The sequence below is a fragment of the Oryctolagus cuniculus genome, chromosome 3, assembly GCF_051225735.1.
Source record: "Oryctolagus cuniculus isolate XC-2025 breed Fujian yellow rabbit chromosome 3, ASM5122573v1, whole genome shotgun sequence".
Classification (NCBI taxonomy): Eukaryota; Metazoa; Chordata; class Mammalia; order Lagomorpha; family Leporidae; genus Oryctolagus; species Oryctolagus cuniculus.
Window position 1 is genome coordinate 2104782 of NC_142869.1, and position 122456 is coordinate 2227237.

General features: G+C 59.2%; 2 protein-coding genes and 1 long non-coding RNA gene across 19 annotated transcripts; 1 reads left to right on the plus strand and 2 right to left on the minus strand.

Annotated features, from left to right (window-relative positions):
• Nucleotides 1-12853: 12853 nt before the first annotated feature.
• On the minus strand, nucleotides 12854-28558 carry ASB1 (ankyrin repeat and SOCS box containing 1). The gene is made up of 5 exons (XM_070069945.2): nucleotides 28282-28558; nucleotides 25341-25482; nucleotides 22183-22485; nucleotides 14438-14823; nucleotides 12854-13381 (listed from the first exon to the last, which is right to left on the minus strand). The coding sequence occupies exons 1-5, from the start codon at nucleotides 28328-28330 to the stop codon at nucleotides 13254-13256; spliced, it is 1008 nt and encodes a 335-aa protein (XP_069926046.1). The 5' UTR covers nucleotides 28331-28558; the 3' UTR covers nucleotides 12854-13253.
• Nucleotides 28559-39221: 10663 nt separating this feature from the next.
• On the minus strand, nucleotides 39222-101989 carry IFT54 (intraflagellar transport 54). 17 transcript variants are annotated; one of them, XM_070069954.2, is made up of 16 exons: nucleotides 101712-101988; nucleotides 96033-96101; nucleotides 93836-93997; nucleotides 87483-87626; nucleotides 86980-87393; nucleotides 82673-82744; nucleotides 81963-82038; nucleotides 77452-77547; nucleotides 68499-68519; nucleotides 65528-65606; nucleotides 64977-65060; nucleotides 63353-63476; nucleotides 63235-63271; nucleotides 60341-60483; nucleotides 42087-42310; nucleotides 39222-40588 (listed from the first exon to the last, which is right to left on the minus strand). In XM_070069954.2, the coding sequence occupies exons 1-16, from the start codon at nucleotides 101832-101834 to the stop codon at nucleotides 40414-40416; spliced, it is 2043 nt and encodes a 680-aa protein (XP_069926055.2). In that variant the 5' UTR covers nucleotides 101835-101988; the 3' UTR covers nucleotides 39222-40413. The 17 variants fall into 17 exon arrangements, with proteins under 17 accessions (XP_069926055.2, XP_069926054.2, XP_069926051.2 ...); XM_070069953.2 differs by having other exon boundaries at nucleotides 65528-65609; XM_070069950.2 differs by having other exon boundaries at nucleotides 68478-68519.
• A 148-nt stretch (nucleotides 101990-102137) lies between these two features.
• On the plus strand, nucleotides 102138-103176 carry LOC127488528 (uncharacterized). The gene is made up of 2 exons (XR_007916276.3): nucleotides 102138-102307; nucleotides 102605-103176. It is a non-coding gene; the product is annotated as an uncharacterized LOC127488528 (long non-coding RNA).
• Nucleotides 103177-122456: the final 19280 nt, after the last annotated feature.

Here is a 122456-nt window from a genome sequence, read left to right on the forward strand (position 1 = left end):
AGCCCTGGCAGGCAGTGAGGGTGGGCCCGGGGAGCAGGCGGCCGAGCCGACGTCCCAGGAAGGCTGACCTCCCCCAGGGCGCTGGCAGCTTCCAGAACATTCAGCAGAACGCCAAGACGCTCCCCAGGGGATTCCTCTGCCCCCGCACCCCACCCCCCCCCCCCGCTGCAGCCGTGCAGACGTGGCCTCCCGGAGCAGCAGGTCCCGAGAGCTGCTCGCCCTCCCCGTGAATGCTCCTTTAAAAGCACCTGGCTGGCGCGTCCCCTGCCGGCCCCCGCACACAGGGGAACGAGGTCGTGAAGGAGCGATCTGGTGTGCTCCGCCATTCCTCCTGTCGGTCTCTGTGCCTCGCAGAGGTCCAGCCGTGCCATGCTGGGACAGAGCACCCGGGGTTCACAACCTCCGTGGCCCGCGGAGCCTCTCTGGGGGGCCCAGGGAAGAATCTGCCGTTTTCAGTGGGAAACAAGTGGAGGTTACTAGCGATGACGACCTTGGACTTGGATCTGGACTCGCTGCCCTGTCTTCACAGTACAGCACCAGCTGCTCAAGAAATCAGGATGCTTCAGGCCGTCCGTTCACAGGCGACAGCGTTTCAAGAGGCGCAGACCCTGAAAAGTGCATGGAACTCCTGAACTGAGCGTGGCAGACGCGTGTGTGAGTACACGTGCGGCCTCTTCTCATACATGCGATGACCGAGCGTGTGCTGGCTTCATTACGGGATAATACTCCAGCATTAGTTTCTTTTTTTTTTTTTAAAGATTTTTTATTTATTTATTTGACAAGTAGAGTTACAGACAGTAAGAGGGAGAGACAGAAAGGTCTTCCTTCCGTTGGTTCACTCCCCAAATGGCTGCTATGGCCCAGTGCTGCACCAATCCGAAGGCGGGAGCCAGGTGCTTCTCCTGGTCTCCCATGGGGTGCAGGGCCCAAGCACTTGGGCCATCCTCCACTGCCCTCCCGGACCACAGCAGAGAGCTGGCCTGGAAGAGGGGCAACCGGGACAGAATCCGGCACCCCGACCGGGACTAGACCCCGGTGTGCCGGTGCCGCAAGGTGGAGGATTAGCCTACTGAGCTGCGGCACTGGCCCAGTATTAGTTTCTTAATCAAGATGTGTATGACCAGTTTGTTACGTGACCTATTTATTTAATTTTGCTCTTTTGGATTAAGACATTGTTGAAAATTTATGCTATAAAAGAAATGCCAAGTTATCTAGTGTCTATAACTTCTTAAAGGGAGAGAGATTGAAGAGCTTCATTTTTCCCCAGGCCTACAGCTTTAGGCTGAAACTGCTGGTCTGATAATGGTACTACTGACCCATAGCAGTCTTGTTGAGTATTTAAAACGGAAGCATGTACCGTAGGAAGAATCCAGACTTACTCTGGAGTTTGACGAGCAGCAAGGGGATAAAAGATAACAGTTGAATTATGTTTTAAAATCTTAAGGGCCTAGTTTGTAGGGCTTCGTTTTAGGCAGGGAAAGCAATTCGCAATTGAACATTTTAATAGTTTGGTTGCTTCTGGAATGTGAGTGGATGAATAACATAGATTATAAACTGCAGTCTCTCTGGCCTCCAGATTTTGGTGATAGGACGCTGTATGCTTCTATGTATTTCTGGATTCTTGACCAGTTGCCGTGTGGTTCCAAGTCATTTCATAGAAGAGAACCGGCGCCTACACCAGCCCTTACCGTAGGCGAGGCACCCTCTTAGCCCTCGTGTGAAACTGCTCGTGGCTGGAGCCGGAAACGCTGTGCTCGCAGCGTGGATGCCAGCGCCCGTCTTCAGGCTCCGCGACAGCCACCTGACGACCTTGAAACGACTTCGCCTGCCTGCACTCCCGTCACTCTGTTTTGATTAAGTCATCGTAAATCTAGTGTCACTGTTCGTTGGGAAAGTTTTCCTATGGGACAGTAAGATTCCCTGTCTTTGGAAAAAGTAGAAGAACAAGACTGTAGGATTGATAAAATGATCTTGTGATTTCAAATCTTTGCTCTGTAATTAAACTACAAAGTTAGCCAATAAACAAATAAATAAATAAAAGCGCCCTGCGCTCTCGAAGCTTGCTCCGTCTCCCCACCGCCCTCTACCCACAGCTGGTGACTCCGACCGACCACAGCGCCTCCACGGCCTACCAGACCTCAGAGGACAGTGCTGGGGAACGAGAAGCAGCCCCTGCGCACGGGGACCCCTCCTCGGGGCTCCCCAGGACGCGCTGGGGGTGTCACACCCACCTCTCTCCGTGGGGAGACCTCGGAACCCCAGCGTCCTGACACACAAGCCAGAGGCGTAGGCTTGCAAATCCTCCCCGCGTCCCCTAATTCTCAGGCCAGAGTGGGCTGGGCCAACCTCCCCGGCCTCCCACACACCTCCCCCTCGTGCGGGCCGAGCCCGATTCTGTTCTCAGCCCACCACACACCATCAGCAGGAGCTCCCAGGTTACGGTGGCTCCAACTGTCGCACCTTCACCTCGGTACCCAGCAGGAAGTCTGAGACGCGGACAAACCCACCCGGAGTCGCAGGAAGCCGGCGATGTTCTCGAAGGAGAATCTTCCCCGCAGAACGCGGGACAACTCCAGCGAAGGCCCTTTGAACCGAAACTCACTCACACCCACCCTACCCAGCCAGGGAGAGGGATGCGGCCCACACGCTGGGGTCGTCTGCCTCCCGACAGCTGGACGGTGGTGGCTTCCGCCCCAGGCACTGACCGTGGAGGCACAGGCCAGGGCCCTGCAAAGCACAGCACAGCCCCAGGAAGCTCCCCACACGGCCAGCACCTGGCAGGCGCATCCCCGGGGTGGCTATCGAACCCACGAAGTTCGGCTTCTGGCTGACGGCATCCATGCTGAAGCCACACCCAGCTCTCCCTGGTGTGCGCCCTGCTGTGCCAGACACAGAGTGCGAGTCCCTGCTCACCCCGGGCCCCGCCGCCGTGAGCTGCCCGGGGCCCCTTGCCGCAGGCTCTCGCCACGGCTGTGCTCACAGGACCGATTCTCGGGTGACTGGGAGGCCCCTCCCCCACTCTGCACCCCTGAGGGAGCTGACCGAGGGGGAACGCGTCTGGACCCACAATTTATTTAAGATTCACAGATCAAAGCTCAAAGGCATTCCTGCCACACAAGATTGGGGTCTATGCAGGTCTTCCACACATGCTAGACCCCCACCCTCGGCCCACTGAGCCTCCAGAGAGCACCGTGGGAACCCACCGTGTACGGCACCAGCACCGGGGACACCTTTAGAGGCAGAACCAGGATGACCGGGCTGCATGGTGCCCAAACCTGGCTGACAAGCTGGACGGGCGGTCACAGGCGGATATCCTCGGAGGAGTGGCATCTGCCGCAGCTGTGGTCCTGGCAGGCTCGTGGTGACGGTCCTCACCATCACGCATCGGCAGGTGTGACACCTCACCATCACGCATCGGCAGGTGCTGACGGTCCTCACCATCACGCATCGGCAGGTGCGACGCCTCCTTCGTGACCTCCCGCTGTCTCTCCGCCAGGGCAAGGCACAGGCGACCACACTTCCCCTGACCCCTGCACGGCTTCTGGGCCGTGTCCGTTCCAGCTGGTCAGAGCAGTCCCCCGGCCGGCCGAGTCCATCCAGGCCTTTATCTGGAGTGAACTCCCTGGCACTGACCGCACTCAGCAATGCGGCGAAGGCTCCCGTCCTCACGCACTGCTGGGGCCTGTTGTGGAGCCACGGCGATTCTCCAGTGAATCCCACATTAAGACCTGCTCCAGCGAGGATCCACTGGTGCTGAGCAACCGTATACAGAAGGTCTCCCCAGCTCGGCACCCCGCGGCCGGGGCCTGAGGCCAGCATTGGTCCCACCCTCGGCACACTGCGGGCCACACCAGGCCAGCCTCGCCCCCCCCACGGGCTTCCCAGTGCCCCTGGCCCCAGGAGCAGTCCTCCCCTGCGAACCACGCATTGCCAGACTGGGCCACAATCCCATGGCAACGGTGCTGGATGGCAGACCTGCCTTGGTGGCCTGGCCTCCGACAGTCTGCAGCGCACACTCTCGGGGCGTCCTCAGATCCCCACTGGCCGCCCTGGGAGGCCAGAGCGCCGAGCCCCAGCACGGCGTCCCAGCACAGCGCGGGCCTCATCGGGTGGACCATTCCTGGGAGGACACGCCACGCCCTCCAATTCCCAGGAGTCCGCCTACATTCTGGTAACTTCCTAAGAAACGGTGCATGGAACACACATTTTTAAACAGCCTCTAGTCTTTCAGCATGACTTCTTTTTTCTTAAATATTCATGTGTTTGAAAGTCAGAGCTGCAGAGACAGAGGGAGAGACAGAAAGAGAAGTCTCCCATCTGCTGGTTCACTCCCCAGATGGCCGCAACGGACAAGGCTGGGCCAGGCCGGAGCCAGGAGCTTTATCCAGTCTCCCTCACGGGTGCAGAGGCCCAGGTACTTGGGCCATCTTCCGCTGCTTTCCCAGCCATTAGCATGGAGCTGGATAGGAAGTGGAGCAGCCGGGGCTCGAACCAGGGCCCACATGGGATACTGGCACCACAGGCTGCAGCTCTGCCTTCCATGCCACAACATGGCCCCCAGCATGACACTGCGTCTACGAGAAATGGTTTTTCTTCAGGATTCTGGAACAAAGGCCCGTCCTCCTCATGGAGTCCCCGGGACACCAAGGCCCTCGTCCCGGCACTGCTTTCCGCAGCTTCAGTGACGCGCGACAACAGAGAACGCTCTTCCACTGTGCCAGCACCAGGTTAGCTCGTGGAATCCGCACACCCACTGCACCTTGTTCTTGAACTCCGAGATCGCCTGCTGGAACCCACCGCAGGACGCGCAGGTGACAGGGAGGGCTCCTGGTGCCGCTCCGCCCATCTGCAGGGTGGGCACCTCCTCCTGGGCTGGGGCGGCCCACGGCCCGACCGCGTGGACACGCCACGCCTGAGTCAGGCCTCCCGACCGCGTGGACACGCCACGCCTGAGTCAGGCCTCCCGACCGCGTGGACACGCCACGCCTGAGTCAGGCCTCCCGACCGCGTGGACACGCCACGCCTGAGTCAGGCCTCCCGACCGCGTGGACACTCCACGCCTGAGTCAGGCCTCCCGACCGCGTGGACGCACCACGCCTGAGTCAGGCCTCCCGACCGTGTGGACACGCCACGCCTGAGTCAGGCCTCCCGACCGCGTGGACGCGCCACGCCTGAGTCAGGCCTTCAGCCCGTCCTCCTGGTTTCGTCCCCTCCCACCCCCGCTCCCAAGGCCACCGGGAACCACGGATTACAAGCCAGGTTCCGGGAGTTCCCCTTCTTCTCGGTGTTTCTGTCACTCACCACCTCGCGGCTCCAAGCTGTGCTGCCGTCTCCAGTCCGTGTGCATTTATGCTCTTTGGAAAAGCCTCATCCGTGTAGTGGGATCTCACCAGGAAGCAGCGGCAAAAGGCCGCATCGCCATACGAGAGGCTACGAAGGAAGCCTCCGTTCCGGAAACCCGAGAGTCCGGCTGCGAACTGAGTGCCGTTCCCACAGCCAGAGCCTGAGGCGAGCAGAACCTTGCCCTGGCGCCCGCACACACCCAGCCAGCTCAGAGGCAGACTGTGACCGCGACCGTGACCGGAGCCGCTCAGCAAGAAAGAGGGAGAGGTGGTGATCCAGCTGTGAGGCGTGGGGACACCGAGACAGCGGACGTGGAGGGCACCACGAGGCAGTCACGGGGTGGGGGTGGGGTAGGACGGCACCACAAGGCAGTCACGGGCGGGGGGGGACTAGGACAGCACCACAAGGCAGTCACGGTGGGGGGCTAGGATGGCACCACGAGGCAGTCACGGGGCGGGGGGGGGGGTGGAGGCTAGAAACAGAAACAGCATTCGACAGTCACGGCGGGGGGGAGGTAAAAACCGAAACAGCAGGCCAGTGCCGCGGCTCACTAGGCTGGTCCTCCACCTGTGGCGCCGGTACTCTGGATTCTAGTCCCGGTCGGGGCGCCGGATTCTGTCCCGGTTGCTCCTCTTCCAGTCCAGCTCTCTGCTGTGGCCCGGGAGGGCAGTGGAGGATGGCCCAAGTGCTTGGGCCCTGCACCTGCATGGGAGACCAGGAGAAGCACCTGGCTCCTGGCTTCGGACCGGTGCAGCGCGCTGGCCATGGTGGCTATCTGGAGAGTGAACCAATGGAAGGAAGACTTTTCTCTCTGTCTCTCTCTCACTGTCTAACTCTGCCTGTCAAAAAAAAAAAAAAAAAAATAGAAAAGAAAAAAAGAAAAGAAACCAAGACAGCAGACACCACCACGAGGCAGTCACCGGGGGGTTAGAGTCTTTATTTAGTCAACTCAGTCCAGGATGTATCCCAGGTCCCTCCACCGCACCTCCCGCCGTCAAAACTCCCAGTGTGAAACAGCAGGGCCGGAAGCAACAGCCAGGCCACACCGAGGTCGGCACGGAGCACCGTAGCTGCCAGCTGCAGGACAGCAGGATCTCGCACTTTGAGCTGCTCGTACCCCCGGCTGCCGGGCAGCTCAAGCCTGGAGCCCCGGGCCCCTCGGGGCAGCTGGAAGACCCCTGTTTCAGAGCCCCCTCTGCCACCATGGCAAAGCTCCTCTCAAAATGTGCACACCAAGACTCCACGTGACCAACACGTGCACCCCCGAGGCAAGCCACCCACAAAATCAGGGCAGTTTTGGGGCATGAAGCGTTTAATCAGGTTACAACATCATCAAAAATGTGCACCACACTTCCGAAAGCTCTTAGCCAGGCACAAGGGCGAGACGCGGTCACGGCCCCCGCACTGCAGGCACAGGCGTTCACTACCGGAGCAGAGACAGGCGTTCACTACCGGAGCAGAGAAGGCGCGGGGTGCGGTGGGTGTTCCCTTAGCACGGCTCCAAGCACACAGGCCCCGGCGCACGTCCCAGGCGGGCGCCCACCCCAGGGAGGCGTTGGTGCGGGCGGAGCAGTGCACGGCTGCTCTGTCCACAGGAACCGCGTCCGCACGTCTGAGGTCCTGAAACCCGAGCAGCTGACAGGAGGCGTGGACTCAGCGCGCGTCACGGCAGCAGTCGCCGCCCCGCCCCGCTCACTCCTCCTGTGCCCGGAATCCGGGGCACACGTGCCGCACCGTACGTGCCCTCCACACGCGGCGGGCTCCCCCGTGGGACCCCGGAAGGGACACGTGAGTGCGTGTCTGTGATGTCTGTGGCACACTGCAGAAGCAGGTCTGGAGAGAGGCAGAGGTGAGGGTGAATGAGGGACAGAAAGGACGTCACCGGGCCCAAGAGGCGCGACCAGGAGCGCGGCCCTGGCTGGCATCAAAGCCTGACCCGTGCAGCTCAGGACTGGCTCAGCTCTGCGACGCCTGCGTGTCCCTGCCACTCTTGCCCCCTGACTTTGGGATCTCAGAGACAGACAAACTTAAAAAGAAATTCTAGGGCCTGACAAGGGGCAGTCAACATCTTGTTACACAACAAAGAGCCGTGTCTGCCACCTTCAGTGCACAACTCCTCAGCTTCGAGATCAGGAAGGACAACCCCAGAACGAAAGAATAAACCTGACTCCATTCCGTGACCTAGCAAGCTGCCCTCACCTTTCCTCACCTGCACGAGCACGCGGTGCCTACAGCTGCACCACGGGCCACGTGACCCTGGCCACCCCCTCGGAGCACAGGACCGAGCCAGCCCCTGCCCCAGGCTATCCCAGCATGGTCATGGTTCCTGCCACCACAGGGAGGAACGCGTGTCAGTGTGGGCAGACAGCATGCCTGTGCAAAGTGCATGTGTGTGTGCACCCCTGGAACCCTCACACACCTGTCCACACCTGTGTGTGCATCCCCCCAGGACCCCCCACACCTGTGTGTGTGCATCCCCACGTGACCCCACACCTGTGTGTGCATCCCCCTGTGACCCCACACCTGTGTGTGCATCCCCCTGTGACCCCCTCACACCTGTGTGTGCATCCCCCTGTGACCCCCTCACACCTGTGTGTGCATCCCCCTGTGACCCCACACCTGTGTGTGCATCCCCCTGTGACCCCACACCTGTGTGTGCATCCCCCTGTGACCCCCTCACACCTGTGTGTGCATCCCCCTGTGACCCCCTCACACCTGTGTGTGCATCCCCCTGTGACCCCACACCTGTGTGTGCATCCCCCTGTGACCCCCTCACACCTGTGTGTGCATCCCCCTGTGACCCCCTCACACCTGTGTGTGCATCCCCCTGTGACCCCACACCTGTGTGTGCATCCCCCTGTGACCCCACACCTGTGTGTGCATCCCCCTGTGACCCCCTCACACCTGTGTGTGCATCCCCCTGTGGCCCCCTCACACCTGTGTGTGCATCCCCCTGTGACCCCCTCACACCTGTGTGTGCATCCCCCTGTGACCCCCTCACACCTGTGTGTGCATCCCCCTGTGACCCCCTCACACCTGTGTGTGCATCCCCCTGTGACCCCACACCTGTGTGTGCATCCCCCTGTGACCTCCTCACACCTGTGTGTGTGCATCCCCCTGTGACCCCCTCACACCTGTGTGTGCATCCCCCTGTGACCCCCTCACACCTGTGTGTGCATCCCCCTGTGACCCCCTCACACCTGTGTGTGCATCCCCCTGTGACCCCACACCTGTGTGTGTGCATCCACCCATGACCTCCTCACACCTGTGTGTGCATCCCCCTGTGACCCCCTCACACCTGTGTGTGCATCCCCCTGTGACCCCCTCACACCTGTGTGTGCATCCCCCTGTGGCCCCCTCACACCTGTGTGTGCATCCCCCTGTGACCCCACACCTGTGTGTACATCCCCCTGTGACCCCCTCACACCTGTGTGTGCATCCCCCTGTGGCCCCCTCACACCTGTGTGTGCATCCCCCTGTGACCCCCTCACACCTGTGTGTGCATCCCCCTGTGACCCCCTCACACCTGTGTGTGCATCCCCCTGTGACCCCCTCACACCTGTGTGTGCATCCCCCTGTGGCCCCCTCACACCTGTGTGTGCATCCCCCTGTGACCCCCTCACACCTGTGTGTGCATCCCCCTGTGACCCCCTCACACCTGTGTGTGCATCCCCCTGTGACCCCCTCACACCTGTGTGTGCATCCCCCTGTGACCCCCTCACACCTGTGTGTGCATCCCCCTGTGACCCCCTCATACCTGTGTGTACATCCCCCTGTGACCCCACACCTGTGTGTGTGCATCCACCCATGACCTCCTCACACCTGTGTGTGCATCCCCCTGTGACCCCCTCACACCTGTGTGTGCATCCCCCTGTGACCCCCTCACACCTGTGTGTGCATCCCCCTGTGACCCCCTCACACCTGTGTGTGCATCCCCCTGTGACCCCCTCACACCTGTGTGTGCATCCCCCTGTGACCCCCTCATACCTGTGTGTACATCCCCCTGTGACCCCACACCTGTGTGTGTGCATCCACCCATGACCTCCTCACACCTGTGTGTGTGCATCCACCCATGACCTCCTCACACCTGTGTGTGTGCATCCCCCCGTGACCCCACACCTATGTGTGTACATCTGCCCGTGACCCCACACCTGTGTGTGCATCCCCCTGTGACCCCCTCACACCTGTGTGTGCATCCCCCCGTGACCCCCTCACACCTGTGTGTGTGCATCCCCCCGTGACCCCCTCACACCTGTGTGTGCATCCCCCTGTGACCCCACACCTGTGTAGGCATCCCCCCGTGACCCCATGCCTGTGGGCGAGGTGGCAGGAGCCTCCACACAGCCGGGGCTGCCCCAGGCCCACGGGCAGCGGCAGTGGCAGCGGCTCACAGGCTGCCATGTGTCCTCACCAGCTGGCCCCTCTGTCCAGTCGCAGGTTTGCAGCAGGTTCCTCTTCCTTTCACAAACATTTTATTTTAAGAATTACTCAAGGATGAAGGGAAAATACTCAGAAAATGACGGACTTAAGCCCAACAACAGAAAGAGCCACGAGGGGACTGTTAACTGTCCTTTCACTCGGAAAGTACCTGTGCATGGGGCCGGCGCTGTGGCTGAGCGAGCTAAGCTCCGCCTGAAACACTGGCACCCCATATGGGCGCCGGTTCTAGTCCCGGCTGCTCCTCTTCCCATCCAGCTCTCTGCTGTGGCCTGGGAGAGCAGTAGAAGATGGCCCAGTCCTTGGGCCCCTGCACGCATGGGGGAGACCTGGAAGAAGCTGCTGGCTTCTGAATGGCACAGCTCCAGCCAATATGGCCATTCAGGGAGTGAACCAGCAGGAGGAAGACCTTTCTCTCCTCTCCCTCTGTCTGTAACTCTACCTCTCAAATAAATAAATAAAATCTAAGAAGGAAGGAAGGAAGGAAGGAAGGAAGGAAGGAGAGAGAGAGAAAAGTACCTGTGCAACCAGTCCATTCTGAAAACCTACAAGCATCAAAAGAGAACACCAAAAACCCAGCATCGCTGCCGTAACCTCTGCTGGAATGAAGCAGAGGATAAACAAATAAATAACCACGTAAATACACGGATAAGTTATATGGAGAGCAACGTGAAAACTGGGGGCATCTGGGAGCAGGGGAAGCCCCTCCCCTAGAACTGGGAAGCTGGACTCACGGTCGCCACCCCACCCTGGCCCTCCGTGCGTCCAGGGCCAGCAGCTGCCCCTGAGGCAGCCACAATCAAGACTCTGGGCTGGGTGGGGGCAGCAGCGGGCCCCCACCAAGCCCTGACCTGGGTAGGGGGGGCAGCCAGGCGGCCGTTTCCTGGCTGCACGGGCCCGAGGCGCCCAGGGCTGCGTCGCGGTCTGTAAAGCGCTCAGGGAGGCCCAGGGCTGCATCGCGGTCTGTAAAGCGCTCAGGGGAGGCTGCCTCACCTGGGTCCCATCCCCGCCAACAAGAGCGAGGGAGCTGCGGCCAAGTGCGAGGCCCTCGGAGCAAGCGGCTACGGCCGTGGCCAGCGGCCTGCGCTGTCACAGAGCAACGTCCGGGCAGCTATGGCGTTTCAAACGACAGTCTCCACGTCCGCGTCGCTGGGCTTTTAACCAGCAAGGGCTGGCTGGAGCGGAGAGCGCGGAACCCGTGCTCTGCGAGTGAGGTCGTCTGCAGCCTGCACACACCTCAGCCCGGGCCATCAGGAAGGGCCCCGCTCGGGATCTGAACACCTAAACACACTGCCTCCCTGGCCAGGCCGGGACGAGGCCCCGCTGTGACACGCTCAGCTCATTCTCCCAGGGACCACGAGGACATGGCCGGATCCCTGAGAAGCAGACGCTGCACAGAGCACAGGGCCACGGCACGCCCCGCCTCCCGTGCCCAGGCTCGCTCTGTACAGCCCGCAGCATTCCCAGGCGCCGCGTCCCGGAGGTCGGAGGGCTGAGGCTGGGAGCACCCCGCGCAGACTCAACGTGTCCTGTGAGCCGACACCGCTCACCTGGAGAGGGCCTGGCTGCCCCCACCTGACCAGAAGGGCAGCTGGAAGACACAACCAGGAAACCAGTGAAGAGCCGAGTGAAGTGAACGACCCCTCGTGCTGAAAGCCCTCTGGGCCCCGACGCAGGACAAGCCCGACCCATCTCCCGCAGCAGAGGGCGCCTGCCCAGCGGCCAGTCGCTATCCACCCCAGCCCCCCTTGCGTGCAACAAAGAACACACCCAGTCTCTGCTGGGCCAGCGGCCCTGACGTCCTCGGCTCCCCACGCAGCAGTGAGGAGTCCTTCCCGACACAATGGGGGCCCCAACCGAGGCTCCCCACAGGAGCAGCAGGAGGCCAGCCCGCACGCAGACAACGATCAGAGCTCAACACCAAGCCACTGCAGCCACGTCAACGCCCCGGCGTCTGCATTCTCCCACTGCAGCCACGTCAACACCCCGGCGTCTGCATTCTCCCACTGCAGCCACGTCAACGCCCCGGCGTCTGCATTCTCCCACTGCACCAGCCAACACGTGTGCAGCCTCAGGACAGCACGTGTGCTCGTGGGTCCAGCACGCACCCATGTGCACAGAGCCCAGCCATCACGCACCCATTCCATCCCCAAGCCACACAATTTAACATCCAGACGCTCGCTGTCTGGGCAGCTAAAACACTCAGTGACGCTGATAATCAATGAAACAGTACCACCAGTTCAGCTTTTACAGACTGGAGTAGATCTGCAGCCCGCCCACTCCTAAATGCATCTCAAGTGCACAATCCTGACAAGGCTACACGGCAGGGCCTTCAGGCACCAAACGTGGCTTCACCTGAAATACAGGCAGCTGGGCACACCGAGGCTGCAGCACTGGCCCTGCTGACGCCCGCCTGGCTGCACAGCCCTGGGCAGGAGAGTGAGGCCCGCCTACAAAGCCAAAGACACCTGCCCTGACAGCCCAGGTGGTCCCTCTCACCAGGCCAGGGGAAGGCCCTGCCCTCACGGCTGCCTGCCCGTTAGATTCTGAGCAGTTGCTGAGACGCAGGCCTCAGAGAGTAAAGAGCCATCACCGCCCAGCGGACGGCTCGGAATCATCAGAGACACTGAGCTTCCTTCCCGGGCGTGCAGGCCCTCCCTTCCTCCGTCAGAGCAGGCAGTGACTGCTGTTGGAATGGTCGAAACGCGGGCAGCCGGCTCCCGGCCAGCTCAGGGTGGCCTCCGGAAAGCCACCGCTGCCTGGACGCTCCTGACGCGCACCTGCAGCAGGGGCAGGGCGGGCCCAGCGCGGGAACCGTGCTGTGGACTCTGCGCAGGCGCTGCGGCTCACAGCTGACGCAGAGGCTGGCTCCGAGAAGCCACCGAGCACGCTCAGCCAGGAAACCGTCCTGGAAGACAGAGACCCCAGGACAGAGCGGGGCTCTGCAGTGCAGGGGGACGTGGGGCAGGAAACGCACGGGGTCCTCCCCCCAGGAGCAGCTAAGCAAACCAGCAACTCAAGAACTGAGCCTTGGTTCTCCACTTCTTTTTTTTTTAACCAAAACTCCCTTTCATTTAGATACTAGGAGGCTTTAATCAAACAATAAAACGAGAAGTAAATAAATAAATAGAAGCACAGTTCTGGAAAGCGCTAGGAGTCCTCCCTAGCGGGAACATCAACGCAGCTCCACCTGCGGCCCACACTGCACACGTCTCACGGCCGTCACCAACACACAACTGCGAAACCCAAAGCGCACACTCGGGAAGGACAAAGTTAAGTTTTGTCTGAGCTTCTAGGCCAACAAAGACCCAAAGACTGCTCAATGGCCCGAGCACCTGCCATGGATTACAACCCGTGAGACCAGGGCCGGACGGGATACGTGGGCAGCACAGGGTACGGTCCCCAGGGTGAGTCAGCGTCGGCTTCCTCCGCGGACCGCCCTCCTCCTCCTGCAGCCAGCGCTGTGCTTGGCCTCACTCATAGAGCAGGAACTTCTTCATGGGGTCTGGCAGAGGCAGCACAGGAATCAGACGCAGCCGCCGCTTGCCGAGAGCTCTCCTCACGGCCACACGGCACAGGCTCAGCAAGGTCCTGGGAACACCTGCAGAGCCGGGGGGAGAACAGCAGACACACAGGCGGAAGGTCAGTTCCCGTCCCCAGACACGCAGGGGGAAGGTCAGTTCCCGTCCCCAGACACGCAGGGGGAAGGTCAGTTCCCGTCCCCAGACACGCAGGGGGAAGGTCAGTTCCCGTCCCCAGACATGCAGGGGGAAGGTCAGTTCCCGTCCCCACCCTGAAGACCAAGGCAGCTCCGAGCGGCGGTCAGCACAGCACTGACGCGCGCCCACCTCCCACGTGAAGTCTGAAGAGCGGGCCCTCGCGAGAACAGCCCTGTCACGGCTGCTGCCACCTGACCGCACAGGGCCTTGCCCATCATCAGCCGCTGCTCTGGGTCAACACCACAGGCCCCGAGGGACCCCGGCGTGCAGGCTGGGGGGGCTGGGGCGGAGCAGGCTGACGGCACGGCTCCAGGTCTCCAGGTCTCTGCTCTGGCTGTGAAAGGGCACTGAGGGCACCAGCTATGGACACTAGCGGCTGCGTGGGGCGGCTAAGCACAAGCACATTCTGATGACTGGGCAGGCGATCCACTGCAACGTGGACTCCTGACACGTTACTGGGTGCCCTCAAGACCTAGGCGGGTCTGAGGCGCGTGGACAGGTGGTCCCACAGGACACACGGGTCAACTTCTGAACCCCAGAGACAGGCCACAGGCCAATTCCACTCTCGCCTACGACATAGTAAATCCTCAAAATCTTCATAAATAAGCAAACTACGGACTTCACGGTGTCTGAGTGGGACTGAGGAAAGGGGGCTGAGAACAGGAGAGCCCGGGGCTCCGCGTGGGCCTGGCCTCCCTGAGGGGCAGCGGGCACACCGCTCTCTAGCGGCCTGCGCTCAGACCGCGTGTGCTGCACGGTTCACAGCTTCCTGCGGTGTCCAGAGGCTCAGAAGGAGAAGCCACTCTGAGGGCCCCCTGGAGACCGCCACTCCCAACGAGAAGCCGGCCATGCACTTGGCTGGAACTGGCTGTTCCAACGCCACACCACTCAAGCGACGCCAACAGTCTACACGGCAGAGGTGGACTCGGGCCACTCACTCCGGGCCTCTCTGAAGACCTGCAAGGCCTCGGGGTCCACCTTCCTCCTGCTTCTCGACTCCGGGCCCAAGGGCTCCCACTTCACCAGGTTCAGGTCGGCCCCGAACTCCACCAGCAGGCTGACGAAGGCGGCCTCACAGCCGTGGCGCAGGACGGCGTCCAGGACGCAGCCCGGCGAGCCCCTGCAGAACTCCTGGGTGTTGACCGGGCCGTTGCAGTTGAAGTCGGGGTTGGCCCCGGCCTGCAGGAGCAGCTTGAAGCACTGAAGGTTGTGGTAGGCTGCGCTGATGTACAGGGGGCACACCACCAAGGAGGTGAGGCGTCGCGAGAAAGACGGCCGCGCGTCAGCGGTCAGCTGGTGGTTGATGTCCACGTCGGCCCCGTACCTGCAGGACACGGAGGGACAAGCAGCAGACTGAGCCCAGCCCAAAGAGTCCCATGGCCACCCTAGAGGGAGGCCCACTGCAGGGACACCGTGGGGAGTGGTCGCTGGGCAGCAGGGGCTCCACCAATCACAGGCTGAGAATCACTGGATCCTGTCACCTCCCCAGATGGCACGGGCAGCCATGTGCCCAGCATCCACATTGTACTAGGTACCTCAGGCAACCCAGAGAAGAGTCAAAGCACACGTGAGGATGTACGTAAGGAACAGGACTTGAGCGTCCACCAATCCCGGTATCCTCCAGGGTCCTGGAACCAATCCCCCCGGGGTCCCGGGAGACAGCAGCTTCGTTACTCCCATCAAGAGGAGGCAGCGGGTAAGAACGTGGAGTCCACTCACGAAAAACCCCCAAGGGACGTCTTTCAATCCTTAAAATTTCCAATAATCCCAAGGTTATTCAAATTATTTCAGAACAAAGAAAAAGAAGGCAAATGCCTAAATCCATCTTACAAAACTAGCACAACAATAATACGAAAGCTGGGAAAGGCCAGATACACACAGCAACTACCCACTAACTTCTCTCGTGGGTATCAATGTTTAAACTGTCAATAAAACACGAATACAGAGAATACTTAGAGAGCAATGCTCCCTGACCTCACGGAGGGGGGGGGGGTAGCTCTTACTAAGAGGATCGTCTCACGGGTCATCCGAGAATGCGAAGGAAGCTCCAATATCAGACTCTCACTAACAGAATCCATCACAGTGATGGGACCCAGGAGGAACTCCTCTAATTATCGCCACAGATACATCCAAAGTGTTGACAAAACTCAACACTTGCGCATTTACAAAACTCAGTAACAGGAAGGAGGGCCATGTCCTTCACGTGATGCGGGAACGCCAGCGGAGCACGGCACACAGCTCCCTGGCCTCGCGCCCAGCGCGGGCTGAAGGGGCCCGGCCAGCGCGGGCAGGCAGAGGCAGCGGCTGGAGAACCGAGCGTGGAAGGGAAGACAGAGAGTGTTCCTGATTTTCAGAAGATACAGCCGTAGGGCTGAAATGACAAGTCCCAAATAAAAGGAAAATACAAGCCATGAGAGAACTGACTGAGGTAGCACATTGTACAATCAATAGACTTTATAAACACAAGCAGAAACAAGCTCAGAGAAAAAGTGTAAGAGAAGACCCCGTTTATGATAGCAAAATAAAGTTTTTGTTTTAAAATCTATTTATTTATTTGAAAGGAAGAGTTATGGGCAGGCAGGTGGGGGCGGATCTTCTAACCAGTGACACTCCCCAAATGGCCTGGCTAAAGCCAGGAGCTTCTTCTGGGTCTCCCACGTGGGTGCAGGGGTCCAGGCACTGGGGCCATCTTCTGCTGCTTTCCCAGGTGCATTAGCAGGGAGCTGGGTCAGAAAAGCAGCCAGGACTTGAACCAGTGCCCATATGGGATGTCAGTGTTGCAGGGTAGCAGCTTAACCCACTATACCACAACACAGGCCCCACAAAATAAAGTTTTAAAAGACATCACAAACTTAATAAATGTCCAAAATCTGCAGGAAGAAAATAATGCAATGCTACCGAATACTGCCGAATACTGTCGAATACTACCGAATACCACCGAAAGACAAAGTGGGCTGAGAGAAAAGGCGGACCGCCCACAGTCCCAGGGCGAAGGCTCACGTTATTAGACATCAATTTTCCGTTTGTTTACAGATGAAATGGCTTTCCTGGGACTAAGTAAACTGAATACAAATACAAATACAAATACAAATAAAACAGCATCCCCCGGCTACAGGGTCTCCTATAAAACGCATCTAGAAGAGTGCAGCATGAGAAGGCAGGGCAGCAGCAGAGACAGGGAAGCAGCACAGGCTCTGAGGTCCTGGCACACGGAGACGAAGCCACAGGGCAGGAGGCCCCGGAAAACCCGGAAGCAGACCTGCCAGCACCTGCGTACTGGGACAGGGAAGGTGGCCTCTCAAGTAAGCCGGCGGGGGGGGGGGGGGGGGGGGGGGGCTTCCAATCATGTGGCTTTGGATATCCACAAAGACAAGACAAAACGAAATCCATTCGTCACAGCGTGCACCGAGATGTGTGTCCACGGGGGTCAGGGCTTCCAATGTAAAACGTGAAACCACCAGAAACCACAAGTCTCCACGTAAACTTGGCTCAACTGCGACACGAACTTCAAAAACAACTTTTTTAACAAGAAAATGAAAGAAAGAAATATTTTTTGCCTGGCAAAAACAATAGCATAAGGCATGTCAAACAGCAAAACCAGGGGAAACGTCACAAGAGGTTAACAGCCTTAGCATGAGCTGAAAGGCAAGGATCCACGGCCCTACAGGAAGTGAGCCCCGTGCGGGTGGTTCCTAACCACACAGAAAGACGCAAGACAGAAACACAGACGGGAAGCGGCCCTGCGCGTCACTCCCCCAGCACACGGGGACCACCCACAGCCACAGGCAGCTCCACGGAGGCAGCAGCCTCCCCCAGCGCCGGGCCGGGGAAGCAACACCCATCAGCTCCTGCCGAGCGGAACCTGGCAGCTGCTACCAAGACGACACGCGGCGCTTTTACTTACCAATAATACCTTCTAGGATCCATTCCCAAGCACATTTACAAAGCTGGGAAGATGCACACACAAAGCCAGCACGAAAGCACTGCCCATCACGGCAGACAAAACTGCCACCTGTCCACCAAGCGAGGACTGGCTGGATGAGGCCTGACACACCCCAACCGAAAGGCAGGGCCAGCCAGGACAGGAACGTCGTCCAGGGCACAGCAAGAGAGGGGCAGGGTGGTGAAAGTGCACGGGGAGCCACTGTGTACCTGCACTGCGCGTGTGAGACACACACCGAGATACACACACGTTTGCTGATTTTTAACCATGGAGAGAGAGAGAGCAGGAAAAAGAAAAGGATAAGGCCGGCGCCGCGGCTCACTAGGCTAATCCTCCGCCTGCGGCGCCGGCACACCGGGTTCTAGTCCCGGTCGGGGCGCCGGATTCTGTCCCGGTTGCCCCTCTTCCAGGCCAGCCCTCTGCTGTGGCCAGGGAGTGCAGTGGAGGATGGCCCAGGTGCTTGGGCCCTGCACCCCATGGGAGACCAGGATAAGCACCTGGCTCCTGCCATCGGATCAGTGCGGTGCGCCGGCCGCAGCGCGCCGGCCGCGGCGGCCATTGGAGGGTGAACCAACGGCAAAGGAAGACCTTTCTCTCTGTCTCTCTCTCTCACTGTCCACTCTGCCTGTCAAAAAAAAAAAAAAAAAAAGACAAGGATAGAAGCTAGACTTCCGTTTTTTCAACATACTTTGTTTAACAGATTTTACATGGATATAGTCTACATTGTAAAACACCATCAGGTAAAAAGTAATTCCTAAAAACTCAAAGCCAAAAACAAACAGAACCTGAATGAACCCAAGCCGACCCAGCTGGCGCTGCGCACTCAGCCTGCCCACGGGGAAGCTGCTCCTTCCGGCACGCCACACACACATGAGCGGTGAGCCGAGATCCACCGGGAAGGGCCCAGGACAACAGACAGCCAGCAGCAGGGCGGCACCCCGCCCTTCCTGGCAGCCATGCCTATGGCAGTCAGTGAGAACATCCCCAGGGACAGCCAGAGGTGAGGAAACCAACCTCCCCCAGGGCTGCCCTCCCACCATAGCCACCCCACATGCAGAGTTAGCCAGCCCTTGTCACCGCACTCAGACAGCCAAGTCCACAATGGACAACGGCTTCTTAGGAGGCACTGAGAGTCCTCCCAGGCCAACTCAAACTACCAACCATTTTACTCGCAAGAGGGACCACTCAACCAGAGAGGAGTGTCACAGTCCTGGCAAAGTGCGAGTGCCGCGCGAGGGTGGCTCCTGGCCGTGGGTGTCGGCCCAAGTGGGCAAGGAGGGCCATGTGGCCCTGGGAACAAAAGACAATCTTCTAAGGCCAAGGGAACCAGCTGTCTCACTGCTGAAGAGAAAGTAATTCATCTGGACAGGGAGAAACTGGATGAGCCTTCTGGTGCTAGCCTGGATTCCAAGTATCAGCGTACACACAGAAACATAAACACGGAACACGCGTGTGAGCTCAGCCTGGCCCGGGGGAGGGGCTGCAGCAGGATCACCCCAAACGCAATAAACACTCCTGGAGTCCAAGTCCTGGCTTCTGCATACCACTCTCACCGAAAAGACACCAAGACTCCTTGAAGACATGACTCACTCCAGAGACAGGCAAACCACATGAGCCCAGAAAACAGGGCGTACACGACAAAGCGGGAAGTGCACACGGAGCGTGCAGACAGCTCAGCACAGGCTGGCCAGAAAGGCTGCCACAGCCCAGTCTGAGACGAATTGAACATCAAAGAACAATGACAACAGCGTAACTCACTGAGCTGACTCAGGATCAGACGGGAAACCGCGAGACCGCACTCACAAACACACTGCAGATCTGGGGTGAGGGCCAGCTCCGTGCGTGGTGGGTTAAGCCACCCTGCGATGCCGGCATCCCACATGAGCACCGGGGTGGATCCCAGCTGCTCATTTCCATTCCAGCTCCCTGCTAACACACCTGGGAAAGCCTCAGAGGATGGCCCACGTACATGGGCCCCTGCCACCCACATGGGAGACCCAGAAGCTCCTGGCTCCAGCCGTTGCAGCCATTTGGGGAGTGAACCAGTGGATGGAAGACCTCTCTCTCTACTTCTGTCTCTCTAACTCTGCCTGTGAAATAAATAAATAAATCTTAAAAAAAAAAAAAAAAGAAGAAGTGCGATGGAGAACAGGACACAGACATGACTGCAAAGTGCCTCTTACTAATTACGGAGGGGCAGAGATCGCTTTACGATGGGAACCTGGCAGACACCACCTTCCCCAAGAGTCAGAGGACCTGGGAGGTGATGAGGAGGCAGCCGCACCTGCGTGACCCCGCACAGCCAGCACCTGTCTCTCCAGCTGCCGCTAGCCCATCATCACCCGCTTCATCTGAAACAGGAAATGCCTCCTCATACAGAGGAAGTGAGGGTGACGGCCCAACGTGCAGGGTCCGGGGTGACAGCACCACCACTCCCCGTGCTGCCACAGAAGCAGTGGCCAACAGTCAGCCAGCAGCCACAGCGCCACTCCTCACGTCCAGAGGAACTCTCCCTGGGCCCGACCCTGCCACCTTCAGGCAGTGCCAGCGGAGGGCACAGACAACACGCCCACCTGGAAACCGCCCGTGAGTGACGCGTGAAACCAATCAGCAGCTGATAATTCACTCCACACTATCATTCAACAAGAAACGGAAAACTGGACCGCAGGCAGGTTTCCCCCTTATTCCTGGGGAGTGTGTAACGAGGCAGTAGGACAATCCAGCCCCGCAGAGCTGTGGGAGACAGCCCCTCTCCACTCACAAACACGGACGGACCCAGTCATCTCCTCCTGAATGTTCTCCAGGCTCCCCTATTGCTTCAACACTGCTGGCAAGAACCACTGGGACAACTCAAAACATCAACCTAGCTTCTGCACACACAGAAATACTGCTCCTTACTTGTCTCTAAACTTCAGCAAAATCTATCAGAGAAGTTTCCAACAGCAACGTGGATGTGACCGGGAGCGGCTCTGCCAGGCGGCAAGCACACAGAGCAGGCAGGAGCTGGGTTAGTCCGCGTGGACGATGCCAACCACCCAGCACCCTGACCAGGCCAGCAACCCTTTCCCAAAGTCAACAGAGCAGAGAACTTCCGAGAACCACTGATGCAGCGTGCAGGGCTCTCATGGCAGCGTCCGGGCGCACGCGGGAGGAGGAGGTCTCAGGAAGGCTTTCTCGGAGCACCTCCCACAAGCAGGCCTGCAGGAGACTCAGAACTGCTGCAACGCCCAAAGGGGTTCCCCAACCGAGACGGGATCTCTCAGTCCAGCTCAGAACACCCTGAATCCGCGACTCACGCTCTCCATGCTGCAGATACTTAGAATATCAGGCTGGCCTCCCTAAAAACAGAGAAAACCCTCCTGGTTTACCACCCGGAATGTAACAACTGTACCAGTCCCATTTGTCTTCCCAAAAGCCAGCGCTGACGCCATTTAGTACACAGCCTTCCAGAGGAACACATGTATCCCCAGTGCCTCGTTTAAAACGCACGTTCTGCTCTGGCCACGGAGGAGCCAGAGCCCTGCTCGTCAGAACCGCCGAGTGCAGCCTGCCCGGCCCCTCTCCGCACTGAGCCCCCTCCCTGCGAAGCAGCTGCGTACTGCTCCCTGCCCACCTCGGACAGCCCTGCCCTCCAGAGGAGGGGAGAAACGCATCTCAGGAAGAAGTCACCGGAAAACACACTCTGGCTCCAAGTAGCTACGGAAAGAAATGTAACCATTGGTCTGATTAAAAGAAGACTGGTAAACCTTCTAAAACAATGGACGGGGAGAGAAAATTAAACACAGATCACGGAACATGGTATCAAGTGTATCTACAGGAAATGATTAAGGAATAGAAACATAACGGAAGTTGGCCCTAGCATCCGCTATGGTAGTAACCATAACCGTATGAAAAAACCAAGAATCCCAGACAGTCCCACAGAGTACACACAGAACGACTTAAGCTATCTCAAACTAAGATTAGCTATCCCACGATGCCATGCAAGTGAGTCACTCACAGCACTCCTGCTTTGAGACAGGCGCAATCCAGACGCCACCGCTCCGATGACTGAATCAGCATCGAGCCTCTCAAAGCAAGAACACGGGGAACGACCAAATCCAGCAACGGTCAAGGACAGCAGACTTCTCAGCAAGGTGCAAGACAGAGGCTGAGAAACACCCAGGCTAACAGGCTGTGCTCTGCACACAGGCACCCACCATCACCACCACGACTTCGCGTCAAGAACCCACGGCAATGGAGTTTGACATCCTTCACCATCATCATCACTCTCACCAACTCGAGCCCCAGAATGAAAACCACACGGCCAACACCTTCTGGCTACAATACAGCAAAATCAGAAGTTCTCAAATGCCACTAAAACTTTCTCCTCTACAACTCTCCAACAACTAACTCAACTTCAGTTATTCCTACTTAATAAATAAGGACAAAGTTTAGAGTATATGATCAAAGGTAAACTAAGAATCTTAAAAGTTTACATCGCAAATCGAGGAAAAAAAATAAGGATTTGACCCAAAAAGTTTAAAACAAAAATGAGAGGAAAATAAAGATAACGGAAGATGCGATTACTCCACTAAGCAGGAAAGGCGCAAAGAAGAGCTGACGAAGCGACTCAAAAAAGACCAGGGAAACAGACCCTCCAACGAGCGCCGCTGAAAGACAAACCCCAAGTCCCGAACAGAACCGAGACGGTGGCCGTGGGCCCCGGAGGTGACGCGGCCAGGCTCCCGGCACAGTACTGACCTGATGAGAGCCTTCAGGATGTCGGCCCTCCCCACGCGGGAGGCGTGGTAGACAGGCGTGCTGCGGTGGTGCCGGCTTCCGTTGGGGTCCGCGCCTGCTTCAAGAAGGATCTGGGCACTTTCCAGGTGCCCGTTCACCACGGCCACGTACAGGGCGGTCTGTCCCTTCACATCCACCAGGTCCACCTCGGCCCCCTTCCGGATGAGGAAATCCACGCAGTTGCCATGGCCTGCGGTGGCGGCAATCCGCAGCGGCGTGCAGGGCAGCCAGCCGCAACACCACACAGACTTCTCGTTGATACGGCTGCAGGAACACGGGAGCGCGTGAGGGCGGCCGCGCTGCACCCAGAGGGGGCATCCACGGTGCCCCCGAATGCATCTGCTTTTCCGAAATGCTTTCCCATCTCCCCCTGCTGGACCTGGGCAGGGCAGGGCAGGCGCTGAGAGCCCGGTCTGCAGCGGGGGGACTAGAGACACTGGATGACCGGCACTGGACGGCCTGAGCCACCGTCCAGCACGCCTCCCTCTACACAGGCGGGAGCGATGGACAGCACGCTGGCCTGGGAATCTGGGTCAGCGCCTGGGGCCCCTTTCACCAGACACCCTGTGACGGCGCAAGGCTGGGCCTCTGGGCTCAGCATCCCCACTGAGGCTGGCACAAATAACAGCCTTCAGCATGACTAAGTGACCCAGGGCCACACTCCAGGGCAGCCACAGCAGAGGGAAGCTGTCCAGAGCCGGCTCTCTCTTGGGGAGCAGCCACACAGTGCAGCTGCCTGCGCTGTAGACCCACACGTCGACAACCGCAGGGCGCTCCCCTCGGGTGCCCGACACGAGTCAGGACAACCGCAGGGCGCTCCCCTCGGGTGCCCGACACGAGTCAGGACAACCGCAGGGCGCTCCCCTCGGGTGCCCGACACGAGTCAGGACAACGCTTGGGGACCAGGACACTGCACCAGGAACCCAGGAACACCCAGGACGTGGCCTCTCCTGAAACCAGCCCCATGCGTTGGCTTAGACTGAACAAGAAAATCAAGGAGCAGAACGCTCTGAGAACTCACTACTGACAAAATTAACAGCAACAAAAATATCAGAAACCAGAGATTCACTCAACCTGGGCATAAGAAGAGAGGCAAACAGCACCTGGGAAAGCGACATGGACATGCTTGCCCAGGCCTGGCCAGCTCCACCCACTCTACACTGCGTGCCAGGCTTAGTGCATTTCTCTGGGCTCGAGTCATTCGCAGTGAATACTGGGTGACCTCTCTGTGACAATCCTTTCTGGGCTGGGGTGGGCTGGATTCTTAATTTATCTGAGAGGCAGAGAGACGGGAGTGGTCTTATCTGCTGGCTCACTCCCCAAAAGCCCACGACAGCCCCTCTCGGACCAACGTCAGGAGCCAGGAGCTCATCAATCCAGGTCTCCCAACGACTTGAGCCATCACCACTGCCTCCCAGGGCACAGCCGCGGTCAGCTGGAGCCAGGAGCCAGAGCTGGGTGACGAAGCCAGGCTCCCCGACACGCGATGCGGGATCTTAACTAAGACACTAAGACTAAACACCCGCCCCTCTGGGTCTGTTCTGTTTCTAAGGCTGACACCTGCTCTGACAAAACGCCAAGACACTAGAAGGAGAAGAGGAAAGAAACCGATCCTAAACTGCTGACGTCCTCGTCTCGGGGCTGCCACAGAGCAGCAGGTTGGCTTCCAGCACGGACGTGGAGCCCTTCTTCCAGGAGCTCACGGCCAGCCCAGGCCTGAGGGGGCAGACACAGACACTGGGGGAGTCTCTGGTGCAGCTGAAGTAGAACCTAGTGGAGGCCTCAGACACAGGACAGACCCCTCCAGAGGGAAGGCGCCCAGCCCCTCCCAGCCTCACACACAGGACAGACCCCTCCAGAGGGAAGGCGCCCAGCCCCCTCCCAGCCTCACACACAGGACAGACCCCTCCAGAGGGAAGGCGCCCAGCCCCCTCCCAGCCTCACACACAGGACAGACCCCTCCAGAGGGAAGGCGCCCAGCCCCCTCCCAGCCTCACACACAGGACAGACCCCTCCAGAGGGAAGGCGCCCAGCCCCCTCCCAGCCTCACACACAGGACAGACCCCCCAGAGGGAAGGCACCCAGCCCCTCCCAGCCTCAGACACAGGACAGACCCCTCCAGAGGGAAGGCACCCAGCCCCTCCCAGCCTCACACACAGGACAGACCCCTCCAGAGGGAAGGCGCCCAGCCCCCTCCCAGCCTCAGACACAGGACAGACCCCCCAGAGGGAAGGCGCCCAGCCCCCTCCCAGCCTCACACACAGGACAGACCCCTCCAGAGGGAAGGCGCCCAGCCCCCTCCCAGCCTCACACACAGGACAGACCCCCCAGAGGGAAGGCGCCCAGCCCCCTCCCAGCCTCACACACAGGACAGACCCCTCCAGAGGGAAGGCGCCCAGCCCCCTCCCAGCCTCACACACAGGACAGACCCCTCCAGAGGGAAGGCGCCCAGCCCCCTCCCAGCCTCACACACAGGACAGACCCCCCAGAGGGAAGGCGCCCAGCCCCCTCCCAGCCTCAGACACAGGACAGACCCCTCCAGAGGGAAGGCGCCCAGCCCCTCCCAGCCTCACACACAGGACAGACCCCTCCAGAGGGAAGGCGCCCAGCACCCTCCCAGCCGGCCTGCAGGGGGCTCCGCTGCTGTGGAGGGCTGGCAGCCGCAGGGGACTGCCAATGAGGACCAGGAGAGCACCCACTGACCCCTGGGGCCGCGAGACAGCCGGTATGAGGCTGGGCTCTGGGTGCTGGGCACAGGGCCAGGGCCAGCAAGGAGAGGGCACCAGATGCAAATAATTACGGAGGGTAAAGGTGGGTGGACAGAGCAGCTGGGATGACACAGGAGACTCGAGGGGCAGGGGCCACTACAGGGGCTAATGTCAAGGACGGTGACGCCCAGGGACAGCCAGCTGTCAGATGGCAGATGCCCCGCCCACACTCCCACACCCCCTCTAACGTCAAGGACCGTGACACCCAGGGACAGCCAGCTGTCAGATGGCAGATGCCCCGCCCACACCCCGGGCTAACACCAAGGACCATGACAGCCAGAGACAGCCAGCCGTCAGATGACAGGTGCCCCGCCCACGCCCCCAGCCGGGCGTCCTCGCCTCCCCGCTCACCTGCGGTAGCTCTCCTCCTGCAGCAGGCTCCTGAGGGTCTGCAGGTCGCCCACGTAGGCCGCGTCGTGGAGCCGCGTGTCCTCACAGCGCTCCAGCGGGTGGTCGCAGAACTGCTCCCTGAGCCACTCCTTCAGATTCGGACCTGCGCTGGAGAGAGGGCTCCTGTCAGCCCGGGCCGCGCCGCGACCAGCCCCGCTCACCGCTCAGGAAAGGAGAAAGCCGCCCTCGGGACAAACGCTCCCGACACCAAGGAGGCCGAGAAAGGCGGAGGATGAGAAGCAGGATCCTAAGTTACAGAGTTGCAAACGGAAGTATAAGGCGCACCGGTATCAAACAAAGGAGGCGAGCAAGTTCCCGGATCCCGAAGACGGGAGGGGGGGGGTGTACCTCCTCTCCTGCGCACCAGAAAGACACGCGGCAACCAAGGGCCACCCAACGCGGCCACGCATGGGTCCCCACCACCCCCTCCAGGCACCGGCCACAGCCGCGTCCACGTAAGGAACAAGGCACCAGACAGGCCCACCGAGCGGGCGCACTTCAACAAAACCAAGGTAAACGTGGATGCACGCGAACGGACCCAGCCCTAGACAGTGCGAGCGCGAGAGCAGGAGACCAGGGCGAGCGGGAACGCTCTACACGAACCCGGGCGAGAAGGCCCAAATGGGAGAAGCCTCCCATGTTTCCAATCAGTGAAGTTTAACCAATCTCTTTGGATTTTTTATATTAAACGTGAAAGAAATAAAGCTTGGAAATATAAATACGGAGGAGTAGTTTTGTCTTTCAGTAAGAGTAACGAGGAAAGTCCAGCCTACTAGAAAATGAACTCCTATCAGAATAAAAAGATAAATAAATCAAACAGAACAAACTGCACAAAAAGACCATGGTGTAAACAACTTAATATCTGATAAGCGGGCATCAAAATCAACGCAGGTGGAATCAGCGGAGGGAAGCCCTCTGTCTCCCTCTCACTGTAACTCTACCTTCAAATAAATAATAAAAAATCAATGCAGGTGGAATCAGCGGCGGGAAGCCCTCTCTCTCTGTCTCCCTCTCACTGTAACTCTACCTTCAAATAAATAATAAAAAATCAGTGCGGGTGGAATCAGCGGCGGGAAGCCCTCTCTCTCTGTCTCCCTCTCACTGTAACTCTACCTTCAAATAAATAATAAAAAATCAACGCAGGTGGAATCAGCGGCGGGAAGCCCTCTCTGTCTCCCTCTCACTGTAACTCTACCTTCAAATAAATAATAAAAAATCAGTGCGGGTGCAAAGAGCATTCAACAGGCAATATCACACAACGAGGAACCCACTTGGAAATAACTGAGTCCTTCACCTCCCATCTCAGCCAGAAACGCACCACAGCCCAGAATAAGCCCCGGGAGACTCACAGCAAGACAGATGGGCGTGTCCCGTGACAACCAGGAACCCAAGGCTGCCTGGGTTCAAGCCCCCCCTGCCTCGGTGCGACCACGTGGCCAGGCCACCCTCGTGGGGCACTCGCTCCAGATGCCCAGTTACCTTCTATATTCAGACCAAACCTCCCCGTACACCTCCCGCCTACGAACAGCCGCAGGTGCGGCAGGAGTGAGAAGAGCAGCCTTGCCGGGCAGAAGAGGCCACAGGCCGTGGGCCTGGCAGCGGGCACGGCTCACGGCACACGGCGACCCACACTGCCCCACGGAGGCATCCAGCAGGCGACACCCACGAGGCGCCTGCGGGCCCCCTCAGCCGTCAGGCCCCACAGCTGCCCATCACTGCAGAGTGAGAAAGGTCGGCGCAGGAGCAGGAGCGCTTCGGCACAGGCCAGTGACTGGCACAGGACAGCGCACCGTCCCCGGGCCTTTCCCAGCGGGTGCCTCGTAACCCAGCCCGCAGCCGGCTCAAGTTCCCCGGCGCCAGACTCACGGCCAGCTGTCCAGCGACAACAGTCAGCCCGGCCAGCCCGCAGGAACTCAGGGACGGCCTGCTGGCCCCGCTGCAGACGGCACACAGCCCTGTGCACAGGGAAAGCCGGCCGCCTCCACACGGCCCCTCCTGGAGGCGGAAGGAGCTGCCAGACCACCTTCCTGCCGCCCGCAGGATGTGGCGACCCAGGCTCCGGGGTCCTCGCCGTCCCTGGGGTCGGTCAGTACCAAGCAAAGCCCAGGCCTTAGGGGAACTGTCTGGCTTACTCAGTCCAGGCGGGGGCGGGGAGGGGGAGGGGGAGAAAGAGGAGAAGGAAGGGGGGAGCAGGGGGAGGGGGAGATGTGAAGGGGAGGGGGAGGAGGAAGGGGGGGAGGAGGAAGAGGAAGGGGGGAAGAGGAGGGGGAGGAGGAAGAGGGGGCAGGAGGAAGAGGAAGGGGGGAAGAGGAGGGGGAGGAGGAGGAAGAGGGGGGAGGAGGGGGAAGACGGAGAGGAGGAGGAGGGGGAGGAGGGAAAAGAGGGAGAGGAAGAGGAGGGGGAGGAGAGAGAGGAGGGAGAGGAGGAGGAAGAGGGGGGGAGGAGGGGGAAGACAGAGAGGAGGAGGAGGGGGAGAGGAGGAGGGGGAGGGGAGGAGGGGGAAGACAGAGAGGAGGAGGGGGAGAGGAGGGGGAGGGGAGGAGGCGGCGAAGAGAGGACGGGGAGGAGGAGGAGGGAGGCGCGCTCGCCTCGCCCTCCGAGGCCACACCGCGGCCGTCCTCTGGGGCTGTGGCACACGCAGGGGCACTAAGCCCCGCTCAGCGCCCGAGGGCACGCGCCGACGCCGCCTGGCCCCGCACGTCTCCCTTTCGGGGGCTCCCGGCGCCCCTGCCCGCCTGGACGCGCTGTGGCACCAGCCAGCTCGCCACAGCTGCCCGCCCGGGGCGCTGCCCTCACGGCAGATCCGCGCTGGCGGACGGGCGAGTCCACGCAGACAGCGCAGCGAGCCGGCCCTGGCCGCTGTCCCCAACGCCCCGCAGCCCGGCGGCGGCGCACACGTTACCTGCAGGCCCTGGGCCTGCCCGCCCGTCAGGGCTGCCACCCTCAGCCATGGGTGCTGCGGCCCCGGGCCCCAGGCCGCTCAGCAGCCAGCTCCCCACGACCCTCGGGCCAGACGCGCGGCTGTCAGCGGCCACTTCCGGCGCCGCGGACAGGTGGGCGGGGCCGGGGGCACGGCTTCCGGCGGGCTCGCGCTCCCCTCACGGGCTTCCGGTACCGCTGCGCCGGAGTCTCCACTTCCGGCCTCGCCGCGGGACCCGGGAAGGATCCGCGCCTGCGCTGCTGGAGTTTCTTCACAGAGGAAGCAGGGGAGTCTGGGAAAATATGTTTTCCTGGGGCGGAGCCTAATTTGCATGGCCCTAGAACACTGGTTGGTCGGATCCGTCCCCGCCTCCGCGAAAGAGGCGTGGCCTACTGTGGGGGGCGGAGCCGCGGGAGGTTCTCCATGCTGGTTCGAATCCTGCTGCGTCGGGCCGCGGTCCCCCAACCCTAGGCCTCCCCCGGCGCTCCGCTGTGGGCTGCGAGAAGATGGGGGGCGGGGTACTGCGGGGCTCCAGAATTCCCCCAGCAGCGCTGTCTGCGTGTACCGAGAGGCTAGGGCCTGCGACGACTGTGCGGGATGAACGCATGCGCGGGTGGACGCCTCGGTTTAGCCCGCAGGCCCCGTGCCGGGGGAGGAAGCCGCGCTGTTAGTGGCTTGAGGGGTCCCGTGGGCGCGCAGGGAGAGGAGGATGGGACACGGAGGCCGCGCCCAGGCTGGCCGGGGGAGCCCCACCCCTGGCCAGCGGGTGCATGGTGGGAGTTCGTGCGGGCTCCCCCACAGCCGACAGCGCCCCTGCCCGCGAGCAGGCGGGGGCCGGGCAAAGCCCAGCCGCCCACACCCACGCAGCCACCGGGGGTCCCCAAGCACAGGCCCCAGGGCGTGAGCGTCTAGGGAAATCCGCACACCCGCCACGCTGCGGGAATGGCAGGGCGGGCGAGTGCCTGCGGGTCCCGCAAGCAGAACGGGAGGGCTGCCAGGGGCCGGGCGGACCGGTGTGCGAGGGGGCCGAAAAAACAGATTCCAGTGCGCTCGGCCTGGGGTGCGCTTCCAGAGCGCCCGGGTGGCTCTGGGGAGCGGCCAGAGTCCGGCCACCCCTGTCTACAGCCGGCACGAAGTGGCCTCGCCTGCCCCTGAGACCTGCCTCCCTGTCCAGCAGCCCGTGTCCCCGACGAGCGTCCACGCTGTCCACCTGGTCCGCGCAGTGCTTGTCCAGAAGTCCCTCTGTGAGGCATTCATTCGAAGGAAGTAATGGGCTGTGAGAGACCTGCAGGTCTGCGGTCCTGCGGCCTCTCGAGCCACGGCCATCTCCAGGCGGGGCGGGGACGGTGGCCCAGACAGGGACCAGGCCTCCCTGGCCACCGCCCTCGTCGCCTGCCCTCCGGGAGAAAGCAGGGCCTCCGTGGGTACCAGGGGAAGCCGGGAGACGCCACTCTGCCCAGGTGAGGGCGCTGGACCCAGCAGCCGCCTGTGGCTGAGGGCAGTGTGGGCCCTGGACCTGGAACCCCCTGAGTGGCCGTGGGCGTCTCCGCCCCCACCCCCCGGGGCGGGAGAAGTGCACGGGCTCAGGAGGCCACAGTGCTCACTGGGGTCAGGTCCCTCTCCCCCTGGACACCTGGGCGAGGCACCTGCTGTGTGGGGCCCCTGCCAGGTTTACCACCAGGGCAGGGGGGCCCCGCCCCGCGACCCCACCGCGCAGGAGGCTCTGAATCCCCCCTCAGTGCCCTCCCCCACCGCGTAATTTCTCCTGCCACAGAACGTGGTCTCGTCACTTGGAGAGCGCCCGAAGTCCTCCCTGGACGCGTCCGGAGAGCCCCTCTGTCCCCTTCCAAGCTGACCGTCCCTGCACCCACACACGGCCCCTCCCCTGCCCACACCCTGTCCCTGGGGACCTCAGCCTCCAGCTGGCCAGGGGTTCCCAGCCCCACCCAGCCAGGGGCCCTGCCTCCGGCAGTTATCTCTGCTTCCCAGGAGCCGGCCTATCTCCCCCAGCAGACACGGGTTCCTGGCACACAGCCTCTGCCTGGGACTTGTTATTAAACTATCGGGGTGCAGGGGCCGTGGGCAGGTGCCCCTGGAGCCGCCGGAGCCGCTGCAGGGTTTCCATGTGGCTGGAGTGTGTGCCCGGGACCTGTGCACTGGAAGCAGGGTCGGCAGTGTGGAGAGGCAGTGGCCCTGCAAGAGGTGGGGCTGGGCAGGTCTTCCGGAAGAATCCAGGGAGTCTCCCGCCCTCAGGGGAGGGCCCTGCGGGTCCTCAAGAGTAGTCGTTGTCAGAGAACCGGGGGGCACGGCCAGCCCCCACGTGGTCTCCCGGGCTCACACACAAGCCCCTGCCACAGGCGCTGTCGCTGGCTGTGCTGGCTTCCCAGTGAAGTGACGCACTGGGGGCCCTGGCCTGCACGGCTGTGACACCCCAGCCCCTCCCTGGCCTGCACGGCTGTGACATGCCAGCCCCTCCCCCACCTGCATGGCTGTGACAGGCCGCTCCAGCCCACCCCCCACCAGAGACCTGGGCCAACATTCCGCGGGGAGCCCGTGGGGGGCTCGGGAAAGAAGCAACAGCTGCCCGGGTCCTGGCCATGCTCGGCAATGCACACCCGGTTCTTCCTCCACCCAGATGGCAGTAGTTGTCCTCTGTGTGCTGGGCAGCTGGACCAGGTCTGGGGGTGCTCCAGGACACCGCCAGCCAGCTTGGGGTGTCGTCTGGCCGCAGCGGCCCGGGGCCTGGGAAGGAGTCTGTAAAGGGATCAGCAGCTCTAAATGAAGGGGGCTCCCCGGGGCGTGGCGGCCTCACCGGACCCCCAGAAGGCCCTGAGAGACCAAGGTCTCCTGGGGCAGGGGTTCCGCCTGAGATGAGACGTGGGGCACGCTGGGCTCAAGAAGCCACCGCTGCTGTTGTCTCTATTAAAGACCTGTTATCAGGAAGGCAGAGTTCTGGGGAGGGAGGAGAGGAATTCCATTGGCTGGTTCACTCTCAATGGCCAGGATTGGGCGAGGCGGAAGCCAGGAGCCAGGAGCTGCTTCCAGGTCTCCCACGTGGGTGCAGGGGCCCAAGGACTTGGGCATCTTCCACTGCCTCCCAGGCCATAGCAGGAAGCTATCAGAAGTGGAGCAGCTGGGACTTGAACCGAAGCCCACCTGGGATGCAGGCGGTGCAGGCGGTGGCTTTACCCACTGCACCACAGCACCGGCCCCCAGCAGCTCTCCTGTGGGCTTCTGGCCTCTCGGCCTTGGTCACAGACTCTCCAGCCGCCACAGCTGCACGAGCCAATGATTCAACCTCTCTCTCTCTCTCCCTCCCTCCCTCTCTCTCTCTCTCTCTCTCTTCTACTTCTCTGGAGAACCTTGGCTATGGTGACATGAGGGTTAGAAATTAGTTTTAGAAACTGATGTTCTTGGGGCCGGTGCTGTGGTGTTGTGTGCTAAGCCACTGCCTGCGGCACCAGCATCCCACACGGGCACCGGTTCTAGTCCCGGCTGCTCCTCTTCCAATCCAGCTCTCTGCTGTGGCCTGGGAAGGCAGTGGAGGATGGCCCAAGTGCTTGGGCCCTGCTCCCTCGTGGGAGACCTGGAAGCAGCTCCTGGCTCCTGGGTTCGGATCGGCCCAGCTCCGGCCGTTGTGGCCATCCGGGGAGTGAACCAACCTCTCTCTCTGTCTCCCTCTCTTTGTAACTCTGCCTTTCAAACAAAATAAATCATCTATTTAAGAAGTTAGTGTTTCTCATGATGGGGTTTATTCCCCCTCTCCTGGGCCACGAGGCAGAAGACACACCCAGACAGCCGTGCCGGGGTCCACACTGCGGCCTTGACCCACACCGCCAGGCTGACCTTGCCGCCCGCCCCACAGGGAAAACCGCAGAGAAGCGGGAGCCGCCGCGAGTGTCGCCTGCCGCTGAGGGCTGTGAAGAGGCCAGGCTGCGCGGCCTGCTGCCGGGCCCACGTGGTGGGGCACTTGGCACGTGCAGGCCGGCACACAAACGGCGTTAATCACATCCTGCGGATTTCTTTTTCCAGAGAAGTGTTTCTCGGGCAAATGTCCGTGAAAGGACTTTAGCAGAGCGGGGGTGAGTGTGTGTGTGTGGTGTGTGTGTGCTGTGGGGAGTGTATGTGTGTGTGTGGTGTGTGTGTGGTGTGTGCTGTGGGGTGTGTGTGTGTGCTGTGGGGGGGTGTGTGGGTGTGTGTGTGCATGTGTATGGTGTGGGGGGGCTGTGGGGGTGTGTATGTGTGTGTATGGTGTGTGTGCTGTGGGGGGGTGTGTATGTGTGTGTGGTGTGTGTGGTGTATGTGTGTGGTATGTGTGTGGTGGTGTGTGTGTGGTGTGTGTTCTGGGGGGTGTGGGGTGTGTGGTGTACGTGTGTGTGTGTGTATGTGTGTGTGTGGTGTATGTGTGTGGTGCCTATGTGTGTGTGTGTATGGTGTGTGTGTGTGGTGTGTGTGTATGTGGTGTGTGTTCTGGGGGGTGTGGTGTGTGTGTGTATGTGCGTGGTGTGTGTGTGGTGTATGTGTGTGGTGTATGTGTGTGTGTGGTGTATGTGTGTGGTGTGTGTTCGGGGGAGGTGTGGTGTGTGCTGTATGTGTGTGTACACGTGTGTGTGTGGTGTGTATGTGTGTGCTGTGTGTATGTGTGTGTGGTGTATGTGTGTGGTGTGTATGTGTGTGGTGTGTGTACACGTGTGTGTGTGCGTGTGCATGTTTCCTACGGGGATCTGTTGCGGTGAGGTCCCAGCCTGCTGCACGGCTCCGGCAAGGACGGCCCCCCCCGCCTCTCTGAGGGAATTCCGTGGACTGGCCACGGGCACCCGGCGCTCCGGCTCTGAGCGAGGGCGTGGCCTCCCGTGGGGGCTCCCTGCGTGGCTGCGTTCCTCAGCAGTGGGGACCGGAGCTGGGCTTACGGGATTCCACGGAGAGACACCGCACACCTGCCAGACACACACATACCCACATACACACACATACACACACACCACACACACACATACACACACACCACACACACACCACACACCCCCAGAACACACACCACACACACACATACACCATACACACATACACCACACACACACACACCACACACACCACACCCCCAGAACACACACCACACACACACACACACCACACACACACCACACCCCCCCAGAACACACACCACACACACATACACCACACACACACATACACACCACACACACACATACACACCACACACACCACACCCCCAGAACACACACCACACACACACACATACACCACACCCCCCCAGAACACATACCATACACACACATACACACCACTCCCCCAGAACACACATCACACACACACACACCACACACACACCACACACCCCCAGAACACACACCACACACACACACACATACACACCACACACACACCACACCCCCCCAGAACACACACACATACACACACACATACACACCACACACCCCAGAACACACACCACACACACACCACACACATACACACCACACACACACACCACACACCACACCCCCCCAGAACACACACCACACACACACACATACACACCACACACATACACACCACACCCTCCCAGAACACACACCACACACACACACCACACACCCCCAAACACACACCATACACACACACACACACCACACACCCCCAAACACACACCATACACACACCACACCCCCCCAGAACACACACCACACACACACACACACATACACCACACCCCCCAGCACACCACACACACACACACACCACACACACACACAGACACCACACACACACACACACACACACACCACTCTGCCAGCGGTTCTGTGGGCAACCGCAAGGTCTGGCCGAGTCGGCCCCAGCCCAGCCGCTGTGCTTCTTCCTGGGCTGCCCTTTGGGCGCCAGGCACGGAGCCCACCAGCCACGCGTGTCCCTCTCTCGACAGCAGCACCCCCACCTGGGCAGGCCCCGGGCTCCGAGTCTTCCGTGTGCATTTCCCGGGGCGCAGTGCAGACGCCCCGTGAGCTCAGTGCCTGGGAAAGCGACTTCTAGGAGAGCGAGCCGTCCATGGGTGCCCTTTGTCTCACGGGCCCCCCTTCCTGTGCACGCGGCCCCCCGCCCTTACAAGCACGTGAACGCCGTGTGAGGCTGGGGTCGTGGTCTGAGCACACTCCTGTCCTGCTGCCGCCTCGCGTTTACATCACGCCCTAGTGCGCCACAAAACTAAGCCGAAGCTCTCTTCCGCCTCAGACGAAAGCAAACACCTCCGACAGCGCGGGCAGAAAGCAAGGTGTGGTCCTGCCGTCAGTGCTGGGGAATGGCTACGGCTCTGCCGTACAGAGGACGAGGCCCCGCGTGGCACCCCCGACGGACGCTCCCAAACACAGAGGAAAAGGAAGAGACGTCTGGCTAAATGCAGCCCAAGGCCAAGACCCGGTCAGCCCCGTCCCAGGTGTCGGCAAAGGCCACAGCCGAGAGCCTGCACTGCCTGGGTGGCCGCGCGGCATGCAGAGGCCAGTCTGGGGCCTGCCTGGGGGGGAAATCCCTGCAGGGAGCTGGCACCCTCCATGGCCCACCCTCAGGGTAAAAAGTCATGCGAGGGGGAGCTGGCACCGTGGCACACTAGGTTAATCCTCCACCTGCAGCACTGGCATCCCATATGGGCACCGGTTCAATACCCGGCTGCTCTACTTCCAATCCAGCTCTCTGCTGTGGCCTGGGAAAGCAGTAGAAGATGGCCAAGTCCTTGGGCCCTGCACCCGCGTGGGAGACCCAGAAGAAGCTCCTGGCTCCTGGCTTCAGATTGGCCCAGCTCTGGCCGTTGTGGTCAACTGGGGAGTGAACCAGCGGACGGAAGACCTCTTCCTTCCCCCTCCCTCCCCTCGCCCTCCCTCTCTCCTTCTCTCTCTGTGTAACTCTGACTTTCAAATAAATAGTCATTAAAAAAAGAAGTTTAATTAACTCAAGATGCAATGACTCTGAACAGCCTTGTCTCAACTGCTAGGGAACAGGTTTTCTTGTTTCTGCGCAAACGTTGGCCTCTCCTAGTGCAGAGGGGTCTTCCGTATATAAAATTAATCAAAAATGGGTCTCAGTGGAGAACGGGAGCGGGTATGGGTGTGGGGATGCGGGGAGGTGGGACGAACGGCTATGCTCCTGAAGTTATCCTTACGAAATGCAGGAAGTCTGCATTCCTTAAATAAAAGGTTTCGGGGGGGGGGGGGGGCAAAAAATAAATAAATAAAAAGCAGACAGATCAACTTTTAAAGAGCCACAGTGCAGTGCCTGTCACACCCACTGGCACAACTCATTACCGGTGACGCGGCCGTGGGGGAGAACGCACTGCGCATCCTCCACGGAGTGGCCGCAAGGCCCAGCGACTCCGCACGCTCAGACCCGGACACCCACACCCAGGCTCAGCGCGGCGTTAATGACAACAGCAGCCCCGTGCCCACGGCCAGGTGAACGCGCCCACAGGTGGCTCACCGTAGAGCCTCGGAAAGGCAGGAGACCCGACCCGTGCCACCATGCGCGTGAGCCTGAGGACGCTCTGCTAAGGGCACCAGGCACCGGGCAGGCGCCGGGCAGGCTCCAGGCAGGCACTGGGCAGCCAGATCCACAGGCGCAGAGCCGGCGAGAGGCGGGCCAGGGCTCAGGAACTCGGGGTGGGGGAACAGGGAGCTCGCGGTTAATGGGAACCAAGTTCCACGTTCAGCGTGAGCAAGTCCTAGAGGGTTTCTTTTTTTTTTTTTTTAAGATTTATTTATTTATTTGAAAGGTAGAGTTAGAGAGAAGGAGAGATTGTGAGAGAGAGAGAGAGGTTTATCTTCCATCTGCTGGTTCACCCCTCAAATGGCTGCAACAACCAGGGCTGTGCCAGGAGCCAGGAACTTCCCCCTGCTCTCCCATGGGGTGCAGGGCCCAGGGACGCGGGCCATCCTCCACTGCCCCCCAGGCCACAGCAGAGAGCTGGATGGGAAGTGGAGCAGCCGGGACTCTACCTGGAGCTCCCGCTCGGACGCCGGTGTGGCAGGCGGCGGCCTCACCACTGTACTATGACACTGGGCCCGCGCTGTTTTTTTTTTTAATCAAGAAAGCAGAAGAAATGTCAACGAGAGTATTGGCCCCGTGAGAAGTCTCGGTCATCTCAACCTCGGCACAAGCCTGTGGCTGGAGCCACAGCCCAGGCAGAGGACCCCAGTGGAAGCAGGCCCCGCCCGCTGACAGAGGAGCAGTGGAGATGGGCGTGGCGAACCCAGTGCCCTGCCCACGACCTCCCGGGGGCGGCCGCTGGCTGGGGCTGGGCTGGGGCGTCCCCGTGGCCGGCCTCCCGCGCTCAGCACTGCCTGGGAAGCCCGCACACCCGCCTTGCTGCTGCTCACTGAAGCCAGCGGCTTCCTCCCCAGCGCTGGTCTGAGGGACCGATCGGCAGTCTGGGATGGCCAGGGGTGACCGGCTGCGCCGGGGGTGGGATGGGATGGACGGGGCAAGGCCAGGTGCAGAAGGGGGCGAACCCTGCACAATCCGCACCTAACACACAAGCTTCCTAGCCGAAAATGCCACGGAAGCGTCTGTCCTCTTGCCGAATTAAACAGAGAGAAATGAAAGTGCAGGTAATAAACAGAGAGCCCTGCCACGAGCCGCATGTGTGCGGTGACACGCGGCTGTCACGTTCACGCAGTAACACGCAGCACTCCTGGCCACGACCCCGTTAGCAACACAGACCCCTCTTCCCTGGACAAGCCAGCCACAGGACGGGGCTCAACCCAGAGGCCCCGAGGCCGGATGCTGGGAGCGGCGGCGCCTTCCCTGACCTCCCCACACCCTGCCCTGCTCTGCGGACTCTGCCGGGCCCTGCAGGGAGCCCGTGGTGGCCTCCCTGGAAGAGACATTGTGGGGGGGGGGCTGCTGTGCAGAGGGTAAAGCCGCCACCTGTGGTGCCGGAATCCCGTGCGGGCCCTGGTTTGAGTCCCGGCTGTTCCGGCTGCTCCACCTCTGATCCAGCTCGCTGCCACTGCGGCTGGGAAGGCAGTGGAAGACGGCCCAACCACTCGGCAGACCTGGGTGCAGTTCTGGGCTCCTGGCTTTGGCCTGCTCAACCCTGGCTGTTGTGGCCGTTTAGGGAGTGGTCAGCAGATGGAAGATTTCTCTCTTTCTCTCTCTGTGAACGCTGCCTTTCGAATAATAAATCTTAAGAAAAACGACGTTATGAACAAAATGGTGTACAGGAGATTCCAGAGTCAGGAGCAACGGCCAGGTCGGTGTGTGACTTCCTCTCCGACGCCCACACGATGCAGCCCACTGAAGACAAAATGCCCGCAGGAGCGGGGCGGGGTGGGCGGGGGCGGGGCGGGGGCGGGGCCGGGGTGGGGCGGGCGGGGCTGGGGGGCCGGGGCGGGGCGGGGTGGGGTTGGGGCTGGGCGGGGGCAGGGCTCGGCAGGGGCTGGGGAAGGGCCAGGGGGGGCGGGGCAGGGGGGGGCCAGGGCGGGGCAGGGTGGGGTTGGGGCCGGGCGGGGGCTGGGGAAGGGCCAGGGCTGGGCGGGGGCAATGTGGGGCAGGCGGGGCGGGGGGGAGGGGCCAGGGCGGGGCAGGGTGGGGTTGGGGCTGGGCGGGGGCAGGGCTGTGCGGGGGCTAGGGAAGGGCCAGGGTGGGGCGGGGCCGGGGCGGGCCGGGGCGGGGTGGGGTGGGTTGGGGCCGGGCAGGGGCAGGGCTGGGCGGGTGCGGGGCCAGAGCGGGGCGGGGCGGGGCGGGGTTGGGGCTGGGGAAGGGCCAGGGTGGGGCGGGGCCGGGGGGGGGGGCCAGGGCGGGGCGGGGTGGGGTTGGGGCTGGGGAAGGGCCAGGGTGGGGCGGGGCCGGGGGGGGGGCCAGGCGGGGGCAGGGCTGGGCGGGGCGGGGCCAAGCTGGCAGCGGGGGACTCAATGCAGGTCTCACACGTGGGTGACAGGGACCCAACCACCGGGCCACCACCTGCTGCTCCCGGGGCCTGCACGGGCAGGAGGCTGGAATCGGAGTGGAGCTGGGACGTGGCTGTCGGCCGTGTCTCACCCACGACACCAAACGCCCCCTGGTGGCCTCACTTTGAAGCAGATTCGGGTGGAAGTTGAGCAAACCAGGGCCGCACGCCTGCTGCTGCGCGCCGTGGGCTGTGGACTCCTGTGAGTCGCGCGCCCCGAGCCTACGCACAGCCGCTCGGCGCAGGGCGGCCAGGCACCGTCTCGGCCTCAGGTTCCCCGCCACCCGGAGACCTGCGCCGTCCTCACGTCAGGGAACGGCATCTTCTCTCCTCAGACCTCAGCCGCTAACCATTTTAAACGTTGACCACTGGGGCCAGCGTCACCGGGCCCTGGCGCTGGTCCCGGCGGCTGCATTTTTATGAAGCTGGTGGGAGCCCCGGCTGGAGCTCCTGGCTTTGGCCCGGCCCAGCCCGACCGATGTGGTCACTTGGGGAGTGAGTCCGGGAGAAAAATTTCTTTTTCTTTCTCTCCCACTCTCTGTCACTCTGCCTTTCAACAAAAAGGTTGATCACCAGAAAGAAAAAGAAGTAGGAATATCCAAGTAGAAAGCCTGAAATTTGGCCTTGACTCATTTTCCCAAAGGTTTACAGACTTCACGTTAATGCAAGTCTGTCAGCTCGGCACTGAAACTCGGTTCCTCAGGCTGACTCCAGCGCTCCTGGAGAACGGAGACCCAAGAGGGGGCACTCCCTGCACACGCCCCCGCGTGCGGCTCAGGGCCCGCACAGGCATCGGAAACCCCCGGCAGCGCTCACGCGTCCGGTGACCCCCAGTTCGTACGGAACAGGGCGTCACAGCACCCGAAACAGGCACCTCCCTGAGTGTTGTCAAGGGAAACCCACACGCGGGAAAATCAGAACCCAGATGCCCGTGTTCTTCCGCCAGTGAACGGAACTGCACAATCCGTACTTGTAGAAAAATATGATTGTTTAATGATTTCTGTATAAAAGGAAAATAAATCTTATGATACAATTTGATAGACTACATACAAAATTTACTCACAACGTGTGTGTGTTCTGCGCACACAAATCCTATCGCATGTACAGGTTCACGCGGGCAGCATCTTCCCGGAGCACGGGGCCCGCGTGGGGCTCAGAACAGAGGCGACGACAGACGGGGCGGGCAGGCGGCGAATCCTCCCCCGAATTCGCCGGTGCGCTCCAGGGAGCTCCCGCCGTCGCCGGCTCGGGGAGTAGCGCGCCACCCTCGCAAAGCGTTTGCCGTGCGGCCTGCCCTGAGGCCGACCGAGCTGTGCCACTCACGCTAATCCTTAAGCACACAAAACCGCCTCCGCGACACTGGCGTCGCCGCGTGCGTGATGAACAGTCTCTCGACGCGAAGTGCCGGCAGCAGACAGCTCCAGACAGTAACGCCGTCGGGGTTATTCACAGCGGTTCATGTAAATGAAAAACTAGAACACAACCGTGTTTAGAAAAGAAAAACAATAAACTTGCCTTTAAAAAACAATTCCAAAGAAACGCTAACACCAACACACCGTGCAAACAGCACCCACGCTTTCCTGAGCGGTGCTGCCTAGGCTGCCCGGAAGGAACCTGCCAGTGCATCTCGGGAAAGACCCGCGTGTGCGGAGGCCAGGGACCCTAGGGGCCACAGGAGCAGCCTCCGGGGAACCCTGGCCAGAGCGCTGACAACAGTGAGCAGGACGCCTCCGACACCCTCACGGCCCGTGTCCACAAAGGCCACGGCGACATCTCCTTTAAAATCTACAGACTTGGAGGGCAACGGGGGCTGCTCAGAACACCACATGCGAGGCCGACACGAAGCGGCGAGGTGAACGCACGCGCGCGCGGCCACCGACCGCAGCCTGAAGGGCACCGGCTGAAATGAAGCCTTCCAAAGACGCCGGACGAACTGAAAATGGAATTTATTCGGAGTCGGCCACCTTCTGTTTGCACCGTCTGCTCGGGTTTCCTGGCTGCGCCCATCACAGCCGTCACTCACCGCGGCAGCAGGCTCCAGCAGGAACTCAGGTTTGCGGGTCTGCAAACCTGGCCGCTCGGCGATCCGGCACCAACGGCTCTGGCGCCGGGCGGCGTGGGGCTGGCACGCGCCGGGACGCCCGCCTGCTGCTCGGAGCCGTCTAGGCGCTGGCCTTCTGTGAGCTCAGGGTGATGCTGCGGATCATCTTCCGGATCTTCTCCTCGTTCCTGAGGACGCTGGCCTTCACGGCACAGATCTTGTCCTGCTGCTCCCTAATCAGCTGCTCCAGCTCCGCCAGCTCGGCCTTCAGGGGCTCCACGGCCGCGTCGGTGATGCTGGCGGAAAACAACACCGGGCTCAGCAGCGCCGCGCCTCGCTCTCCACCAGCTGCCCGGTGACACCCACACGGCCGCTCGTTCCACCCAGAAAGGCAAAGCCTCGAAGGAGCAGGTCGCTCAGCCTGGCTAACTGCCACCTTTCGGACCACAAAGTGGGGACGGGTCGCACGGGAGACAAGCCGCCGCTTCTCCAGGATGGGCTGGCAGCCCTGGAACCAGGGACGCACAAGGGCCCCGGGCCCAGCCAGGAGGCCAGCAGCACGGCGACCATGGCCCGGCCCGGCCGCTCCTCGCCAGACCAGGAGGGACCTCACAGGCACCGCCGGCTCGCCACTCAAGACGCTGCCTAGGTGTCGGACTGAGGACTGGGGCAAGTCCAGAATACACTTGGGAAAGTCAAAATTAACTTTTGCCTTTAGCTTTGCAACTCTTGTAACACAAATACAAGCTAAGATCCAACAAGGGACACTCGCTCCCGACCGCGCTCTCTGCACAAAGCCGGCTTGGCGAGGAGGAGGTCGGGAGGCTTCCCAGCACCCTCACCAGAGGCAGGAATGCGGGCCGGTGCTGCTCCAGGGCCCTGTGCTCCCCAACCGCCCCGGTGCTGCACGTTCAGAACTTCGGGGAACCTTCAGGACCAGGCAGACCAGCAACAAAGAGCAGGACTTTCCAACCGCACGACTGACGGCAGAGACTTGGAGGCGGATCCAGCGCGTGTTCCGCAGACACCCCACAGCTGACAGGGCTCCGGGCACCCAGACTCACCATCAAACACCTCCCTGGAGCGCAGCTCACTTTCACTGCCTACATTCTTTTGCAGTCAGTTTTAAATGGGCTTATCTGCATTTTCAGAGTGAAAAATAAAAACAGGGCCGGTGAGGCAGCGCAGCCAAGTTACGCCACCGCCTGTGATGCCTGCATGTGTGACGAGCACGGGTCGGAGTCCCGGCTCCCCACTTCCAACCCGGCCCCCACTAACGCTCCTGGGAAAGCAGTGGAAGGCGCCCAAGAGCCTGGCCCCTGCACTCACCTGGGAGACCCGGATGGAGTCCCAGGCTCCCTACCCTGGCCTGGCCCAGCCCTGCCGCTGTGGCCACCTTGGGGGTGAACCGGTGGGTGGGAGATCCATCTCTCTGTCTCTGTAACTCTGCCTTAATAAATCTTACAATAAAATATTGTCAAATTTTGAACAGTTACCCTTTGGGGGTTCTGGCAAAGCATGGGGGAAAACGCCAAGTCCTTGGTATTTGCTAACGTCTGAATCCACTCTGCACAGCCACACGAACGCCAGATCTTCTCTGATTGCCACAGAGAAGGCTCACTGAGGGCCAGAGCGCGACACTGGCTCAGCCGCAGCCACAGGCAGCGACTTCAGGGCGAACTGCCCAGGCTCCTGGGGCAGCAGCAGGACCCCCAGACTGCCCCCCTGCTCTCCCCTAGTCCTACCATCCCACCCCATCCCTGCTCCCCCTACAGAGCCCCCTCCCCGCCTCACCTCTGCTCCTCCTGCAGGGCCTGCGCGTGCTGCCGGCTCTCCCCGCGCCACAGCTGCAGCTCACTCTGCATGGCGTCCACGTCCTCCTGCAGGTAGTCCATGATCTTGCCCAGGGGGAGGGCGCTCCTGCACAGGGTCTGGATGGACACGCGGAGCTTCTCCATCTCCTTGCAAACAATGTCCTTCTCCTTCCTCCACGCCGACTCGAAGACGAGCGACTTCTCCTAGGGCCAGGGCACAGGAAGGGCCCTCAGCCCCGGGCTCGACGCACCAGGGCGGCACCCCACAGCGCTGGGAGGGCCAGGGCACAGGAAGGGGCCTCAGCCCCAGGCTCGACGCGCCAGGGCGGCACCCCACAGCGCTGGGAGGGCCAGGGCACAGGAAGGGCCCTCAGCCCCGGGCTCGACGTGCCAGGGCGGCACCCCACAGCGCTGGGTGGGAGACCTTGGGTGGACGGGAGATGCAGGCCAGGCCTTCCTTCTCCAAGGACACAGGGCTCAGCCTGTGCCTGGAACTCGTCTGCAGGTTCAGACTCCAGTTCCCGGCTAGCGGACAGCAGAGCTTGGTGACAGGAGCAGCAGGAGGGAGGCCTGCCCCGCACTGCCTTCCATCCCCAGGGACGGAACCCACACTGCCAGCAGGGAGGAGGAAGAGGCACAAGACAGAGGGAACTGGCGCATGGACAGCAAGGGACGGAGTGGGCAGAGGGCAAGGCTACGGCCCCTCGAAGGACCAGCATCAGGCTGCACAGGGGGCGGCTGGTCTGGGAGGTCGCAGTGGGGGCGGGGCACGCCGCCAGCCCCAGGTGAAGGAGGAAGGGTGCAGAGAGGGCTGGGGAGTATCACTGGGCGTGGGCCAGGCGTCCTGGGCGTGGGCCAGGTGCCGCTGGGCGTGGGCCAGGCGTCCTGGGCTCCCAGAGAGCCCCTCTTGTCACATACATCTCCGAATTCCAAAGCTGACAGAAGCTGGCAAGAATCAGCAACAGGAGATGTTTTCTGGGAACACTGGCACTGTTTCCTCGGGGCGCCCTCCCTGGACACCCGGCCTGGACTGGCTGAGCTGCCCTTGCCCCGCCCACCTGCAGGACGAGCTGAGCACGCTCTCGCGCCTGACTTCTGACGCTGGTCGGGCCATGAGCTGTGTCCGGAGGCGCTGACAGTATTTGTCAGTACACAAACGACTGATTTATCAGGAACCTGGCTCCACCACTTACTAGCTTGGGCAAGTACAAGGAAAGCCTTGGCATAACGTCTGACACATAGGAAATATTAAATAAATGGGATTAGAAATGAAAGGTAAAACTTACAAACCTAGCAGGCAAGCTCAGTAAGACTGCAAGAGACAATAGAAACGTAAATGGGGCCGGCGCTGAGGTGCAGCGGATTAACGCCCTGGCCTGCAGAGCCGGGATCCCATATGGGCGCTGGTTCAAGACCCGGCTGCTCCTCTTCCCATCCAGCTCTCTGCTGTGGCCTGGGAAAGCAGTGGAAGATGCCCAAGTGCTTGGGCCCCTGCAGGAGACCTGGAAGAAGCTCCTGGCTCCTGATTGGCACAGCTCCAGCAGTTGCGGCCAACTGGGGAGTGAACCATTGGATGGAAGACCTCTCTCTCTCTCTCTCTCTCTCTCTCTCTCTCTCTCTGCCTCTCCTCTCTTTGTGTAACTCTGACTTTCAAATAAATAAATAAATCTTAAAAAAAAAACATAAATGTACAAAATCCTTGGGTTTCTCTCTACTGGCAATGAGCACACGGACAGTGACAGGTGGAAAAGGAAAACTCAACGTGAAAAACACACCAGCTCTTCCCAAATGGAAACACAGGCTAAACACGGATCCTATCAAAAGCCCAGCTACAGAAGGGACGGCCCCAAAGCTTATATGGGAAAGCAAAGGAACTAAAATAACTAAAACATTTTGAAAAAGAAGAACAAAGAAAGACATAGCCATTAGTCCTAAAACATGCATTCATTAGGAGGAAAAAAAAAAAAAACCTAAAGAGGAGGCAGGCACTGAGGGGCAGCAGGTAGGACAGCCACTGGAGGCCGCATCCCACCGCAGTGCGGGACGAGTCCCGGCCCTTCCACTTACAACCTAGCTTCTTTGTTTTTGTTTTTGTTTTGACAGGCAGAGTGGACAGTGAGAGAGAGAGACAGAGAGAAAGGTCTTCCTTTGCCGTTGGTTCACCCTCCAATGGCCGCCGCAGCCGGCGCACCGCGCTGATCCGATGGCAGGAGCCAGGTACTTATCCTGGTCTCCCATGGGGTGCAGGGCCCAAGCACTTGGGCCATCCTCCACTGCACTCCCAGGCCACAGCAGAGAGCTGGCCTGGAAGAGGGGCAACCGGGACAGAATCCGGCGCCCCAACCGGGACTAGAACCCGGTGTGCCGGCGCCGCAAGGCGGAGGATTAGCCTAGTGAGCCACGGCGCCGGCCACGACCTAGCTTCTTGCTGGTGCACCTGAGAGGCGATGGAGGAGGACCCGAGTGCTGGGCCCCTGCACCCACATGGGAGACCCAGATGGAGCGCCCGGCTCCTGGCTTCTGCCTGGCCCAGCCTGCTGCAGGCATGTGGGGAGTGAGCCAGCAGGTAGGGGAGCCCTCTCTCTCTCTCTGACACTCTTCCAAATAAATAAATAAACGTTCTATGCAAAGACAAATAACAGTTTCCAACTGAAGAAACTGAAAAAGGGAAACACAGCAGGTAGGACATGAACAGAAGCGGAGCTATCAACAGAAAGGAAACAACGGGTAACCAAGAGAGAGGCAGCAGCTTCAGGCTTTCAGAGAAAGGGGGGGAGAGCCCCACACTCAGTGCACTCTGAACTCTGCCAGTAAATCAAGACAAGGGCCACGCAAGGGAAAGGAAGCCACAGCCCACTTCACTCAAATGTCGATGGGGGCACTAATTCACAACCAGACTCCAACAGCAGACACAAAGCGCAAATCACAGCAATGCTGGGCTGACCCCATGAACGTAAGGAGAATTCAATATCAGAGAAACTGCACACGCCATTAGTTACGTAAAGAAGAAACATAACAGGATCATCTCAAACGCAACACACACTCACAACAAGGCCCTATACTAGCCGGAGAAACAGACCGTTCTCCTGCTGAGTCGCTTAATAACAGAAGGGAAATTCTAGAAGCACCCCATCCAAAGCCGGGAGGGAAGCAGGTTGTCCACCATCATCACTGCCATGCCCACGCATGCAGGCCAAGCCGCAGCGGCCGGACAGCGAGAGAGGAGGAGACAGAACCACCACGCCGCGCCGCGCCCCGCCTGCCGCCCACCCTCCCGAGGCCCAGCCGCCAATGGCGACTACAACCACACCCCCTCACCCCGCCATGCTGTCACCTCACTAAGCCCCCGGCAGCGCTGCTGACCGTGTGCTGGCTTACAGCACAGCAAACAAAAAGCAGCAACAGACGCATTCTTTAAACAAGGGAACGCGGTGAGCCCACAGCATTTCCACCCACCAGCAGCGACTACAAAGCAATTTACAACAGACTAAACTACAGATAAAAACATGCACAAGAGGTGAACAAACCACACACGCACACCCTAGGATCATTTACTGGGGGCCAGCCGGGGGAGTCAAGCCACTGCTGGAGACGCCAGCACCCACATCAGTCGAGTCCAGTCCCCGCCAGCACCCGCGTCAGAGTCGAGTCCAGTCCCCGCCAGCACCCGCGTGGAGCATCCAGTCCAGTCCCCGCCAGCACCTGCGTCAGAGTCGAGTCCAGTCCCCGCCAGCACCCGCGTGGAGTGTCCAGTCCAGTCCCCGCCAGCACCCACATCAGAGTCGAGTCCAGTCCCCGCCAGCACCCGCGTGGAGCATCCAGTCCAGTCCCCGCCAGCACCTGCGTCAGAGTCGAGTCCAGTCCCCGCCAGCACCCGCGTGGAGCATCCAGTCCAGTCCCCGCCAGCACCCGCGTCAGAGTCGAGTCCAGTCCCCGCCAGCACCCGCGTGGAGTGTCCAGTCCAGTCCCTGCCAGCACCCACATCAGAGTCGAGTCCAGTCGCCGCCAGCACCAGCGTGGAGCGTCCAGTCCAGTCCCCGCCAGCACCCGCGTGGAGTGTCCAGTCCAGTCCCCGCCAGCACCCGCGTCAGAGTTGAGTCCAGTCCCCACCAGCACCCGCGTGGAACGTCCAGTCCAGTCCCCGCCAGCACCCACATCAGAGTCGAGTCCAGTCCCCGCCAGCACCCGCGTGGAGTGTCCAGTCCGGTCCCCGCCAGCACCCGCGTGGAACGTCCAGTCCAGTCCCCGTGAGCACCCGCGTGGAGTGTCCAGTCCAGTCCCCGCCAGCACCCGCGTGGAGCGTCCAGTCCAGTCCCCGCCAGCACCCGCGTGGAGCGTCCAGTCCAGTCCCCGCCAGCACCCGCGTGGAGCGTCCAGTCCAGTCCCCGCCAGCACCCGCGTGGAGCGTCCAGTCCAGTCCCCACCAGCACCCGCGTGGAACGTCCAGTCCAGTCCCCGTGAGCACCCGTGTAGAGCGTCCAGTCCAGTCCCCGCCAGCACCTTCGTCAGAGTTGAGTCCAGTCCCCGCCAGCACCCGCGTGGAGTGTCCAGTCCGGTCCCCGCCAGCACCCGCGTGGAACGTCCAGTCCAGTCCCCGTGAGCACCCGCGTGGAGTGTCCAGTCCAGTCCCCGCCAGCACCCGCGTGGAGCGTCCAGTCCAGTCCCCGCCAGCACCTTCGTCAGAGTCGAGTCCAGTCCCTGCCAGCACCCGCGTGGAGTGTCCAGTCCCCGCCAGCACCCGCGTGGAGCGTCCAGTCCAGTCCCCGCCAGCACCCGCGTGGAGCGTCCAGTCCAGTCCCCGCCAGCACCCGCGTGGAGCGTCCAGTCCAGTCCCCGCCAGCACCCGCGTGGAGTGTCCAGTCCCCGCCAGCACCCGCGTGGAGCGTCCAGTCCAGTCCCCGCCAGCACCCGCGTGGAGCGTCCAGTCCAGTCCCCGCCAGCACCCGCGTGGAGCGTCCAGTCCAGTCCCCGCCAGCACCCGCGTGGAGCGTCCAGTCCCCGCCAGCTCCCGCGTGGAGCGTCCAGTCCAGTCCCCGCCAGCACCCGCGTGGAGCGTCCAGTCCAGTCCCCGCCAGCACCCGCGTGGAGCGTCCAGTCCAGTCCCCGCCAGCACCCGCGTGGAGCGTCCAGTCCAGTCCAGGCTAACGCATCCAGGCAGCCGCAGAGACGGCCCAGTTCTCGTGCTCCTGCCACGCGGGTGGGAGACCTGCACGGAGCTGCCGGCTCCTGGCTTCAGCCTGGCCCAGCCCTGGTTGTTGCAATCATCTGGGGAGTGAACCAGTGGATGGAAGCGCGTGCATGCTCGCTCGCTCTCGCTCTCGCTCTCTCTCTCTCTTGTCCCTCCCTCTCTGGTGCTCTTTCAAATAAATCTTAAAATACAAAGAGGGCTTAAATAAATGGAGACAGTCTCAGTCACTAACACACCGACTACACCCAGGAGGGTTTTGCTGGCATCCAGACTCCGTCTACAACATTTACATAGAAAGGACCAGCACGTGCTTCCAAGCAGTCGTGGAAATGCGTGTCACCTTTCAAGTGTGTCTTTCCCCGAACGTCCTGGAGCCCCCAGAGCTGAGACGGCAGACACAGGCCTCACAGAGCAGCTCCAGGCAGAGCACAGGCCGACCCTGGCACAGCCCGTGGGCTGGGAATGGCTATCACGTCTACAGATGGCCGGCGAGTGCTCAAACGGTAATATCCTGTGAACGCAAGTGCTGGACAGAACTCACATTTCAGTGCCCACAGTCACTAGGAGCGCTTGACCGGATCCAGCCCCACGCCCGAGCTACACACTGTCCATGGGTGCTTCTGCGCCAGGCACAGCTGAGCGGCCACAAACCCGAGCCCAGCTCCCGCAGCCGACAACGCCATCACCTGAGCCCTCCCAGAGAGCACACAGGAAGGGCCCGGGCGTGGGCACGAGGAGACGGGCACCCACGCGGGAGGGGCGACCACTCTGCTCTCCGCCCAGAGACGGAAAGCCGACTCCAGGGGACCGAGCGCGTAACCGTCAAAAGAAAGCTTGAACTTTTACAGGAAAAATACCTCTGTGACCTCGCCGAGGACATCCTAGCTAACACACAGGAAGTACCGGCCCTGGAAGGAAAAGCTGAGAAGACTGACCAGTTACGACTCAGGAGCTCGGCCATCAAAGCAGAGCACAGAGAAGGAAAAGGAAAACGCGCCTGCGCAAACCGGCACTCCCTTGGACCCCGGTCCTTACTGCTGTTATTTTAACATAAAGCCGACTGCTGGGGATCCAGTCAGGGCCTCTGCGTCCCTGGCACTGCCAGTGACTCTGTTCTAGACGCTTCCCCGGCGCCGGGGCTCGGAGCTCATCCATCCATCCACGCCGACGCCCCCAGAGAAGTGTGTGAGCCACCTACCTCGTGCCCGCCTTCCACTGCCTTCTTACTTTATGAAACTAGAAAGGGCGTGGCTAATTTCAATGACTTCTTTTAGCCAGGAGGCCCCTCCAGGTCTCCCACGTGGGAGCAGGGGCCCAAGGACTTGGGCCATCCTCCACTGCCCTCCCAGGTCGTGGCAGAGAGCTGGATCAGAAGTGGAGCAGCCGGGTCTCAAACCGGCACCCACATGGGATGCCGGTGCCACAGGCAGTGACTTAACTTGCTATGCCACATTGCCGGCCCCACCAATGACTTTGATTAAGTCAAATATATCTAAAATACTGTTGCAGTAAGCAACACAAAAATCACCACCAGGTATTTGTGCCGCTCCCCCGAGGCCCGTGGCCTGGGTGTATTTACAGGGACAGGGTGCTCCTGCGCGGACACGCAGCTGTCGGGACGAGCGGCTGCTCTGTGGGACGGCACAGGCCTACCTCACACCTCGCCTCTGGCATGGAAAGGGGCTTCGGTGTGGTGTCTACTTTATCTGTTTCTCCTGTTTTGTTTTTAAGATTTATTTATTTATTTGAAAGGTAGAGGAACAGAGAGAGAGGAAGAGATAGAGAGAGAAGGATCTTCCATCTGCTGGTTCACTCCCCATAATGGCAGCAAGGGCCGGGGCTGAGCCAGGACAAAGCCAGGAGCCTGAAACTCCATCAGGGTCCCCCACGTGGGTGCAGGGGCCCGAGCACTTTCTTCCATCGCCCGCTGCTTCCCCAGGCACTCTAGCAGGGAGCTGAATCAGAAGTGGAGCGGCCGGGACACAGACCGGTGCTCACGTGGGATGCCGGGTTGCAGGAGACAGCCGGCCTGCTGCACGATCCCGGCCCCTTATCTGCTTTTCCTAAGAAAAACCCAGAACACTATTTGTTGAGCCTGTGAACCGCATGGGTGGGCGCCCCTCCATTACTTTCACGCGTGAGATGACACACACAGCATGAATCCTGTCCAAACGCATCGGCAACCGCTCTCGCCGCTGGCACCGAGAGGGGCAGAGGTCTGCGGCAACCCTGACTCCGCCTCTCAACAACCACGTGCTTTTTCTTGCTCTACTTGCAGGATGACTTTTTGTCGTTATTGCATTGAGAGAGAGAGACAGAGAGCCCTTTGCTGTCCACAGCACCGCCAACGCCTGAGCCCCTTGGTACCGGGGACACGAAGCCCATTTCTGCGCAGACTCACGGCAGGCTAAGGGTCCTACTCGTCACCAAAGCACCAAGCGCCTCTAAGGGACGCGCCTGTTCCACGCGCAGCAACTTAGTCCGAAAGCGACCGAACGGCACCTCCATGGCGCGTGGCTTGGGAGTCTGCACGGAGGAGCCGCTCGCTGCTTGATGCCTCCCTCGGCGTGCCCGGGCCGAGCGCTGGGACTCCACTTCCAGGCCAGCTTCCCGCTGAGTGTCCTGGAAGACGGCACCTCCAGGCTGTGGCTCAGGCGCTCGGGTCCCTGCCACACACATCGAAGACTCAGACTGAGTTCCAGGCTCCTGGCTTCTGCCTGGCCCAGTCCTGGCTGTGCCGGCGTTTGGGGAGTGAACCAGTGGATGGAAGATCTCTGTCTCTCTGCCTTTCAAATAAAACAGAAACTGAAATGTTTTAAAGGCTGTGGGAAATGGAATTAAAAAATAAGTTTATTCATAAAAAAAAAGAAACCTGTGTCACTGTCCAAACCGCAGCAGAAAACCACACGGGCGGAGAGCTGTGCCCACTCCCCAGTGCCGCGTGGCCGCCAAGCCCGCCGGGGGCAGCACCTCCCGAGCCGGTCCTCCTCTCTGAACAGCGTGAACAACGTCGGTGACGGCCCTAAACGCACACGGCTTTACGCCTTTGCCTGTTCCTCCTGGCAGCTGCCCCCTTGTGCCCTACCGCCCGTTCCCTTCCAATGCCCCTTTCTCTCGTGACTTCTGTACCATTAGCGACGACATTCAGCTCTTCCACAGTGAACAACCACCTGCCTACGTCCAGGAGCAGGCTGGCCACGAGCGGGAAGTGAGAGATCCTGGCCTGCACCCCTGGCCCTGCCTCCCCTCCCCCTCCAGAACCATGAAGCAGGCAAGCAGGGGCCACCTGCACCACGTGGAGGGTGGGGGTCAGAGGGGGCGGGCGGATGAGGCAGGTCCATGCCGAAGGCAACATGGAGGGGCAGGGGTGAGACACGGGTGACCCTCTGAGGTGAGCAGCCCCTGGGTGAGGCCAACAGCGGCAGTGGGGGTCCTCAGGCCAGTACACCACGGCTCCCGTGAGCCAGGTCTCCCCTCACTGGAGAGGGGTTCCCAACAGACGGGGGGGAGGGGTGGGGAGGACGAAGCCCATGGTGCTGCCGTGAGACGCAGAAACACTGGCGTGCACGTGTCTGTGTGCACACGCAATCCCACACACACGGATGCTCACCGAGGGGGCCGGGAGACACAGCACCCCCACGCTCCACCAAAAGGACCAGGGGACACGTCTGGGCAGGGACGGCAGGAGACCAGTCAGCCGGTGAGGAGGGGCTCACAGAGCGATGGGCAGGTGCACAGGACACGGGAGGAGCCACTCTGGCAAACCTGGACTACGTGTGGGGAAGTAGCTGCCTGCACGCCTGCCCAGTGCCAGATACGGACATCCAGAAACACGTCTGCGTCCCGAAAGCCGACACGGCCAACTCTGACTCCAGCCACCCCCAGGGCAGACTCACAGGGCACATCTTACTTGTAAGGCAGTAACAGCGAGCCTACAGTAAACACTTCCACCTTACCATCTCTTACTGTCTTTAAGGGGCTTACAGAGAGTACCACCTGACCCAGTGCACGCCCCTCCCCCTGAGACAAGCACCCTCGGGAGGCTTGACCTTGACCAGCCACGACAGGTAGCTCAGAGTCTCTGGCCAGGGAACCCTGCTGACTGCAACATGGAAACGACACACACGCAGCCTTGCTGTAAACAGGGACTTGAGCCTTCACGGGCAGGGTTCCGTCCTCCGCAGTCACACAGCCGCGCCACGCTCCACCCAAGAGCACCCCGAGACTCTTCTACCCACACGGACTAAAAACTCAGGGGGCCGGCACTGCGGCACAGCCGGCACTGTGGCACGGCCGCTTCAACCACCGCCTAAAGCACCTGGCTGCTCCACTTCTGATCCAGCTCCCTGCTGTGGCCTGGGAAAGCCCTGGAGGATGGCCCAAGTGCTCGGGCCCCTGCACCCACGTGGGAGACCGGATGAAGCTCCTGGCTCCTGGCTTCGGCCTGGCCCAGCCCTGACTGACGCAGTCACTTGGGGGGTGAACCAGCAGATAGAAGATCAATCTCTCTCTCCATAACTCTGTCTTTCAAATAAACGCATCTTTAAAAAACGGAAAGAAATGAAAAGCCCAGGAAAACCGAGCTTGTTCAGCGCTGCCCTGCGCGTCCAGCAGCAGGTCTTCCCTGGAGGCTGAGCGGACAGGGAGGATAAAGAGATGGGGCTAGAAACACAGACGCGTTTCTCACTCAAACCCGCAGCACAAATGAGCGTGTTCTACGGCAGGGCGGAAGGAAGCACGAGTCCCAGAGTTCCACGAAATCAACCTTTCCTGAAAGTGAAGACAACGCAGCACGGAGGCCAGGACGATCCCAGCTCTGGACACAGGCGCTCGGCCACGGCCGCCCTCGTGCTGGCGAGGCAGCTCCGGCTCCGTGGCCAGCGTGGAGCCGGGGCCAGGAGCTCCCACCTGCCCATGGCTGCAGCCCTGTGTGGACACAGCCATTCAGCCACGGCCGCCCTCGTGCTGAGTGGCAGCTCCGGCTCCGTGGCCTGCATGGTGATGTGGCAGCTCCGGCTTCGTGGCCTGCGTGGAGCCGGGGGACAGCGCGCAGCCAGCTCTGGAGCGCAGGCCTCAGAAGGATCAGGCATCGACCTCCTCAGCCCCAGGCCAGGCTCAGCCCGGGGCTGTCACACCACGCTCTCTCCAGGAAAGCAGGTCCCCAGAGGAGCCAGGACAAACCACATGCACACCTGGCACAGGCCCGCTTTGTACCTACGACATTCTTTAAAGAAATAAACATTCATTTACTTGAAGAGCAGTTAGCGAGAGACAGAAAGAGGCATCTTTCACTCACTGGTTCACTCCCCAAATGGCTGCAACAGCCTAACTGGGCCAAGCGGAGGCCAGCAGCCAGGAGCTCCACCTGGGGGTCTCAATGGGTGGCAGGTGTCCTGGGCCATCAGCTGCTGCTCTCCTAGGCGCATTAGCAGGGAGTGGACCGGAAGTGGAGCAGCTGGGACTCAGGTGGAACCCATGGCAGCTGACCCTGCTGCGCCACAGCGCTGCCCTCCCTTTTTATTTAATTTGTTTGTTTGAAAGGCAGAGCAACAGAGAGAAAGGGAGAGACAGGAAGAGATCTTCCATCTACTGGCTCACTCCCCAAATATTTGCAACAGTCAGGCCTCGGCCAGGCTGAAGCCAGGAGCCAGGAGCCTCATCCAGGCCTCCTGCAAGGGTGGCAGGGGCCCAAGCAGTTGGGCCCCCACCTGCTGCCTTCCCAGTGCAGAACAGGAAGCTGGATCAGCAGCGGAACAGCCGGGACTCAAACGCATCCTGCCCCAGCCTAACCAACGCCCCACCACGCAGGCCCTCCGCTCCTCCCCCACCCTGGCTCTCAGTACCTGTTAACCTGACGACATCTCATAGGTCACTGTCCAAGCGCTTCACAGCCTGTTCCCATGAGGGTCCACGTGACACCAGACCCTCCTGCCCAGGCCCAGAGCCCAGCGGAGGCTGCCACCGTGCACAGGAAGCTCCTGGATTTCTCCACCCACTTCTGCCCAGAGAGCTCCGCCTGGGTTCCCAGCCTCATCAACCCTTCTTCATCCGCTGGGGAACACGCCCTCCCTCCAAGCAACCACAGCAAACAGAAGATACGGACGTTCCACTCGGAAATGGCTTCTGGAGCCCAGTGCACATGGTCAGAGTGTGACTCACTCTGCCAGGCAAGGCACCCTGATATTTTACCCCCACCGTGAACTTCGTCCACAGGAAGGCCATCTCAGAGTTATCCTCTTGAAGTTCATATCCACGTGATGTCGATGGCTTCAAAATCATTCTTGTGATCTATATTACTTCCAATGCACGTATCTGACTGGTTGTCTCCCCAGATGGCCACAATGGACGGGGCTGGGACAGGCTGAAGCCAGGAGCTTCTTCTGGGTCTGTCACAGGTGACAGGGGCCCAATGACTTGGGTCATTTTCTGCCGCTTTTCCCGGGCCATTGGCAGGGAGCTGGATCTGAAGTGTAGCAGCTGGGACATAAACCAGTGTCCGTGTGGGATGCTGGCATCACAGGTGCTGGCTTCGCCCGCCACACAATGCCAGCTCTCCATAATTATTTTTAAGTGACACTATTGGTGCCTGATTTTTATAAGATAATGTGGTAACAATTTAATTTTATATCCAAAACTTAAGTCCTCCAGCCTGCATAGAAGGCACTATATTCAGAGATCTGACTCGGGAACACACAAGTACCACCTTGCCTCCTTGAAAACAAAAGCAAAGTCCCTGCAAACACACCCCCCACAGCCCTCACGATTCAAACAAAAGCTTCAGGGGTGGGTGTTGTGCAGCAGCTGCTGAAATCCCGAGACACATCCCGTGCTGGCGGCCAGCTGGAGCCCCCCCTACTCCACTCCAGATCCCGCTTCCTGCTGCAGCACGACTCGGTGCCTGGGCCTCTGCCACCCACACGGGCACCGCAGAGAGCGCCCGGCTCCTGGCTCTGAGCATCTGGGAGTGAACCAGAGGATGGAAAAGCAAGCGATCTCTCTCCCTCTCTCTTTGCCTTTCAAGTAGATTAAAATAAACAAACGAGCATTTAAAAATAATAAATAAATGTCAGGGGTGCCCAGACTTAGCTACGGAGGTCACCCAGTACAGAATTCCTGCATCCTATGTCCCTTCTACTCCCTTCACAGCAGCTTCTATGGAAACAATATTCCTCGCAAGAGAACAGACCACAATGCAGGGGCCACAAACATCCAAACAGAGGCTATTTTTGTGGGTGCATACCCACAGTTCTGGTGGCGAGGCTGAGGGTGGAGTATTTGTGGTGAAACTGCGCCCCCTAGTGACCAAGGGAAGAAATACTGACAACCTACTCAGATCACCAAAATAAAATACAGACTGAAATCCCGGACCTTCACACACGGTTTTAGCGACTTATTCACGTTAAAACGTGATGAGCTGGTTGCATTTGTCATTTCACCCAGCAAGAGGCACTGGAAGACACCAGGTTCTGTGTCCCCAGATAAACACTGCTTTAAGTCTCACCCACAACCCCGGCCCACATCTGTCTGCCACATGGGCCCTAGTTATGGCTTCCTGTCAGCTAAGCAGACATGCAGGTCAAGTTCAGCCCTGCCAGGTCCTCGGGGCAGAGCGGTCTGTGCGAGCTTGGAGCCCCCGCACGGGCGCAGCCTGCAAGAGTGGGTCGGGTGCCTTTCTTGAACTCGGGGGAAAGAGGCCACACAGGAGCGAGGGCTCCGAGTCCCCCGGGGACACAGAGCTGACGCGCACAGAAGCAGCGTCAGGAGCCTGCGCTGGAGGAGAACGGGTCGAAAACGAAGAGAAGCGTCTAGCAGCTGACGCAGACGAAGGTGGGAAGAGGAGCATGGAAGCCACCTTCAAACCGCCGGCCGCTCCTCGCGTGGCGCCTTCCCTTACATAGTAAAAACACTGCAGTAAGACGGCTCCGTGAAAACTTCTTCAGAAACGGAGCTAAGAAAACAAATGCTGGCAAGAGCGAGGCTCTTCCCATTAACAAGGAACGTTCGCCTCTGCAGAGCGCCAGTGCCGGGATATGGGGAAGCACGCAGCGCGTCTCACACACATTTCTGTGACGTATCCTCGACTCCTTTAGTGCGAAAGAACGGCCCTCCTCCCAGCGCAGCTTCAAAGGCAGGCTGGACGCACGCCCAGAGCACAAATCTGCATTTCCTTAGCTCTGAAAAACACTCCCTTCTCAAAAACGGAACACGCCGAGACCACGGCCACGCCAAATGCACGTGGGAGCAGAGCGCGGCGCGGCCTGGACCTGAGACAGACAGCAGAAGCGGCCACCGCGCTGCGTGTGCACGGGCCAGTCCGACAGACACCGGCGAGCCACACGCCTCAGCCGCCTTCCCGCAGGTCCACCAGGGTGCACGGCGGCCGGCACCCAGGGCCACGCAGGAGCCGACCAGCTCCGCCCGCACCTGGCCCGCTGACGCGACCCAGCGGAGCTCGGCACCCCGAGCAGTGGCGTCGGGCGTCACTGTCAGTAAGACGTCTCAGAAACCTCAATGCCTGAAAACATAAAAAAGACCCCAGATGTTAGAGAAGTCACCAGGCAGCTCGTCCAGGTGAACACTCGGGGTCTGCAGGTTCCATATTAACAATAAGTATATTGATTTAATAGTCAAGGCATGCACAAGTCAAGGTTAAACCATGCTTGAAAGGGGATGTATAATCTCCAACCTGAAAGGACAAAGACCAGGGATAAAATGAGCTGAATGCTTTACACAAAAGGCCCAAAAAGTAAACACAAAGAGGAAAAACAGAAGAACAAAACGAAAGCAAAACATGATTATCTAAAAACTGGAAGTCGAAACTTTGAGAAAGTCTCTCTTTTAACCCCTTTTTCAAAGTCTCACCAAGGAATAAAAAAAAAAATTCTGGAAGAAAGGAGAAACGTAACTTCAGATAGAGTGTTCTCAAAATCCTAGAGACACGTTTCACACGTCTGCACGCACAGTGTAAACAGCAGACGGACAGACCTCCCGCGGCAGCACAGAGGACGGCGGTGGCCTGGGCACAGCCCCCGGCCGGCCAGGCTGCCTCCTCCGCCTACCCTTGGCCGCACCAACACTGAGAAAACGCGGCAGGCTCTCATGCGGGGAGCAGAACGCCTTATCCTTAGATAGAAGGAGGGCCTGAAACCGACTTCACCGTGGTCTCTGGCAGACACAATGCAAGTGAAGCGGTCGCAGTGTCTGACACACCCTGGAGGAAGGCCAGGCCTCTCCTCCCCTCCTCCTCCTTGCCGCTGGCTGGAACGCCGTCCTGAGAGCTGGAGCTGGCGCTGCCCTGCTGGCCCAGGAGGGGCCTACGGGCCGGAGGCCGAGGATGCGGAGGAATGAGGCAGAACGCCACCCGGCCGCCACCTCCAGACTCAGGGATAAAACACGCTCTAGCACAGCGAGCCCGCTACTGCTCCAGGGCTTGATTCTAACCCGCCCGCACGGCAAGCACCAAAACTGACTCAGCAGGAACAGAAAAATGGCACCAAACCGTCCAAAACGCTGAGCTGGTCGGACAGCCTGACAACAGGAAAGGACAGGAGAGGCCGGCGTGGGGAGGGTGTGGGAGCCTGCGTCCTGCAGGGGGAGAGGAGGCGGGAGCTGCTGCCGCTGCACCGTGTGAGCGCTGGGAACAGACTGTCTGCGCTTACAGTGGTCTGACCACCCCGGGAGGCCGGGGGCCCAGCCGAGACCTGGACCCTAGACGAAGGGATCGGGACATCGATGGAGGGCCATCCATGGAGGGTGAGTCGCAGGCACCGAGCAGGCCGGTCCTGCCCAGGGTGGGGAGGGGGATCTGGGGTGAAGGCAGACACGGCGGCAGAGCGAGAGCCGCTGCGAGCCGAGGGAAGCCTAACGCAACTCCATCACACTCCCGGAGCCACGCGCCCGACCGTCACACTCCTGGGCTTCCCACGGAGCCACACGGCCCGACCCCAGTCACACTCCCGGGCTTCCCACGGAGCCACACGGCCCAACCGTCACACTCCCGGGCTTCCCACGGAGCCACACGGCCCAACCGTCACACTCCCGGGCTTCCCACAGAGCCATGCGGCCCGATCCATCACACTCCCGGGCTTCCCACGGAGCCACGCGGCCCGACTCCATCACACTCCCGGGCTTCCCACGGAGCCACGCGACCCGACCCCAGTCACACTCCCGGGCCTCCCATGGAGCCACACAGCCCGACCGTCACACTCCCGGGCTTCCCACGGAGCCACACGGCCCGACCCTAGTCACACTCACAGGGCTTTCCATGGAGCCACGCGTCCCGACTCCATCACACTCACGGGTTTCTCACGGAGCCACATGGCCCAACCGTCACACTCCCGGGGCTTCCCACGGAGCCACGTGGCCCGACCCCAGTCACACTCACGGGTTTCTCATGGAGTCACATGGCCCAACCCCAGTCACAGAAAGCTATTCAGACTACCAACAAATTAAGATAGGGCAGACGTTTTGGATAAGAAAAAAATATGTACAGAATTTTGTATCAAAATACGAAAGTTTTACAATACAAAAACGTGAAGTCAGACAAGTGACAGACTGGGAGGACACTTACAACCTGTGCAACATGGGGACCAGATTCCATCAGACACGTAACTGCAATGCATGCGCTAGCCATAGCACGCACAGGACATGTTTTGTGACTAGACGCACAAATGAACAGTAAAAAGGCCAGCAGCACACAGGGTGCGGGGGCAGAGGTGTGAACACGCGCTCACGGCCAGCAGCACACGGGGCGGCGGGCAGAGGCGTGAACATGCGCTCACGGCCAGCAGCACACGGGGTGCGGGGGCAGAGGCGTGAACACACACTCACGGCCAGCAGCACACGGGGTGCGGGGGCAGAGGCGTGAGCACACACTCACGGCCAGCAGCACACGGGGTGCGGGGGCAGAGGCGTGAGCACACACTCACGGTCAGCAGCACACGGGGTGCGGGGGCAGGGGCGTGAGCACACACTCACGGTCAGCAGCACACGGGGTGCGGGGGCAGGGGCGTGAGCACACACTCACGGTCAGCAGCACACGGGGTGCGGGGGCAGAGGCGTGAACACACACTCACGGCCAGCAGCACACGGGGTGCGGGGGCAGAGGCGTGAACACACACTCACGGTCAGCAGCACACGGGGTGCGGGGGCAGAGGCGTGAACACACACTCACGGTCAGCAGCACACGGGGTGCGGGGGCAGAGGCGTGAACACACACTCACGGCCAGCAGCACACGGGGTGCACTCACGGCCAGCAGCACACGGGGCTCAGCTGCACAAACGAGAGGGCTTGGAAAATGCACATTTTTTTTTTATGAACTTGGCACCAAAATACACCAGAGGTCCAGGTTCACGTCCTGCCCAGCCGTGAGGGAGACTTTCAGCTCTCCTGAGTCGTGGCACCGGCGCCCTGATCTCCTCCCCGGGGTGGGGGTGGGGGTGGGGTGGGGGGGCGAGCACGGCCGCGGCACAGGAAGGCAGTCTCGGTCCTTCCCGGAGCAGCCACGCCCCTCACGCTCCTGGGGACGTCTCAGCGCGCCCCCAGGGCTCTTGCTGGCCGTTTCTCAGCCTGAGCCACCTGCTGCACAGGGCATGAGGTGGCGGCACGGCGATTACGGGCGTGCTGCTGCACGTGGCGTCCCCGGTCCCAGCGTACTGTGGTGGGTTCTGGGCGCATCTGGCCAATCGGACGGTGTGAGAGCACACGCGTGCTTTTGCTTCTGTGACAACCACAGGGACGCCGCCTGACGTTCCGGCCCAGCTGGCTCGGCCGCCCTCACCAGCCGCACCATCGCGGCCGTCAGCGCGCAGCAAACAGGGACATTTTCCCTTCATTCTCCGGTCAGCGGAGCAGCCGAGGACGCTCGAGCAGTCCCAGCATGTGCCACATAAAATCACAGCTTCAAAATGGAAGCCGCAGGAGGCGGAGACCAAGGCTGACGCCAGGAGGGGCACACCCAGGTTTCCACGGGGGTCCCACGAGCACCGCGGGGACAGCCCCACGCAGGAGGAAGGACCAGGATGAGTGACAGCTCCCCAGCAAGACAGCGGCAGCCTGCGGCACTGTCCGGGCCGCGGTGGAAGGGCGCCCTCTAGTGCCAGCCTCAGCTCGGCAGCCTCAGGCCGCCGGGCACCTTCAGCACTGACCCGGCGTTCCAAGCGGAATCACCCAAGAGACGCAGGTGCTGATTCACCTGGCAGAGGTGTGTGCGTGCGTGTGTGCGTGCAGGCGTCTGCAACTTCTGTGTAAACAAATGCATAGAACCTCATATATCTGTGTAAACAAATGCATAGAACCTCATATATAAAACTGGAATTTGTGGCTGACAAAGCAAACTAGCCAAGAAACTTCCTGCTCTTCATCCAAAGTGACTGAAGACAAGCCTTCCCTGGCACCCGAGGCACACACACACACACACACACCCCCCCCCCCGCGGGCACTGCCGCACGTCTGTAAGGAGGCCCCAGGAGCCAGGCACAAGCAGAGCACCCGCTGGACAGCCAGCTCACACAACGCCTGGCGTCTCGCAGGCAGCCCGGTCCCGCCTTCTACAAGCAGAGCCTGGGAGCAGGGGCGGCCGAGGCTGCAGGGAGCGGACGCAGCAGACCAGGCCCGTGGCTCTGAGCTCCTGAAGCAACCACTGCCCCCACCTCTGGCCTAGGACATGGCCCCCACCCCAGAGAGGGCCTGCCCGGCACTTCCTATCCCGGGGAGGGGTGGCCTAGGACACAGACATCCCCCCACCCCAGAAAGGGCCTGCCCGGCACTTCTATCCCGGGGAGGGGTGGCCTAGGACATGGAAACAGCCCCCACCCCAGAAAGGGCCTGCCCGGCACTTCCTATCCCGGGGAGGGGTGGCCTAGGACACAGACTTCCCCCACAGAGAGGGCCCGCCCGGCACTTCTATCCCGGGGAGGGGTGGCCTAGGACACAGACTTCCCCCCCCCCAAGAAAGGGCCTGCCCAGCACTTCGTATCCCGGGGAGGGGTGGCACTTGTTCCTATCCCGGGGAGGGGTGGCACTTGCACGTGTGAACAGGCATTACCGGTCGGTTTCCCAGGGCGAGCTCGGAGCAGGCTGCGCCCCCACCAGCACACGCAGGACTCCGTACCTTCTCTCCGGCTCTGGGGGGCTGCTGTAGCTTCTCATAATCTTTCTTCGTCTCCAAGATTTTTTTCACAAGTCCACCTGTTGAAAACAATCACGTTACAGTTTATTCACTAAGAAGCTGTTTTAATGGGGGAGAGTGGCAGAAATGCTGAATTATTACCCTTTTTCTATACTGGAAAGTTTATTTTTTTTATTTTTTATTTTTTATTTGACAGGTAGAGTTAGACAATGAGAGAGAAAGGTCTTCCTTCCGTTGGTTCATCCCCCAATTGGCCACCACGGCTGGCGCACCGCGCTGATCCGATGGCGAGAGCCAGGTGCTTCTCCTGGTCTCCCATGGGGTGCAGGGCCCAAGCACCTGGGCCATCCTCCACTGCACTCCCTGGCCACAGCAGAGAGCTGGCATGGAAGAGGGGCAACCGGGACAGAATCCGGCGCCCCGACCGGGACTAGAACCCGGTGCCCATATGGGATGCCAGTGCTGCAGGTAGAGGATTAACTAAGTGAGCCGCGGCGCCAGCCTGAAAAGTTTCAAATAATCTTTCCATTTGACAAAAGACAGCCTCCAACAGAACAGCCAACAGCTGCTGGAGGAGACGCTGCAGGGAAACAGGCTCCTCGCGATTCCTTTCCTCGTGCCCGGAGGAGCAAAGCTGGCTGCCGGGACCCAGGGCAGGGCCGTCCCGAGCGTGCTGAACACCGGTCCTCCTCTTCAACCCGGCACGGCGCCAGCGCCTTTGTTAGGCGGGGTAAACATCGCATGCAAAATCACTTTCTCAAGACACCGCTCCACCCACGCACGCGCCAACACCAGCCTGGCTGCATCACGGCAGAGCCACGTGCGGCCGTGAGACAGAGGATGGCCGGTGCCCCATCTGCTTCACAAAGCACCGGCAAAGACAGTCATTGAAAATGAAGCAGGGTGGCCACGAGGGCACGTGAGCACATGCCCCCGCACGCACCCGTGTCATTAAGGAATGGAGCAGAGGCCACACTCTGGGCTCTCACACAGGTGAGACGGCCGTGTTGTATACATTTGACCCTAAAACCACGGGTACGTGTCACATACCCACACACAAAATTAAAAGCACCAATGCCCAGAAACTGAAAGCAAGATAAACAATAATACCAAATTGGCCAGCACACACCAATAGAGAGTTATTTCATAACTTTAAAACAGAGTAATGCTTTGTACATCCCCAGTGCAATACACCCTAAAGACAAAAAGACAAACAGACGCACAGCACAAATCTGAAGCATTATCAATCACCTGCTGGCACAACGCGCTGGCAGTGGCAGGCGGGAACTGCCTGGTGCACGTTGTCAGGTACATTAGACCAACAGCCGAGGCTGCTGGGAGCAGACAGAGACACAGGTGCAAAGCCAGGAACACAGGCAAAACCCTGCCTTGCTACATTGTACGAGCTCAAGACACATTATATGCATACATGTATGTCTGTGATGTCTATGTGCACACACACACGTGTCTATGTTCTGGGTTCATACAGTGAAAATTTCCAGAAACAACGACCAACCCAGGGGCAGCAAATACATAGTGAGCCTGAACCGTCCTGTGCTATCAGAAAACAAGGACGCTACGTCTACTGCATGTGCCACACGGTCCCCACAAGGTAACGCAAGTGGGCTCCCGCTGTTAACACTAGGCAGGCTGAACACCAGTTAAGAAAAGCTGAGATAGAATGAGACAAAACACATCTAACAAGTTAAAATCCATGGCCTCAAATACTTGTAGACAAAAACAAACCAACAAAAACCACCCAGAGCCCTGCTAGGGGCCAGGGACAGTCACTCAGGGGAGGGGAGGGGAGGGAAGAGGCAGCCAGCGTTCCTGCCTCCGCTGCAGGGGCTGTGCCTGGGGGAGGGGGAGGGACCCAGGGTCTCTGCTCTCCAACCCTCCAAGAATAAACAGCCCTGGGCCAAGGCCACGGGCAGAGTCCCACACGGTGACCACAGCACTGTCCAGCACTGTCCGAGATGCACTCCCGCCACACCCGGACTGCGAGCCTCCTTATTTCCACTGCTGTGGCTGAGTGTCCTTGGTCCCCTCCGAGGCTCCCGCGCTGGGAGCCCGATCCCAGCGTGACACCGGCGGGAGTGAGGAGGCGTAGGAGGTGGGGTCTAGAGGGAGATCCAGGGTCACCCGGGGGTGAGCTCTCACGTGGCTTGAGATTCTTACAAAGCCTGAGGGCCCTGGACTTCCGCCACACACACACACACACACACACACACACACACACACACGCCTGCCATCACGCCATGTTTCCACTTTCAGCACCCAAAGTGGAAGCTAAAAAACTCCTTCCCAGTAGCCTGCCTTCAGTATTTCCATTCAGTGACAAAAAGCTGATCAAGAACTGGCAGGACAGAGAAGAAAACGGGCAAAGACACCAGAGAGATGAGGAGCAGCACCCAACGGGGAGAGAGTCAAGGGCAAGCCGGCCAATGCTTCCTGTGTGAACACAGCACCGGGGAGAGGGCTACAGGCTGAGAGATGGCGAGTCGCATGAACCAGCTGCAACGAAGGGCCTTCTTTGAATCCTGACTCACACAGACACACCAGGAAAGCAAACAGCCCACCTGGGAAAACCAGGCACTTGATGACACTAAGGGATTAGGGTTAAGTTCTTCGACACACACGATGGGTGTCTGGATGCGGCCACTTCCAGTCCAGGAGTCCAGGCCAGCACCGCCCACCAGCTGTTGGCCTGCTTCCGACCAGAGCCTGGCACACAGCTGCAGGTGCACTGCGGGAGGCACTGCACATGCACACGCATGCACACGCATGCACACACGTGCATCAGAACTCACCATGCTTCTCGTCTTCCTCAAGTTCTGTTGCTGGTACCTGAGCAGGAGAGGAAGAAAGAAGATTCAGGTTTGCCGAATTCTCAAGATCGGGTTCCCAGGCCCCTGCTGCGGCACTCACCATCTCCATTTCCGACATCTCCAAGAGCTGAGGGGCCGCTTCCACCACAAACTGCTCGTCCTCTCCGTTGTCGGAGTTCTGCGAGTCCACGATCACATTCGAGACGGTCTTGCCACTCCCTGCCCTACACAGGAAGAAAGGAGCCCACGTGAGACACGCTGTGTCACTCACAAGTTCTCATCAGCGCCGTGCACCTGCAGCTGCCCAGGAACCGGCGGGAGCCGAGGCAGATGCCTGGGAAACGCGTCCCTGGGGACAGCCTCCAGGCCCAGGCGCCCTCAGCTGCCACCACGGCCGCCCACAGCCGGCCTGGCCTGGGGAACAGAGGCTCTGGAGCCCGTCTCCCCACAGGCCATCTGAGAGCAGCGTTGCTGCAGCCCCCACCTGGGGTGGCCTGTTCTCCCACGGGGCAAACCTCATGGCAGGAGTGGCACTGGTGGTCCTGTGTGCCCGGGCTCTCCCTAGACCTCGTCCCTTCCAACAGCAGCTCCTCGGGGCCCCTCACCTGGCCCCGGCCACTGCCATGGCCCTGTCTGTGCCCCACACCTCACTGAGGCACCCACTATCCCCCCCACCCCACCACCATTCCTGGTGAGTCAGCGTCCAGTAGCCCAGCACAGGAGCGCTGGACCTGTCCCCCCTTGTGGGCACCACCATCCAAGGGCTCTCTTGCAGCCACACTGGGCTCTCGGCCCTGTTGCCTGCCCACTGCAGCTCGCCACCAGCTTCCCTGAGGCACCTGACCCCCTGCACCACAGCCCTGACCACGGGCTCCCGGAGCCAAACACTCCGCAGGCTCCTCGTCAGCCCCTCCTGCCTTCAGCTCTTGCCTGTGCAGTTCCCACCGTCAGGGTGCAGGAGGCGGGCACAAGTGTGTGCACAGAGCGTGCGTGCTGGCCTCTGCCTCTGGGTGCAGCTGTCTGCACGCCGTCTCCAGTGCCTGCCTCTACTGCACCTGAAAGCTGCCTCCCTGACCCAGCCTGGCAGGACGCTTCACAACCTTTTATTTTTATGTTGCAATTAAACCTTTAACCCTCTTCTTCCTAGTTTTTCTTCATTGTTCTGATGCTTAGTAAGTCTTCTGTGGTGCGGACAGCGCTGTGGCATAAAGATACCACCTGCAGTGCCAGCATCCCATATGGGTATCAGTTCTAGTCCCAGCCACTCCACTTCCGATCCAGCTCTCTGCTGTGGCCTGGGAAAGCAGTAGAAGATGCCCAAGTCCTTGGGCCCCTGCACCCACGTGGGAGACCTGGAAGAAGCTCCAGGGTCCTGGGTTTGGATCAGTGCAGTTCCAGCCATTGCAGCCATTTGGGGAGTGAACCAGCAGATAGAAGACCTCTCTCTCTCTCTCTCTCTCTCTCTCTCTCTGCCTCTACCTCTCTGTAACTCTGCCTTTCAAATAAATAAATAAATATTTGAAAGAAAAGAAGAAAGTCTTCCATGAAGAGGTCAAAGACACACAGCCTGATGTTTGCCTACGTGCCCTGGGGGTTCACTTGACACAGAGCTCCGAGCTCTGGGGCGAGGGCCAGCCCTCACGTCCTCATCCTTACACAAGTTTCCCAGCACCTTCTGCTGCGCAGGCCAAGGCTCGGCCCTCCCACGGGCGGCACAGCCTTACCTGTCAGTCGCTAACACCTCCGCGCTGTCTTGCCGTCTGACCCGGGGAGGCGCCGATCTTGCACTCCCAGGCCGAGGAATTCTTCTAAACCCCATGTTGGAAGAAAGCAAACAAGTGACAGGAAACACTCATTTCAAGGGAAACCACAGAGACCCAGACTAAGGCAAGCGCTAACCTGCAGGCCCCCTGCGGAGCTGGCTGTGCCAGTGAGGGCCCACTCTGCAGGGCGTGGAGGGCCCACTCTGCAGGGCACAGAGTGCCCCTGTGGCCCACAGGGTACAAGCATCCAGCCTTCAACCCTGTCTCTGCAGCCACTTCAAGGCACCACACAAGTAACACTAAGCAAACAGCACGCTTCAGCTGTAACTGAGTTTTCCTCAATCTATGAAATGGTCCTCAGGGCTAGTATCGGGTGCATGAAAATGACATTAAACAGTGCTCTTCTTCTTCGTGGAAACAGTTCTGATAACTCAGCTCAAGCATCAGGTAGCAACCCAGGCACGGCGGGAGCAGCACAGCAGGGCCCCCGCGTGCTCACCCCCAACACGCACCTGACGGTGGACGAAAGCCCGTTAGGGACTTCCGCACTCTCCGACGCCTCGGATTTGTCTTGGCCAGCAGGGCCGGCTTCTTCTAAGCAGAAACACAAGCAACGAATACGTATTTAGTTCAATATCAACTCAGACTTAACGCGAATGTCAACACTGGTTTATCAGTTAATTCAAATATATTTGATCTATATATAAACAGTTAATTGGTTACTTAATTCAAATATTGATTCAAATATAAATATTTAAAAAACAACGATCAAATAATTACAATGAGCTAACTTTTAACTATCGTTTTTTTGAAAGGCAGAGAGACACAGAGTCAGAGAGTTCCCGTCTGTGGCTCACCCTCCGAAGTGCCCATAACAGCCAGGGCTGGAGCCAGGGGTCAGGACAAACTCGGGCTCAATCATGAGGGTAGCAGGAACCCCACTACCTGAGCCATCACCACTGCTTCCCAGGGTCTGCGTTGCTGGGAAGCTGGAGTCAGGAGCCAGAGTTGGGAACCGAACCCCCACGCCCCACTGAAGGTTACACGCATCTCACCCACTGCAGGTTACATGCATCTCACCCACTGCAGGTTACACACATCTCAACCACACCTCACCCACTGTGGGTTACACACATCTCACCCACTGTGGGTTACACACATCTCAACCACACCTCACCCACTGCGGGTTACACGCATCTCACCCACTGTGGGTTACACACATCTCAACCACACCTCACCCACTGTGGGTTACACACATCTCACCCACTGTGGGTTACACACATCTCAACCACACCTCACCCACTGCGGGTTACACACATCTCACCCACTGTGGGTTACACACATCTCAACCACACCTCACCCACTGCGGGTTACACACATCTCACCCACTGTGGGTTACACACATCTCAACCACACCTCACCCACTGTGGGTTACACACATCTCACCCACTGTGGGTTACACACATCTCAACCACACCTCACCCACTGCGGGTTACACACATCTCACCCACTGTGGGTTACACACATCTCAACCACACCTCACCCACTGTGGGTTACACACATCTCAACCACACCTCACCCACTGCGGGTTACACACATCTCACCCACTGCAGGTTACACACATCTCAACCACACCTCACCCACTGTGGGTTACACACATCTCAACCACACCTCACCCACTGTGGGTTACACACATCTCAACCACACCTCACCCACTGTGGGTTACACACATCTCAACCACACCTCACCCACTGTGGGTTACACACATCTCAACCACACCTCACCCACTGCGGGTTACACACATCTCAACCACACCTCACCCACTGCGGGTTACACACATCTCACCCACTGCGGGTTACACACATCTCACCCACTGTGGGTTACACACATCTCAACCACACCTCACCCACTGTGGGTTACACACATCTCAACCACACCTCACCCACTGTGGGTTACACACATCTCAACCACACCTCACCCACTGTGGGTTACACACATCTCAACCACACCTCACCCACTGCGGGTTACACACATCTCAACCACACCTCACCCACTGTGGGTTACACACATCTCAACCACACCTCACCCACTGTGGGTTACACACATCTCAACCACACCTCACCCACTGTGGGTTACACACATCTCAACCACACCTCACCCACTGCGGGTTACACACATCTCAACCACACCTCACCCACTGCGGGTTACACACATCTCACCCACTGCAGGTTACACGCATCTCACCCACTGCAGGTTACACACATCTCACCCACACCTCACCCACTGCGGGTTACACACATCTTCACCGCTAGGCTAAACACCTGCTCCCTCATCTGTCCTTTCCATTAAGACAAAAAAAAAGTTGGTACCTAAACTGGGTGAAAATTTGAGGATGTGGGCACACTCAAACCCTGGAAATGCAAACTGGTTTACTACTCAAGAAATAATTCAAAAGTAGGTCAACCAAATCAGCAAGTGCACTTCGGGGAGATACAACCTCAGAAAACACAGGACAGGTATAAATACACACGTGTCGAGGCACCATCATCACTGCTAAGAGTGACAGTCGGTAACAAGCAACCACGGTACAGTCACACCCTGGGCTCTCGTGTAAAACGTCATTATTTGGGGCCAGCGCTGTGGCGTGACGGGTAAAGCCACTGCAATGCCAGCATTCCGTATGGGCACCAGTTTATGTCCCAGCTGCTCCACTTCCCATCGAGCGCCCTCCTAATGGCCTGGGAAAGCAGAGGAAGATGGCCCAAGTCCTTGGACCCCTGCCATCCACATGGGAGACCCAAGACCTTGAAGAAACTCCTGGCTCCAGGCTTTAGCCTGGCCTGGTGTTGGCCAGGTGGGGCACCCATGTGGGGGACCTGGAAGAAGCTCCTGGCTCTTGGCTTCCACCTGGATAGCCATTGCGGTCACCTGGGGAGTAAACCAGAGGATGGAAGATCCCTCTCTCTCTGTAACTGCACAAAAATCATGTTAATATATAATTAACACAGTAAATGATATATCTGCTAATTATATACTCACATATGGAGTTCTGGAAAGATACTCATTCCAGTGGTAAGCGGTAAAATTACCAGTGCTTTTCAGTTTGTTCTTCATACTTTTCTGCATTCAAAAATTGTCTACATTGGGTATGTACCATATTATTTTGAAAATCAGAACAAAGTTTTCTTCATTTTGACAAAGAGATTTAATCAGTAAATCACAAACCCAAACGACTAAGCAATTAAAGTTACTATGCAATTTAAAGTAAAAGAAATTCCTACCTCGGAAAAATGGTAAAAAAAAGATCAGATTTTGAATACTGGAAGTGTACTTCACCCTCCTGGAAAGAACCCTGAAACGCACTCTCTTCATGCAGGGTAACAGCTAAAGCATAAACCACACCCTAAGTGGCAAGGCGGGGACAGGTCCCCTCAGCATAAACTACCAACGTGTACGACTCACCACGTACACAGGAGGCCTCACCTGCATCACTGCTGGAGTCACCTGAAAAAAGAAGGGCGCGTGTCAGGAAAGCCAGGTCCGTGCTGGTGACCCTCAGACGTCACGTGACCAGAACAGACTCCCAGAGATCTGCAGTCATTCTGGGTGTCCCCAGGAACGAGGCTACTTCGGGACAGCCTTTCTAGGAGGCCGCCCGCTGTGAGCTCTGAACTGAGCACCAGCAAGCACACACAGACAGGAAGCAGAGCGGGACAGCGCGTCCCGGAGGTCCGCCACGGGACAGGCTGGCAACGCAAGGAAGCCCAGCACACAGCACGTCGCCGCGGGGGTCGGCCGGCAGCGCTGAGCCCCAAGGAGCGGGGAGGAGCTCCCAGGCCGCTCCGGGGGCTCAGCCCGCGTGACACACAGGCCTACCTCTCCCTTCAAGTGCTGAGCTTTGGGGACAAGGGTGACCCACGCAGCCACAGGCAACTGAGCGGCAGCACGGCAGGGCTGGGCGGATTCTAAGCCATGGGCCACAGGTCATGCTCAGTCCCGTGAGCCCCTGACCACGCCTGAACGCGTCGGCAGGGCCCCGTCACCTGACAGCAAGGACACACTGAGGGGGTGACACAACACCTCACTGCACGTGGCCCCTCCAGGTGGCTCCCACACGGCCCAGAGAAGTCGCCCACGCTACACAGAGTGAAAAGCACCCCAGGACACCTTGAGTTTGCAAAAACCACAGCCAGAGCCCCGAGAACACCCTGCTGAGAGCGTGGCCCCGTGTGGGAAGGGCGGCCACGCTCGGGGGCCCGTGGGACCCGGGAGGCTCCCTGGGACACTGGGTATGGCCCAGCAGGCCAGGAGGTCACAGAGTGACCTGCACACAGGACAGCCTGGCGTCTGCCAGGACTGCAGGACTTGCAGGGCAGTGAGTGGGGGTCTGCAGAAGCTGGCTCCAGACAGGACGGGTGAAAACAGCCATGCTGGGGCCATGCGGCCCCGTGGGGACAGTGGCCACTGCAGTCTCGGAAGCCCCAGGACGGCTCCCTGGGGCAGTACGTGGGGGCCAGCTCTGTCCTGGGCTGCACTGTGGAGGAATAAGTGCAGGGCGACAGACCCCGGCCTCCGTCCTCTGCGCCTCGCACTCTGGGGGGGGGGGGGCAGCACCACTCCACGCAGCCGGGACAGGGCTCCTGACTCTGTGGGGGCAGCACCACTCCACGCAGCCGGGACAGGGCTCCTGACTGGGGGGGGGGGGGGGGGGGCAGCACCAGCTCCACTCCTGACTCTGGGGGGGGGGCAGCACCACTCCACGCAGCCCGGGACAGGGCTCCTGACTCTGGGGGGGCAGCACCAGCTCCACGCAGCCGGGACAGGGCTCCTGACTCTGGGGGGGAGGGGGCAGCACCAGCTCCACTCCTGACTGGGGGGGTGGGGGGGCAGCACCACTCCACGCAGCCGGGACAGGGATCCTGACTCTGGGGGGGGGGGGGCAGCACCAGCTCCGCGCAGCCGGGACAGGGATCCTACTCCAAGCCTCAAGGTCTCTGTCTTCAAATCTCAAGCTCGGGGAGGGCGCTTGGCTAGCATTAAAACAAGGATTCAAATGGCCACGTCCCCATCAGAGGGCCTGGGTTTAAGTCCTGATCTCACTCCTGACTCCAGCTTCCCGCTGGTGTGTGCCCTGGGAAGCCACAGTGACTGCTCCAAGCAGCTGGGCCTCTGCCACGCATGTGGGAGACACGGATCGAGGTCCTGACTGCCAGCTTCCATTCCAGCCTACCCCAGCCATTGCAGCCATCTAGGAAGCGAACCACCGGATGGGAACTGTCACTCAAATTAATGCAAAACAAAACAAACACAAGCTGTTGCGGGCCCTGGAGACGGAACCCGGGCCCACACAGCACTCAGAAATGCTGCTCTGAGGCAGGGCCGCTAAACCACAAGGCCAACACTCGAAGCACCAATGCACCCGTCACAGACAGGGCCCCTCACCAATCAGACACCCAGGCCCTGTGTCCCGGTCCCAAGGCACCCCCCACGTAGCCAACTCCTCCCTGGTGACCACCTGCCCACCCTCCAAGGCCTCAGCTCTCCTCTCGACAGCAGGCCAGGCCCCAGGAGTCTGAGAGGTCGCAGAGCCCCTCATTTCCCGGCCACAGCCCAGGCTCCCTCCTTTCTCTGGACTACCCCCAAGCCTCGCAGACCAACAGAGGCTCTCTAGGACGCTGCCGCCCTCCTCCAGAAATAGCCCTGGCCTCTGCCGAGCTCCCTCGCCGGCTCCCCAAGCCCAGCAGGCACCGCTCTCAGCTCCCGCTGCGGAAGGAGCAGCGCACCTGCAGGTCCTCCTGCCCCGCAGGCTGAGCCCAGCCACCCTCAACCCCAGGTCACCCCAAGTCCCTCCCACCCACACTCCCTCGAGCCACCTCTCGTTAAATGGCTTCATTTTACCTCTGAGGCCTCCTCTCGGCTTGTGTGCAAACCCCAGGGAGACAAGAGCCCAGCCTGACTCCTGCTCACCAATGCATCCCTGCCTAAGGACCTGACACACAGTAGGCCTTCAACAAAGAAATCCACAAAGTCAGCCTCCACCTGCCCGCCAGCACTGGCACCATCAGCCTGCCAGCAGCTCCGTGAGAAAGCAATACGAAGCGTGTATTTTAACACACGTATTAAACACCGGACGATTTATGCCAAAAGTAGAATCTCACTGAAAGGTCATGACAGACGGAAACTGCAGCAGCCACAGCACCGGGAGCTTCCACGCAGAGACCCTGAGCCCTGCGAACACGGGCGGTGGGCGCTCGGCCCGTCTCGATGCCCGAGCCCTGCGTCAGGAGTGCCGGGGCCCGGCTCCTGCCTCCACTTCCTGGGTGTCGCCTCAAGCGGCTGTGTCCCTGCCACGCACGGGGGAGACCCGGATGCAGTTCCCAGATCCCAGCTTTGACAGGCCACCCCGGCCTCTGTGGGCATCTGGGGAGTGAACCACAGGACAAGAGGTACCTAGCGCACGTGTTCTCTCTCTCTCTCTCTCTCTCTCTCTGCTTTCGGTCTCTCATATACATAAATACATTTTTTTTAAAAAAGGAAAAAGAACACACGGCAGGGGCGTCGACGTGAGTCCCATCAACAGTAACCTTGTTCAATTCCAGTTCATGCGGAGATGCAGAAGCGAACCCCTGGAGACGCCCAGGCCCGGCTGTGCCCGTGAGAGGGGCCCTGGCCCCTGGCGCCACTGGAGAGCCCGCCTGCTCTCACCAGGAAGGTGCAGAGAGAGTCCCTCTTACCTCGCTGCTTCCCGGCCGTCTCTGGCTCAGCACTCTCCTGCCACAGACTAGTTGAATTATCATCTGAAATACTAGTTGAGTTAGTATTGGCTTCTTTTGTTCCTGACATAAAACAGTTTAAAATTGCTCACTGAGACTGTACACTGAGGGCGGCGATGAACGGCTAACACAGGGCACTCTGACTGTGTCTCCCACACTGCAAGTTTCCAAAGGGCTGACCAAATTATGCATCTGGAAGGTTCTTCCCCCACATGTGGCTCTGGGTTTGGGTGAGAAGGCAAGGACACCTTGAACGGGAGAAGGGCCAGGACCCACCCAGCCCGGGGAGAAGCAGATGGCCCCACTTCCCACTCCTATAGCCAACCTCCAGCCAGCGTCCAGCAGCTGCGCGTGGTGGCCACTCAGAACAGCAGGAGGGAAAGAAAAGCATCGTGGCCACGGTGCATCAGCCCGGACACCTGCCCACGGCACAGCACTGATCTGCTGACCGCTGAGAACAGAAACAACCAAGCACCCGGGAGACGCGCCACTTTCCCTACCCAACGCAGAAGGAGTAAATGGCCTTCCTTACCAAACACCTGAAAGATCAATGATCCCTGTTAAAAATAAAAAGGGAGACGAGGCGCTGGAGGACACGGCAGGACCCGGGGCTGGAAGCCCACAGCCCCACTCTGAGAAGAAACCAGATGAACACAAGGGGGGACGGTCCCCTCTGAAACGCAACCTCTCATTTCTTAAAACTATTCAGAACATTTACATCAGAGTCAACCTGTCATAACCATCAAGTAACTATTTAGGTAACAGAGCTATATAAAGCAGACAATGCATAATGCTGTAAGGAAGATTTTTACAACCATGAAATATCTGATTCATAAAGCTCACTATTTATATTTTGTAGAGGGTAACCAAAAAATAAACATAAAATATTAAGTTTAAAAAACCCTAAAAGTGAATATAATCTTAGCAGTTGAGGATTATTAATTTTAGAAGAAAACACCCTAATAACCTCACGTTGTAATATTTAATTTGGAAGGGTCAAATATTTCCTAGGTTCTACAAAGCCCGGCACGACCACCAGTAAACCCACACGCATCCTCTCCTTTCCGTACTTCACGGAGTCGATGGCCTTTGGACAACTGCGTCTTTTCAAAGTTCTAGCAGTACTCTTAAGTCAGTCTTACTAAACCCCAAGTCCACGCACACGGAAAGGATGTCTCGCTATTACTCGCTAATAACACCATCATCAACTCTGAATCATAGTGGGTAGATTAGTTAGCTCGTCAACTAGCAGCTCTGAGAAAATAACGTACCTATTTGTTTTGAAATGGCTATAAACTGGCAGAAGAAAGTCACACCGTCCGCCTCATCAGCTGTCTGGACTCCCTGGTAACCAACGACCCTCGCAGGGGAGGGCGTGGGCACAGTGACAAGACTTCCCAAGTTCCACCCAGCGCCCCACCTCCCAAGCCGCACAGCCCTGGGCCACAGTCGCCAGCGTAGGATAAGACGCACGTATAAAACCAGTCCTTCTCCACCCATCGTTCCTCCTGGCACCAGCACACGTCACCCTCCAGGCTCCAGGCAAATGGCAGCTGCGCTGAGCTGGTGAACAGACCCAAGTTTAAACGGGATCCAATAACCAGTGGTTTCAAGACCACAAAACTGCACAACGTAACACAGCCTGGCCTCAGGCGCTTCCTTGCCTGTGTGGCTCTGCGGAGACTCCGCCTCTGAGCTGCCTGCTGCCGCAGAGACACGGTGCTAGGGCGTGCTTGACAACTCTGAAATGGTTCCTGCAATGAGGTGGATGCGCCAGAACGCTAGGCCTACAGGGCGTTAATTTACTAGTCTTTCTACGTTTCTGTAGTTTTTAATAATAAAAGAGCTTAAACAGTAAAACAAAAATGGAATGAGAGAAAAGAAGCCAAACCAAAGATAGGGGCTAACGTTCCAGAAAAACCTGGAACTGTCAAACAACCACATATCACAGAGAGAGCAACGCAACACAGCGTGCAGGGAGGAACGCGTAAGCTCCACATTAAACTCATCAATCTGTCCAAAACAGCAGAAGCGTAACAACAAAACTCGCAAGTTCTCCTAGGCCAACCTTGATGAACCAGTGCCAGTCGGGTCCTGGGAAGCGGGGCCCGAGCGGGCAGCTCAACAGGGCCCACATGGCTTTCCCTTTGCAATTCTAGAAGAAGGCTCAGACACCAGGCCCAGTGGCAGCAACTGGCAACGACGCTCAGCGGAAGAAACCCACTCAGGAACCACAGCCAGCGCTGCAAACTGAATCACGAAATGCGATGATCCAGTGCAGGACAACACTGTGGCCACAGGGGCAGGGCCTGGCACGCACACGGGACCTGCCCACCCCCAGCTGGTATCATATTTCCTTCTGGCCTCTGCAAAAGGATGAGCGCTCAGCCCAGTGGTTAAGGCCCCGTCAAGATGTCAACATCCCATAACGACACCTGGCTTTAACATCTGGCTCTGCCCCCTGACGTGGCCCTGGGAGGCAGCAGAGACCGCTCAGTAGCTGGGTCCTGCCAGAGGCCCAGCCTGAGTTCCCAGCTCCTGGCTGCAACCTCCGCACAGCCCTGAGCTCCTGCGGGCATCTGCAGACTCAGAGAATCAGTGATTTCAGCAAAGAACTCCACCAAGCGACACAGACGCGATGCATGCTCTGCAAAGGTGGAGCGGACGCTGCTCTCACACCGGCACGTGGCATCTACAGACTGCTCCAGCATGTCTAGAGAATTACTACCGGCACTCGCACTGTAACACAGCAGGTTAAGCCGCCACGTGTGACAGCAGCATCCCAAACAGGTGCCGGCTAGAGTTCCGGCTGCTCCACTTCCAATCCAGCTCTCTGCTGTGGCCTGGGAAAGCAGTGGAAGAGGGCCCAGGTCCTTGGGCCCTGCACCCGCGTGGGAGACCTGGAGGAAGCTCCTGGCTCCTGGCTTCAGATCAGCGCAGCCCCATCTGTTGTGGCCAATTGGGGAGTGAACCAGTGGATGGAAGACCTCTCTCTCGCGCTCTCTGCCCCTCCTCTTTCTATGTGGCTCTGACTTTCAAATACATAAATAAATCTTTAAAAAATAATCAACTATATAAAAAAATCAGACATGAAGCCAGCTGAGCCCACAAGAAAAAGTGACCTTTCCCTCGAGTCAAAATCAACTGTATTTCCTCCATGAAAGCAGCTCCAGAGCCCCAGACCTTCCGGAGGACTGAGAGCCCCAGACCTTCCGGAGGACTGGGAGCCCCAGACCTTCCGGAGGACTGGGAGCCCCAGACCTTCCGGAGGACTGAGAGCCCCAGACCTTCCGGAGGATTGAGAGCCCCAGACCTTCCGGAGGACTGAGAGCCCCAGACCTTCCGGAGGACTGAGAGCCCCAGACCTTCCGGAGGACTGGGAGCCCCAGACCTTCCGGAGGACTGAGAGCCCCAGACCTTCCGGAGGACTGAGAGCCCCAGACCTTCCGGAGGACTGAGAGCCCCAGACCTTCCGGAGGACTGGGAGCCCCAGACCTTCCGGAGGACTGAGAGCCCCAGACCTTCCGGAGGACTGAGAGCCCCAGACCTTCCGGAGGACTGAGAGCCCCAGACCTTCCGGAGGACTGAGAGCCCCAGACCTTCCGGAGGACTGAGAGCCCCAGACCTTCCGGAGGACTGAGAGCCCCAGACCTTCGGGAGGACTGAGAGCCCCAGACCTTCCGGAGGACTGAGAGTCCCAGACCTTCCGGAGGACTGAGAGCCCCAGACCTTCCGGAGGACTGAGAGCCCCAGACCTTCCGGAGGACTGAGAGCCCCAGACCTTCCGGAGGACTGAGAGTCTCAGAAGCAGCAGCCAGTGACACGTAACCGCCGATCACCGGAGTCTTAGCAGCGTCATGCCACACACCAAGCCACGCCACCGGTGAGACACAGGCCAGCATTTCACACGTCTGCACTGTGGAGGATTTGCTTAGAGAACAAAGCAGAGCTGGATGAAAACTCAAAAATGATTTCTCCATGTACTCATCCACATTGCTTTATAAACTCCAAACAGTTAGATTAAGAAAGCACTTTGGGGCCAGCACTGTGGCATAGTAGGTAAACCCACCACCTGCAGTGCTGGCATCCCCTATGCGCGCCAGTTCAAGTCCCAGCTGCTCCACTTCCAACCCAGCTCTCTGCTGTGGCCTGGGGAAGCAGTGGAAGATGGCCTAACTCCCTGGGCCCCTGCACCCATGTGGGAGACCCAGAAGAAGGTCCTGGCTCCTGGCTTTGGATCAGCCCAGCTCCAGCCATTGCAGCCAACTGCAGAGTGAACCAGCGGATGGAAGACCTCTCTCTCTCTCTCTGCCTTCTCTCTATGTGTAACTCTTTCAAATGAGTAAATAAATCTTTTTTAAAAATCATTTTAATTTAAATGTTAAAATGTTATGCAGAAAAAGCATATAAAGATTAATTTTTAAAGCTATGTTAATGAAGTTATCAAATAACAGCAAAATAAAGCAAATCAAACAAGGAATTTCTGCTCTGGACACACAGTGAAACTCTGATGAACGTTACGGGAGTTAGAACAGCACAAGTTAATGTCACCATGCTAAAGGGTAGCTGTCCACGTGGCCATGAACCCCACCACGCTCTAGTGTAGTAGTCCACATGGCCGTGAACCCACCACGCTATGGTGTAGTAGTCCATGTGGCCGTGAACCCTACCACGCTATAGTGTAGTAGTCCATGTGGCCATGAACCCTACCACACTATGGTGTAGTAATCCATGTGGCCGTGAACCCACCACACTATGGTGCAGTAGTCCATGTGGCCATGAGCAGCACAAGGTAACCTCACCATGCTAAAGTGTCCATGTCCACGTCCACATCTGTGAACCCCACCACGCTATGGTATAGTAGTCCACGTCCATGAACCCCACCACGCTATGGTGTAGTAGTCCACGTCCACGTCTGTGAACCCACCATGCTATGGTGTAGTAGTCCACGTCCACGTCTGTGAACCCCACCACGCTATGGTGTAGTAGTCCACGTCCACGTCTGTGAACCCACCACGCTATGGTGTAGTAGTCCACGTCCACGTCTGTGAACCCCACCACGCTATGGTGTAGTAGTCCACGTCCACGTCTGTGAACCCACCACGCTATGGTGTAGTAGTCCACGTCCACGTCTGTGAACCCCACCACGCTATGGTGTAGTAGTCCACGTCCACGTCTGTGAACCCCACCACGCTATGGTGTAGTAGTCCATGTCCACGAACCCCACCACGCTACGGTGTGGTAGTCCACGTCCACGTCTGTGAACCCCACCACGCTATGGTGTGGTAGTCCACGTCCACGTCTGTGAACCCCACCACGCTATGGTGTAGTAGTCCACGTCCACGTCTGTGAACCCACCACACTATGGTGTAGTAGTCCACGTCCACGTCTGTGAACCCACCACGCTATGGTGTAGTAGTCCACGTCCACGTCTGTGAACCCACCACGCTATGGTGTGGTAGTCCACGTCCACGTCTGTGAACCCACCACGCTATGGTGTGGTAGTCCACGTCCACGTCTGTGAACCCCACCACGCTACAGTGCAGCGTTCACGTCTGTGAACCCCACCACGCTATGGTGTAGTAGTCCACGTCCACGTCTGAACCCCACCACGCTGCAGTGCAGCGTCTGTGTCCACAAGCTGGAGAAGGCGTTTCTCTTACCTGCCTCTGAAGCTGCGGTCTCCTGGCGGGGCTCACTACGTAACCCAGACACTCCGGGGTCTAACATCTTAGCTGAAACTGTACCCTCCTTCCTTCCTAACATAAAACAGTTAGCAACAGATTAGACGGCGCAAGGCTTTCGGGTTGGGCTGCTTCAGTTAGGATTTACGGAGCTATGACAAGGTCCCAGGTCAGCGGGTCTCCTGACTCTCAGAGGAGTCCCACAAGAGCCCTGTCACCTCCCCACGTCCCCGCCAGCTCACCCGCCTTCCATCCTCCTTGCTGGACCCTGCCCCGCCCCACTCGACCCCGGGCAGCCCCGACTCACCACCTCCTCTTCCACCTGCAAGCTAAGAACTGTGGAGGCAGCGTTTCCCTCAGTGTCTCCACCTCCCTCCCCGACCCCAGGCCGACACCTCTCCCCTGTACTTGGTTTGACAGACGCCTCAAACTCAAGGTGGCCAGAACAGAATTCCCAACTCTATGCACCTGTCCCACGAGCGAGCCTCTCCCCAGCCCCTCCCAGACACAGTGCATCCCTGATTCCTCCCCTCTCACAGGGGACATCAAATCCACCGGCACAGCCATGTGCCACCATGGGCGTCGGCTGAGCTGGTACCGAGCCCTCTGGATATCACAGCAGTCCTCGCCGCCCTTGGGCCTACAGCAGTCAGATCCCACCACAATCCCGCGTGAACTGCCACGGCTTGTGCTCACACCTCCCACACGGCCTAGGGGCCCAGCCGCACTTCCTGCCACACACACACAGGGAAGCCTGCCCCTGGCTCGGGGTCTCTGTACCTCCAGGCCTCCCTGCACCCGTCAGCTCCTGGTCCCAGTGTCCTCTTCAGAGAGACCCTCCCTGCCCACGCCCCTCCTCCCTGCTTCTCGGGACTGCGCTTTCCTTCAGAACCCTAACCCTAACCCCTAACGCTAACCTTAACCCTAACCCCTAACCCCTAACCCCAACCCTAACCCTAACCCCTAACCCTAACCCCTAACCCCTAACCCCAACCCTAACCCTAACCCTAACCCCTAACCCCAACCCTAACCCCTAACCCTAACCCCTAACCCCTAACCCTAACCCTAACCCCTAACCCCTAACCCTAACCCTAACTCCTCACTACGTAACGTGCACCTGCACACCCGCGCTCTCATCAGCATGGACATCTGCAGAGCTCAGGACGGAAGGTGCACACGGACACTCTCGGCTGAGGCCGACAGCGCACGACGCCCGAGCCTGGCTGGGGCAGTCCTGAAGCTCCGTCTGGAGGGGCCCACATGTCCCCTGCCCCTGCTCCTCTCCGGCCAGAGGACAGGGCTCCAGAGCTCAAGCAGGCCACACGGTGGAGCTCCACTGTTCAGTGACCACTGGAAGCAAGGACCAGGAAGAGGAAGGTTCCAGCTCACACAGTCCCCGCCAGCCTCCTCACAGCTCACTGAGTCCCACCACGCTGCTCCACGGGACGTCCCTTGTCAGCTTTGCTGCGGGAGGAGAAGCCTGTGTTCACTGGTCCTAGAATCCTTTCTTCCTGACACCAAATTGCACAATGAAAATATGGATTAAACCTAATTTGTAATGCTGCATAATCATGAAATTAAAATGCACCCAGTAGGGGCCGGCACCAACAGGAGCCCCGGTTCAAGCCCTCTCTGCTCCACGTCCGATCCAGCTCCTGGTTACCGTGCCTGGGAAACAGCAACACATGGCCCAAGTGCCTGGGCCCTGGCACCCAAGTGAGAGACCGGAACGGAGTTCCAGCCTCCTGGAGCAGCCTGGCCCAGACCTGGCCACTGCAGCCACCACTTGAGGAGTGAACCAGAGGACAGAAAACCTCTCACTGTGTCTCTCCTAACTCTGCCTTTCAAACAAATGAACACATCTTTTTTAGAAAAAATAATAAAAGGTGCTCAGTACCTAAACGTGATCAACTCCGAGGGTCATTCTCAAGCAGAATGTTCCCGGGTTCCACGGAAACTCAAGCGTGGCTCTCAGGACGCCCAGTGCATGGTGGGACAGTCCCACACTCTCTAGTACGCGAGGCTCATCCCCTGCACACACACAGGGGTCCCTGTCCCCGGCACTCTGAGCACTGGGCATCTGTGCAGATGCTGACCTGCCAGAGAGAGAGGCCGTTTGTGTGGGGCACCAGCTTTGCTGGGGAACCCGTGTGAGGTCAGCGCCCAGCCAGCTAGCAAGGAAGGACGTCCACCAAGCAGCTAACAACTCAGTAAAGCTTGAGGCCATTAAGCCTGCACAATCTCTGATAATAAAAACCCTTTAAGGTCTGGGCCTAGTGGCACAATGGTTAGGCCACTCCTCGGGACAGCCACATCCCATAGGAGTCCTGGCTCGAGTCCCAGCTCCTTTAATTCCAAAATCCAGCTCCTGCTAATGCACCTGCGAGGCAGCCAATGACGGCCCAAGTGCCCAGGTCCCTGCACCCGTGTGGGAGGTCTGGGCGGGGCTCTGGTTCCCGGCTTTGGCCTGCCCAGCCTGGCTGATAGGAGCATATGGAGAATGAAGCAGCACACGGATCTCTCTGTCGTTATTGCTATTTCTCTCTCTCCCTCTAAATCATTTTCCAAAAAATCCCTTTGAGATCACATAAAATGCTCCCACAGACACAGAGGCAAACCTGCAGGGCGGCCAGAAACGAGCAGGTGACATGAGCACTTAGGAAACCCCACACAGCCACCAGGACTGCGGATTCGACCCAGCAACCAGCCAGACTCAACGTACAGTGACAAAATCAACAGAGCAGCTGCACGCCAACAATGCTCATTATAAAATAGAGAGGGAAAGAAGAACACCGTTTCCCAAAAGACCAAACACGAACTGTGGAGCAGTCGCCCTGACAGACAAGCCGCAGCCCCGGGAGTGGCGAGATGCCCTTACAAACCTGAAGTCAGAGGAGGCCGTTTCTCAAGCTAACAAAGCACACATTTACCTCAAGTTCAATTACATCCTGAGGAGACGGGCCAGGGCGCAGAGGGTTACATCTGCCACCGCAACGCCGGCACCCCACATCAGAGTGCCAGCTCAAGTCCTGGCTGCTCCACTTCCTATCCGGCTCTCTGGAAAGCAGCGGAAGATGCTCCAATATGTGGGTCCCCGCCACTCAGGTGGGAGACCCCGATGGTGTGGCCAGTTCCCGGCTTTGACCTAGTTCAGCCCCAACCACCGTGGCCATTTGGGGAGTGAAGCAGTGGGTGGAAGACTGATCTCTGTCATTCTGCCTTGTTTATCTTGCTGTGAGTGGACTCTGAGTTGGGAATGATTTTAAAATTCATCTGGGAGAATATTCTATTAAATAAAATGGCTTAAAACTTTTTTTGAAAAGAACAAGGATAGGAAACAAGTAGTAAACAGAAAACAGAGGAAGTAAAAATAAACAACAGTTCCCAGACCACAGAGGCCTCACAGAGCAGGAAGGAAGGAGACGATGACTGAGTAAAACCCCATAATTCTTCATCTCTCAAATCCTGGACAAATCATCACCAAAGAATTAGCAGCTTCAAGTGCATAAAAATTAAACAAGCAGGCGACTCAGAAACCAAACCAAATATAATTAGCAGAAATGAACTGAAAAAAAAACAAAGAAACAACCCTCATTTTAAAACTGGCAGCCACAATGTACAGGGAGGGTGTGCAAATTAAGAGTACGGAGACCCCAGACAGAGGCGCGCGGGAGTCAGCCAAGGAAAGGAAGGGTCGGAGAAGCCAATAAAACTAAGAAGACAGGCGAGCAAATGCGCAACTTCCCCAGTGATTAAATTTTCCATGTTTCCTCTCTGGAGGAGGCGCGAGGCAGAGGGACAGCCAGTGGCTGCAAGCTCCCAGGCCCGCCTGGGCCCCACAGGGCAGGGGCTTCTGGCACACGCACGGTGAGCTCAGCACGCGTGTTTCACGACAGCGACCACAGGGAGGGAGAGGAGGACTTTCCAGAAGCCACCACCACTCAAACATCACTCACGTCGGCCTCCACACCAGCGGCTCCACAGCGCGGCCCGCACCTGCCCGCCGCGCTCAGGCCGTGTCTGCAGCCTCTCTCGTCCGCTGGCCCGAGCGGCTCCCCGCAGACCCCGGGCAGGGCGCCCCGCCGTGCTTTCCGTTTTCGGTGCAGAAACATCATCTGCCTACCAGCTCCCACATCAGCCTGCCCTGATGGACCACAGCCTGCCGCTGCCGCTGCCACAGATGGGGGCCAAGGAACCCCGCACGGCTCACCGGTGTTTCTGGACCATGAAGCTAGATCCCACCTTCTCCAGTCACCCACGTTTCCAGCAAAGAGGGCTGACTCCGCCCCAGTGTTGTGAGCATGCACATGTGTGCACACGCATGCACGTGCGTGTGAATCACAAACCCCATGCTTCCCACGGTCACTGCTTCTTCCCAGACGTGGCCGATGCGCGCCCCAGCCATGGAGTTTCTTCCAGCTAGACTGTTGACAGAGGCAGGGCTAGACATATTTCTAGCTTCTCACACGAGTAGAGCAAGTCGAGCGTACCTTCCACTGAATTTCTGGATTGCCGTTTCGACAGCTTTGATGTCAACGACTTGGGTGCTCGAGTGGAAACCTCAGTCTTAAAGAAAAGAGAATGAAAGAAAATCAACGGATGGTTACACAGTGAGCCCAGAGCTTCTTCAGGCTCTGCTCGGGGAAGCAGCAGCCTGAAACACAGCCCCGGCGCCCCCCGGCCTCCGACGGTGCAGGGAGGCACTGGAGGCTGAGTGGGACCCCTCCCTGCACTCTCTCTGCAGAGCCCTCAGCCCTGCTCCCAGAGGCTCCAGCACCACACCCTGCAGGCGCAGGAGCACTTCGCCTCACAGGGACACGGCGCCAGAGCCAGGCGGTGTGCTGGTGTGAACACCGCGGAGGGGACTTCCCCAAACCACGACGGCACAATAACCTCACAGGGCCACTGCGGGATATGCAGTCTGTCCCTGGGCAAATCGCGTTAAAGGGTCCCGTGGCTGTTACACTGGTGAAATGCATCTGCAAACAGCTCTCACAGGAAAAGTTCACACACCATGCTTCAACAGCCCGATTCAGAGAAAACAGCAGTCACCCAGGAGTGCCGGCAGATAATCGGCCTTCTGTTTTGGCAGCCGGTGACCCCCACGCCATTACCGGGACAACACAGAGAAGTGGACCTGCCAGCACACAGCACTCCCCTCACCACAACCCCCTCCCCCTTGCTGTCCTTGAACGTCTACCTCTGTTTCGGCTTTGGGGTCTTTCGAAGATCCGTCTGACAACTTTTTAGATATTTCCCCGGAGCTTGTTGACTACAAAACAAAATCACATTTTAGAATTATTCACATCTGTAACATCTGAAAATGCCTCAAGGCTTTTTTTTTCTTTTTTGAAAGGCAGAGGTACAGAGAGAGAGGAAGAGATGGATTCGTGTACTCCCAAAACGGCCACAACAGCCAGGGCCAGGCCAGGAGCTTCTTCCCGGTCTCCCACGCAGGTGCAGGGGCCCAAGCACTTGGGCATCTTCCACTGCTTTCCCAGGCCACAGCAGGGAGCTGGATCAGAAGAGCAGCCGCTGGGACATGAACCGGCACCCACACTGGATGCCGGCATCGCAGGCAGTGGCTTTACCTGCTATGCCACAGCGCCGGCCTCGCTCACTGGCCCACAGCAAGGGCCTTCCTCCCACAGAGCATCACATCCTGCTCCAGCTCTGACACGCTGCTGCTGCCGCTGCGACCCAGGGCCCTCCAGAGGGCAGGTTTCATCCCAGACAGGCAGAGCAGGTGGACAAGGACCAAAAACACTCCCGCCTCCCGGGAGACCATCTGGAACACAAAACTCCACGTGGGGCCAAACTCATTGGGAACACACCCCGGTGAAATACGGGGATGGAGGTGAGGCGTGCAGTGCACAGCACACCCAACACCCCCAGGAAAACTGTTCCTGTGCTCACAGGGCCAGTTAGGATGGAGCGGCCCCTCCCGTCCTGTGTTCACAGGGCCAGTTAGGATGGAGCGGCCCCTCCCGTCCTGTGCTCACAGGGCCAGTTAGGATGGAGCGGCCCCTCCCGTCCTGTGCTCACAGGGAAACATCAGGTCATGTGCTGGGATTGGCTGATTCTTTTTACGCAAACACTTCAGACGTTAGGTCAGGAAAGCACTCTCATACATACGTGGAATCCATCAATACCAACTCATACCTTAGACCAAGTCTCTAAGAAAACATCCTGGGGCTGGTGTTGTGGTATAGCAGTTAAGGCTGGCACCTGAGAAGCCAGCATCCTTTATGGGTGCCAACTCGAGTCTGATCCAACAGCCTGGGAAAGCAGCAGAAGATGCCCCAAGTGCTTGGGCCCTCGCCACCCACATGGGAGACCCAGAAGAAGCTCCTGGCTCCTGGCTTTGGCCCGGCCCAGTCCTGGCCATTGTGGCCATCTGGGGAGTGAACCAGCAGATGCAAGATCTCTTGATCTCTCTCCCAGTCTCTCTCTCTGTCTCACTCTCACTGTCTTTCTTTCCCTCTGTAACTGAGTTTCAAATAAATGAATAAAATCCTCTAAAAATAAAATCATGATCATAAACAGAACATATTATCAACAAAATTTTCCTCCATAAAGACTACAAAGCAAAGAATACCTATTCAATCTCTCAATAATGAAACATCCCTGTAAGTTAAAGATGAGCACACAAGATTGTATCAGCAGGAATTACCCGCTGTAGGTCGGGCACCACGCACCTGTTCCCCAGATCTCTGACACCTTCGGCTGCTCTGTCAAGGGTGGGGACGTGCAGATGGGCTCCGTGCCACCCGCTACCCCACCACTCCACCTCCTCAGAACAGCTCCTCCTCCTCTCTTCCAGACAGGGAGGTGGACACAGCAGAGTGCGGGTCAGAACTTGGTCTGCTGCCTCCCCAGGCGGGACCTGACCTGACACGACACTCGCACTGGGGCCGGGGAGGGTCTCGCAGCCCCTCACACCTGCACAGTGCTCGCTCTGTGCTGCGACGATGCTGCCACTTCAGACGCACAGCTGTGCAGGGCCCAGCCGGAGTCACCAGGAGACAGAAACCCGACTTGCGTGCTGACGGGGAAACAGTCACTCTGCCACGTCCCAAATATTTTCAAACAAAACCATCCCTCCTACGCAGTCTAACACATCCCCAGACACCAGCCAGTAAGACGTTCTCCTTGGACCCTCCTCTTAACTAGAACACAAGTCCCAGCCTCGGCAACTTCAGTGAAGGTGAAGGTAGCACGGAGCCCGGCCAGCAGCCCCAGAGCCCATCGGGGCTGTCAGTCAGCATCTCGGGGCTCTCAGGAGAGGCGAAGGCCGGGAGTCTCTGTGACGTCCAAAACTCACCGGCAGAGCAGGCTTCGCCACGCGTCCCGGGGGGAGCGCTCTCGGCACGTGCCCGAGCAGGAAGACGCGCAGCCGGAGGCTCCCAGCACAGCACTACACCCGCCACGGACAAAGCCACAGCAGTCTGTGCAGACAGCACCCCCTCTCGCTGTGACCCAGAGACCCCGCAGAGAAGGCCAGCTGACGGGATTCCCACGGGGTCAGCCCCCAGACACGGCTGAGACGCCTGGCAGGAGAGGGCCTCGGTCAGCTCACGCCATGCCCCCCCCCTTTTTTTTGACAGGCAGAGTGGACAGTGAGAGAGAGAGACAGAGAGAAAGGTCTTCCTTTTGCTGTTGGTTCACCCTCCAATGGCCACTGCAGCCGGCACTGCGGCTGGTGGACCACGCTGATCTGAAGGCAGGAGCCAGGTGCTTCTCCTGGTCTCCCATGGGGTGCAGGGCCCAAGCACCTGGGCCATCCTCCACTGCACTCCCTGGCCACAGCAGAGAGCTGGCCTGGAAGAGGGGCAACTGGGACAGAATCCAGCACCCCGACCGGGACTAGAACCTGGGGTGCCGGCGCCGCAGGCGGAGGACTAGCCTAGTGAGCCGCGGCGCCGGCCACGCCCTGCCCTTGCCCTTGGCCCACCTGCACCACAGGTCTCAAACCCTTCCTCCATTCCAGCCAGGGGAGCCCAGGAGGGGCCACCGCCCTCCCACGAGGCTTGACGAGGCCGCGTCCCTGCCTGAGTGGGCGTCTGAGAAAACAGCCCTGCCGCTCATGGGTGCTTCAAGTCATTCATGAAAATGGACTTAGAGATACATCTATTTAGGGACCAAAAATTCTGAAAGTATCTTTTAATTGCGTTTTTCCATAAAACGTTTGAATTCCTCTCCTAAACAATGAGTCTAAAAGAAACCTGCATGTCTGGAAAACACCGCTGGAAACCAAAAGAACCTTCTAGGCAAACCTGAATTTACTCGAAAATCTAACGAAATAAGAACTACTGTAGACATATGCACTTCTCTGCTGACGCCTCGAAGCCTTCCAAGACAATCCCTGGAGAGCTCAGTGACACCCGTGCTCCCAACGACAGCGGCACACAACGGAGACCAGGAGTCAGCGTGGCTCACGAAGCTAAGGTGCACGCTGCCTCGTGGCCTGCGGACAAACTCCCAAGGGGCTAGATGCAGGACAAACACGGGGAAACGTGGGCAAACGACCTCAAACTCAGAAAAATGCGGCTCTGTCTACACGTCTGGTGGACGATCACCGAACTCTAAACTGCAAGCACCGGAGGACTTCCTCCTCCCAGTACCGCCCAGTCCCCCGGGATGGACCTTCCATACACACATCTCACAGCCGCCACCAAGCGGCCACCTCCACCCAGCGCTTCCTGATCCGAAAGTCCATCGTCATCCCACGCCTGGACTCCCGGGGCGCCCGTGGGCCAGACACTGACCAGGCTGGGACCCAAAGCACACACAAGACAAAGAAGCCGCCGGCTGAGGCTCTTACGGAGCTCGGCTTCCTGCAGAATCCCTGCTGGGTGTGAGGTAGAGCTGAAAGCTTGGTGGGCATTGCCTAAAACCTCCACTACCACATGGCGCCTGGCGGATGTTCGGATGTTCGAGGGGCGTGTCTGCGGCTGCCGCGGTTAAGCTACATAAGATCAGACCACCGGCAGGGATAGGTCCGCTTTAGTTCCGGACACGTGGACAGTGCGCGATCCCTATACTTTGCTTAAGGTGCCCGTGTGTGGTCCACCGTGCCTGCGTGACCTTTCCTCTGGCTCCCTACCACGCATGTCCTCCGTAAGCTTTACAAGCCTGCACGCTTCCTCAATAGGGCGGGTCCTGCTTCCACAGAACTCACGGTGCTGTGGTGTGTTCTGGACCCACCGACCTCACCCCTCCCGTTCGCCTTGCTGGGGAGTGCCTGTACTGCCCCTGCTGGTCAGCGGCCAGCCTCGGCCTTGGGACTCCGACAACAGCTTACTGACTCATGCCTTAATGAAACGATTAGACAACCACCAGCCGGGGACAGAGACAACAACACTGTCGCACGTCTGCACCTCCGTCGGAGGTCATGACTGCCACGTTCCCAGCTGGCGAAACTGAACACCAGGTCCCAGCACCAGGCCAGGACGCACGGCAGAGAACACGGCACAGAGAGGGGAGGGGTCTGCAAGCAGATCTCACCTTCTTCTCCAGCTTATCCTGCTCTCGGCTCTTCTCCCGGTTGGGGTCCCTGGAGTGCTCCCCGTTCCTCACCCTCCGCTGGTCCCTGTCCTTCCCCTTGTCCCGGTCCCTGCCCCTGAGTCTCTCCTTTTCCCTCGCTGCCTCGCTCCTCCGCTCCCTGTCCCGCTCGGCATCTCTGTCCCGCTCCTGCCTGGCCCTGGCCCTGGCCTTCTCTCGCTCCCCGTCTCTGCGCCGGTCTCTCTCGGGCTCTCTGCGTCCGTCTCTCTCGGGCTCTCTGCGCCCGTCTCTCTCAGGCTCTCTGGGCTTCTCTTGCTCCTTGTCCTTTTCCCTCGGTTTGCTGTCTTCTTTTAATTCTTCTTTCTGTTTTCGATCTCTGCTTGGGCTTCTCTCTTTTATTTCAGAGTTTCTTCTGTCCTAAAAAAGAACATATATCTCATTTACGAGGCTTTCCCCAAACTACAGAGAGGCGATCTTACTTCCAAGGTGCGCGACTCGCGACTCACCTCTTTCTCCTTGTGGCCTCTGGGCTCCTCTTCTCTCACATGCTTATTGTCCGACTCCTGAGGCCGTGAGGTCAGGGAGACCCTTCCCTTCACATCCCCCTTCTCCCCAGACAGAACTCTCTTCACTGCGTCCTCACTGGAGAGCTGGTGTGTCCACATGTCAGAAAACAAAAGGTGAAATGAGCACATGTAGCAAACGAGGGGCTCGGCATTCAGGGAGAGCTCAATGAGCAGGCGTCTGCCGCCACGGGCACGAACAGGGTAACTCGTGAAAGCAAGTGCTGTTCTCACAGCCAAAGCACAGCACCTCGCAGGACCATGGCAGCCCTGACAGCAGAGGAGCCCTGGCTTCATTCACATGGACGAGTGCCCCCAGAAGGAAGGGAAGGCTGCTTCCGTACAAGTCTAGGGCAACCAGAGTCCCAGCCCAGAGAGCCGGGACACAGTGCTCTAACCACCACGCCCATTAGCACAGCTGGTACAGAAAGAAAAAGAGAAAATAACAAGTGTTGGCAAGGATGTGGAGAACTGGACCCTAGAACACTGCTGGTGCAAACTGAAAAGTGGTGTAGCTACTGTGGGAAACAGCGGTGAGCCCTCAGGACACCAAACACAGACGTACCATGTGACCTGGCCATTCCTCTTCAGGTATAAACCTGAAAGGGGTGAAGAGGGCCTCACAGAGGCATGCACACATCTGTGTTCACGCCAGCACTACACAAAAGAACTAAGATATGGAAGCTAATCACAAGTCCAACAGGAGAATGAGCAGCAGCAGGTGGTGCATACACGCCGCGGGCACACCTGCCCAGGGGCTGTGGTGTGTACATACTGTGGGCACACCTGCCCAGGGGCTGTGGTGCGTACACACTGTGGGCACACCTGCCCAGGGGCTGTGGTGTGTACACACCGCGGGCACACCTGCCCAGGGGCTGTGGTACATACACACTGAGGGCACACCTGCCCAGGGGCTGTGGTGTGTACACACTGTGGGCACACCTACCCAGGGGCTGTGGTGCATACACAGCACAGGCACACCAGCACAGGGGCTGTGGTGTGTCCACACTGCCGGCACACCAGCACAGGGGCTGTGGTGTGTCCACACCGCGGGCACACCTGCCCAGGGGCTGTGGTGTGTCCACACTGCTGGCATACTATTCCACACTGTGAGAATGTTGTACACTAAAAGGGGGGAACTGACCCATGCTATGACAGGGATGAACCCTGAAGACATTATGCTAAGTTTCCATGCCAGGCACAAAAGAACAAACACCGGATGATTCCACTCATGTCCCTAGAGGTCCCTGTGAGTCAAATTCAAGGAGACAGAACAAAGGTGGGCACAGGGCGGGGGAGGGCCAACGGGTGAAGCATCTCGGCTCTGCATGATTTGGAACCCTGTGGCAGGATGGCAGCAGCGGATGCGCACTGCCAATGAGTTACCACCAAGCTCCCTGTGGAAAACAGGGGACACGGCAAAGTCTATGTTAGGTGGGTTCTCACACAGTAAAAATCAGGGCACGGGCATTCGGGGCAGCAGACGAGACCCCACCTGGGACATGCACCCGTGTCAGGAGACAGCACTGGGACATGCACCCGTGTCAGGAGAAGACAACACTGGGACATGCACCCGTGTCAGGAGGAGACAGCACTGGGACATGCACCCGTGTCAGGAGACAGCACTGGGACATGCACCCGTGTCAGGAGACAGCACTGGGACATGCACCCGTGTCAGGAGGAGACAGCACTGGGACATGCACCCGTGTCAGGAGACAGCACTGGGACATGCACCCGTGTCAGGAGACAGCACTGGGACATGCACCCGTGTCAGGAGACAGCACTGGGACATGCACCCGTGTCAGGAGAAGACAGCACTGGGACATGCACCCGTGTCAGGAGGAGACAGCACTGGGACATGCACCCGTGTCAGGAGGAGACAGCACTGGGACATGCACCCGTGTCAGGAGACAGCACTGGGACATGCACCCGTGTCAGGAGACAGCACTGGGACATGCACCCGTGTCAGGAGGAGACAGCACTGGGACATGCACCCGTGTCAGGAGACAGCACTGGGACATGCACCCGTGTCAGGAGGAGACAGCACTGGGACATGCACCTGTGTCAGGAGACAGCACTGGGACATGCACCCGTGTCAGGAGGAGACAGCACTGGGACATGCACCCGTGTCAGGAGAAGACAACACTGGGACATGCACCCGTGTCAGGAGGAGACAGCACTGGGACATGCACCCGTGTCAGGAGACAGCACTGGGACATGCACCCGTGTCAGGAGGAGACAGCACTGGGACATGCACCCGTGTCAGGAGACAGCACTGGGACATGCACCCGTGTCAGGAGAAGACAGCACTGGGACATGCACCCGTGTCAGGAGACAGCACTGGGACATGCACCCGTGTCAGGAGGAGACAGCACTGGGACATGCACCTGTGTCAGGAGACAGCACTGGGACATGCACCCGTGTCAGGAGGAGACAGCACTGGGACATGCACCCGTGTCAGGAGACAGCACTGGGACATGCACCCGTGTCAGCAGGAGACAGCACTGGGACATGCACCCGTGTCAGGAGACAGCACTGGGACATGCACCCGTGTCAGGAGACAGCACTGGGACATGCACCGTGTCAGGAGGAGACAGCACTGGGACATGCACCCGTGTCAGGAGGAGACAGCACTGGGACATGCACCCGTGTCAGGAGACAGCACTGGGACATGCACCCGTGTCAGGAGACAGCACTGGGACATGCACCCGTGTCAGGAGGAGACAGCACTGGGACATGCACCTGTGTCAGGAGAAGACAGCACTGGGACATGCACCCGTGTCAGGAGGAGACAGCACTGGGACATGCACCCGTGTCAGGAGGAGACAGCACTGGGACATGCACCCGTGTCAGGAGACAGCACTGGGACATGCACCCGTGTCAGGAGACAGCACTGGGACATGCACCCGTGTCAGGAGAAGACAGCACTGGGACATGCACCCGTGTCAGGAGGAGACAGCACTGGGACATGCACCCGTGTCAGGAGGAGACAGCACTGGGACATGCACCCGTGTCAGGAGACAGCACTGGGACATGCACCCGTGTCAGGAGACAGCACTGGGACATGCACCCGTGTCAGGAGGAGACAGCACTGGGACATGCACCCGTGTCAGGAGACAGCACTGGGACATGCACCCGTGTCAGGAGACAGCACTGGGACATGCACCCGTGTCAGGAGGAGACAGCACTGGGACATGCACCCGTGTCAGGAGACAGCACTGGGACATGCACCCGTGTCAGGAGGAGACAGCACTGGGACATGCACCCGTGTCAGGAGGAGACAGCACTGGGACATGCACCCGTGTCAGGAGAAGACAGCACTGGGACATGCACCCGTGTCAGGAGGAGACAGCACTGGGACATGCACCCGTGTCAGGAGGAGACAGCACTGGGACATGCACCCGTGTCAGGAGACAGCACTGGGACATGCACCCGTGTCAGGAGACAGCACTGGGACATGCACCGTGTCAGGAGACAGCACTGGGACATGCACCCGTGTCAGGAGACAGCACTGGGACATGCACCCGTGTCAGGAGACAGCACTGGGACATGCACCCGTGTCAGGAGACAGCACTGGGACATGCACCCGTGTCAGGAGACAGCACTGGGACATGCACCCGTGTCAGGAGGAGACAGCACTGGGACATGCACCCGTGTCAGGAGACAGCACTGGGACATGCACCCGTGTCAGGAGACAGCACTGGGACATGCACCCGTGTCAGGAGGAGACAGCACTGGGACATGCACCCGTGTCAGGAGACAGCACTGGGACATGCACCCGTGTCAGGAGGAGACAGCACTGGGACATGCACCCGTGTCAGGAGGAGACAGCACTGGGACATGCACCCGTGTCAGGAGAAGACAGCACTGGGACATGCACCCGTGTCAGGAGGAGACAGCACTGGGACATGCACCCGTGTCAGGAGGAGACAGCACTGGGACATGCACCCGTGTCAGGAGACAGCACTGGGACATGCACCCGTGTCAGGAGACAGCACTGGGACATGCACCGTGTCAGGAGACAGCACTGGGACATGCACCCGTGTCAGGAGACAGCACTGGGACATGCACCCGTGTCAGGAGACAGCACTGGGACATGCACCCGTGTCAGGAGACAGCACTGGGACATGCACCCGTGTCAGGAGGAGACAGCACTGGGACATGCACCCGTGTCAGGAGGAGACAGCACTGGGACATGCATCTGTATCAGGAGACAGCACTGGGACATGCACCCGTGTCAGGAGGAGACAGCACTGGGACATGCACCCGTGTCAGGAGACAGCACTGGGACATGCACCCGTGTCAGGAGACAGCACTGGGACATGCACCGTGTCAGGAGACAGCACTGGGACATGCACCCGTGTCAGGAGACAGCACTGGGACATGCACCCGTGTCAGGAGACAGCACTGGGACATGCACCCGTGTCAGGAGACAGCACTGGGACATGCACCCGTGTCAGGAGGAGACAGCACTGGGACATGCACCCGTGTCAGGAGGAGACAGCACTGGGACATGCATCTGTATCAGGAGACAGCACTGGGACATGCACCCGTGTCAGGAGGAGACAGCACTGGGACATGCACCCGTGTCAGGAGACAGCACTGGGACATGCACCCGTGTCAGGAGACAGCACTGGGACATGCACCGTGTCAGGAGACAGCACTGGGACATGCACCCGTGTCAGGAGACAGCACTGGGACATGCACCCGTGTCAGGAGACAGCACTGGGACATGCACCCGTGTCAGGAGACAGCACTGGGACATGCACCCGTGTCAGGAGGAGACAGCACTGGGACATGCACCCGTGTCAGGAGGAGACAGCACTGGGACATGCATCTGTATCAGGAGACAGCACTGGGACATGCACCCGTATCAGGATGCCGGGATTCAAGTCCCAGCTCTATTCCAGATTCCAGCTCCCTGTAAGGAGCACCCTGGGGGGGCTGTACTCATGGAAGACCTGGATTGAGTTCTGGGCTGGTTTCAGCCCGGCCCAGCCCTGGCTACTGCAGTAATTTGAGAAGTGATCTTTCTCTCCTTACCTCTCTCTCACCCCCTCCCCCTCTTCTCCCCTCTCTCTTTCAAATAAATAAAGTCTTTTTCTAAAAATACGGGAAGAAAAAAAGATAAGATATGATTCAGGCCCCACCAAATACAAAACTTCTTCTGGGCCGGCGCCGCGGCTCACTAGGCTAATCCTCCGCCTAACAGCGCTGGCACACCGGGTTCTAGTCCCAGTCGGGAGGCCGGATTCTGTCCCGGTTGCCCCTCTTCCAGGCCAGCTCTCTGCTGTGGCCCGGGAGTGCAGTGGAGGATGGCCCAAGTGCTTGGGCCCTGCACCCCATGGGAGACCGGGAGAAGTACCTGGCTCCTGGCTTCGGATCAGCACGGTGCGCCGGCCGCAGCACACCAACCGCGGCGGCCATTGGAGGGTGAACCAACGGCAAAGGAAGACCTTTCTCTCTCTCTCTCTCTCTCTCTGTCTACTCTGCCTGTCAAAAAAAAAAAAAAAAAAAAAACTTCCTCTGGAAATGGAAAAAGCTCCTGGCTCTGGCCTGGCCCAGCACGGGCCGTGCAGCCTTCTAGAGAGTAAACCAATGGATGGAAGATTAAGCTCTCCCTGAAACTCTCTCATAATAAATAAAATACATCTTTGCAAAAAGAAGATGATGACAGATCTGCTTTTTAGAAAGAGAAGCAACACAAAGATGCCAGGAATGGGAGGCGAGGGACCAAGGCCAGAGTCTGGGAAAATCAGCCTCCGAGTCTCCGGGTCTGAGCGCTGGACCTCGGCCACGGCTTTCTTTAGGACCCAAGTGACGGCCCAACACCACCACCCCACACCCCACACCCCACGCTGTCACACAGGAAAAGGACAAAGGCCGGTCCTGAAGGAGCCCTCCTCCCACCTGCCCAGAGAGGCCTGGGCCCGCTCTGCAGAACTCAGAGGAGCCGCTCCACGCCCTGCACCACACGGACTCTGCACAGGCTAGCTTCTCAGGCAGCGACCGGGAGGCAGGCCCAGCGGCTGAACAGAGACCAGGGCCTCTCAGGGGCCGTGACGAAGAGGAGCAGACGCGGGACAAGCAGCCTCCAGCCACGGCCCGAGAGCAGAGGGCCTGGGAAGCGCCCTGCGCATGACATGCCCTTGCTTTGCTACAGCTCTAATCGTCTCCTGTAACCTCTGACAGAGGCTCCAGGGCAGACGGGGGCAGACGCAAAGCGCGCGCATACCGGACACACCAACCCCTTCCCCAGCGCGGCCCGCGGCCCGGTCCCGCGGGACCCGCCCCACCTTGCTGAGACAGCACTTCCCGATCATCTGAAGCAGCTCGTTGGTTCTCTCGGGCTCGTGCCCGGCCACGATCCGGGCTGGCTTCACCAGCAGCGGCTCTCCCGAAACCATCACCACCACGTCTATGGCCTTCTGTAGGAAGCTAATTTTCGCATCTTTATCCTGAAATGTTTCCAATTAAAACACAGATATTAAAATACTTTTTTTTTTTTTTTGACAGGCAGAGTGGACAGTGAGAGAGAGAGACAGAGAGAAAGGTCTTCCTTTTCCATTGGTTCACCCTCCAATGGCCGCCGCGGCCGGTGTGCTGCGGCTGGTGCACCGCGCTGATCCGATGGCAGGAGCCAGGTGCTTCTCCTGGTCTCCCATGGGGTGCAGGGCCCAAGCACTTGGGCCATCCTCCACTGCACTCCCGGGCCACAGCAGAGAGCTGGCCTGGAAGAGGGGCAACCAGGACAGAATCCGGTGCCCTGACTGGGAGCAGAACCCAGGATGCCAGCGCCGCAGGTGGAGGACTAGCATATTGAACCGCGGCGCCGGCCTAAAATACAGATATTAAAATACTTCTAAGTGCTTGCATTATCTTCATGTGTTCAACGGATACAGCTATTTTTACATAAAAGCTATTCTTAGGCTATAACAAATTTAGAAATATCTTTTAAAACAAAATATAAACAGTCCATCATCTATCTAACCAAGGGGTAGCATTAACCTTTCAAATAATAAATTCCGCTTTCCAGCAGACAGAATCAGCGTGACACACAACTGCCACAAAGGAGAAATGGAATGAAAGAGGGCACGCACGGGGCTGGCGGCGTGGCTTCACGGGCAAAGCTGCCGCCCGACGCCGCATCCCAGGAGGCACCACTCCAAGTCCCGGCTGCTCCACTGCGGATCCAGAATCTGCTGTGGCCTGGGAAGGCAGAGAAGACGGACGGCCCAAGTATATGGCCCTGCACCCGCTGGGAGACCCACGTGAAGCTCCTTGCTCCTGGCTTCAGCCTGGCCCAAAGCGGCCACTCCGGCCATCAAGGGAGTGAACCAGCGGACGGAAGCTCTCTCTGTCTCTCCCTCTCTCTCTGTGGTTCTCGCAAAATAAACAAATTCCAACCATGTCCTAGCATACAAATGACACATGAATGCACGTGACAGAGAGGAGCGCAGTGAGGACACGCACACACGTGACAGACAGGAGCGCAGTGAGGACACGCACACACATGACAGACAGGAGCGCAGTGAGGACACGCACACACGTGACAGGAGCGCAGTGAGGACACGCACACATGTGACAGAGAGGAGCGCAGTGAGGACACGCACACACGTGACAGAGCAGCACGGTGAGGACAAGCGCACACGTGACAGAGGAGCGCAGTGAGGACACGCGCACACGTGACAGAGAGGAGCGCAGTAAGGACACGCGCACACGTGACAGAGAAGCTCAGTGAGGACACGCGCACACGTGACAGAGAGGAGTGCAGTGAGGACATGCACACACGTGACAGAGGAGCGCAGTGAGGACACGCACACACATGACAGGAACTCAGTGAGGACACACACATACATGACAGGAGCACAGTGAGGACATGCACACACATGACAGAGAGGAGCGCAGTGAGGACACGCACACATGTGACAGAGAGGAGCACAGTGAGGACACGCACACATGTGACAGAGAGGAGCGCAGTGAGGACACGCACACATGTGACAGAGAGGAGCGCAGTGAGGACACGCACACATGTGACAGAGAGGAGCACAGTGAGGACACGCACACACGTGACAGAGAGGAGCGCAGTAAGGACACGCGCACACGTGACAGAGAAGCTCAGTGAGGACACGCGCACACGTGACAGAGAGGAGCGCAGTGAGGACATGCACACACGTGACAGGAGCGCAGTGAGGACACGCACACACATGACAGAGAGGAGCGCAGTGAGGACACGCACATGTGACAGAGGAGCGCAGTGAGCACACGCACACACATGACAGAGGAACTCAGTGAGGACACACACATACATGACAGGAGCACAGTGAGGACATGCACACACATGACAGAGAGGAGCGCAGTGAGGACACGCACACATGTGACAGAGAGGAGCACAGTGAGGACACGCACACACGTGACAGAGAGGAGCGCAGTGAGCACACGCACACACGTGACAGGGAGCCCCGCAGTGAGCATGCCGTCTCCCACACCCACCTTAACGTTCTCAGACTTCATCTCGGCGTCTGTGTAGAGGCCCTTCAGGAAACCAGTCACCCTGATCACCTACGGGACAAGGAGAGGCCATCAGACCCCTCCCAGCAGACATGCCTCACTGCCCGTGCGCTCGGGCCACGTGAGAGCTGTCAGACCTCAGACAGTCCAGGCAGAACCACCAGGCCCTCAAGCGCTAACACGGCTGTGGGGACACAAGACCACGCGGCAGGCAAGTGCTCTCGATCCACGCCCGGGGAGGGCGCGGTGCAAGGAGACTTCCCAGGAGGCGTCACGGCAGGACACACACCCCCACACTGCACACTCCCACAGGGCGTCACGGCAGGACACACACCACACTGCACACTCCCACAGGGCGTCACAACGGGACACACACACACCCCCACACTGCACACTCCCACAGGGTGTCACAACGGGACACACACACACACACTGCACACTCCCACAGGGCGTCACAACGGGACACACACACACACACTGCACACTCCCACAGGGCGTCACGGCACCACACACCCACACTGCACACTCCCACAGGGTGTCACAACGGGACACACACACACACACTGCACACTCCCACAGGGCGTCATATGGGACACACACACCCACACTGCACACTCCCACAGGGCGTCACAACGGGACACACACACACACACTGCACACTCCCACAGGGCGTCATATGGGACACACACACACACACACTGCACACTCCCACAGGGCGTCACGACGGGACACACCCCCACACTGCACACTCCCACAGGGTGTCACAACGGGACACACACACACCCCACACTGCACACTCCCACAGGGTGTCATATGGGACACACACCCACACTGCAACTCCCACAGGGCGTCACGGCAGGACACACACCCCCACACTGCACACTCCCACAGGGTGTCACAACGGGACACACACACACCCACACTGCACACTCCCACAGGGCGTCACGGCAGGACACACACACACACACTGCACACTCCCACAGGGTGTCACAACGGGACACACACACACCCACACTGCACACTCCCACAGGGTATCACAACGGGACACACACACACACTGCACACTCCCACAGGGTGTCACAACGGGACACACACACACCCACACTGCACACTCCCACAGGGCGTCACGGCAGGACACACACACACACTGCACACTCCCACAGGGTGTCACAACGGGACACACACACACCCACACTGCACACTCCCACAGGGTATCACAATGGGACACACACACACACACTGCACACTCCCACAGGGCGTCACGGCACCACACACACACACCGCCCACACTGCACACTCCCACAGGGTGTCACGACGGGACACACACACACACTGCACACTCCCACAGGGCGTCACGACGGGACACACCCCCACACTGCACACTCCCACAGGGTGTCACAACGGGACACACACACACCCACACTGCACACTCCCACAGGGTGTCACAATGGGACACACACCCACACTGCAACTCCCACAGGGCGTCACGGCAGGACACACACCCACACTGCACACTCCCACAGGGTGTCACAACAGGACACACACACACACTGCACACTCCCACAGGGTGTCACAACGGGACACACACACACACACTGCAACTCCCACAGGGCGTCACAATGGGACACACACACACCCACACTGCACACTCCCACAGGGCGTCACGACGGGACACACACACCACCCACACTGCATACTCCCACAGGGTGTCACAACAGGACACACACACACACACTGCACACTCCCACAGGGTGTCACAACGGGACACACACACACACACTGCAACTCCCACAGGGCGTCACAATGGGACACACACACACCCACACTGCACACTCCCACAGGGCGTCACGACGGGACACACACACCACCCACACTGCATACTCCCACAGGGTGTCACAACGGGACACACACACCCACACTGCACACTCCCACAGGGTGTCACAACGGGACACACACACACACACTGCAACTCCCACAGGGTGTCACAACGGGACACACACACCCACACTGCACACTCCCACAGGGCGTCACAATGGGACACACACACACACACTGCACACTCCCACAGGGCGTCACAACGGGACACACACACCACCCACGCTGCACACTCCCACAGGGTGTCACAACGGGACACACACACACACACTGCAACTCCCACAGGGCGTCACAATGGGACACACACACACACACTGCACACTCCCACAGGGTGTCACGGCAGGACACACACACCCACACTGCACACTCCCACAGGGCGTCACGGCAGGACACACACACACACACACACTGCACACTCCCACAGGGCGTCACAACGGGACACACACACCACCCACGCTGCACACTCCCACAGGGCATCACGGCACCACACACCCCCACACTGCACACTCCCGGAAAAGGTGCTGGGGAGAGGCCAGAGGGACACTGGCCTGACCCCAAGGCCCCTGCCGCCGCCCAGGCACTCGGACTTGGGTAAGGAGCCCCGGAGCCCCACGGCCCGAGGACAGGAAGGACTGACCGCCCGGCATCGCACGAGAGGCACTCGGCGCCGCGGAGGGGACAGGTTCGGACAGAAAAGGGCCCTCTCGGCCCATGTTTCCAACACTGCAGCCAGCAGTCCCTCCTCTCCCGCTGCCCTACTCACTACGCCTGCACTTCTGTTCCCTCACCACCCACCCCGCACACAACCTGCACACGCCATCACCACTAAAACTAGTCTTAGCTGGTGAGCTCCTGCTTCCCCCGCCCCGGCCCGGGCCTCTCAGACCAGAGCTTCCAGCGTGGCAGGGCACTGTGCAATCCGTACAGCGGGTGCAAGGAGCGCTCGTTCCTGTGAGACCCAACAGCAACCACCAGGCTGCGAGGCGTGCGGGGGGACGGGTCACTGCTCCGCCCTGGACAGCACGTGGCGGTGGGGGGACGGGTCACTGCTCGGCCCTGGTCAGCATGTGGCGTGCGGGGGGACGGGTCACTGCTCGGCCCTGGTCAGCACGTGGCGTGCGGGGGGACGGGTCGCTGCTCGGCCCTGGACAGCACGTGGCGTGCGGGGGGACGGGTCGCTGCTCGGCCCTGGTCAGCACGTGGCGTGCGGGGGGACGGGTCGCTGCTCGGCCCTGGTCAGCACGTGGCGTGCGGGGGGACGGGTCGCTGCTCGGCCGTCAGGAGTCCTTTACTCTGAGACCTGCTCCAGGACACGCACCAGGACGGCCCCACGCTAATGCCAGCCTCCTCGGGAATGAAGCTACAGCCCAATCTGCACCAAGTTGGCTACGGATTAACCCAGTCTCCAGTGCACACCAAGTCCTGAGAGCCACGGCCGCGGTCCTCGGCAGAGGCGGGATGCCCCGAGCACCTGCGTGCCCGTTCCCGGCACAGCCTCACCGGGCCCCGCCCTCGGAACCCTGAGCAGGGACTGTGGGCAGCGAGGATTCCTGCAGACGCTGAAACGCGAACGCGAGGACGCGAGCAGGCCCCTTGGACGCCGGCTCCCCGCGCTCGGCCGACCCTGCTGGCCCAGCGTGCCCGCCGTCTGCCAGACCAACAAGGTGGCAGAGTGCATCTCAGCACTGGGCTGGGACACGCAGGCCAGCAGGCGACTGGGAGCAGGCGACCCACCCCACTCAGCCCGTCCTGGCCCCCGCGACACACCCCACACAGCCCGTCCTGGCCCCCATGACCCATCCCACACAGCCCGTCCTGGCCTCCGCAACCCACCCCACACAGCCCGGCCTGGCCTCCGCGACCCACCCCACACAGCCCGTCCTGGCCCCCGCAACCCACCCCACACAGCCCGGCCTGGCCTCCATAACCCAACCCACACAGCCCGTCCTGGCCCCCACTAACCACCCCACACAGCCCGTCCTGGCCCCTGTGAAACACCCCACACAGCCCGTCCTGGCCCCCGCAACCCACCCCACACAGCCCAGCCTGGCCTCCGCGACCCACCCCACACAGCCCATCCTGGCCCCCGCAACCCACCCCACACAGCCCGTCCTGGCCTCCATAACCCAACCCACACAGCCCGTCCTGGCCCCTACTAACCACCCCACACAGCCCGTCCTGGCCCCTGTGACACACCCCACACAGCCCGTCCTGGCCCCCGCGACCCACCCCACACAGCCCGTCCTGGCCCCCACTAACCACCCCACACAAGCCCGTCCTGGCCCCCGCGACCCACCCCACACAGCCCGTCCTGGCCCACGCAACCCACCCCACACAGCCCGTCCTGGCCTTCATACCCACCCCACACAGCCCGTCCTGGCCTCCGCGACCCACCCCACACAGCCCGTCCTGGCCCCCACTAACCACCCCACACAGCCCATCCTGGCCTCCATAACCCACCCCACACAGCCCATCCTGGCCCCCGCGACCCACCCCACACAGCCCGTCCTGGCCTCCATAACCCACCCCACACAGCCCGTCCTGGCCTCCATAACCCAGCCCACACAGCCCGTCCTGGCCTCCGGAGTCGGGTCCCTCTTCCCGCCGCGGGCAGCGCCCTCTTCCCAACCCGCAGTCACCAGCCACCTCCCTCCGCAGCTCTGTACTTCAGGGAGCAGCAGGACGAACAGCAGACCAGAGTGGAGGGCTCGGCGGCCCACCCAGGCTTCCGGGCAGGGAACAGCACCTGCCACCTCCCCAGGGAAGGCGGCGCAGCACCCTGCCTCCATGCCATGGGGCTCCCCCACAGCCGGCCCCTTCCCCAGACACCGTCCAGGCCAGGCCCTGGGGACGCAGGCGGGCTCCCGGCTGGTGACACGCGCTGGCACACTTACAAGCTAAGGTAAAGTCTGTGCAGGTCGGGCAGCCGAGCTGTTGAGTGAGCTGAGGGCCCCCAATGGTCACACCGCCCCAGAGTCCACCTGCCTCCTAGCCCCAGAGCACCCCAGTTCCCAAGGGCCCTCGGTGCGCCATGGAAACAGCACCCCCACCCCGGCCCCACCCCCGCGCTGCCACACACCTGACGGTTGCCAGGAGCCATCCCAGACTCCCTGAGCAGTGAGCCTGCGCCGGGGACTTCTGGGCGCTCAACTCACCGCGGCCTGACCGAGCCCGCACCCACACCCACACCCACACCAGCCTCACTCTAAGGCGGCCGGCGGAGCAGCGCTAACCGCCACCCGCAGGGCTCCGCCCCTGGCGGCTGCAGCGCGGGGATCCTAACACCCTGACTCCGGTCTCCACTCTCCACGGGCCCCGGGGAGGGCGCGGTCACGGCCCCAGCCCGCCCCGCACCGGGGAAGGCGCGGTCACAGCCCCAGCCCCGCACCGGGGAAGGCGCGGTCACAGCCCCAGCTCGGCCCCGCACCGGGGAAGGCGCGGTCACAGTCCTGGCCCCGCACCGGGGACGGCGCGGTCACAGTCCTGGCCCCGCACCGGGGACGGCGCGGTCACAGTCCTGGCCCCGCACCGGGGAAGGCGCGGTCACGGCTCGCCCCGCACCAGGGAAGGCGCGGTCACAGTCCCGGCCCCGCACCGGGGAAGGCGCGGTCACGGCTCGCCCCGCACCGGGGACGGCGCGGTCCCACTCGCCCCGCACAGGGCGCCCCGGGGCCGCAGGCCGCGGTCCCGGCAGGGGCCGCCGCGGCTCGCCCACGCCCCGCCTCCCGGCCCCGACGCAGGCCCGGGTCTCGGCCCCACCGGCCACCGGGCCCCGGCGGCGCCCACCTCCGTGATGATGTCGTGCAGGTAGCGGAACGGGGGCTTGTTGAGCAGCTTCTCCGTCAGCGGCGGCCTCCGGATCACCTTCCCCAGCGCCTCCTGCGTCCGCCGCACCACCGCGGCGTTCATGGCGCCGCCCGCCGCGCGTCCGGCCGCCCGCGCCCCTCAGGCGGCCCGGCCGAGCCTCAGCCCGGCTCCCTGGCCCCGCCGGCCCCGCCGCCCGGTGCCGCCGCGACGCGCAGCGCGGGTCCCCATCCCACAGTGCACCGGGGCCGCCACGGCGCCTGCGCGGAGGCCGCGGCGCGCCCGGTCGCTAGGGCGGCGCGGCCTTGGCAACGAACGCCCGCGCGCGGGACGCCGGGAAGCGGGGTCTGTCCAGCGGCCGGCGGCGGGGCCGCGTCCGCGGTGACCGTCCGAGGAAGGCGCTCCACACCGGGCCTCTCAGCTCCCGAGCGCTTTCGCCGGCTCTGGCTTGTGGGCGGAGCCAGGACGCGGTTATCCCGAAAGCCGCGCGGCGGGCAGTGCCCTGTCCTGCGCGGTCCTTGGCCGGTTTTCCCTCAGACCTCCACTCTGCCGCCGCCGCCACGCATCCCGCGGGGCAGGTGGGCAGCGAACGGGGCCCCGGGCTCGCCCCGCGGCGGCTGCGGGCTCCGGGGTCTGTGTGGAGCCTCTACCTTGGTCTGCCATTCTGCGTGTGCACCTGCACGTCCCCGGGGCGGGCACGGGGCGGGACTGCCCGGTTCCAGTCCGGCTCCCTGCTGATGTCCACCTTGGGCGGCGGCAGGGGACGGCCCGGTGCCCGGGTCCCTGCTGTCCGCGTGGGAGACCCGGATGGAGCCATTGCGGGCGTATGCGGGTGAGCCAGTGAATGGAGAGACCGAATAATGTATCTTTTAAAGTTTCACCTGGTGTCCGTGTGCCAGAAACGGCAGGTGCGCGTGGGCCGGAGGCCCAGGAGAAGCGGGATCGTGCAAGCTGATGGACACAGCCAGGCTGGCCCCGGGTGCTGATGGAGCCTGGGAAATTGGTTGTAAGTCTCCGCGGTGCCGGGGCAGCAAGTGTCCGTGAGGCTCGTGCGGGTTTCCGCTTCCCCGCGCCCTTTCGATGGAAGCATCCTGGCCTGCTGTTGGTGACGTGGGCAGGCAGACAGGAGAAAATCGGCTAGTTGGCGAGCTGGAAGACCACGTCTTCACACCCCTGTGAGCTCACCCCTTCCTGCCCCCACCTGTGCGCCCACTGCCACTCAGGCTACGTGACCACGCCCCTTTGGAAGTGGCTAAAAGGCCCGGAGCTCGCTGGGCCCTTCCTTTGTTGGCCGTTGCCTTCGGGGCGCGTGCCCGTTCCCGGGGCTCGCTCCTGGCCTGCTCTCTGCTTGCTGTGGACACAACTTAGCCTCTAGACGTCTGCTCTCCGAAATGAAGCCCTCACCCTCCTGCACATTTCTCTCACTGAATAAAATCCTTAAAACTTACCCTGTTGTCTGGTCTATTTGAGCCCATATTCAGAATTCTTCTCTGAACACAGGGCAAGAGCCCACAGCTTATTAATATTGGAAAATTATTAATATTGAAAAATATTAATAAGCAGGGCAGTGTCATTGGGAGAACCCCGTCTCATATTTCTCTTTGCACGGCTCCGCTGGCAATGGGTGCGCCTGTGTTTGCTTGTCTGGAAGTCTGGGTGGACAGTCCCTCAGTGGTGAGCAGTCACCCAGACTGTCCACCCAGGGCGGGCCCGTGGAGCCTTCACACGCCCTCCCGCGTCTCCGAGCTTCTCCCTGCCGGCCCCCTGCAGCCACTCCGAGGATTCTCTCCAGGAATGGCCCAGCAGCGCAGGATTCTGGGCTGGCGGTTTCTTCTTTGATTCTGTGCCTTCAGCACATGCTGCGTTGGCTTTTGGCTTCCATGGTTTCTGGATAGAAGTCTGCCGTCATTCTTATTCCCGTTTTTCTGTTATGCTTCTGGTTGCCTTCAAGATTCTATTTTTATCATTGATTTGCCAGACATTTCCCCATTTTGTGGAGATTTTTCCCTAACATGTATATTTGATTATTGTTTACTTGCACGCATAATTATTTACATATATAAATTTTTGATAGTTTTTTAAATAATGTTACCACTACCACAATCAAAAAAAGAATCAGCCCTTGACCCCTGAAAACATTTCTTCCTGCTCATGTGCAGTTCAACTCCTTGACCCCCAACCCCAAGCAACTGGTTTCTGTCATAACTTTGCATTTTCCAGAGTTTCATTTAAATGGAATTATAAATTGCATAGTCTTTTTTGGATTTTACTCCTTTTCTTATAATGTTCTTGAAATGTATCGGTGTTCTTACATATATTCCTGCACCACGCCTTTTTGTGACTGAGTTGTACTTCATAACTCATAGCACTTTGTCCACTAACCTGTGGATGAACATTTGAATTGCTTTCAGTTTTTGGTTATTAATGAATAAGGTTGCTATGACTTCACATACAAGTCTTCGCATCAATATAAATGTTCATTTCTCTTGAGCTGGAAGAATATGTTTTATATCATGTTTTTTAAAATCTTTTACTTACTGGAGAGATGGAATAGCATCTATCCTCTAATTCACTCCCCAAATGCCCGAAACAGCCGGAGCTGGGTTGAGGTTGAAGCTGGGAGCTGGCGACACAGTGTGGGTGGCAGGAATCAAATGACTGAGTCGTCACCGAGGTCTGAGGATCTGCCTTAGCGGAAAGCTGGGGCCGGGGCAGGACTCAAGCCCGCGTTCCCCGACATGGGACACAGGCTCCCTGACCACCGGGCTGAACACCCACGCCTGCCCTTGTTTTCAAAGTGACTGCGCCTGTACCCCTTCACACCACTTGTATAGGAAATGCCCAGTGGTGGGGCCGGTGCTGCGCAGTGGCCTGCGGTGCTGCCTACCATGTGGGTGCTGGTTTGTGCACTGGCTGCTCCTCTTCCAATCCAGCTCCCTGCTAACAGCCTGGAAAAAGCAGCAGAAGATGGCCCAAGTGCTTGGACCCCTGCCGCCCGCCCGGGAGACCCAGACAAAACCCTGGCTCCTGGCTTTGACCTGGCCCCCAGCGCTGTCTATTGCAGCCATCTGGGGAGTGAACCAGTGGATGGAAGATCTCTCTCTCTCTCTCTCTCTCTCTCCCTCTCTCCCCCTCTAACTCTATAAAAATAAATAAGTAAACCTTTAGGGGGGAAAAAGACCAGGTGTTTGCTGTCCCTGCCGACATCTGGTATTGCCAGTCTACCTTTAGTCGTAACAGTGAGTGTGCTAGGTGGCTATGGTGGCTATGGTGTCTCGTTATGGCTTAATTAGCTTTCCTCCAGCGATCAGTGGGTTTTTTGGTTCATAATTGAAATTTATTGGTGCTGAGAATCAATATACAGACATTTAAATTTGTACACAATTCTTCATATACATAGCAAAAATATAAAACCTGCATTGCCATTCTTTCTTAAAGTAGCTCCAGTGGGCCAGCACTGCGGCTCACTTGGCTAATCCTCTGCCTGCAGCACCGGCACTCGGGGTTCTAGTCCCGGTTGGGGCGCTGGTTCTGTCCCGGTTGCCCCTCTTCCAGGCCAGCTCTCTGCTGTGGCCCGGGAGTGCAGTGGAGGATGGCCCAAGTGCTTGGGCCCTGCACCCCATGGGAGACCAGGAGGAAGCACCTAGCTCCTGGCTTCAGATTGGCGCAGGGCCAGCCGTGGCAGCCATTTGGGGAGTGAACCAACAGAAGGAAGACCTTTCTCTCTGTCTCTCTCACTGTCTAACTCTGTCAAAAAAAAAAAAAAAGTAGCTCCAGTGGCTTCCCAGCCACAGATTCCACAGATTTGATTGCAAGTCTTTGAGAGGATACCGAGTGCCTTCACAGGTGGATCAGCTGTGGGTAAACCCCACCAATCCACAATTTAATGTCATACTCCTGACATTCTCAAATTGCACATTAACAAAATTATTGGGAAAACTAGATGATCACAGCCAAAGATGTTACAGAGGGCACACAGCTCTGACAGAGCAAAAGGAGTGGTTTTCTGTAGGAAACAAGGGAGAGGGGCCGGCGCTGCGGCACAGCAGTTAAAGCCCCGGCCTGCAGAGCCAGCATCCTGCGTGGGCACTGGCCGGAGTCCCAGCTCTTCCACTTCCAACCCAGCTCCTTACTAACACACCCGAGAAAGCAGCAGCAGCTGCCCGAGTGCTTGGGCCCCTGCGCCCACGTGGGAGACCCAGACGGAGCTCATGGGTCCTACTTCAGAGCAGCCCAACTCCAGCCGTTGTGGCCATTTGGAGAGTGAACCAGTGGATGGAAGACCTCTCTCTCTCTCTCTCTCTCTCTCTCTCTCTCTCTCTCTCTGTGTGTGTGTGTGTGTCTTCCTCCCTTGCTATAAATGTTAATAAAGAGGAAGGCGGCATCCATGCTGTGCACTGCTGGGGCCACGTGAGCTTTGCTTGCCCAGGTGGAGGGAGAGAGCAGGGCCCACGGCTCATCTCCCTGCCGCTGTCAGCCCCTTCCCTCTGCACCCCCTGCGGGGGCCTGGCTGTGTGAGACTTGACGGAGAAGCTGAGGAAGTCCAAAAAGGTGGTTCCTCGAGGGAGGAAGTTTAACAACTTCCAGAGGTCCGTGGAGGAGAAGCCCCCATTAATTACACCTCAGGGGGTTCCGCCCTGGCTGGCTTCCACCCCCAGCCTGCCCCTGAGCTCCCGGTCCCTGGCCCTGCTCCGAGCACCTGCAGCCTGGGCTCCGCACGTCAGTCCTTCCCGACCCTCTGGACACTCCAGCCTCCACACACCCGCTTTCCCTTGTCCCCCCAGGGGCTGGGTGTGGGGAGCAGGGCCCGGCTCCCACAACATGGCGCTGAGAGGGAGGAAGCAAAGCTTACACAGCTGCTTCGTCAATTAGCTGATTCCTGATCCAACCTCTGATTGGAGGAGAGCAGCGTGCTCAGCACGTGGAGCGAGACCGCCGGCAGAGCACGGATTGGTGGGAGAGGACTATGAAAGGGGGAGAGAGCCGCCATGCGGGGCCCCTGAGAGAGTCGGTCGGAGAGCTCGTTGGTGCCGCTCCTCCGCCAAAGCGTCAGCAAATCCGGGAAGGACCGGGGAAAGGAAACAGCGTCCGGTGTCGTTCCTCCGCGAGTGGGGGCACGACACTGGGACCTCCGCAGGACAGGCCTTTGGAGCAGACCGGGGTGACAGTGGGCACAGAACCAATTCCTTCCAGGGCTCCTAGACATGCGACCTATCAGATACATCTCCTGCCTCCCAAGAACAAAAGATCAGTTCTCAAGCAGTTCATCAGCCCCCATAAAGGAGAATGAAGTGTGTATGTGATGTGTATGTGCTATGCATGGTGGGAATAGGTGCATGAGTGTATTATCTGTGTGCATATGTGTGCGCACGTGAATGAGCGTGTGTGGATGTGTGCTGTGTGGATGCGTGTGTTGTGTGCGTGTCTGTGTGAGCATGAGCATGTGTGTATTGTCTCTGTGGATGTGTATGTGTGTGGATGTGTACCGTGTGTTGTGTGCGTGTCTGTGTGAGCATGAGCGTGCGTGTATTGTCTGTATATGAATGTGTGCATGGATGTGGATTACATGGTTGTGTGGGCATGATGTGTAGTGAACACACACATGCGTGTATTATCTCTGTGGATGTGTGTGGATGTGTGTGTACTGTGTGGATGTGTGTGTTGTGTGTGCGTGTCTGTGAGCATGAGCATGTGTGTATTATCTCTGTGGATGTGTACTGTGTGGATGTGTGTGTTGTGTGCGTGTCTGTGAGCATGAGCATGCGTGTATTGTCTGTATATGAATGTGTACATGGATGTGGATTACATGGTTGTGTGGGCATGATGTGTAGTGAACACACACATGCGTGTATTATCTGTGGATGTGGATGTGTGTGGATGTGTGTGTACTGTGTGGATGTGTGTTGTGGATGTGTGCGTGGATTTATAGTCTGTGTGCATATGTGTGCGTGCTGTGTGTGCCTATGTATGTATGTGTTTCTTACGTGTGCACACACGTGCAGAGGCTGGTTTTGAAGCGGCTGGGTGGGGGCCACATAGCCTATCGAACCCCTAAGTTCTCAGGCCCTGAAAGCCGTGAGAAGACAGAAAACATGACAAGGGCCATTCATTTACAAAGAGACGGTGTTAAGTAACCATCGAGCACACAGCAGAGACGGCGGCTGAAGCATAAAAGGCTGGCGGGAGAAGTTTTTGAAATGAGCAGTTTCTGAATGAATGACTGAGATAAGGGGGCCGTGAGTCACTGCAGGAGCAAGTGTCTCTCAGAGGTAAACATTCCCGAGACAAAGGCCTGAGGACAGGCTGGCCCAACCCTGCGCCTTGTCTTGGGCCAGGATGTGGGTCAAGCTTCGGGAGGGGCGGGGTGGGGGGCCGAGCAGAGCTCAGCGGCCTGGGGCCCAGGAAGGGCAGTGACCAGGGCTGCCAGGGACGACCCAGATGCCCAGCACCTCGATTCCCATTTCAGGTTTGAGAGGAACAATTTTTTTTAGAATAAGTGTATACCAAACAATACTTGGGGCATGCTTGCCCTGAAATATTTTCCATTTTTTCTTTCAAACTTCACTTAGCATCCTGCATTTGGCAACTATGGCAGCCCAGGCAGGTGGCTGAGGCCAGGGCGCCTGCTGGGAGCAGACCTCTCCCACAGCGGGCGGCTGCATCTGCTTCCCACAACAGCCCCATCTTTCTCAAGCCCCCTTCCGAGTCTCCTTGTGCACACCGGGGGTCCTGTGCACACCGGAGGTGTGGGGGTGTCTCTGTGCACACCGGGGGTCCTGTGCACACCGGAGGTCTGGGGGTGTCTCTGTCTGTGCACACCGGGGGTCCTGTGCACACTGGAGGTCTGGAGGTCTCTGTCTTGTGCACACCGGGGGTCCTCTGGGTGCCACAGACAGCGGACTATAATTCTCAGAGCCCTCTCCTTGCTGCAGCCCTAGGCCGTTCACTGCTCCCTGGCCAGGCCCCCCTGGAGTTTTCTGTGACTTTGAAGGGGTTGGGGTCTGGATCCCGGCACCCCCAAAGGCTCTGAGCAAAGGGCGGGGCTGGTGCTGTGGTGCAGTGGGCTAAGCCTCCGCCTACAGCGCGGGCATCCCATATGGGCGCCAGTGCAAGTCCCAGCTGCTCCACTTCTGGTGCAGCTCCCTGCTGATGGCCTGGGAAAGCATAAGAAGGTGGCCCAGGTGCTTGGGCCCTGCACCCGCATGGGAGACCTGGATACGGCTCCTGGCTCCTGACCTCGAATTGGCCCAGCCGTGGTCATTGCTGCCATTTGTGGAGTGAATCAGTGGATGGAAGACCTCTCTCTCTCTCTCTCTCTCTCTGCCTCTGCCTGTAACTCTGCATCTCAAATAAATGAATAAATTTTTTTTAAGAATTGGGCAAAGGAGCCTACATTTGGGGATACCCAAATGAAGCTCCTGGCTCCTGGGTTTGGCCTGGCCCAGCACTGGCTGGTGCAGTTATTTGGGAAGTGAACCAGCAGATGAAAGGTGTGTGTGTGTGTGTGTAACTGTGACCTTCAATATAAATAAATAAATATTTAGAAAAAACGAGCAAAGGACTGGACGAGACGTTTCCCTAGGGGAGACGTGCAGACGGCCAGCGAGCCTGCGGAGCCGTGCTCCCGTGCACACCAGAGCCACGGGGAGATGCACCTCACCCCCAGCAGGATGACTGCGGCCCGAACACAAAGCGCGAAACAGGAAGTAGCCAGCTCCGTAGGCAGGCCATGGTGACAGCGGAAGCCTCGTGCGCTCCCGGCGGGAACGTGAACTGCTGCAGCCCGCACGGCAAACAGTTCCGCACGAAGGAAAAGACAGAAGTCCCGGGAGACTCAGCAGTCTGTCTGTCTCTCTGGCTCGCTCCCTCCACCCCCAGGTTTACACTCAACACTGTGGAAACTGGAATCTGAAAGAGACGGTGGCAGCGCCATTCACGGCAGCCCCGGCGTCCACTGAACCCCATGGAAGAACTAAACGTGGTGCCCACCTGCCATGGGGCGGGAGCCAGCCTCGCACACCCTGCAGCACGGGCGAAGCTGGTGAACGACGCCCACCACCAGACACCCAGCTCGCTGTGATGCCCCTCCCGTGAGGACCTGCAGTAGGCCAAGTCCCAGAGACAGGAAGGAGCGTGAGGTGGCCAAGGCAGGTGGGGGAGAAGGCATTTCATGTTCAATAAGATGCATGGTGGTGATGGGGTGATGGGTGATGGTGATGGGGTGATGGGGGTGATGGTGATGGGATGATGGGGTGATGGGTGATGGTGATGGTGGTGATGGGGTGATGGTGATGGGGTGATGGTGATGGTGATGGGGTGATGGGGGTGAAGGGGTGATGTGGTGATGGGGAATTGGTGATGGGGGTGATGGGGTGATGGGGTAATGGGGTAATGGGGTGATGGGGTGATGGCAGTGATGGGGTGATGGTGATGGGGTGATGGCAGTGATGGGGTGATGGGGGTGATAGGGTGATGGGGTTGATGGTGATGGGGGTGATGGGGTGATAGGGTGATGGGGGTGATGGTGATGGGGTGATGGGGTGATGGTGAAGGGGTGATGGCAGTGATGGGGTGATGGTGATGGGGTGATGGGGTGATAGGGTGATGGGGTTGATGGTGATGGGGGTGATGTGGTGATAGGGTGATGGGGGTGATGGTGATGGGGTGATGGTGATGGGGTGATGGCAGTGATGGGGTGATGGTGATGGGGTGATGGGGGTGATAGGGTGATGAGGGTGATGGGATGATTGGGGTGATGGGGTGATGGTGATGGGGTGATGGGGTGATGGTGATGGGGTGATGTGGGTGATGGGGTGATGGGGTGATGGTGATGGGGGTGATGGGGTGATAGGGTGATGGGGGTGATGGTGATGGGGTGATGGGGGTGATAGGGTGATGGGGTGATGGGGGTGATGGTGATGGGTGTGATGGGGTGATAGTGATGGGGTGATGGCAGTGATGGGGTGATGGTGGTGGGGTGATGGGGGTGATAGGGTGATGGGGGTGATGGAGTGATGGGGGTGATGTGGTGATGGGGTAATGGTGTGATGGGGGTGATGGGGTGATGGGGGTGATGGGGTGATAGGGTGATGGGGGTGATGGGGTGATGGGGTGATGGAGGTGATGGGGTGATGGTGATGGGGTGATGTGGTGATGGTGATGGGGTGATGGGGTGATGTGGTGATGATGGGGGTGATGGAGGTGATGGGGTGATGTGGTGATGATGGGGTGATGGGGTGATGGGGTGATGGGGATGGGGGTGATGGGGTGATGGTGATGGGGTGATGGGGTGATGGGGATGGGGGTGATGGGATGATGGCAGTGATGGGGGTGACGGGGTGGTGGGGTGATGAATGTACAGTGTGAATGTACTCAATGCTACTGGACACTGAAAAATAGTTAGGAGGGTAAGTTTCACGTGAATTTTACCACAATTCAATATTTTTATTTTTTAAAACAATTTATTTTATTTATCTGAGAGGCAGTTATAGACACAAAGATGGAAAGACAGGGCCGGCGCCGCGGCTCAATAGGCTAATCCTCTGCCTTGCGGCGCCGGCACACCAGGTTCTAGTCCCAGTCGGGGTGCCAGATTCTGTCCTGGTTGCCCCTCTTCCAGCTCTCTGCTATGGCCCAATTCCTTGGGCCCTGCACGCCATGGGAGACCAGGAGAAGCATCTGGCTCCTGGCTTCGGTTCAGCGCGATGTGCCGGCTGCAGCATGCCGGCCGCGGCGGCCACTGGAGGGTGAACCAACGGCAAAGGAAGACCTTTCTGTCTTTCTCACTGTCCACTCTGCCTGTCAAAAAAAAAAAAAAAAAAAAAAGATGGAAAGACAGAGAGAGAGGTCTTCCATCCGCTGGTTCACTCCCCAAGTGGCCACAACATCTGGAGCTGGGCTGATCTGAAGCCAGGAGCAGGAGCTTCTTCCAGGTCTCCCACACGGGTGCAGGGGCCCAAGCACACGGGCCGTCTCCCACTGCTCTCCCAGATGCAGTAGCTGGATTGGAAGGGGAGTAGCCAGAACATGGTGACAACAGCTCTCTGCTGGTCCACGTAGGCGAGCTCTCCACTTGTGACACATTCAAGCTGGGTCATGCTGGCCGGAAGGTCACAGAGCTGCACCACGGAGAGATGCCACTGCATGAGGCCAGGCCCACTTGGACACCCCGGGGGTCCGTGTGCAGGAAGAGAGTCCAAGCAAGGGCCTGGCGTCGTGACAGAGTGGCTGAAGTCGCTGCCCGGGGTGCCTGAGTCCTCGATCCTCCACTTCCAGCCCAGCTCTGTGCGTGGGAGGCAACAGATGGTGACCCAGCACTGACACCTGACACCCACGTGGGAGACCCGGATGGAATTTCTGGCTTCTGCGTGGCCCAGCCCCAACTGTTGTAGCCATTTGGGGAGTGAACCAGCAGATGGAAGATCTCCCTCCCTCCCTCTCTCTCTCTCTGCGGTTCAAATAAATAAAATTTTATGAACTTTAAAAAGAGTAAAAGTGGTTGTTTTTATTGTAAATGCAACAAACGTGAAAAGGAAAGCGATCCAAGTTGCCGGGACTTCCAGAGAATCTGGACAAACGCTGCTGGGCACCAGGGCTGAACCTGCTGTCTACACCGCTGGCAGGGGAGTGAGCCCCAGCTCCGGGCTTCCAGGGCCTTCCTTGGGGCCGCGGGGGTCTGCGTTTTCACTGAGAAAAGGGAAATTGTCCAGAAAGAAAGGGGGTGAGAGTCCCCGGGCAGCCACACCCCACCTGCTAGGACTGCGGCTTCTGTAAACACAAGCCTGGCGCCTCAGGTCTCCCATACAAGACAGAACAAAGGCTGAGGTGGCCACAAAAACATGGTTACTGAAAATGGGTCAGGGGGCTGGCGCTGTCGCGTAGCGGTAAAGCCGCTGCCTGCAGTACCAGCATCCCATGTGGGCGTTGGTTTGAAGTCCGGCCAGTCCACTTCCCATCCAGCTCCCTGCTGTGGCCTGGGAAGGCAGCAGAAGATGGCCCAAGCCCTTGGGTCCCTGCACCTGCGTGGGAGACCAGGAAGAAGCTCCTGGCTCCTGGCTTAGGATTGGCACAGTGCCGGCCGTTGTGGCCAATTGGGGAGTGAACCAGCGGATGAAGACCCCCTCCCCCCGCCTCTGTCTCTCTGTAGCTCTGCCTTTCAAATAAATAAATAAATCTTTAAAAAAAAATGGGTCAGTCCTTTGCCGCAGTGAAGATGCTGGTCCCTGGTGACAGGCGTACAACACACACAGACTTACATGTACACACACACACACGTGTACATGCGTATGTATTGGGCCATGCAGCTGGATCCTGTTAGGTAGGAAGTCAGCTATGAGCTTGTGTGTGTGACAAAGGCCTAAAGAGAAGACGTTTATGTCCAGCATCTGCATCTGCATCTCAAAGTCATCCCGATAAGGATTCAGGGGCAGCCCAGGATTTGCATCCTGCCCTGCCCCCTCCTACCTGGCAGGGCCCCGTGAGTCTGGTCCCAGGCATGAGCAGAGTGAAAGCTGGGGACAGTGGAGACCTCGTGCTTCGTGGGGTGGCCAGCACTGACTGCTGTCGCCACGTCGGGCTCCATCGTCTCCCAGATGACACAGGTGGCCACGCCTGGCCTCCGCCCTGCGAGCACGAGCTTGCAGCAGGGCAGTCCCAGGCCGGCACCGGGGGAGCAAGCCCTCGACCCACAGGCCCGGCTGCAGCACTCCTCCATGCTGGCCGGGGCTCTGCCTGAAGAGCCCTGGCCCCAAACCTGCACCTCAGAGACACTCAGCCTCCACGCATGCGCCTGAGCCAGCTCCGAGTCAAACCCAGGTGAGGCTGGAAGCTCCAGGATTAGCAGCCGCAACCCGGGAGTCCCGACAAGGCCTCCAGCGAGCCCCCGCAGCAGCCGGCAGCTCCGGACCCCGGCCCGAGGCCGCGATGCCGCGGCAGTCAGTGAAGCCAGCTGCCACGTGGCTAGCGGAGGGTGGAGGGAACAGCCCACACCTGCTGGACGAAGACGATCCGCATCACAAGCCAGGCACACAGATGGCGGGAGCGCTCCTCACACTACCCAGAATGGCCAGCAGGGTTGTTTATTTACTTTGTTTCATTTGTTTGAAACGCAGAATTACAGAAAAAGAGGGGAAGGAGAGGGAGGGGGGAGGGAGAGGGGGAGGGGAGAGGGGGAGGGAGAGAGAGGAAGAGGGAGAGGGAGAGGAAGAGGGGGAGGGGAGGGAGAGGGAAGAGGGGGAGGGGAGGGAGAGGGAAGAGGGGAGAGGGGGAGGGGGAGGGAGTGGGAGAGGGAGAGAGAGATCCGCTTGCTGCTTCACTCTCCACACAGACACAATGCCTGGAGCTGGGCCAGGCTGAAGCCAGGAGCCTGGAACTCCATCCAGGTCTCCTACGTGGGTGCAGGGGCCCAAGCACTCCGGCGTCTTCCACTGCTCTCTCAAGTGCATTAGCAGGCACTGGGGCAGAAGTGGAACAGCCAGGACTCGAACCAGTGCTCATATGGAACACTGGTGTCACAGGCGGTGGCTTAACCAACTGTACCCCCATACTGGCCCCAGAATGCCAGGCGATTTAAAACTGGCGGGTGGCTTACTTCTGGGATTTCCTGTTTAATATTTTCAGGCCACAGCTGACCATGGAAACTGAAGTCCCACACACACAGCAAAACAAACTGCAGGTAGCAGGGAAGATTCCTGGGAGAGCTTGGAAACGCGGCGGGGAGACACCCACCCAGCCTCCCGACAGAAACACACACAGACTCCCTACCGGCGTCTTCCTGCCGGCACACGCGTTCTGTCGGGCTGTGCAAACCACCGTGTACCGACAAAGCGCAAGCTGCCTCCTCTCCCAGCAACACCCCCCCCACTTTTGTTTCAGATAAACCAGTTCCCTTCACTTCCTTTCTTTCCCTTTCTGCAGCATTTTGGTCTCACGTGAGTCTCCTAATAACTGCACGCCTGCCGCCCGTCTGAGAGCCCCGGCTCTGGCTGCAGACCTCACAGCGGCGTCCGCCCATGTCCGGCAGGTGCTGCTCCCGGTTGGTTTGCTTCCATCTGACTTTTCTCGATAGCCTACCTCATTGACCGCTTCTGCAGAGGTTGAGATGATAAGTGCACGTCAGGCAGACCTGCAGCAGTCATTGTTCAAACAGCATGGGCCTCATACTTTCCTAACTATTGAAGACAAACTGAGAGGTGAGGGCCAGCATCTAGCCCAGCAGCGGTAGCTTGAGTAACCGCGTTCCTGACGTCCACGTGGCACAACTGGGTTGAGTTCAGGGCTTCTGAGTTTGGTCCCATCCCATCCCCAGTCATTGCCGTCATCTGGGAAGTGAGCTATTGATTGGAACATTCTCTCTCTCTCTTTCTCTCTCTCTCCCCCCCCCCCCCCCACCTCACTCCCAGGTAAAACAAAGTGACAGTAAGACTTTAAAACACTGGGAAATCGGGGCTGGCATGGTGGTGTAGCAGGTAAAGCCACCCCCTGTGATGCCGGCATCCTACATAGGCACCGGTTTGAGTCCTGGCTGCCCCATTTCCAATCCAGCTCTCTGCTAATGCTCTGGGAAAGTAGCAGAGATGGCCCAAGTGTTTGGGCCCCTGCACCCACATGGGAAACCTGGATGAAGCTCCTGGCTGCTGGCTTTGGTCTGGCCCAACCCTGGCCGTTACAGCCATTTCGGGAGTGAACCAGCAGATGGAAGATTTATACAAATAAAACACTAGGAAATGATGAAATCAAATAAAAATAGTGACTTCACGATGTGAAGAATTCAATGCATTTGGGTCCTAATAACCCATCTCTGCTAACAGCTGAGCTACAAGGCACACCATCTTATTTATCTTTTTTTTTTAATATTTAGTTATTTGTTTGAAAGGCAGAGATACAGAGAGAGAGGCAGAGACAGAGAGAGATCTTCACTCCCCAAATGGCTGCGGTGGCTGGGGCTGGGCCAGGCCAAAGCCAGGAGCCAGGAGCTCCATCCGGGTCTCCCACACGGGTGCAGGGGCCCAAGCACTTGGACCATCTGCTGCTGCTTTTCCAGGCCACAGCAGAGAGCTGGATGGGAAGTGGAACAGCCTGGACTCACCGCCTATGTGGGATGCCGACGGCACTGCAGGCTGTGGCTTACCCCACTGGGCCACAGCTCTGACCCCAAGGCCCGCCCTCTTAACTGGCCCCTCAGGAGGTTGGGCAGTGCTTTGGATTGCCTTGGAGGTGGACTCACACAGACACACGCCCCTAAAACAAAGACTCTGCATTGATGCCCCCCTGTATAATGGCTGCTTTCTTGCGTAGGTGCCCCGCTGGGTTTCTCAGGCTGGTAGTGAGCCATGGGTGGGGGGTGGGGGTGCTGTCGGTCCAGCGAGTCCCCGGTCAGAGCCCCGACGGGGGTGAGACTCCTCCTCCCGTCGCTGGGGAGGCAATCCTTCAGGAAACTCGTGCCTGGCCTTTGACCTGAGCGCTGCCCTGGGCTTGGGGCTACAAGCCTGCGGTCAGCCCAGACTGCTGGCCTTGCACACCCAGACAGAATCTGCGTCCGGAAGTTCCGAGGGTGGTGGGGCCAGAGGAAAAGTCCCTGATGGGTATTTCAGGGGATGAGCAGAGCTGCCCGGCCTCCGCCCTCCCCCACCGGCACCCAGTGCCAGACGTCCGCACCTTGTGCTCACAGGAGACCCTTATGGCCACTAAGAGCAGGAGTGACCTCACCTCGAGGGCCAGACCTGGCCACAAATGTTGTCTCAGGAGTAACCATCGGGGCCGGCACTGTGACATAATAGGCTAAGCCTCCACCTGCGGTGCCAGCACCCTAAATGGGCGCTGGTTCAAGTCCCAGCTACTCCTCTTCCTATCAGCTTTCTGCTGCGGCCTGGGAAAGCAGCAGAAGTTGGAACAAGTCCTTGGGCTCCTGGCTCCTGGCTTCGGATCGGTGCAGCTCCGGCCGTTGCAGCCATTTGGGGAGTGAACCAGCAGATGGAAGACCCCTCTCTCGGTCTGTCTGTCTGTCTGTCTCTCTCTGTAACTCTGCTTCTCAAATAAATAAAAACAAAACTTAGAAAAAAAGAAACCATAAGAAATCCAAAATTATCTGTGTGCTGGCCTCCCACACAAGCCCACAGCAGACGCCGCCCCTGGGAGAACACAGTCCCAGGAACGTCCGGAGTTTTATCATCACGAGCCCTGGGTGGGGACCACTGGTAATGACAGCCGCATCTAGAATCTTCTAGAATCTTCTACACTGAGCATTCAGGAAGACGATTTTCTAGATGTTGAACCCTGGGAGGCCACGTCTCCAGGCCTGGAATTGAAGGCAGGTGCTAAGGGTGGGTCTTAAGGAGACCAGCATCCGCGGGGCTCCTGCCCCAGGTGAGGCGGTAAGGACAACGTGTGCTGTGGTCAGGGGACCATGACCCCTTCTGCCGGCGTGGAGGCTGCAGGGGAACCTGGGGGCCTGAGAGCCTCAGCTTAGCCACGCAGTTATCCACGGCCCTGGCTCCTGCCTGGATGCAGCAGTCCCCGTGCGGGCTGCGGTTCGGTGGCAGCCCCACGTCCCGCACCCTCACATCCTGGGCCCGATTCTCAGCAGCCTGCACACTGGCTGCAGGAAACGCGGTGCCCGAGCCTCTGGCTTCCGGGACCTGCCGAAACTTGGCAAGGAGCCGCCCGAAGCGCCTCACTGGCTGTTCTGCAGGTCTGCAGCTCCGACAGAGGAGCCACCCTCCTCCACAACGGCTGTCGCCACCACTGTCCCCTGCAGAGGAAGCCCCACAGCTGCTGGCCACCTGCACGCCATCATAGCTGACCCCTGCACATGTGCACCTCCACAGCAGAGGTGGGTGCCAGGGTCGGCCCACAGCTTCTGTGGAAGGCGGTGGAGCCGGGAACGGAGGCTTGGAAGCCTCGTCAGCTCTCTCGTGTAGTCCATGGCCGTTTCCCCTCGCTCTCGTCCTCTTTAGCTCGCAGGCCGTGGGCCAGATTTGCCCTGCAGGCCGTAGGCTGATGACCCCTGGCTATAATAATCCCTCTTCCCTGTGGCTGGGAGACAAGGGGGCAGCTCGTTCCAGAAGGAACCCTGAGCGGGAATCTGCTCTCCGGCACCATGTCTTGTCTCCGTGCCTAGGTCTGGGTTCCCAAACAACAGGGCCAGGGCAGCGATTTGGAAACCCAGATCTCATTGGGAGGTACAATCCCAGGCCAGCCCGGCCGAGGAAACGCAAGGCCAGGCACTCCCGGGCTGGCCGCTGCTCGCTGCTGGGTCACACGAGGCACAGCAGGTGTGCGGCAGGGCCACACGCTCGGCCCCTGGAGTGTCACCCAACAGAGGACAAAGGGCAGAGGAATTTAGCAGCCGGCTCTGCCGCCCGCCGCGTCCCACGTCCCGCTGGTCAAGCGTCGGGCTCTCTCCACGGTGCCCAGCAGCAGCCTCTGCACCAGCGACCGCTGCTGCCCCGTCAGCGACGGCCACGGCCCCCAGGCTCCAAAGCCCAGTGCTCTCGTCTGTCTACCACATCTTCAAAAACTGTGGACGAATGAATTCTAAGGGGAGTTTATTTTGTGCAAAAACATTTTCAAATCCACGCAGTTTTTCCTCATGCATATTGTCCGTAAACTTTTTTTAAAGATTTGTTTTTTACTTACTTGAGAAGGCAGAGTTAGAGAGAGAGAGGGAGAAGCAGAGAGAGAGATCTTCATCTGCTGGTTCACTCCCCAGAAGGCCACAACAGCTGGAGGAGGGCGAAGCCAGGAGCCAGGAGCTTCTCCTGGGTGTCCCATGTGAGTGCAGAGGCCCAAGGACCTTGGCCGTTTTCCAGTACTTTTCCAGGCCATTAGCCGGGGCAGAGGATTTACCCACTGTGCCCCAGTGCTGGCCCTGTCCATGAACTTGTGAAGGTCCCTCACATGGAGACAGCACATTGTCTGCAAGGTCACCACAGGGAGCTTGGGGGACCAGGTCCCATCCTGCTCCACCTCTTTTCTGGTTTGAAAGACTCAAGCTGACCACGGGGCTAGCACAGTGGCGTAGCAAGTAAAGCTGCCACCTGCAGTCTGGCATCCCATGTGGATGCCAGTTCGAGTCCCGGATGATCCACTTTTGATTCAGCTCTCTGCTGTGGCCTGGGAAAGCAGTAGAAGATGGCTCAAGTCCTTGGGCCCCTGCAGCCATGTGGGAGACCGGGAAGAAGCCCCTGGCTCCTGGTTTTGGATTGGCTCAGCTCCAGCCATTGTGGCCATTTGAGGAGTAAACCAGCAGATGGAAGACCTCTCTCTCTCTGCCTCTGCCACCTTGTAACTCTGCCCTTCAAATAAAATAAATAAATCTTTAAAAAAAAAAAAAAAAAAACAAAACACAAAAAAGACTCAAGCCAGGCTCAGGGAGGCCCAGATGGAGACCAGCCTCACAGGACAGACCCCACCACCACAGGGGTTTCCCTCAGACATCCCAGTTCCTTACTGACTTCATTGTCCTCTCCCGAGTCCTCAGACGACGGCAGGACACGGCGCGCGGCAGGGTGCCATGAAGGTGAGGCTGAGAGGCCGTGATGGCAAAGCTCCCTCCCCAGGGACCTCCCATGTCCAACAAGGGCTCTGGCGTCTCACGCTTCATCCTGCCTCCTGTCCCCATCACCCCCACGCAGTCACTTCCCTCCGCGGCCCTTGCCGACGAAGGCCATTGTCCCCCTCATCCTCTGGGTCTCCCAGGCTCTGGCAGCCATCGTGTGTCTGGTTCCGGCACCCCAGCCACCAAGGTTTGAGTGTACAGTGGGGGGTGGTCTCCACGGGAGGCATTAGCTGCTGGACCCCCGGCTGTCTGCCTGTCCCAAGCAGAGACGTGGGCCACCTGTGGGGTGCACAGCAGCCCAGACAGGACTGCTCCATCCCTAGCGGTGCCTTGGGCCTGGAGAGCAAAGCAAAGACGGCCCTGCCTGCAGGAAGCCCGTCCGTGAGCACGGTGTCAGGGTCCTCTCTGGACTCCCACGTGAACACGCTGGCCTCACCAGCCCCCCCCAGGGTGGCATAGCCTCGAGGGGGTGCCCCGGGTGGTGCTCACGGTCTCAGGGCGCTTTCCCCAGACAGCTCTGCCGAATCCACTGGGTCAGTCAGTCCAGACCACCAGTGGGCCCCTGGCACCCAGGGGTCACCCCTCACTGCGCAAACAAACCCACACCCAGACTTTCCCAGCGGTCCCCCAGGCGCTGGACACAGCAGGGCCAGAGAGGGCTACGTCCTTCTGCGAACAGCCCGCCTACACCTGCAGCTTCCCACGGCATAGGGAGCAGGGGGCGCTCCTCTTCCTCATCTTCCTCCCCCCGCCTCGGACTCCATCTGCTGGGGCAGCACAAGCCTGAGCATCTCCTTCCCCCGGAACCGGAACCGGAACCGCGGCAGGCACCAGGGCCCCCGCCACCAGGAACAGACCACCGGCACCCTGTCCTTGTCACACGTCCGGCTGATCCAGCGCCGCCGCCGGCCAAGCCCCTTTGGGGGACCTGGGGACACGTGGTGTTTTCCTTCACTGGGCACCACGAGTAACGCGTGGTGAGCACAGAGCAGCATTCCCTGCAGGCCTGGACTCGGGCAGGACGCACAGGGCCCCCCATCGCCCTCCTGAGCGCCCGTCCTCCAAGGAGAGGCTCTGCGGGCCGGCAGGAGCAGAGGGCCCTGCACCCCAGCCATCCCCAGCTGGGAGCCCTTACAGCATCGGAGGGGCGTTGAGACGCGGAAGCACCTGCCGCCGACGCAGGGAGGTGCTCTGGGCTGGAGAGAACGTTCCAGACAAGGAAGGGGAGGGCGGAGCTTGCACTTTGGACCTGGCGGCCTCCCTGCTGAGCCAGCTTGTTCCCAGACTGTGGGGTGCGGCCGCGGGCATGAGGTCATCTGCAGACAAAGGTTGTGCCTCCTGAATGACATAAGACACAGACCCACACAATTCCTGTTGCGGTGTGAGGCTAAGGCCGTCTCCTGCAGGAGGCCACGGGGTGCAAGTGCACGTCTGAGACGGCTGTGAGAGTCACTAAGGTCGAGGCGAGGGTGACGCCCCCACACGGTGAGCACGCACTGAGTCAGCTCACTCACGGGCAAGGGGGTGCCCTGGGGACCACGCACACCTACGGATGTCACCCCACAGTCAGACAGCCTGACACTGCAGGGTCAGGATATGCACCCCAGGATACCCACAGTGACCAGTGCCACCTAGGCTACCCTGCAGGGCCACCTCGAGGAATACTGGCAGAACCAAGCCAAAGCCACAGCCATGGTGGACACACAGCCAGGCAGAAAGGCCCCGGCTGGGGGGGGGTGTGGCCCAGAAGACCAGCGAGTGGGCGCCCTGACCCAGGACAGACTTACCACCCATTGGAGGAAGAGGACCCTTGGACATGGGGGCCACCTTGGACGTGGGGTGCCTTGCTAGCAACCTGTCTGTCCTTGAAGCCTTCCAGGACAGCAAGGGTTTTGGTGGCCCAGAAGCTGCCAGAGACCACCCTGTGAGCTCCCGGGGCAGACAACCTGCACCTGTCTCAAGCACAGAATGGTGCGGCCTCCCCCCCCACCCCCCCCACCCCCCGCACCACCACCACCTAAGGGCACAGCTGTCGGCTGGGTTACGTCCTTGGATTTTCTGTTGATGTCTCATGACCAGGAAGTTTGACGTTTAAATCCTTTCTCAGGTGACAAGACAGCAAATAGTTTTGTTGGCTTTGGTTACAACGGTTAAAACTGTGCCCTTCCTTAGCAAAACTGGTAAGAAGAGAAGTCAGTTGGCTGCACACGGATTCCTACAGCAATAAAGAGACGGCAGCATTCGCATTTATAACGCGTGCGCGTTTTTGCTTCACAACACAGTAGTCTACACAATGCTGTCCGGCAGAGACAAAGCAGTGCCGTTTTAAATTATTTGCTTTTAGCACAGCCCTTAAGTCACCACCTGGGACACCCCACATCCGAGTGCCTGCTTTGAGTCCTGGCAACCCTGCCTTCCAACCAGCTTCCTGTTAATGCACGGCCCTGGGAGGCATCAGAGAGCGCTCAAGTACGCGGGCCCCTGCCAGTCACAAGGGGACACAGATGGAGCTCGGGCCCCTGGCTTTGTCTTCAACCAACTTTGGCTACGGTGGGCATTCAGGGAGTGAGCCAGTGGATGGAAGATCTCTTGCCATCTATCTTTCAGCTTTCAAGTAAAATGGAAAAAAGTCATTAATTATTAATTGCAGAACTGAAAGTATGATTAGATTTATTTGACAAAAATATTTTTAAAGTAACAATAATTTGCATAGATTAAAATCCCACAGCCCCCGTGTATGACAAAACCCAAATCTCTTAGCAAACTTTAACAGAAGGGAACTTTCTTCCTAAGACAGTGAATACGTAAAAAAGCAGAGCACCTGCGGCTCATCACACCCGATGCTGAGATACCGAACACTTTCTCTCTCAGCTCGGAGCAGGCCCGGGGTGTCCACGCTCACCACTTCCACTGCTGTCACGTGGAGGTCCCACCCTGCGCCACAAGTGCTGTGACGACAAGCATGTCCTTTTGGAGGCCATGGAGACATGGACACCAGGTGGCTCCTCTCCGCAAGGTGAGGGGAGGGAGAGGGCTGCAGCCCACTGCTGAGGGTTCGGCTCCGGGTTTCCTGGAGGAAGATGTGAGCACGTGCACACCCACACATGCGTGTGTCCACACACACAACGTGCACACATCCCTCCCTGGCTCTGTGTTTGGTCTGAAACTCA

Excerpts from the sequence above, each read along its gene's own strand:
- ASB1 (XM_070069945.2), bottom strand. The coding sequence starts at position 28,330 with ATGGCTGAGGGTGGCAGCCCTGACGGGCGGGCAGGCCCAGGGCCTGCA. Across the intron at positions 25,483-28,281 it reads GGCAGGCCCAGGGCCTGCAG|GTCCGAATCTGAAGGAGTGG; the intron begins GTAACGTGTGCG and ends TCTCCAGCGCAG. Across the intron at positions 14,824-22,182 it reads ATCCTGAAGGCTCTCATCAG|GTACGGGGCCGACGTGGACA; the intron begins GTCAGTACTGTG and ends CGTGTCCTGCAG.
- IFT54 (XM_070069949.2), bottom strand. The coding sequence starts at position 101,834 with ATGAACGCCGCGGTGGTGCGGCGGACGCAGGAGGCGCTGGGGAAGGTG. Across the intron at positions 87,627-93,835 it reads GGAAGTGCTGTCTCAGCAAG|CTCTCCAGTGAGGACGCAGT; the intron begins GTGGGGCGGGTC and ends TGGACACACCAG. Across the intron at positions 65,610-68,477 it reads TGAGGCCTCCTGTGTACGTG|AAGAAGCCGGCCCTGCTGGC; the intron begins GTGAGTCGTACA and ends GTTTCTGCTTAG.